Source organism: Sinohyriopsis cumingii, chromosome 15, assembly GCF_028554795.1.
Source record: "Sinohyriopsis cumingii isolate HCF-2022 chromosome 15, ASM2855479v2, whole genome shotgun sequence".
Classification (NCBI taxonomy): domain Eukaryota; kingdom Metazoa; phylum Mollusca; class Bivalvia; order Unionida; family Unionidae; genus Sinohyriopsis; species Sinohyriopsis cumingii.
The window spans coordinates 24391138-24513033 of record NC_142975.1 but is presented as its reverse complement, the minus strand read 5'-3'; the positions used below and the strand labels follow the sequence as shown (position 1 = coordinate 24513033).

At 36.1% G+C, this 121896-nt stretch overlaps 2 protein-coding genes and 1 pseudogene across 5 annotated transcripts; 1 reads left to right on the top strand and 2 right to left on the bottom strand.

Moving 5' to 3' along the window:
• Nucleotides 1-365: 365 nt before the first annotated feature.
• LOC149781419 (uncharacterized) lies at nt 366-58614 on the bottom strand (annotated as a pseudogene). Its single transcript, XR_016414494.1, has 9 exons — nt 57422-58614; nt 57109-57194; nt 56678-56826; nt 56397-56525; nt 55943-56168; nt 55230-55415; nt 1895-2173; nt 1460-1636; nt 366-1200 (listed from the first exon to the last, which is right to left on the bottom strand). The product of XR_016414494.1 is annotated as an uncharacterized LOC149781419 (transcript).
• On the bottom strand, nt 8579-33665 carry LOC149781420 (uncharacterized). 3 transcript variants are annotated; one of them, XM_089935506.1, is made up of 9 exons: nt 26808-33665; nt 26168-26289; nt 22207-22321; nt 11546-11671; nt 11118-11207; nt 10070-10266; nt 9445-9565; nt 9142-9248; nt 8579-8689 (listed from the first exon to the last, which is right to left on the bottom strand). In XM_089935506.1, the coding sequence occupies exons 6-9, from the start codon at nt 10145-10147 to the stop codon at nt 8669-8671; spliced, it is 327 nt and encodes a 108-aa protein (XP_089791632.1). In that variant the 5' UTR covers nt 10148-10266; nt 11118-11207; nt 11546-11671; nt 22207-22321; nt 26168-26289; nt 26808-33665; the 3' UTR covers nt 8579-8668. The 3 variants fall into 3 exon arrangements, with proteins under 3 accessions (XP_089791632.1, XP_089791633.1, XP_089791635.1); XM_089935507.1 differs by lacking the exon at nt 11118-11207; XM_089935509.1 differs by lacking the exons at nt 11546-11671; nt 22207-22321; nt 26168-26289; nt 26808-33665 and having other exon boundaries at nt 11118-11532.
• A 137-nt stretch (nt 58615-58751) lies between the features above and the next one.
• On the top strand, nt 58752-89316 carry LOC149781418 (large ribosomal subunit protein eL22-like). The gene is made up of 4 exons (XM_089935505.1): nt 58752-58899; nt 71512-71631; nt 72693-72814; nt 89103-89316. The coding sequence occupies exons 1-4, from the start codon at nt 58807-58809 to the stop codon at nt 89248-89250; spliced, it is 483 nt and encodes a 160-aa protein (XP_089791631.1). The 5' UTR covers nt 58752-58806; the 3' UTR covers nt 89251-89316.
• The last annotated feature ends 32580 nt before the right edge of the window (nt 89317-121896 follow it).

Sequence of the window (121896 nt, the reverse complement as noted above, 5' to 3'; positions counted from 1 at the left end):
TCAGACAATATTTTCCTTTTTTTTTCTTCATTTATGTAATAAGATCTATCGTTAAACGTTTTTTTTAAATGTTGAACTTCAATCATTTTTTTTCAAGCTCAGGTTAATTGACTTTTTATCTCCTGCCATTTATTGGCATTGTTACTTTGAATTTTGTAAAACTAGCTATAAATCGGGTCCTAATTACTCGACTGAATTGCTGACAGAAACAGTCCAAATTAATGTATTTCATTTCTATAGCCCGATCGTTATACATTACATCTTTTCAAAACTGTGCACAGAATAGCCCGACATATCGCGAGCAATGAAAAGACAGGAGGAGGGGCGAGGAATGTTAATTGTAATTAACAATAAAGAGATATAAAAATGGTTTCAGAGATTTATATTTTTGAAATATGAAGCATGTATTTGCATTTTTAAATCAAAACACATCACTAATCAAAATTACATCTCATGACAAGGTATAGGTGTCAAATTATGATGTGCAAAAGTATACTTCTAAACAGCAACTATCTATGATTTCTTTTTTAATGCATGCAAGTAAAACATCAGCTACTGCTATACGAAACTGAAATACAAATATACATATTATCTGTACTGAAGTATAATGTTTTCAACATATGGACAACACACAAGGCACGTGTATATAAAATATGTCCAGTTTTGGAAAGCAATACTCCGTCCAGCTTTACTGTTGCTATGTTGGACCATACAATCTGGCACAGCATTTAAGCAAGGTGTTCGTGCTAATTTGGTGGTTTCCATACTTCTCGCATAACTTGATAAGGCGACCCTGAACTTTTGTTGTCTGTTTCTTTTGATGTCGTCTTATCTTCCCCTCTTGCAACAGACGAACTACAGATCCAACTTCTCTGGCTTCCTTATAAAGTAAAGTTATGAGGAGATAGAAAGGCAAATTTCCCTTTCTTGCTCTCCTGTTCATACGATTATGCCACCCTTCCACATCATTACTGGTTCGGATGCTTCTGCCATAAACTGACCAGGAGTCAACAGTCCTTTCGTCATTGTGAATCCAGGTGTCTTCCACATATCGTGGAATGACTGCACATTCACTGCCTCTGGATCAACTCTTCGTTGTAATTCTGCAAATGACAGTGGTATGTCGTCTGCTGGTAATAGGGGGAGCACGAAAACCTTTCACAGAAGTTTGTACATACTGTCGTGTTCCTGATAGACCCGCTAGAATTGGAAACGAAAATACAATTATTTTTTAATTTAAAAAAAAAAGAATTGGGATGAACAGATTTATACATTTTCGTAAATAATTTAGATTTTGACTTCTCAAGATACTGAATTTCCCAAAAAATTGTTGAGTTATAAGTGATTTTCAATATTTCTAAAATTGTTTTGAACTAGCTATCCAAAGTCTAAAGACATCGTAACTAGACTAATGAATATTAACATCGCAGCTCAATGGAGTGGACTGAAATGTGTTTACCTGTAATCCCAATTCCTGAACCTTTCTCCAAAGGGCCTGTCCAAAATGAAATGCGTAACCATGTCTTTGCGGGGTTTCAAAAGCTGCTCTGATCCCTTGCCAAAGACCCTTTTCGAAGTCAACAACAAATGACTGGACTTTCGTTTCAGGCAATAGGTCCTTGATTGACTGAAAAACCTGAAAATGGAAGAGAAAAAGTAAAACTATTCATGGATATACTGATTATTCAGTATCGTTTAGTGTCTTTTATTTGCTCGTACAATAATTAATTTGATTACTGATTTTCTAAATCACCTTTTGATCTGGACGTGTATATTTAGGATAAATAAATGGAAAATATATTTTCTGTGATAAAATACTGTTCATTATTTTACACATTATGATATTAAAGTAATTATCATAATCTTCTCTCATCCTCAGTACACACACGCACACCTTTTTGTAATGTCTCTTCTTCTTTCCTGACATGATGCAAAAACACAGCGGTATCTGTTTTAAGTCATCACCGGATTTCACAAATCCATGTATAGATAGCAGTTGATAAAATGGCTTCTTTACTAATTTGAATGTGCCATCAATATACCAGGTTTTGGCCATTCCGAGAAGCTCCAGCTGTTTGTTAGTGGCAAAGATCAGGTGACACTTCCTGTCAATGACAAGATCAAATCGAAAGAACGGTTCACTGATGGTCGAGTTAAGAAATCTGTCATCGAGCTGGGAAAAAAAAAAAAAAATATATATATATATATATATATATATATATATATATATATATATATATATATATATATATACACGTTTTAGGTGCGTTGTGGGCAGTCATCCCGAAAGTGGGTTTACGGGAAGGACATGATATAGTTTACATTTCAAATCAAAATATATATACATAGGTTGTATTTCTTACATAGTAATTATGTATATGTTGAAAATAAGTATATATACTTATGTTATAGTCCTATTCATGTTTTCGGTTCGTGGGCAGATATATAAATTTCATGGGCAGTTTTGACCTTTAGGTTGAAGATGACAAAGTAACTGCCCAAAAATACGATCACGAAGAACAAACATATAGCATTCTGCCCGCGAATACGGCCACGGGAACAATATATAGCGTACTGCCCACGAATACGTTCACAGGTAACAAATATATAGCATGACTTTCCGGTGTGCGCGCACAAAATGGTTGTCAAGACACGACGATAAACATTAATCTATTAAAGCATCCTTTGCAATGGCCAGCGTACATATAGCGGACGTGAGGTTTGTTTTTCACAGCTTGTTTGAAATAAATGGATGATTATATATCCAGTGTAACAACTTGTCTTGACAGCTTATGGATGCTAATGTTTGACATTTATTGTGAAGATGATTGTTCACTGTTTGTTGATGAATTCGTAGCTTCTGTTAATCGATGCTATAGCTCAATTTAACTGTCATACACTGATATGTTTAAGTCTGCTTGCACAGTTAACTATGCAGAGTTATGGAAATATAACAAATTGGTTTTAATAACTTTCAGAGTTTGTTTTACTATTACTCAATATTTGTTTCAAGTACTATAAAGGCTGTGATAGGTTGGGTGGCTGAGATTACAAATCAGGCCCTTCTCACTTGGGGGGGTGGGGGTACTGCCCATTATGAATATTACTGGTCCTAGATGTCCAACCAGATATTTATGACATATAGGTTCAACATCTTTCTGCCAGCAGAAATGGTGCTCTGTACTATTTTTCCCAGTCAATAGTTTATGGATATATTATGTCATGTACTATGCTTGTTTAATTCTCTCATCTCAGTTCTGACGTTACCATTGAATGCTATAATGTTCCCAGACATGCGGTATTCTTGGTTATTAAAATTATATATATACACAGATAACTGAAGGTGAGTTCTCATTATTCCCTAACAACTGTAATTAGTGGGGCTGTAGCAATTGATGCTCTGAGAATTCAAGTTAACTGGTTCAAAACTTGGGTAAACAACAAACTGTTTTCTTCCTTTGACAGGCATCATAAAGTTTTGCATCTTTGTCTCTCTGATGACTGTGGTACACAAGTTACAAACTTTGCCTTAGAATGAGCCTGATTTTTGATACTTGTTACTGAATGGGGTGGGGTGGGGAAGTAACAAAATTATTAAAGGTGGAATGTATGCAAACCATGCTCGAAATAGATATGTGCCAGCAACTGCAACATGTAAGCTTCAATCGATTTGGAAACTATAAGCTTTATCCTGTAAATATTAACAGTTCACACCCTGTATAAAAGATGATTTTGTGTTTGATTAACTGGAACTGTTAATTTATTATGTTAAGGAATTTATTGTTTTAACCCTAGTAAATGTAATATAATTAGGTCAAAAGTTCCAGTTTGTTTATTGTTTCCAGAGTTGATTATTGTAACTGGAAGAACCTTTTTCTAAGTGTTAAATGAAACGAAAGAGATATTGTTTACTCAAGTGATATAAAATAAAAGTTTAAGATGAACTGAAAGAAATATTGTTTATTCAAGTGATACAAAATAAATGTAAAAGTGTATATTCATTAAGAAGTGTATTATCAATTGCAAATAAATGAAGATTTATTTTATTTTGTTCTTTACTTGTGTACCTGGATTGGGCAATAATTACTTGGACTCCATTTGGAAAAGAAAAATCTATATGTTCTAAATACCTAATGTTCATATCATAATGCTCTTTTAATGGATGATTATGCTTTTCAGCTGACGTTACCATATTGCCAAGTGAACTAATAGTATGGCCTTCGGTGTGGCCCACTAATCATATTTGTAAATGAATTATGCATACAATAGAGAAATAGCTCTTAAAATATCTTATGAGTTGAACAATGTGTGTACACAAATAAACATGAAGCAAATCTTTGAACTTGTATGCCACACATGCAAGCGAATTGGTGGTTTTCATATGTAACTTGTGTACTCTTATGGCTTTTGTCTATATTACTTTTAGCCATTTCTATTCACACACCAGAACACATCCTTTTTTGTCTGATTCAGGTGCTAATGCAAAACTTTTATTTCAGCTGTAACTGAAGTATACAGAATTTTTCCTGATGCTGAGGCCTACTGTGTAGACAGTATAGCTGTAAGTCATCAAATCAAATGGAAGACAACAGTGTGCAGTTGAAGAAAATGATATATACCCAGTACCATTTAGAGTTATCTTAAAGAAAAGTCACAATGCACACTGATACAAGTAGTTTTAGAAAATGCATTTGTTCCACACACATTTTAACTTAACCCAAAAGTTCAGTGTCTTGCCTAAAATTCAGTCAGATGTATGCATTTATTCCATAAAACACAAAGATATAATGAACCAAATCATTTTCATTATTGAGTTAGGTAGTAGGCTATGTTAAAGAGTGCAATCACTTTATCGATTTTTTTTTCCATTACATTTTTATTTATTATAAAATGACATTTCTTAGTGGAGTGCTAGCAACTGTAACTCGAGGAATATTTTGTACATGCTGGCCTAAGTGTCATGAATATACTGTGCTACATTTTGCTTTATTAGGTATAATACTATCATGAGACTTGCTTGATTAAATCCTGAATTTGTCAGTTACACTTACAAGTCCACTGGTAGAATTTAAAATCTGTGACAGTTTGGGAACTTTTTTTGCAGTAACTGCAAATCACTTTGCCTTCATAGTCAATGAATTCAAGCCATTGATAATTGTCAAACAATTGTGACTGAAAATGTGATTGTCTGTTAGTTGTGTCCTATTTGATAATTTTGCTGCCACAGAGTCTGGATTGTGTCTCTGAAGAAATAGTTCATCTAGACTCTGTTGCAGTATTACATTTTATATGTTCAATTTAATGAATTTTCTTTCTTTGAATCATTCTTGTGTCATAACTTGCGAAAATAGTTTAGTTAACAATAATTATTCAAACAGAAAAGATAACCTCACTTGACAAATCATCCTACTAAAGTGATCATGGCATACACTTTTACCTTTGAAATTCAAATATTGCCCACTCGTTAATTAATATAACTAATACTGCACATTGAAGGTGATCATATGTATCATCAGTTTTAAAAAATAAAGACATAATACTATCATTTAATCACTGCATACAGGAAACAGACACTTGTGTCTGTAAAATGCCTTTCATTGGATTACTTTGGTTTATTAAAACCAAACAGCGATCCACTCAGGATTTTCTAGGGTAGATACAGAGAATATATTATGGTCATTCAGAACGCTATCAATACATCAGACCAGATTGTTTTTGTTATTATTTAGGCAAAATAACTTAGTAAGTCAGATGGCAAACATGAGGATGGTGATAGGTTATGTGGAATTTGCATTGAATCATCTGATCCCAGAAGATCTGATACAATGTCACTGGCTGTGGTAATCATCAAGTGCAGTTGCACGGCACCATAAGACTTATCAAGATACCATAAGCTAGAAAGATGAAGAAAAAGAAAAACGTTGACCCAAAGACAAATCCTGCAAACTGTGTGCAAAAACGATTCCACTGATTATAGATGAAAACTTTACTATATTTAGCTTCAAGATATTAATAAATTCGGATTACTTCCTCCAGTCTGCTACAGTAATTCAAGCCCATTGCACTCATAAATAGATCACAGTCCTTGCAGTATTTTGTGTGGGCCACAATATTTTAATTGATGCAGCTGATGCTCCATTCTTCAGTTCAGTGTTGATTCAAACATAGCAATGTCCCTTTGGGATGTGTGCATAAATAAAGAATGCCTGTCCCTTCATTACCACACTTGTTGAATTTATCGTGTCTCTCTGAAAACTGTACCATGTGAGAAAGAATTTTATAAACAAACTGGACATAAGTATTGCTAGACATATACTCAGACCTGAGACTGCATAAAAGACTGCTTACTTGTGAGGCATTATTAGTGCTAGGGCTTGAGGTAATAACTTGCTATATGTTTGGTAAGGCAAAATAAGGGGCCTTATGACTTAAATTAAATTGAAACTGTGAAAAAAACAAAAGGTTCAAATGCAATAAACTTTTGTTTTTCCTCATTTGTTATATTACAGTGCCATGAAAGGTCATTTCTTTTATCTTTTTAATCCCTTGCCAATTTTAAGTCATCATCACTAACAAAGTCTCTAAATCAATTCTTGGCATATTTAGCTAAAATGGTGTCTACTGTTCCATTATATCATTGATTGTTTAGCTTGCTTGTATGGAGCTTAACACTATTTTTCAGGACATCATAGGCTTTACATGGCAGCCAGCATATTTATTGTTGGAAATCAACACACATAACGCTACTGGCAAGCTTTCTCATATACACACATTGGTTGGACTAGAGAGAGTTGATTAGTTTGAGTGATGTGTATGCCTAGACCATTCTATAACCCAGGGCCCCATGATTGAATACAGCTTCAAGAAATTAACCCTAATTCAATTTCCTTGTTGCACTTAAATCATAACACCCACCATGCAAAGTGACACATGTCTCAAGATTTTCCAATTTGTATATGTTTTGCAACTTTTAATTCTGAGTTGATGCATGTGGATGTGGAAATTCAGTTACTGAATACTTAGCTACTTATATAAGGAGCTCTCACACTGGTAAAAGCATGCAATTGGGATTTTATTTGCAAGAGGGCAATTAATTGTTCAAAATACTGTTTTAGCTAACTACATATGCGAAGGGTTGATGTATAAAAAAGAGGATCAAGAAATCCTAGCTGGTAAAGATAATTATATCCAAACTTGGTAGAAAGCGAGAAGGCCTTTTAATTTTGTACAGCAGTTTCATTAAGGAACCAACTATAATACCATTAGAAGTTTATGAGCAGCAAAAACCACATTTAGGACCAACTAGACATCAAAACCATATGCATAGTTCCATTTACGGCCAACCAGACATCAAATAGGTCATCTAGTGAAAGCACAATGTCAAAATGACCAGCCATCTAGGAGAAGTAACAAGGAAGGGGTTTTCCAGATGCCCATTAAAACAGCCATACTGGAGGTTAGATTGGCACTATTTTCATTTACGTCCAACTAGACATAAGAAGTCTTTCACTGATATGACGATTCATTCAGGAGAAGTAGTGATAACAAGATTTTCAGGATGGCCACATTGGTGGTCTTATAGGATGTCTGTACAGCACCATAATTCTCATTCAGGACCTGCTAGACATCAACATAAGTATTTTGTACACATGTTGACACGCTGACACAATTATCCATTCAGAAGTAGCGATAAAAAGTTTCTTAATATGGCCACTGTTGCAACCACATTGTATGTGTGAGTGGCACCATCTTGTTTTTTCTTCCAGATATTTTCACACAAATATCATATTTAAAGATAACATGAATTCATACAAGATCTTGTCGGTTTATTTCATAACAGATTTTTCCCCCATATTAATATAATCTTTTGAGAACATTTATACATTATAGTTCTAGAAATTTTTCATGCTGTCAGAAAATATTAAAATCACAGCAGAAAGTGTTATGTTATATCTTTATTCAGCACTGAAAAATATTTATGAACTCTTAAAGTTTTTTCCCCTATATTAACTTAATTTAATGAAGATTTTCAGACTATAACCTTTCCATTGGATTCATTTTTTCAAACATTTTGTAAGAACAAGGTGTAGTTGGTGAACAATACAGACACTTTTCTGCCATTTCCACTGGCATCATATCATATAATGTTATTTAAAAAAACTTCCTACAACATACTCACAACATATAAAACCTATATGCAAATCTGATGAAAGCTGCTTATGTTTCTGAAACACATATTCCATACTGGTGGCAAGAATGTCCAAATCTACATTACAAAAATGAAAACGTTACCATCCATCTAGGAGTTGCAAATGTATGAAATCCTCTTGTTGGGTAGTTTTACTAACAGGCTTTACAGCAGGGCCTTCCATTAGATTCAAATGTGGCAGGTTAAGTTGACAAAGTAGGGTGGGGGGTTGGGGGGCCTACCCCAAAGGGGATAATTCATTTTTTTTTTAAAGTAACATGGTGTAAAGTAAAAGTAGATGGGCTGATAAGGAATCCACTGAATTTACAGACTAAAGGTTCAGAAATTTGTTTTTAAGAGAAAAATGAAAGAAGGAAACAATACAACAGATATTTTAATATGACTTTAATGTTTATTTTCTAGATTTAATTAAGATTATGAATCAGAATCAGTCTCCAACTCCACTGTAAAGTTTATCTATCACTTCTTCTGCTCAGGCACCTGCAAATTAGAACAAAATTGTAATGCTTAAATAAAGTCATATCATTTCAGCACTAGTTACATATGCAGAAGTCATGTTAATCAGCATTATAAAAATGTATGAAATTTTCTTCACTGCACTTGTGCTTCCCTTACTATCGTTAAGCCATGATACAAGATAACTTTGCACTTACTTGTCATTTCTGGCAAGTGGATGGTACAATCAATTTGCACAAAGATGAATTTATTTCATCCAAATATTTCATGTGAATAAAAATTCCAAATGGAGGCACTTGTCCGATCAGACAAGATATATGCATATTGTAGTTAGCTGGACTCTAGCTCTGATAGTCCTGGGCAATAGGATAAGCTGATTTTGTTATCAGTTTAGAAATGCATCCGCTTTGCAAATACTATGCTTTAAAAGACAAAACTGAATCCAATATTGATGAAATAAGAGTCATTTGGATTACCTTGTTTTTTATCATTCTGCGTTGGTTGGGTGCATATTTGAGGGTCTCTGATATGGTCTCTTCCATTCCATTTGCCTTTGCTTTGCCATTATTTTTCAAGCAGGCTTCTGCAAGAGTAATACAATGTTTTAAAATAAGTTTCACAACAAAGGATGCATTGCATTTTTGTAAATGCCAGCAATAATCAATGGAATATTTTTAAAACATGTACTTTGAAATGTGGTCTCAAGTTACTTTATCAATTCATTTAAAAATCTCTGGCAAGTCACATGAAAAACACAATTTAAATCAAACCATACTTACTTATCAAAACCTGACATATCACAAGCTCTTGAAATGCCAGTCTTTTTGTTTTAAGCTTTTTCATCATCCTGCAGACACTATCCCCAATCGTAAACCTGCCAAGGGAGCTCAAGTAGCATATCTGAAAATAATAATAATAATAATAATATTACTATTTTTTTATTTTGATATTATTATTAGTAGTAGTATTTCATGATCGATGTGACAAAATATGCTTATATATAGTAATTTTTTGCCATGGTTTTGCAAGCAAATTTAATTTCTCTAACTTGAAAAAAATTTGATAACATTAACTATGCAACACAATGTACTAATAGCAATTATAAACCAAATTAACCACCGTGAATCTATTAACTTCATAAATGACATTCACTCAACGATTGAATTAAAATAGCCACATAATATGTAATAGTGTATATGTAGTAAAATACCTGTTACATGTTCATCTCTAAACATGTTTTGGCCTACATCCGTAAGACAAAACAGCTGACCACTACATGTTCACCCCACCCCCAAAAATAATTATACAGGCACTGCAGAACTTGCATAATGCATATTGAGGTTCACAACAGCAAATAAAGATTATAACAGTTTTTTTCAAATAGAAAATAAAGCCCCAATTTACCATCTTCTTGGAGAGTTTGGGATTCTCCTCCAACCTCTGGCAAAGGCCCTCTATTTCCTCCACTGAATCACATGGCATTGCAAGAATTTCTTCTCTATATTCTGTGTCTGGGCCTTATGTATGAACTCGGAGGGCCAGCTGCTCCAACAAATTCTCAATATTTGTGTCCAGTTTCATAAGTACATTGAACTGGAAATCTGTAAGAGATTTGTGATGAAATTAGTTTTGAAAGATCAAGATCATTATTATAAACTCCTTATAAAGATCTGTACTGTGAACATGGGTTTAACAATGAAAAATATTTATGGAATGAAATACATGGTTTTTGTACAGTTTATATGAAAACTTTTCCCTATAATTCTTTATTTTTTTATTCCCTGGACAGGTTGTTTCACTGCTGGTGTCTGTAAAGTCTGCATTCAATGTAGATGGTTTAGGCGTCTGACTTACAGAAGACAATGGTATACATCAGAAAGAAAAATAAAAAAAACAATGGAATGATGAACAGTCGACACATCAATGAAAAACAATTCATTGTTTATTTGCACAAATAAGTCTTGAACAGTATGTTTTATGACCTATAATTTAATTAATTAACATCTCACAATGTTCTGAAATAACAGTATCTAAGCTACAAGAGCTTGTGCTTTCATGTCATAATCTTCCATTTTGCAAACAAATTTTGATGTTGACTCAATGTATATGACCTTAGCATTGAACACTAACATTCAAAATGTCTACAAGATGACAAGACTATTATCAACTGAAGTGACAACAAACCAATGAGTTTTACTTGCATTGAACATAAGCATTTTTAAATGCTACAAAATGTGTTTTTAGTGTACGGCCACAAATTACCCAACATTTTGTCAAACATAAAACAGTTCTACTACCTTAGATGAGAATTAAATTCATAAATACAGTGTATAATTGACTTACTCGTATTTAGAGAGCTGTAAATGAAATAAGAGATTATATAAAAGTCAACACCTGTAGTATTTGTTTCATTATTCTATAATGTACATTTTTTTCCATCCTCAATACTTACTACTTGCAGAGGAACTGGCAGAGAGAAATCTTTATATTCTCCACTCCAGAGTGGATGGGGATGGTGATGGTGTTGTCCTTCTGGATGCAGCTAAATGTATAAAAATAATCACTACTCCTTAATTGCAGTAAAAGAGAAACAAAGAAATCAGACTGGATTTTTTGGCATGTAAACAAAATGCATACTGGTTGCAATGACCACTGTATATAAGGCAGTGATACAATATATCACAAAATGCATTCTTTTTTAACAAAACGTCTAATCTCATATATACAGCATCATGAGTAAGTAAGTACTCTTAAACACATTTTATTAAACAGACAGAAAAATTATGAAATTTATACATACTTTTGATAAGGAATTTCCAATTGTGGCATGGTATAAAAGCAATTGATAAAAAGAGACCAGATAAACTAAATAGAACATACCAGCAGGATAAGAGGAAATCTTGGAGTCTGCAAAATACTCTCCATTTCAGGAGATTTTGGATGAGATGGCTGACCAGAAAGGTTTCCACTTGAGATTTTCATCTTTTTTCAGTTCTTCATTTTCATCTGAAATATCAATGAGAACTTGTAAATACTGTATGAGTCCTTGAATACACTGACTCCTTGTGACATACAGGGTTTGCAGAACAATCGCTAGCAATATTCACCACTTTTAAATCCAGCTGGTGAATTTTCACCCTGAAATGCATCCGAATGCAGTGAATAATCCTGGATTAAAGACAAAATAGTGTGCAGAAATGTGCAATAAATTAGTCAAGCTCCAGACAAAACAAAGATATGATTTATCTCTGATTCATAATGACTTTTCTTGTGCTACACATTTTACCAATGCAAACTACATTGAATTTTGTAAATTAAATGGTACAATTAAGATATGTATGTCAAAAGATTACTAATCTTCAGCTTTCCAATTAATGCTAAACACAAGTATCAAGTCATTTATTTAGTCTCTCACCACCAATAAATGCATTTTTAAGTAATCATCCTAGAGTGCACCAAAGTCATGTGAACTTGATCCAATTCCAACATTACTGCTGCTTGAGTGCTTAGATCCAGTATTGCCTTCACTAACTGATGTTATTAATACCTCTCTCTCATCAGCATAATTTCCATCATTTTTCAAAACTCCCATTGTAAAACCTCTGCTGAAGAAACTAACACTACACCATAACGATTTAAAGAACTACTGCCCGGTTTCTAATCTCCAATTCATATAAAAAATCTTACAAAAGGTTGTTCAATCCCAGCTTGCATCTTGTCTGAATTCAAACAGTCTTTTTAGCAATGTACAATCTGCATATCGCCCTTGCCACAGGACACAAATTGTGTCTGCAAATAGATTACACTCCAGCCCAGTTGATCTATGTTGTGGTGTTCCACAGGGGTCTGTTCTTGGACCTGTTCTCTACACTCTATACACTCAGCTGCTCTCAAGTGTCATAGATCATCATCCAGTGTCTCACCAATTGTACAGTGATGACACCCAAATACACAAATCTAGCCACCCAACTGAAGTTGATGCTACCATCCAAGGTGTAGAGATGTGCATTTCTGATGTGAAATCATGGATGACTTGTAACAAGCTGCAGATGAATGATGATAAAACTGAGGCCATTCTGATTACAACAAAAAGACTTTCTCATTCACATCCTTTACCTCAAACAATAAATATCAGCAACACCAACATTAAATTCACACAATCAGTACAAAACCTAGGTGTTACTCTGGACAGTACTCTCACATTGCACCAACATGTCATGAACATATGCAAGGCTGCATATCTTGAGCTGAGACACATCAGCTCCATTCTCAGATATCTTTCAGTTGATGCCACTAAAACACTTGTGTGTTCATTACTACTTTCAAGACTGGACTATGGTAACTCAATTCTGTCTGGTTCATCTTAATATCTACTGCAGAGACTTCAAAAAGTTCAAAACATAGCTGCTTGGATCATACTTAGAGTACCACAATCAGAGAACGCCTCCCCGCTGCTCTGTACCCAACACTGGCTATCCATTCAATCCAGAATCAAACACAACATTTGTTCTCTGTGCTGCGTTTCACTGACAGACTCTAGTCCAACATACCTATCCGACCTCACCTATGTGTATACACCAGCAAGATACTTACACTCCTCTTCCAACAATCATATACTCATTATTCTCACTATGAAAACAAAGTCACATGGACAGCATTCTTTTGCATACCATGGCCCAGCAACATGGAATGAATTGCCCACTGAACTCAGACACAAAGACGCAGTGATCCCATTCAAGAGTGCTCTCAAAACTACTTATTCCGACTGCAAAAACAAACTTAATGACTTAATAATGTTAACTACCTTAAATATTCTCAGCATGTTTTTTATGTTTTCTAATTTCATGGTGTTTGTTTTTGTAATCATATCATTGTGTATGTTTTTATGTTGTCTAATGTTGCAAAGCGCTTAGAGCTTCTAAAGATTAGGCGCTATACAAAGTCCTCATTATTATTATTATTATATTTAGCTTGGATGAATATTTTTTAAATCAGTGGCCATAACTAAAACAATGGGATTTTGTTTTATGATCATAAAAGTATGTTGGACACCATCCATGATGTTGTTGTTGTTGTTGTTCTAGGGTTTAACGCCATTTTCAGCACAAGATAGGCTATACATGGCGGCCAGTATAACTGGTGGAGGAAGAAACCTGGCAAACCCAGGGAAGAACCACCGACCCACGAGAAGCTACTGGCAGGCTTTCCCACGTACCCACGCTAGCCGAGCCTTGGACTCGAACCCACGCAGACAGAGGTGAGATGGCAGTGATCCGGAACGGTGAGCGCTTTAGACCACTCGGCCACTCGGGGCCCCCCATCCATGATGTACAATGCTGTCTGACATTTCTATGCACCTAAGGTTTCCATCTCAAATATTAAAGCAAAATGCATACCGAATTTGACAGATTGACGAAAATAAAATAAAGCAATGCTTACCATTTCAAAAGAGGCAATTGTCACTAGAATATTCTATTCAAAATGATATTAATTTTGGACACAGGGGATACCACCCCCATGTTTTCCTGACTCGTGATATGTCGGCCTATTCTGTGCACAGCTTTAAAAGATGTAATGTTTATCCATCGAGCTATAGAAATGAAATACATTTACTGTAGACTGTTTCTGTCAGCGGTTAAGTTGAGTAATTAGGTCAGGTTTATAGCTAGTTTACAAAATTCAATGTAGAATGCCAATAAATGACAAGATATATTTTTGCAAACTAAAGTGATCTTGAAAAAAGATTAGTAAAGTTTAACATTTTATAAAAAATAAGCTATTATGTGGAAAAGAAACAACAACGACATAGGATGCAATGTGTTTACGTCCAGTTTTGGAAGGTACCGTCTCTAAGGTACCGTCATAATTGTACCGTAGTTTAATGGGTGGAAAGGCCATAGAAAGGTAAGGGCAGTGCGGAGACCATCGAGTATGTTCCAGAATAGCTGAATATTTGTAGATACATAGATCCATTCGTAACTTCAGTCCGCAAGCGAAACACTGTACTTCGTATCCCAATCCTGACTCAGGTCCGAAGTAGACAAATCCTGTTCTAGCTAAAACATACGAAGAAGGTAATCCTTCCCTATCCGTAGGCCATTTCTGAAACGTGTCCAATCGACGGGCACAATCACAATAGTCAGGTAAGAAGACTGGAAAATGGTAGGGTTTGAACTTGGAGTTCTCAATGGATTTCTCACTTGATTCTTGCTGTGGCGAAATCATCCTTCTGGTAGGTGGCTATCCTCTTACAACCAATGTTTTATACCAACATGTCCATGCGGCAAAGTAAAGTGGTTGGGAAGCCGCACTCGCTTCTGGTACACGATTTGATAGACTTTTTCCAAGGGTTGACTGACGATTTGGTGTGTGGGTAACCGTACAATCTTGTTGGGTTGATAGGTGGTCACTTTAAAGTGTTCATCTTCTCTAGACTGCAAGGCTTCTTTCAATATGCCAAAGTTGACCACTCGACTGGTACGATAATTCAGAGTAAGTCCTTTCACTTTACACTTCATGTGCACTTCTCCTTGTTTGTCCCGGTATTCGTAGCCATAATTTTTTGGACCGCCACTGACGAAACTTAGAATCTTGTCATCGGGGTGCTCGTCTGTCCAGGCTCCTAAACGGTCTCCTTCGATGTCAGGGTGCTGTTGACTCGAGTGATCGATATAAATGCAACTGTCCATGTCAAAGTACAGGACACGTTCCCCTAACAGTTCTAAAGCTTCGTACAATTTTAAGCGAGCATGAGCTGTCACGTAAGCTGCAATGATGACATTTCCAAATGGGTCGTCTTGTACAAAGTTCAGATCTTCTTCGTAATTCACCAAGATCAAATCCTCACGAACGATGTCCACGTGTTTCATGAATTTGGCTTTGTCGTGAATCATCTGAAAGTAGCAGGAAGGTTCGGTCAAATACTCCGTCTTGGGTAAACACGGTCGTTGTGCCATTTTACCCCACAAGCAATTTAACATCACTTTGGCAAACGATCGTCTGCCTTCGTTTTTCTCGATGTGATCTAAAGTAATGCCTTCTTGTGCCCAGAATTTCTCTTTGAATGTCTTTTGGTCTTCGGAAGTGTGACACCAGGACAGATAGCCACTGGCTTCTTGCTTCAGTTTCAAAAAGGCATCCACGTAGTCTGCGAAAATGCCTTTCTGCGTGGGGTCACCCTTGTGGTATTATTGTGTCTTGGGAAAGTGGCAAATTTCGTACACTTCTAACAGTTGGTATCCCATGTTCAGAGCTTTGAACAATTCTACGCTGACCCATGTCCAAGTCAAGGCCCGTTCTTCCTGGGTGTGATGACAAGGTTGATCTTGGTTGCATGTTTCAGCACAAGTACGGTACAAAGGAAACATAAGTTTGCCTTGGCAATGGTGAGGTAAGACGGGATGGTATAGGTTTGTGGGAGGCAAAACTTTGCACTTGATCAAGCCTTCGTATTGTCGAATGTTTTTCAGGTCGATGTGTTCGGTGAACAATTGTGGGTGCCCTGCAGGAAAGCAACAATATTTGCACACGTAGGGATACAGTGAACACATGTCCAAGTATTTGATTTCTTCTCCTTTCTCTTCGTCAGCTTGGTACAGCAAACAGGTGGCATTGGTCCTTCCTCCGTACAAACTATCCCTCGGGTTCAGGGGGTCCATGAACTGGTAACTTTCCACGAGGCGTTTAAACTCGGGATTGGTTTTCAAACGGTGATCGTATTTATGTTCCCACATTTCCACCACTTGGTATCCTTCCTGTTCTAACTTTAGGCATCACTGACAAATGGCGTGGTACAAGTCTTCCATGGTTCGTTGTAAAAACTGATTTTTAGTGCCGCGGTCAGGGTAACAGATGGGACATCCATGAAATAAGCAACCGTTAAACTCGTACACGATCTTGGGGTTTTCTAAGTCCCAGCCATCGACCGAATGCGTTCCAATGGTCTTTTCGTCCCCTCCGTTGTGGGCATGCTGAATCCATTTGTCTTCCTTGTCGCACAAGTAATGCAACCAGCGTGTGGCTTTGACCGAGTATTGACGTTTGACATAGTTGGTCGTTTGAGGACTGATGACAGCCACGGTGTTTTCAGGCATGAATCGTTGTCGGTAGACTAAGGAACATGCTTTGGCAATGGTGCAAGCTTCTTTCAAAGGATCAATCCCTCCATGTTCCATGAACAGTTCTCAAAATTTTCCACAGCATCGCCGTAAAATGTCCACGTCGGAACAACAATACTTTAGCATTTCTTCCTGAAAGTTGAAAGGGTCGGAGGCGTGAGCCTGGTACCAAGCGTAGGAAGTTTCTCGTTCGGTACGCATGTTGTCAGGGTCGTAATAGTGAGCCTGAGGCAAATGGGGTAGAACGGCGTGTTGATTGGCTTCTGTACTGAAAAAGTGTGGAAAGTACCCTTTAGCCATTTCTGTCATTCCAAACATTTTAGGCATTCGACTCAAAGGCATGGCTAAGTAGCTCATCGAATCTTTAAACTGTACTTGTCCCACTTGCATGAAAATGATTTTGGCTCCATTCAAAGTGACTTTAGGATGCTCGGTGCCACGTTCCGTATAGTATCTCAAAAGAAACTGTCCATCGTATCCAGAGAAATTGTGAGCCATCACCGTGGCATGGTGATGACATTCTCCATAATAATGTTCGATGTCCTCTTGGCTCCACGACTTGTCGATGGGGTCTAAGACCCATTGTGTGAAATCGGCTAGTGTGTTCAGTCCTTGAAAGATTTTTTCACGCCCTCCAGGAATCTTACTGCAGTGAGGGCAATAACTCAAGATAGGTTCTTGAATGCACTTCTCGCATGCTCGATGAGCCACGCAGAAATTAGGAATGTGAATATCGGTCTCTTGCATGCATTCGAAATCGAAAAAGATGAAATTGCCTTTCTTCTTCTTGTGACCATCCTCTTTCTCTGGTTGGGATTGATATTTTTGCATGTAGCATTGGTGTTCCAAGTCCACGATGCAGTGACAAATGTGACATTTTTTCTTTCCTGAACATACGTGTGCCTTGGTACTGTTGATACATAGACCTTGTCCATACATTGGGCACAATCTCAGCAGTTGACAAGCACATTTCTTCTGTGAACCTTGCATCTTCAGATGTTGTTGGTAACAGGCAGGGCTGACAAATGTGCGCAGACAAGCAGGACAATGCACTGGTTCTTGCCCTTCGCTCAGACAGGGTTGAGAGGCCAAACATTCTGAGCATTTCGATCCACAATGTTTGTGTTGCTCTCGATTATTATAACCATAGTCACATTTCTCACAGTAATATTTTTATCCCAGGAATCCAGTGATAGTGGTAATGGTATCGAAATGGTCATCGTGATGATAGAGGTGAATGTATTTTCCATCCTTAAAGTCTTTCCCTCAAAACAACAGAGACCCGCGCACTTCTTGAGGGTACACTTTCAAGGTGTATCGTGGACCTAGGGCATCTTGCAATTTTTGCATCTCAGGAATGCCACAGGGTGTGTCTTTGGACAAGCCTGCTTGTTGTAACAGAAGTTCTGCTTCATTTCGTTGTTTGGCTCGGTTCGATTTTCGAATGTTCTCCCAGGCTCTTTTCCATTCTACTGTGTCGTTCTTGTCGGCATAGGTTCATCCCACCACGATGACTCGGGCTAAACACGTGGTCTTGAAAATTGTTAATTTGGACAAGACTTGTTTTGGTAATGCGAAGGTTGTTGACCTATAAGGTCTTTCTGCATTGTCCGGTCCCTTGAGGAGGAGAGACGTGGGTCATGTCCAGTGTGGCTTTTCCATCGGTGATGTCAAACTGGTCATTAGATTGTTGCACGTGTTGAATCTTGTCCATGACTTTGGAAGTGGTCAATTCTGCAGGGCTGCTAAACTTGATCCAAATAGGGGATTTCAAGCCGTTGTGTTGTATGGAAAGTCTCAAGCGATCATCTTCTTTGGGTTGACATTGTCGCTTGAGTGTGGTGAGTAAAGAATCCCACATCTCGGTGATGAACCCTTCTGCTTTCTCTAACGGTACTTCGGACTTGAAATCTTTAAACTTCACTGTGTATTTGTAAGCCGTAGTTCTAAATTTTCTAGAGGGACGCTTTTGCATCTCTCGAATGTCATAGTACTTTTCAGGGTTGACTAAGGGTGGTAAACTTTGTTTAGAGGGTTTGGATTCTGGTTCACTCATGTCCTCTTCAAAATCACTGGCATGAATTTGTGCCAAGACTTCAGCCCTGGTACGAGGCGATAGATCAAGTTTCTGCCTCTTACTTTCTTCTTCTTTCTTCTCAAATGAATTGGATCGTTTCACCTTGATAGCAAAAAGTCAAATGACTAAAGTTTAAACACCATGGACTAATTTATAGTCATAGCAGACCAGCGTATATAAAGGGTATGTGTCTTGTCCTTTCACTATTCATTTCACTCTCAAACCGAGCACAACGATGGAAGAGACTACCCAGACAGAACGTTTCATCAGAGCTTTGCGAGGGGTCATTAGAAAATTCTCTTCAGACCAGCCGAGGGACTACTCTCCTTCCTTTCGAGATAAAAGTCAAGATACTTGCTATATCTGTCAGAAGAAAGGGCATTGGTCTTCAGAGTGTCCAGACCGTCAAAAAAGAAAAAAAGGGGTTAGAAGAGACAAAAGTCAAGATACCTGTTATTACTGTCAAGAAAAAGGACACTGGTCACCAGACTGCCCAAAAAAGAAACATGAGGAGTCAGAAGAAGAGAGGGATTCTTCAGAGGAAGAGGAAGAAGAAGAGGAAGAAAACAGACAGGTGAAGAAAAAGAAACAGGACAAGAAAAGAAGGGAAGAAAGTGAGGAGGAAGAGGATGAAAAGACTGTGACGGTGAAGAAATTAAAAAAACAGAGAGAGTGAACAATGAGACAGAAGAAGTCTATGAACTTTTTAAAGTGCTCTGTTGTGAATTGTGAATTGTAAATATTTATAAAAGAATAAATTAATTATAAAAGGTAAGTGTCTTTGGGTTTTGATTTTAAAATAAGAACCTACACTCACGCACACTCATACACAGACACGTACTATTGGGTAAAATGTTTTTTTTTAGTTATTGGCAATTGAAAGACTATCTCTTTTCGAGAGATGTGGGTGGCCCTGAAAAGGGCCTTTTTTGGTGTAAGGGGTGAGTTTAAACAATCAACTTTAACTGTCTTAAGCCTTTGTCATGGCCAAGGCCTACTTCTGGACTGCGTACTGTTGATGATGATTTGGTTGAAATCACTAAGGGTGGTGCGGTAGGCTTAGTCACAGGGTTGGAGTGTTTAGCTCGGGAAGGTCGTATTCTCTTCGGCCTTAATAAAGAAGTCTGATACATTTGTTTCAGACTTCTTAACTCCGCTAAAATGTCTAACAGTACCGTGACCGTTTGATTTTGACACCCTTGTTTCTTTGCTGCTGCTTCTTCTTGTTGTTGTTTTTTTCTTACCTCTTCTTCTTGCTGCTGTTGCTGTAGGAGAAAAGCTTGTTCCGCTTCCTTTTGCTGTTGTATAAATTTCTCCAATTCTTCTTTCTGTCTCTGTCTAAAATTTTCCATGTGCAGTAATGAAGGAGAAGGTGACGAAGGTTCAGGAACAAATTCTTGCGAGGTAAAAAAATCCACAAAATCCCAATTCACCTCTTCTGAAAGTAAGTCCGGGTTCCCTTGGGTAGTCTCCACCGTCGGTGCACCCCAACTGATCGTTTTCTGAGTTTCCGTCATGTTGAAAAACTGTCGCATAGATTGACTGCGCACAGGCGCTGGCGAATCTATATAGACTACGTGACGTCACAGACTGCTCTCTTCGGATTGGACGTGGGCTGACTGAATTTTGTAATGCGTGTTTGGATTGGTCAACAAACTCAATCCATTTCAATCCTTCCTCTCCCTATAAATAAGTACAGTTCACTGCATTCCTTCACCTGTTACTCGGCACCCCAACATGTGGACCAACGTACAATCTTCAACGCTTGTGTCTTCGATGATGTTCCGGACGGACATACCAATGTATGTCCGATCCAACTGGACAGTTATCCACAGGACAGACACCAGCCTGTGGATGCAAAGAATCTTATGTGGAGCATCAAGGATGCCTCAAAAGAGTCTTAATCTATGGTCCTGCAGTCAGGCGCAGCCTAAGGTCAAGAAGAAGATGTCACAGATGTCCTTTATGTTAAGGGTATATTAACATAAAACCAAAGGCCCTTTTCAGGGCCATTCCTATCTCTCGAAAAGATCTTGACTTTCAATTGCCCACCCCTTTTTTTATTTTTTTGTTTAAAAAAATAATAAAAAAATAGAGACCCCTCCTTGTTTCAATTTTCGCCTGTTCCATTTTCATAGACCGGTCAGGACCTTATTAAAATAGGGTCTCGACCCTGTTCCATTTCCCCTAGTCCCTAGACAGTCCCACGATTTATTCCCCATGTTCAATTTCCCTTGTCCCTAGAGTAAATAGTTTTTTTTTCTTTCTCCCATGTTAAATTCCCCTTGTCCCTAGAATGGATATTTTTTTTCTCCCATGTTAAATTACATAGTCCCCAGAGTGGATATACCCTTTTTAACATAGAAGTTCCCTAGTCCCTAAACCATCCCTATTCACTACTACCATTGTCATTACCAGCCTGAAACCCAATTTAATGCCATTTGTATAAATTCATTTCAAATAAATATTATGATATAGTTGAAGTGTAAAGTTAAGCATGTATTCTGTTTGCAGATTTTACATTTTAGATATTACAGTAAAGTCATATTTTCTCTTGTTTAGTAAACTTTATTGCAACTGGTTCCAAAATAGTAAATCTTATTTAATTTTCATTCACCAGAATAGGTATTAATACAATCCTGAATTAACTGTATGGTACTAAAATATACCCTGATCTTGTGTGAGATTGTAATATACAGAACTATACCTCAAGACAACAATAATATATTGAATTTATATTATATCAAGACTGTCATGGGTATGAACTCCAACTTTATTCAGGTTTTTTCATAATAAATGATCATCTTGTGCTGTGGTTGAAAAGAAATCAAAGTTCAGTTTAACTCCATTCTCTCCACATTTGTCAGTTGTTAAGAGGCATACTCATCCTCAGTGTTATAGTAAAATGTAATCTTATTTGGATCAATCCTGGTGGTGTAATATATGAATGGAGAAAGAATATTATCATCCAGATTAAAATATTTTTTTATTCAGACTCTACTAAAATTTTTAGCTGGATATGGGTTACGGAGCCTGATGTGTACGAACAATGCTATGTGTACCATGACCTTTTTAATTTAACATTTTAAACTCCTGCAGAAGAAAGAGACTTTTTAGATCCATTAAACTGTATTAACAAAAACATTTCTTCAGTATGATTTTCCTTTACTTAGTATTGACAAAACTCATATTTTAAAGTTGTTGTTTTTTGTGTTTGGTTTGGCCTTTTATGGTAAACCAACACAAGTAAGTTATTTAGTGCCAAGGCACTTTAAGTATAGTGCCTTGCCCAAGGACACACCATGGTAGCTAACCCAGGTTGGTCCGATGGTAGAATTTGAACCGACATTATTTCACAGGTCCAGAAAGCTAACCACTGAGCCACTACAGCTCCCCATCTTATAGTGGAATGCTGGTATACTTTATGATCAAGAAGGATGGGTTGGGGTATGCATGTTGCATCTGAAAAAAGTGATGGAATTTTTGTTTACATAATATTTTAGTCATACAATATGAATCATTTTCTATAGATTTAAGATGTATCAGATCAAGTTAAGAAAAATCATATATTCTGTTTCCTGGGAATGTACTAAAATTCACTGTTATTGTTTGATTTTTTGGTAGTAAGCTTACTTGGTATTTTTTTCTTTTTAACTTGAATACCTAATTTGTTAACATCCTGTCCTAAATCTTCATAGTTCTGTCTATTAAGTGACAACTGTTGATACATGTAGGGAAGTTTTTGTTTATATCTTTTGATTTTTGTGGTTCTGGAAGTTGCAGTATTTGTTGTTGTATTATTAACCATTTCAGTAATTTAATGAATGCAGAGTATACTGCTCTATAAATGAAATTTAAGGGAAGATAATGTAACAGTATGTTTCACTGCAAATATAAATTGTTTAAAATAATATATCATTTATCATATCACTATTCAATTGTGGTAACTAGTATTCCATCCAATATCTATATATTAAAATATGTCTTTTCATACAGCTGGTGATCATTTAGATACAAGTCCAATTGAACATAACCAAATTATCAATGCAGGTGTTTTTATTAGTAGTAGTATTGCAAGTATAAGTGTTAGTATTAAGATTTCATATATAGGTATGATAAGTGATCATAATGTTTAAATGATGCTCCTTGTTACAACATAAAATATGTTCAATGAAACAAATGGTTCACTGGTAAATTGGCAGCAAAGGTCTTCACTGAATTATGTTGCATAAACTATTTTACAATAAAACATATATGATGCATCTCAATTATGATGAATGTGAGGAGGAGGATTAATAATAATGCAATTTAAGTTATCTTCATCACATAAGTTCTAGCAGATGTGTTATCAGTTTGAAACTGGTCTATGATTTCTGGATCTGGACATATCTGGTCCCCTGCTGTTGTGCTGCTACGGTCTTTACAGTTCATTAGGATATCAGTTACACTTGGTTTACATTTAGAACCCCATGGGATGGAATGCCCAGTTTGAAACTGAGAGAATGGTTAATTATCCATAATATAACTCCTGCAGTTATTATTAGGTTTGATATCAAGGTCTTTCTTTAAAAGCTTTTCAACTCTGGTTCTGTTCTACCATACAGATAAATAAAGTCAAATTCAAGGCTTTCAGATTTGTCCAGTTTGTTTCATGTATTGCAGCAGACAGACTGTATATTGCCACTGTACCATATTAATATCAGTGCTTAGTCTGCTCTCAGTTGCTGTGGTTTAATTAGTTACAAGTGTCATCACATGTGACTAATTATTGACCAATGTAATGTAACTTGTATAATTAGAACGCTGTATTTAAAAACTCTAAAGATCTTATATGTGTGCTAAAGGGTAAGGTTAGCAGTTATACTCCCAATTATGTTTGTGATGAGCAAAAGCAGCTGCACAAATTTGAGCTTTTAGTTTGGTTCTGGTAGGGTCAAAGGATGCAGGTACATTTTCATTTTTAAAAATTAACATAATTCCCATGTACATGTAATACATTCCAAACCTAAGTATGCAATTGATTTGATAAAAGTTTGGAGATTATTGTTTAGGTTCTGTTCTTACAATACTAGATATACCTGACTACTCCATAGTGAAATGGCCAACTGTTAGTTATATAAGCAAGATGAATAATGTTAGCCATTTGTTTAAGTGTTTTCTCATTACTTTCATTTGTGTCACGGAGTTGCATGCAATATTTCTTTCTAGAATAAATTTATTTTATTTTCTAATTGTGTATTTTATGGTCTCACTGGACAGTTTATCTGGTGAATTTTCATCCAACAATGAAGATATTAATAAAAACAACCTAATGATATTTGTAGAAAGCATACATGTGAGATTTTGACTGCAGTAATCAGGTTAATTCCTGATGCATCTATTGGTTTCTATACTGAACCATCACTGCCACCATCTCCTAAATTTTACATTCATTTTTTACTAGAAATAGCTATTTTCAATATTTTTCTGTGACAAGGCAACTAAAAGAATCAGTATGTGCCTTATGCATGAATAAAGTTCACTAGTACTATAACAAATTAGCATACTTTTCATCACCCCTCTACCATCAAGATTTTTTTATATTTACCTCTGTAGCAGACACAAATAAAAGTCGGCAGCTCATTTGCAGACTAAGTTACGCATATGATCTCCAATGCTCATCTAACTGTGACAGGCAGTCACTAACAAGCCAACCTATTTCCATGCCTAACTCAAAGTAAATCTGAACCACATTATAGATTTAGTTTATGTGTAAATTTATAAATGCTAGGCTTGTGATAATTAGGTTCATGCCTTCTACCTTAAAAATTAGAGGGATGTCAAAATACGAAACTATCCAGTGAGACCTATGATGTTAATTTTAATCCCTATGGGATTTGTGACATAAAAAACCCAAATGCTTTATGTATTAAAAGGTAACTAATGGGGGCAGGATCTGCAGTGAATCAATGGTTAGTATGCTAGACTCCTGATAAAAATGTTTGTGTTAAAATCCTGTTATCAAGTCAACCAGGTTACCTACTGCAATGTACCCTTGCCTTACTCCAATTCCCTCAGTACTCAGTAAACAACTAGTGTTGCTGTACATAACAAAACCAGTCCATATTGATTTTACATATTTTACTAAATCCTGACAAAAATAATTCTCTAAATAAAGAATGATTAATATGTGATGGTCTCGCATGTAATCAAACTCTTCCAAGCTTTTAATGATATGAACCGATTTATCAATGTTTATCAAATTTGCATGAAAAACTATTTCTTATTTGTCATCAAATATGTTCAATGTTTTGATCATATAAGCATTTCTGCTACATTAGATCAAAATAGTCTTTTTGTCAGAAATAGAGCCCTTATAGTATTTGCAAGGTCAACCAATCAGATGCAGAATTTGAGTTTAATATGAATGAATATTTTTTTTACAAAATTGCTCTTTTGCTATATCTTGATGAGATAAATCTATTTACCAAGTCTGATAAAATTAACGAGAAATAGTTTTAAGAGCAGTAGCAAGAATGGCTAGTGAGATGTAGAACCACCACATTATATGCATAGATTTTGCTTACAGCCTCAGACATACAAGCAAATAATTAAACAAGTCAGATCTAAATTGGATCATAAACACTGTTGTGCAAATCATAAGAAACTCTGCCAATCAGATGCAAGGTCACTTCATTACCATACCTTTATCACACTCATAATAAGCATCACCGTGAAACTTGACTATATACGCCCAATGGCCAAGCATGATCAAACTTGAATCAGCAGTAGTGGTTATAACCTCATGTATTTGTATGCATGTTCACTTCTTCAATCTAGATCTCATTTATATAAGCATGTATTCTAAGTTTAGTAAAAACTACACTATATGTATAAATATTGCATGCGGTGGTAACATACTCAGATGAAAGATCACCTTATTATTATTATTAATGGTTAACACTCATCAAACTTCTAGGACAACTTAATGATTTTAGCCTATATTGTGGAAGTATGGCTTTTAGGCTGGTTAAAAAACTCAACTAATCTTATACATGATCACATGTACATGTATATACTTGGATTTTGCTCATTATTAGATTTATCCAAGATGTTGATTTAAGCCCAAAACCAAGTTTTATATAAACAAATTGATCAGAACTATGGACTCCAAAGTAGCTAATTTCTTACTGGTGAAAGACAGAAGGGGATGTGAAATAAATAACACTCTGGACCATTACATAAACCCACTTAGCCTTTTGACCAGTTGAGATAAAATATCAACAATAATGTTAAATAAGATTGATAAATTATGTTTTCTCACATTACCTCTAGCCCTTTTCAACATGGATGGTATTTTTCTTCCACATATGTCAGCTCTTAATTAGTGGCTCTTTCCCATCATGAATGTTGTTGGTGAAACTCTCAGAATTAGGCTTTTTAATTTATATCTGTAGAAGAAAAAAAACTATTGGTCTGCATATATCAATGTCACCATTTCTGTATTAGATTAAAATACCATGTGTGTGTGTGTGTGTGTGTGTGTGTGTGTGTGTGTTAATTTTAGAATTTAAGCAAACTTGTCTCCATGTGTTTATTTTAAAACTGATGATGATAACACATAACAGGTTCAATGGATAAAATGTTATTTCTTACTTCTTACAACTGCTCATTATATCTGAATTTACATTCAATGTTTGTTTTAATTAACATATTTGGGATAATAGGCAAATTATTCATTTTGTAGTTTATCATTATATAATTTACCAGTCTTTTATCATTCAAATATGTAAAATATAGTACCATTATACTGACTTCATATTCTATATGATATCCCAGCAATACATATTAAGCAGATAAGTGCAAATAAAAATGTTCTGAATGTAAAAGTTACTCCAAGCTCAAATAAGATCAGCAAAAGATAATCTCCAACAAATTACCAAACAAAAAGCGAAGTTAACGCAGTTACCTTTATTATGATGTCTCCAACACCAACGATACTGTACAGCTACGTCTTCTGAGTTTTACCGTCATCTTGTCTTTCAAACCAGAATTAATTTCTTGAGCTCTTACAAAATGAAGAAACTTTTAAATACTATAATTTAAGCAGCTTCTTTACATGCCATCTGATAAATTATGGCACAGTGTTACGTCTTTCAGCACAACGCAACTTCACATTTGGACGGCGCGCTGTGTGGGCATCGCTGACACAGCAACTGACACGAATTCTCCATTAGCAGACAATGATTCGGAATAAATCCTTCGCAAATCTAACATTCCCGATTTTTCATAGTTCCACTTTTCATTGTTGCATCTGTTTGATTGTACAATTGCTAATGATGTTCAATGAATCAAGCTCAATTCATCTGCTGTCTGAAATCCCGGTTCAGTCGGTATTTTCTTCCGCGCATGATGCCGTGTAAATAAAAGATACGGTCGACATTCAACGTGGTTTAGGTTAATTTATTATTTTCCTTTATTAAGGTCATTTGCAGAAAGTGTTTCGCTAGGGTGAGAAAAAAAAATATAACAGAAAGAAAACTTTCTTTTCCAACGCTAATACTGTATATATTTCAATTTGTGATTGATACTATAAATAAAAAAAATAATAAAAAAGCATTTCAGCCCGTGGCTTCGGCACGGCACTCGTTTTTGTGGGTTTTCTAAAATGTTGTTAGTGTTGTTTTGGGGTTGTTTTTTGTGTGTGTACCACACTAAGAAACATACCAGGTATTAGGCCTAACGTAGGAAAAGAAATTATCCTCTATTTATTACTATTCTTACTGTCAAATGACGCAAAAGTGATCAAATTGCTATTAAGATTTTGTTTTGTGTAACACTTACCGCTCGTTTTCCTCGAGATAAAGCAACCACTTCAAAATGATTATAAAATCTGTGACAGATGAAAAACGTGGTTTAAATAATTCGTAATCGCCTGCCTTAAATACTGTAGGATTTCATGGCCCTCGTTTGAATAGATACCAACGATCATGTATATCGACCAAAATTTGTATATTCCTGCCCACGATCATGTATTTTGTATTAAACAGTATATTACACGAGCGCTCTGTGGCAAACTCGGGGGGGGGGGGGGGGTGGCTCTATTATACCCGCTGTATCAGTTGAGAAATATATCGAACAGATCAGGCCCCAATACTCTCGCTCTGAAAAACATTAAAATAATTATATGCAGAATATCGGTAGGTCTCCCTCTTGCCGAAAATGTCAGCACCATATATATTTTGCAAGTAATGTAACGGGTATAATAACACACACACACATACACTTTTTTTTGGGGGGGGGAGGGGTGGGGGCACCGGACAGATACCCCCATTTCCAAAAAAAATAAAAAGTATTTTATGTTTGTGTATTTCCCCCTCAGATGTGTTCTACGTTTTATTAAAACAAAATTTTATATAAAAAATTTAGTTTTTAGAATTTTTGATGGGGTATTTATGTTTCCATAGTGTTATCTAAAGGGTTGTTCGTCCGAGTCTGGTTTCCCTCGCCTTGCTCGAAGTTCCTTTCCTTGAAATATTTTGTAACCTTTGCTATATGTCGCCTAGGTCTCAGTGTTTGCTATATGTAATGGTGCTATATTGTGTGTATGCTATATTTTCTTTATGTTTGAGACAGCAAGTATAGATCAAATATCTTTCCCAGTTGTATTTCTTCCTTTATGATGTTATATTGTATCTTTTAATTTGTTTTATGGTTTTCTAATTTTGACGATGGAATGGTGTACTATTTAGATTTTGTTTAAAAAAAATAATTTCCTATTTTATTATTCGAGTGATAATATGTGTCGTTCCTCATAATAGTTTTTAAAGATGTTGATAGGTAGGTTACGCTCGATCCAAGGTTCACGCTTCTTTATTCTCTATGTGTTTTTCCTGGGTCGCGTTAGGCCTTCTTCATTTAGTTTATCTGATTATGCTTTATTGAAAGATCCAAACGTATTTATGAGACCACATTATTGTATAGTGGTCAACCATGCAGTGCGGGAGAAGTTAGTAGGGTTTTAAACTAAGTGTTATACAGTATGTATTTGTGTCTCTATTTTGTCTGTTTATGTTCTACATTGGGTGTTTTCAAAGACTCTTGATGGGCCTGTCCACTTCACTGAGCCCTGTGACTTAGCCCCATGATATCATCGCCATTTACGTCCCCCTTATATTTTCCCTGTATCCCTTCCTATATATGTCTTTAGAATTTTCTTTCAGAGAAAGAAGAAAAAAAATTAAATTACAAAATTCTTTTATTTTTTTTCTTTCTTCCTTTCTTCCCTTTTCTCTTTTAAAAAAAGTTATATGGGTTTCTTTGAAATATTTGAAATAGAATTTGAAATTTTCTTTGAAATATGGCTGTTGTGGGGTGCGAGGAGGGGGTATGGGTATGGCATCAGCTCGCAATTGCGCTATGTGACCCTTCGGTCTGTAATACCTATTCCTCCCTCCCCCTCTCTCCCCCAATTCCAACACCAATTGCGTTATATCAACCTGACGGTAAGTATCTATTCGTCGTAAGACGTATTGAGTTCTTGTTGTGGTTAATATTCTTATTTTTACCACGTATCTTATTTAAAAATCTTTATCACCTGTCCACAGGATATCATCGTAGTTACTATATAGTCTATACATTTTAGAACGATTTTGTTTTCGTTGTCTAAATCTATGAATAAAATGTTATTTTTGTTATACTTATATTTTTTGCAAATTTTCATTATTAACTTTATCCTATTATGTTTAGTTTTATCACATTGGGCAATCGTATGTAGTTTGGTGAAGTTCGCTGTTTTACATAAAGGGCATTTCGGCATTATCCTCAGCATACGATGTTTGATTGTTTCTTCGCCTGTTAGCCAGGTGTTGTGCAGGTATTTAAAAATTATACTTTGTGTTTTGACAGATCTTATTTTCCCCAGTTTTTCCAATTTTTCGTCCAATTTACCCCCTCAGTTGTCCTGCTCTACTCTACATTTTATATTTTTGGTTACCTCCTCCCTAATCCAAGCGTGACTTTTACTTATTAAATTTTGCATAAATCTGTTTTGTCTCTATATTTTAAAATTAGTTCTCATATGTTTGCGTGGCACTTCGATTTTTTTTATATTAATTTGTTATTTTTGTATATCTCTGGTCGGTTTCTCAAGGTAAAGCCGAACCAGTAGATGTACGGTGCTTCTCACGCTGTAGCCGGGTCTGATTGCAATTTTTTTTAATCTATTGATTATGTTAGTTAATTATAGTAGTAGGGAGCTTGGCAACCCCAAGCCCCCTCTACTTTTGGCCCTATATAATGTCTCTTTTTTTACATAATGCATTTTATGATTCCATATATAATCTATTATTTCGTTGTCTGTTTTGTTTAAAATTGTATTATCCATATCTATGGATCTAATTATGTAGTTAATATTTGAGTATAAATAAGTCTTGGCCACTTGGGCCCGCTCCATGATACGTAATGGCGCCATGGCCAGATTTTCACATTTTCTCTTATTTTATTGATAATATGTTCATAATTTTCTACAGCTTCTTTTTTTATTACCAAAGTAAACCCCTAGAGCCTTTACAGTGTCTCTCAGTAAGTGGGGGGGGAGGGGGCGATAATCCAGGGTGGTTGCCCCTCCAGTTAACTATTTTTAAGATTTCGTGCTTGTTGTGGTTTATTTTGGAACCCGACGCTTATAGCATTTCCCCTCTCTTATAAAGTTGTTGCAATCATATGCATGTTAGAGCATTTTTTTATTCTTTTTTAGGTTTGGTATTTGTATGCCTTGTATAATCAGGGGCGGATTAAGGCTCGCTGGTGCCCTAAGCACTGACAAATCTTGGTGCCCCCCTCTTTTCCACGTACACCTGGGAAGATAACCCTAGGGTGTACCATGATCAAGAAACAGAACATTATGATCAATTTGCACTAGTTTTATCAATTTTTTTTACAAATCTTCATTCTTTTTTCTTTCTTTCTTTTCACCCTTTTCTCAACTTTGTGGTGCCCCCTTTGGCCCTGGTGTCCTAAGCAAGTGCTTAGTCTGCTTAATGGTTAATACGCCCCTGCTTGTATATCTGGGTTGTTTCTTATCGTGTGACGTAGGATTTCTATTGCCATTACGTATTCTAGCATTGATAGTGGACATCCTTGTATCACTGATCGTTGTATTTCAAATTCTTTCGTGCATTTCCCGTTTAATTATCCCAGTGTGTAGGATTTTGGTCCATTTTGGAAATTGGGTCCGAAACCAAATTTTTTAAAAACATTCTTTATATAGTTTTGTTCAAATCAGTCGAAAGCTTTCTCCTGGTCGAAGAGTACCATAGCACTCATCATACCAGTTTCATTTATGTAGTTAATAATAGTTTTAATGTTTAAAATATTGTTTTGTATATCCCTCCCCCACAAGTTTGATTTACATTAATTATCTTGTTTATCCTACCCTTTACTGTATTTGTTAAAATCCTACTTAAAATCTTATAGTCCGTGTTTAAAAGTGATATAGGCCTCCAGTTTTTAATCTCGTCTCTATTCCCTTTCCCTTTGTATATAATTGTGATAACTCTCTCCCTCATAGATTTAGTCATTTTATTTTTACTTAAAACTATATTATTATACAAAGCGTTTAAGATCGGCGTCAGTTCACCGTGGAACTTTTGGTAGAATTCCACGATGAGTCCATCTTTCCCTGGTGACTTTTGTGAGTGTTGATATACTTTTTGTGATTTCTTCATCTGAGATGACATCATCACATTGGTCTCTATGTACTGCTGATGTCATCTCACAGTCGACATTTTTTAAGTAGCTGTCGATTGTGCTGAAGTATATATTCTGTGTGGTGTGTGGTGTATAGTTCTTTATAACATTTGGAAATATTATTTAGGATATCTTCTTTTACAGTATGGGTTACATTGTTTATTTTGATATTGTTTAAAATTGTATCACCCCCTTTTCTAAATTCATCTCGCTTATATACGTTTTTTGCCTTGTTGTAGATCTCTGTAAATTTTCCCGCCCTTATTATTCTCCCCTGATTTTCGTCTTCTTCAACGATTTTAATTTTGTCTGTCAATCGTTTTTTTTTTCTTTCTCCATCGTCGTTTGTTGTTTTGCTTAGTTCTAATTTGAGTTCGTGTTTGTCTTTTTTTCTGGGGTTTTTCCGCCCTCTATTTGAGTACTGAATATTTATTCCTTTTATTTTGTTTTTTAAAACATCCCAATCAATTATTATATTAATATTTTCTTCATTCTTGAAGGTTTCAATTTCTTTTTTTAATTATTATTTCGACATATTCTTTGTCATTTAAAATCTTATTATTTAGTTTCCATAGTCCTGGCCCACATGTTTCTATTTTTTTTTTTTTTCATTTTTAGGTCAATAGTGAGCATGAAATGGTCTGATAGCTTTTGGTTGGTTATTGCAGTATTAATATATATTAATGGATCATAAAAATTTCCTTAAAATTTATCAATCCTGCTAGACTGGTTTAATATTATAGTTACCCAGTTGAAATCTCCCCCTATGATTAGATTTTCCATCGAATATTGTTGTAGGTAGGTATATAAGTTTTCTTTAAAATTAGTTTCTTATTTCTATTAGCTGGCATGTACACATTTATAATATGCCAATTAAACATTTTAACATGTAGCAACCGTCCCTTAAAAAATCCCCCTCCCTCAAACCTTTCTCAGCTTTTTAAAAATATTATTGTTGCAACCAACTCTAATATCATTATTTGCAAAATTGTTGCATATCTTTATTGCGTTAAGTTCGTCTTCTACTAAAATTTTGAATTCTGGCTTAATTCCATAGTGTGTTTCTTGTATCATTATTACATCAAAGTTTGTTTCTTTGGCTATTTTGTCTGCTTTCGCTTTGTCTATCCCATTGCTGTTGATAGTAGCGATCCGGAAATTTGTTTCTTCCATTTTTGCTTTACTCCCAGGTGCCGCATCACTTTTATATAGAATTTAATTGTATATATTTTTCAGTTAAAGTTATTATATTCCATTTTTTTTTTGTACACACACACCAGCACGCTCGACAAAGAGCGCTTGAGTAATATACAGTTTGATACATCCTACATGGTAGTGGGCAGGAATACATATATAGGTCGTTATCCTTCTCGACCGAAGTAGTAACATTGTTCCAATGTTACCACTCGACGTCCTCGATTTTTGCTTCATCGTATTTGCAGTCTATACACTTAAAGTTACAATGGAAAAGTGTACATGAACATATTTATACCATAGATAGAGCCTTGAAGTACTACTTATTTCGGTCTAAAACTGTCCAAAAAAAAAACAAAAAAACAAACAGCATGTAATAGTTCATTTCGATACAGTTGCACAGAGCATTTGACGTTCATTTATGTCAATATATATTGATATCGACTAAGTGCGATTTGTTTTCAAAGCTGCTTTATTGCTGGTAGTGCTTCTGTTTTCAAGTTCGATATATAATATACCCATGGAGCAGTAGTAATACAGAAATCAGGACAACAACCATCATCATCATCATCGGGAGTATTATTATCGTATATGTTGGTCACATCGATGATCATTAATAAAAAGCGGTTTGAAATATGAACAATATTCCATCTCTTCAAATAGCAAATATCCAAGCAAAGTGTGTGTGTGTGTGTGTGTGTGTGTGTAATTTTTAACGTAGCTTTAAAAAAAATGCAATCATATCGCTACCATGTCTGCATTGTGACAGTTTATAATGATGTCTAGCAATGTGGCATCATGCCACAAGCATACAGCATTTTGTCCCACCCAATCATATTATCCTCACATAAATATCTTAATGATGGGCGCCAAAAGAGGCAGCTGCTAGTACCATTTTTATGTCTTTAGTATGATTCGGCAGGGGTTTGAATCCGCGACCTCTCGCATCCAAGGCGGACGCTCTGTAGAGACACTGCACCACCTGAGCGATCGCTTAGCAAAGAATGTACGATACTGTTTCCTGTTGTTCATAACAACTCGACCTGGAGACCTACCTGACGGAAAATGAAAGCGCGTTATAACGTTATAATATACGAATCCGGAATTTTTTTGATTATTATAATTTTCAAGAAAGTTAGTGCCTTTTAGCATTTGACAAAGTTGCTTGCAGTTGCATACTAAGGGGAGGGGGAGTTTACAACATACTTCGATGCTGACACTACTGATTTCAAGCATAAAATTAAAACTAAACAACAGCATAACATGTTTATATATCTTATTAAATACGTCTTCATTTGTCTTTCCGTGCGCCAAAATGCCTTCCTACACGAACATGTTCCATATAGGTAAATAAGTTGTACCAATCGTAAACAACCACCGATTTCGACATATATGATATCAATTTATAGGTTTCTCATCAGTTTAAATCGATCTATGCAACAACAAAAAAAAAATAAATAAATAAAAAAAATGTGTGAAAATGAATAATAAAAAAGTTGCTATTTGTGACTCATTGTCGCTTGCGACTTTACCGATCTTCGTATCCTTGATGCTTCCATCCTTCCCGTTTAGGGATGGTAGCACATACTTGGATGCTAATACTATAGATTTGAAGCATATAATTAAAGCTGTACAACAGTAAATAATATGTTTATGTATCTTCTTATTAAGGACGTCTTCATATGTATGTTCGTGCGCCCAATGCCTTCCTCTACGAACGGTTTCGATATACACGAATAAGTCATACCAATAGTAAACAAACACCGATTTTGACAAATTTCATATCAATATATAGGTTTCTCATCTGTCTAACTCGATCTGTGCCAACAGACATGTGTGAACATGCAGAATACAAAAAAGTGTACTTTTTACTGAATATTGGGTTCGACTTTACTGATCTTCATATCCTTGCTACGTTCATATACCGTTCCCGTTCTGCGATGGTAGCACATACTTCCATGCTAATACTATAGATCTGAAGCATAGAATTAAAGCTGTACATAATTCTAAAATATGTGTATGTATCTTATTAAGCACGTCTTTATCTGTCTTTCCGTGTACCTACATCTGACCTATACGAAAGTTTTCCATATGGGCGAATAAGTCATACCAATCGCAAACAAAGAACGATTTTGACACGTTTGATATCAGTTGATAAATTTTTATCAGTCTAAATAGATCTGTGCCAATATAAATGGGTGAAAATGCAAAATAGAAAAGTTGGTATTTTTCACTCAGTATCGCTTGCAACGTTACCGATCATCGTATCCTTGCTACGTCCATCTGCCATTCCCGTTTTGCGATCGTATCACATTTTTTCGATGCTAATTCTATAAATCTGAAACATATAATAAAAGCTGTTCAACGGTAAATAATGTGTATGCATCTTATGAAGTACGTCTTCATTTGTACGTCCTTGCGTTTAGTGCCTTCCTAACCGAATATTTTCCATATAGGCGAATAAGTCATACCAATCGCAAACAACCAGCGATGTTGACAAGTTTGATATCAATTGATAAGTTTCTCATGATTCTAAGTCGATCTCTGCCAACAGACATGTGTGAAAATGCAAAATAAAAAAGATTGTTCTTTTTACTGAATATCGGGTGCGACATTACCGATCTTCATATCCTTGGTACGTGAAACTACCATTGCCGTTTTGCTATTGTACCACATATTTCGATGCTAATACTATAAATTTGAAGAATATAATTAAAGCTGTACAACAGTAAATAATATGTGTGTGTATCTTATTAAGTACGTCTTCATTTGTCTGTCTTTTCTCCTAATGTCTTCTATACGATCGTTTAACAAACAGGTGAATAAGTCATTACAATAGTAATAAACACCGATTTAGCAAAATTTGATATCAATTGATAGGCTTCTCGTCAGTCTAAATCGATCTGTGCCAACAGAAATGTGTGAAAATGAAAATAAAATAGTTGGTATTTTTGGCTCGATATCGGTTGCGACTTTAACGATCTTCATATCCTTGATACGTGACTCTACCATTGCAGTTTGCCACGGTACCACATAATTCAATTTTAATATTATAGATCTCAAACATATAAGGAAAGCTATACAACAATATATAATACGTGTATGCATCTTATAAAGTGCATCTTTATGTGTCTGTATGTCCGCCCAATGTCTTCCTCAACGAATGTTTTCCATATAATCAAATAAGTCATAATAATAGTTTCAAAAATCCGATGTTGACAAATTTAATATCAATTGATAGGTTTCGCATCAGTCTAAATCGATCTGTGCCAATAAAAATGTGTGAAAAAGGCAAAATGAAAAAGTTGGAATTTTTGACTCGGTTTCGATTTAGACCTTGCCGATCTATATCCTTGATACTTGCTCTACCATTGCTGTTTGCCACGGTACCACATACTTCAACGCTAATACTATAAATCTGAAGCATATAAGGAAAGCTATACAACAGTATGCACTATGTGTATCCATCTTATTAAGTACGTCTTCATGTATCTGTCCCTGCACCCAATGCCTTCCTCAACGAGCGTTTTCCATATAGGCAAAAGTCATACCAATCGTAAACAACCACCGATGTTGACAAATTTTATATCAATTGATAGGTTTCTCTTCAGTCCCAATCGATCTGTGCCAATATAAATGTGTGAAAATGCAAACTATAAAGGTTGATATTTTTTACTCGGTGTCACTTGCGACATTACCGATCATCGTATCCTACCTACGTGCCTCTACCTTTGCCGCATTGCGATGGTACCATATAATTTTTACTAATATCTCCCAAATTCTTGACAGGTCTAAGAATACAGAGCCTGATTTAGACAAACGAACTAAATTCGTGAATGAAAGGGTACCCGATCATGTTAGTTTCAACATTCCCTTAATAACAATAAATGACACTTTTGATATTATAAATAAACTTGACACAAACAAATCAGCTGGTCTAGATGGAATTCACCCCAAAACTCTGAAAATGTCGGCTTTGTCAATCTCAGAGTCGTTGAAAAAATAATTAACTGTAGTATCACTTCCAATAAATTCCGGGAGTCATTGAAGTTAGCAAAAGTATTCGCAATTTATAAAGGAAATGAAAAGAATGACCCATCCAACTATCGATCCATATCTGTTCTATCCGTACTTTCAAAAATTATGGAAAAACATGTCAGCAAGCATATTTTCAGATATCTTTACAAGGACCAACTCCTCCATATATCACAATCAGGTTTTCGAAAGAATCAATCATGTCAGACTGCAATGACAAAACTTATAGACCAATGGCTACGAGCAGTAGAATCAGGTGAGCTTACTGGTGCAATCTTCATTATTTTAAAAAGCATTCGATTTGGTTGACCATTCGGTGCTCATTAAAAAACTTTCAGCCTACAAGTTTTCTCCAAACTTAGTTGCCTGGTTCACGTCGTATCTCACAAACAGACACCAGGTTGTTTGCAGGGGTAAACATATATCCGAACCAAGTCATATCTTAAGTGGTGTTCCTCAAGGATCTATATTAGGGCCTCTTCTTTTTCTACTATTTATCAATGACTTAGCCTTGTATCCAGCGCACGCTAACACATATCTTTTCGCTGACGATTCGACATTGCATTTATCTGATAAATCTCTAGATTCCATTAAACTTCAAACCGACCTCAGCAGTATATCAGTTTGGTGTCGTCAAAACAAAATGCATATTAACATCCCTAAAACGAAATGTATGACAATTGGAACAAGGCAGCGTCTATCTACTAATATGGATTTACTTCTAACTCAAAATGGCTTAGACGTATCTATTGTCAAAAATCAAAAACTTCTTGGTATCGACATTGATCAACACTTCAGCTGGAATGCGCATATCGATCACTTATGTGCAATGGTAGTCAAAAGAATAACTCTATTAAAATTGCTTTCAAAATGTCTACCTCCACAATCACTTGAAATTTATTTCTCGGGTTATATACTACCACTGATAGATTACGGCTGTACCATGTGGGGAAACACATCAAATTATAATCTGTCCAGAATTGATAGACTCCAGAAAAGGACAGCCCGAATAATACTGAAACTTCCTGTTATGACTCCCTCAAATGTTTTGTTTTCACGTCTGAAATGGCTACCTATACAAAAACGTATTATTTATTTTAAAGGAATCATGACATACAAGTCTTTAAACGGTCTTTCTCCAGATTATATCTCTAACATAATTGAACTAAGATCATCAAATACTGAGCGTAATCTCCGATCGACGACAAACAACGATCTCCAGATTCCTTGGTCGAAAACCAATCATTACAAAAGCTCATTTTTTGTATCAGCACCTACTGTATGGAATTCCTTACCAATGAGGATACGTAATTCAACTTCCCTTGCTTCTTTTAAAATATCATTAAAGAAATTCCTTCTAGACCAGCTGGAATGATATATTAAAAGCTCTGAATAGAAACCTTTTAAATTATATCCATCATTGATATATATTTGTGTTTCCCAGTATAGTCAAACATAGTCATTCATGTCAAATATGTACGAATGAGTGTGCGACGATACATGGCTATGTGCATGAACTTCTATTTGCATTATTTTATTACAAAAACTGAGGACCACATGGCCATGACCAAATGTGTTATCCTCGTTAAAGATAGTTGTTTATTATTATTATTATTATTATTATTAATTCGATCATAAGCATTTGTCTGTTTCGTGCGCCTAGAATTTTACAACACGAACGTTTACCTGAGAGGCGATTAAGTCATACCAATCGTAAGCAAACAAAGATTTTGACAAATTTGATATTAATTGATAGGCTTCTCATCAGTCTAAATCGATCTATGCTTATAGAAATGTGTGAAAAAGCAACCTAGAAAAGTAGGTATATTTTACCCCGTATCCTTTGCGACGTTATCAATCTTCATATCCTTGATACGTACCTCTATCCTTGATCTTTTGCGAAGGTATCGCATACTTCGATGTTTATACTAATGATTTGAAGCATAGAATTAAAGCAATACAACAGTAAATATTATGTGTATCTTATTAAGTACGTCTTCATGTGTCTGTCCGTGCGCCAAGATCCGAACGATACGAACATTGTCCATATAGGCGAATAAGTCCTGCCGATCGTAAACAACCACGGATGTTGACAAATTTAATATCAATTAATATTTTGTCCATCAGTCTAAATCGATATTTGCCAATTGAAATGTGTAAAATTGCAAACTAAAAAATTGGTATCTGTTTATTCGTTATCGATATCGACTTTGCCTATCTTCTTGTCCTTGCTACGTGCTTCCACCCTTCCCGTTTTGCGATGGTAGCACATGCTTGGATGATAATACTATATATTTGAAGCATATAATGAAAGCTGTACAACAGTAAATAATATGTGTGTATGTATCTTATTAAGTACGTCTTCATTTGTCTCTCCGTCGCATAGTGCCTTCCTATCCGAACGTTTTCCATTTGGCTAATAAATCATAGCAATCACAAACAACCAGCGATGTTGACAAGTTTGATATCAATTGATAGGTTTCTCATGAGACTAAGTCGATCTGCCAATAGACATGTGTGAAAATGCAAAATCAATTGTTTTGTTCTTTTTACTGAATATTGGATGCGACATTACCGATCTTCATATCCTTGGTACGTGAATCTACCATTGCCGTTTTGCGATCGTACCACATATTTCGTTGCTAATACTATATATTTGAAGCATGTAATTACAACTGTACAACAGTAAATAATATGTGTATGTATCTTATTAAGTACGTCTTCATTTGTCTGTCCTTTCGCCCTCTCTTCCTATACGATCATTTTCCATATAGGTGAATAAGTCATAATAATAGTAAATAAACCTCGATTTAGACAAATCTGATATCAGTTGATATTTTCTCATCAGTCTAAATCGATTTGTGCCAACATAAATGTGCGAAAATGCAAAATAAAAAAAGTTTATATTTTTGGCTCGGTATCGGTTGCGAATTTAACCATCTTCATATCCTTGATACGTGCATCAACCATTGCCGTTTGCCACGGTACCACCTACTTCAATGTTAACAGTATAGATTTGAAGTTTATAGGGAAAACTATACAACAGTATATAATATGTGTATGCATCTTATAAAGTACATCTTTGTGTGTCTGTATGTCCGCTCAATGTCTTCCTCAATGAGCGTTTTCCATATAGGCAAATAAGTTATAACATTAGTAATTTTTTAAAAACGCGATTTAGACGAATTTGATATCAATTGATAGGTTTCTCATCAGTCTAAATTGATCTGTGAAATATATAAATGTGTGAAAATGCAAGTAAAAAAGTTGATATTTTTTACTCGGTGTCGCTTGCGATATTACGGATAATCAACGGATCATCATATTCTACCTACGTGCCTCTACCCTTGCCGCTTTGAGATGGTACCATATAATTCGATGATAATCTTTGAATGTTAGTGCTCCTAGATCTTTACAACACGAACGTTTATCTTAGAGTCGAATGTCATACCAATCGTAAGCACACACAGATTTTGACAAATCTGGTATTATTTGATAGGTTTCTCATCAGTCTAAATTGATCTATGCCTACAGAAATGTGTGAAAATGCAACCTAGAAAAGTTTATATATTTTACCCAGTATCCTTTGCGACTTTACCATTACCAATCTTCATATCCTTGTTACGTGCCTCTAGTATTGCTGTTTTGCGATGGTATCACATACCTCGATGCTGATACTAGTGATATGAAGCATATACTTAAGCAATAAAACAGTAAAAATTATGTGTATGTATCTTATTAAGTACATCTTCATTTCTCTGTCCGTGCGCCTATATCCTTGCAACATGATCGTTTTCTATAAGGCTAAATATGTCATGTTAATCGTAAAAAAAGCTACAAAGATTTGGACATATTTGATATCCATTTATTGGTTTCTCATTAGTCTAAAACGACCCGTGTCAATATAAATGTGTGAAAATGCTACCTTGAAAGTTGCCTTTTTTGTCTCGGTATTGCTTGCGACTTACCAATCTTCATATCTTTGCTACCCGCTTCTACCCTTGCCGTTTTTTGATGGTTTGTATATAATGAAATAAGTCATGCCAATTGTAAAGAACCACCGATGTTAACACATTTGATATCAATTTATAGGTTTCTCATCCTCCAAATCTTTCTGTTTTTAAGAAACGTTTTCTAATTCAACCAACGGGTCATCACGCTAAAATTACGCTACTGACAAATGTCATCTTAATATCCTACATACTAAACTTAGACAAGCAGGTAGTCTCCTGAAATCCGACCTTTTACATGGTGAATTTAGTTAACTCTTTCACGTGTGCATGTGCTTATGATAATGAAGAAGTTGAACACTTTGTCTATTGCCCCTTACCTAATGCCAAAGATCCCAGCTCTTTCGCTCTACCTTTCAACACACTTCTTGGTTAAGTCTAGATTTATCACTGAAAAGTGACGTGACTACCCACCTACAATAAGATGTCTTTCTGCTTGTGTGATGACACGTTAGTTAAATTAGAGAAACGTTTCTTAAAAATAGAAAGATTTGGAGGATTTCGGATATCATCAGGGAGAGAGTTCTAAAGACGAATCGTATATGGTAAAAGGTCGTGTGAAAATATAAAGTTTGGTTGAGATTGGTGTGATACTTTGAGAGTAACGTAGACGATAATTAGATGCCTCATATCTCCTTTGTGGAAGAAGTTCGCTTAAATAGTTAGGTACCTGAGTATTTATAATCGAATACATAATGCATAATCTCTTCCTTTTCCTTCGTTGTGCAAACCAAACAGTTTCCGCATAAAGAGACTATCTAGAAGAATTAATGGGTATAGATCTGGAACGATCCGTGCATCTTCCATCTGATTTTCCCCCCTTTATTCTGATCTTTCCGAATCTTCAATAGAGCAATTATCCCAGACTCCAGAAGTATATTCTAAGGTTGGACTTATTAATAGTGTATATAATTTAGCCGAAGTCAACAATTAGTCTGCATTTAGACGGTAGTGTTTTATCTCCTTTCTTATACATCTGTATGTCATACGCTAGCTTGCACTGTGTTAGGAACACGCTGGGTGGGAGTGATTTATTTAAAAGTATTTGCAATGGAACATACATTTCTTCAACTATACTTGTACAAGTTTATTACTTATTGGATTGGTTCCAGCGGTTTTGTTTAGGTCAAGACTAGTTACTACATCTATAATTTCTTGTTTATATATAATGATGGCAGAAATAAAAGTTTCATTTCTAACTTCAAAATGCGGTAACTGTTTATCATAATTTTTTAAACGTGTAACATAACAAACTTGCGAGTTCAACAGGTCGCACTTCTCCTGATCACTTGTTGCAAATTTAGATGATCATTTCGTACGTTTCAGTGGAGGTAATAGGTTCCATGTCTTTGTAGAATGTACTAGTTATCTCATTATTTTCCAATAAGGTCGAGGATTTGATCCGATGGCAGGGGTTGAACCTGCATCCTTTCGGTCGCAGGTCTGAGATGCTAACCACTGAGCCAGTGTTGCTCCTCTTAAGATTAATATACCCATATGATATTTTCCAGTATCATACGTAACTATATGATACGTTTAATAACACCCAATAACTCAGCAAATGCCGGCATGACGACATATGAATTGAAGGTGTAATGACCAATGTAACTTAAAGTCAATTATGTAACCTATTTTATGCTTTTTATTGAATATCATTTCTGTCATGTGATACACATAACATTAACTTACATTTAAGATTATTTAAAATGAAATTTATGAAATTCGTTAAATAGTTTCAATCTTTTGCGACTCTCGTAAAAAGATCCTTCATTGTTGTTCATGTAATTTTACATGTCATTATATTCCTTTATTGATTTGCACTTTGGTTACAAAAGAGACAACTTTTGCAATTTAAAACTTATTTCATCTATACTACACTAGTATAGCTCATGAAATGAAGGCAGTTTACTTGGCCTCTAATTCATCTATAGGGAATGATACCTGCGGGAGACTGCTCTATCTGACCAGTGTGTAACTATGGAAACGGTAATTTAGTGACCTCTTCTCCAGCATCGAGCTTTAGGTTAAGACTGAAATTCGCTGTCTTATGTAATGTTCTGTATCTGTAGTTTAAAGCTGGGAGAATTATACAAAGAGAATAGCATGTAAACCCTTCTGTAAATGGAGCAAACTCGCACTTTTACATTGTAAAACTAATTTATCTTACAATCATTTATGAATAATTAAAAATTACTGAGTAGTAACTAAGAATATATAAATTCTTTAGTAGGAGACCCAAATTTCATTTTTTAAATTATCGTATTTTTTATGGTTACTTTCCAGATACATTTGTTTAAAAATTCTCAAGAAAATATGAAATCTAACAAAAGATGAACGAAAGTCTTATTATTTTAATTTTTTGTAAAGAGCAAAGAAAGAAAACTATTAATGACATAAGCTTTCATCATGACATATACACACTAGCCTCCACCGAAGTACCTTTATGACAGTACGGTTAAAATAGAAATAAATATGCATATCCAGTTGTAAACTTTCCCGATTTATGACTAAACATTTATACTGTGATAGGGTATTCTTAGTAAGTAAAATGTGTATTATACAATGAATGAATAGGAGGTATTCGATGAATGGACTGCATGCATTTCAGGTGCAGTGGCTACTCAAGATTATTTACTGATGCACAAACTAGTTATAGTTGTTATACTGGTTGTCATTCCAGAATTTACTGACAGTCAGTGATTTCCACCTTGTAAAATCTTTCCTCTAGGGCGGACAATAATAATAGTTTCTGAAGCTGATTTTATTAGCAATGGTTTGCAAAACAACAACAAATATCCTTGTGTTTTATCAACTCATTATGGTTCCGCTGCTTTGGTAGAACAAAAAGGAATGTTCTTTATTGTTTTATGAATTTTATGCCCTGTGACAATGGCCAACATTTTGTAGGTCACGATCACTTTGGCATAAACTTATTTTATGCATGGCAGTTGGAAACTACGAAAATCTTCTTAGAGGCGAGCTGTATAATCGGCAATTTCATTGTTATTCTGAAAGAGTTCTCATAACTAAATAAATAAGTAAATAAATAAAAACACCATCTTTTATCATTAAAAGTTGCCAGGTGTTGTTTATACATTATACGTGGCGTAATTCGTAAGTTTACTCGGCATATTTTCAACTCAGTAACGCCTGGTAACGGTCATACTTTTACCTAAATATGTGGGTCCTTTGAGAGCATCGTAAATGTATGGAGGAAAAGAAATAATTGTATTTTATGCTCATCTCAAAAGATTTGTTTGTATTTCTGCGAAATAGTCATGCCTAACCAGATAATAGCACAGAAACCCACCCATCCCCCATTGTAACTACAAAGCCTTGAGCAAGTGCGAAGTTACCAGTTAATTTTATTGTTTGTTTCTATTTTTCAAGTTGTCTTCGTGTGTGCGCGCGTAAGTTGAAAGCTTGTTATTACTAGTCAATATCGTCAATCATATTTGCTCCATTATTCCATGCAGATAAGAAAGGAACTAATTTTGTGTTGAATTTGTGCCCCCCCCCCCCCCCCCATCCCACCCCGCCCCGGCACGGTACAATAAACAAACACTTGATTGAAAATAAAATAAAAGAAACTAACCTTGCATTGTTATAATGTATTCCTTCTTTTTTCATCATGCGAAATTTACAGAACAAAATATATCAACGAACTCCGTAAATGTAGCGGATGCCGGCATGCGTATGCATCCTTACTGTGTGTGTATCGCTAATGTCAGATAAAAAAACATATCGCAAAAGAGACGAAAATATCACCAGATTGCTTGAAGGCGCCTGCCATTCACGCATGATAAGTTTCAAGGTGCAAACGGACCAAGATTGTATTGTATCCAGGTTAACTATATGACGATATCTCGCAATAAAAAAAAATCATTATTTTAAAGAACATACAATGTGAGTGCAAATGATAATCTTTCCCTAGTATGAGTTATGAAAGTATCATTATTTTATTGGGGGGGGGGGGGGCACCAGACAGATGCCCTCCCCCCACAAAAAATAAAGTGTTTTCATGTACTCTTGTATACCCCAAGATGTGTGTGCTTGTTTAAAGTTTAAAAAAGGAATTTTGATCAAACTTTTAGTTTATAATTAGTCCTAGTGTTTTCTAAAGGGTAGTAGTCTGAAACATGGGTCTTATTCCCATTTTCAGATTTCATATCCTTGATTTTTAGTGATCTTTGCCAAGAATTTTCTATGTTCCGTGTATGCTATGTGTATCAATGCTATGGTGTGTGTATGCTATATAGTCTGTGTATAGAGACAGCAATACTATGTCAAATTTGTCCCTGTTGTCTTAATATATATTATATATGGACTTTTCAAATTTATTTGTTTGTCCTGGTATAAATTTAGTTGCTTTTGAATTAATTTGCAATTTAGAATTCCGGCGAGATGAACGGTATACTACCAGTTGAAATTAAAATAAAACCTATTGTTTTATGTGAGTGACTATGGTGTGGCGTTTCTCACATTAAAGTCTATTTTCAAAATGAGGCAGGCTGTATTCGAGTCAGGGTCCGCACTTTCTTTCTTTATTTATTTGTGTTTCTCCCGATTCGAGTTAGGCCTCCTCTCTAGTATTTAATTTATAATGTAAAAGAAGTAAATATCCAACCCAAAACCCCTTAGGAAGTTTTATACATTTACTGGTTTGGTTTTAGCATGAAAAACATAAGTGACATCTACAAAAATAATAAACTGGTAAAAAGACTAGAAAAAACAAGGACCTTTAGAAGTATAAAGGAACTTTTATGTAAATATAGGGAAAATGAGGAACTTTGGGGAATTGAAACTAAGGAAACATATAATTGGATAAGGGAAAATTTAACCTCTAAAATTAAAAATAAAGTAGAGGAGGAAATATCTCGGTTAATTGGGACAGACCTTGGAGGTACTGGACCAACATCGGCTCTCCAAAAATACAAAGCTTGATATTCAAATATCTACACGACATATGGCATACATGTAAAATATCTCATGTGCAAATGTGCGAACTTCACAAAATATCATGCGATGGCACAGTGCGAGTTTAGGAAACAAGACAGGATATAATTAATTATATCCAAGAAATAAAAATACAGAAGAAACCAAATTTTATATCATGACGGCAACTTTAACAAAACTTTAATAGGAAAAATAACAGATTACATAACTAAAACCATGATGGCGTGTGACCAAGTCATAAACATAAAAAAAAAAAAAAAATGAATAGGCCAATTTTTTTGTAATCCTTTCAAATTAATTAGAAAAAAGAACTTCTAGGAAGATTTGTGAATGGGAGGGACGGGGCTGCAAAGGGTGAAAAGAAGGGGAGGGAGATGGGGCAATGGATAATCTCCCCTTAAAGGGGACCACCACAAAGTGAACCCTTGCCCTCATACCCCCCACCCCGGATTGGAATCTGCTGTAGCCGCCACCCTTTTAATTTCTTATAAATTTTCCTAAACAGCTTCAGTTTCTTTTTATTATCCATTACAATTAAAATTAAATAATTAAATAGACTTTAATTATATTACGCAACCTATCACAAATCCTAATTATCGGGACAGAGAAACTATATGGGAAAAGTACGAGATAATGACGTCATGGGGCTATGAAAGAGTCGGGAAAAACACCCCATATAGGAAACTTTACATACATACACGAAAAGAAAGGATCTAATAAGTCTCTCTTCTAATTCTATTTGCTCAAAATGTGCAGCTCTCGCACTGCACGGTAAATCCCCACTGTGTGTGTGTGTATGTGTGTGTGTGGGGGGGGGGGGAAGAACAACCATTTTTAGAGATTTTGGCAGAAATCCAATAAATAATTTGAGACGGCCTGACTCTAGGTGGGAGAAATACAAGCAAATAAAAAAGTGTATGGACTCCAACTCGAGTACAGCGGATTTCAATTTACAAATCCAATATGTGAATAATGACACAATATATTTGCACACAGAACACATAAAGTTTTTTTTTTCTTAATTAAATTATAATAAACCGTTACTTAGCCAAAATTCAAAAATATATTAAATAAATAAAAATAAATCTTTTCTTGATCCGATTATAAGGTCCTAAGATTACTGGGGAGATTTGGGAAAAAAAATAAAGGCTATCCCAACATGGAAGCAAAATATAGCATACACAAACTAAAGCATATATACATATAGCACACATGGGATATAGGCGACCTCTAGCCAAGAGTATAGGGAAGGGATTTCAAGTCAGGTGATGGAAAGATGGAAACCTACTCGGAAAAACAACCCTATAGATAAAACTAGGTTTAAAAAGAAATACCCCGTTAAAAAGGAGAATTAAATTTTTTTGACCTAAATTCTTTTGCATAATATAAAACATACAACACATGGGGGGGGGGGATAAATACACATAAAACACTATAATTTTTTGGAAAAGTGGGGGGGGGGTCTGTCTGGTGCCCCCCCCCCCCCCAGTACTTCGTCTTGTGGGGATAAATGTACGTCATTTCCTGCTGGCGTCCTCTATAGGTGGAAAATCGTATCTAAGTAACAGTGATGTATACTTTTATTTCGAGAAATTAAATTATTTTTTCTGTACACTTGATAGTTTATTTTTTGGTTCTTTTTGTTCAAGTATAACTACTTTTAATCATGTTATGCAAATCTGATGTAAAAAGAAAAATGTTGGTGCATGGCCGGTAACTTTTATACGTCATGGCAACGGAAAATAAATTCCGCGCATGCGCATTTTGTGTGGAAGCACAAAAAAAACCGACACAAAAACAAGCAATCTACTAAAACAAGCCATTACGTGAGAACTTGGCCTGAAAAGAGCAAATATAGGTACTACAAAATATTGCTAGTCTCGGATTTGACAATCATTAGTTTTTTATGCTGATGAAACATTTTTCAGTATAATTTTTTTTCCTACAGTTTCAATGCCTAATTTTACTGTTTATAATCATACCTGTTCAAATGTACTGGTCACATATAACAATATCGTCGAAATATTAACTGATACCATGCTGGATTTATATAGAATGTCTAAATAATCATAAAACTAAAGGTGTAATTGATTATAACCAATATATATTTTTTGCAATAACAAGATAATGAGATCCGAACATTGACCAAACAGTACTTAGAGAAATTCAATATCGATTAGTTCATCCTCAACCTCCAACTGATATACTTTATTGCAAGGGGTAAATGGTACCGTATTGAAAGACGTGTTAGGATAAAAGATACCGTTGTTAAAGAATATCCTGACCGACTGAGATCTCAACATCGTACATCATAGCTGAAAACAGTGCAAGCCAGTATACATATCTGCATTATGCTCAAGCAAGAAATATTGTATCAACCAAAGGGGTTTCTTGACCGAGCGATGTCAAGCCCTTGCGCGAATCCCGCTACGAGTCATAAGTTTCCCCTGATTCAAAGGAATCCTGTACAACTACTTCTGCAAACTAGAAAGTCCAACGCGTCCAATCTATCAATAATGTTACTCTAATTAATACATGACCACAAATCCCAACTTCCCAATTGTATGTCAAGGTCACAACTGCAAAGCTTCTCTTCGTTAACGTTCCGTAATTTACCGCCAGTATTTCACGCCGTGAAACTATACAACTCAACAACCTAATACAGGGAACCGTTTTTACTACGCCACCTTAGGCCTTTTAAATCGTGATTTTTAGCTTCATTTCGCCTGTAACTTTGTAACATATTTACCACCATAGCAACAATAAATGGCGCCTGCCGACGGCGGAACAGTCCTTTTCTGTTGATTCCATTGTATAATTTACCAATCTCCAGTCACAAATACTGCACCTGGAGTCACACGATCAATTCACGCAATTAGATTTGAATAGGGACTACTGAGTGACAGGGATACTCATGCGGCTCTTACCTGAATTCACCAAAAGTAAACCATGTCATCTTGAAACTCACTTACACTTCACTCCGTAACGTTTGCCCCTAGTAATTGGCTAATTATTTTGGTCTAAAGACTATAATCCCAGCACCGACTTCCCATATTCAAGCAAGTATATAAGGAATCCTTAAAATGGAGAGCGGTAAACAAATACGCATACTCCAAAATATGCTACAATATTATACATACCTTGGAATTTTATTAACTATTTTTGTTTACATATTTTCATTGTACTCGTGGATGGACAATGTGATTTTGCGTTCTGCCTTGCTTATAAAATGTATTGTCTTTGGTCAACAAAAGTTGATTTAGAGAGGATAAGAAAAGAAGTTTTGTTAAACGATGATGGAATTAAATAAACACTGGGGACAATATCGTACGTTGCACATAAATCGCAGAGATTAATTGAGATTTTGCTTAACGGTCAATCAGTCCGCACTCGAAGTAGGGAAATAAGTGAATAATGCAAAAGCCGACCATTGTCTGATAATCGACGTACATCTGCCACTGCCATATATTGTAAAAATCCCATTACTTCAGGTAAAAAAGAATTAACTACAACTGCTTCTTTGGGGCGTCATGTGTGACCAGTGTATATTAGTATTGTGTTAGAAAAATATTGCGACAAACCAAAGTAAAGAAAGCAGTCACTTTTATCAATCAGTCCATATCGTTTTACAAATTATACTGAATAATTGACTTCAGTAGAACTCAGAAGAATGTATTCCTGTAAGCACATCACGATTGCGGTGTTTGTACATTTATATAAAGTGGGATCATTTTACAAGCAAAGTATACGGGGCCCCGAGTGGCCGAGTGGTCTAAAGCGCTCTCCGTCACGGATCACTGCCATCTCATCTCTGTCTGCGTGGGTTCGAGTCTCGGGCTCGACCAATGTGGATATGTGACAAAGCTTGCCGGTAGCTTCTCGTGGGTCGGTGGTTCTTTCCGAGGTTTTCCCGGGTTCTTCCTCCACCATTAATACTGGCCGCCATGTATAGCCTATATTGTGCTGAAAAATGGCGTTAAACCCTATAACAACAACAACAACAAAGCAAAGTATACATTTAAAAATTAATACTACAAATGAGACAACACATAAGTACATACGGATTATAATCGTGAGATGGCAAAGAATGGTTCATATGTTGAGAGGTAACCAATACACTAACAAAATAAGAGTTTGTAAGAACATCTTATTTCCTTCTTAGATAGACTTAGCCATAATGCAAATTGTTTCCTAATATGAAACATGTAAACATATTCCGACCATGCTGGAAACAAAAATAGTAAATTTAATTTAGTTCAGCGTAAACTGTAAGTTAGTTCTTTCCTTTTGGCATGGTGTCTGAATAAAAAAGTATATTTATCAAATTTGCTAACCACTACACTGTCATTATGTAATTAGATACCTAATTGCTGTACCATGGTTGTATACATATATCTATAAATATATATAGTTTGGTGGACATGTACGGTTGAATAATACCATCCCGTGTTTGTGTAGGGCAATGCGTACATCACAATCGCACTCATAAATTTGAATCAATACCATCTCATGAATGGTTAGGGGCCGTCCATTTAGTATGTACGCATAGAGGGGTGAGGGGGGTAACCCAAATGCATAGGCTTGAGTATGGAGGTATACTGATAATATATGTACGCATTTAAGGGGGGGGGGGGTTCGCTGAAACCTCGAAAATAAGTTGTATAATACGTAACCTGTTCGACTTGGTTCAGTAGGCTTTTGCATTTTAGCGGACATAAGACAAACTTGTCCCACCCAGTCACACTATCCTGACACCAGGCCGACTAATCCGAGCACTAACCTCTTAATGATCGGCACCGAAAGAGGCAGCTGCTAGTACCATTTTTATGTCTTTAGTATGGTTCGGCCGGGGTTTGAATACGCGACCACTCGCATCCGAGGCGGACGCTCTATAGACAAATTGCACCATCGGAGAAGTCGCTTAGTAAAGAATGTACGATACTGGTTCCTGTTTTTCATGACAACTCGACCTGGAGACCTACCTGATGGAAAATGAAGGCGCATTATAAGGTTATAATATACGAGTCCATAAATACATAAATATTTTTTAAATTATAATTTTCGAGCAATTAGTGTCTCTTAGCATTTGACAAAGTCTGCTTGCAGTAGCGTACTAAGGGGAGGGGGGTTACAATATACTTCGATGCTAATACTACTGATTTCAAGCAAAAAATTAAAGCTAAACAACAGCATATAACATGTTTACTTATACTATTAAGTACGTCTTCATTTGTCTTTCCGTGCGCCAAATACCTTCCAACACAAAGACTTTCCATATAGGTAAATTAGTTGTACCAATCTTAAACAACCATATATTTCGACATATATAATATCAATGTATAGGTTTCTCATCAGTTTAAATCGATCTGTGCCAAAAAAAGTCGAGAAAATTAATAATAAAAAAGTTGGTATTTATGACTCATTATTGCTTGCGACTTTACCGATCTTCATATCCTTGATATGTGCATCTACCCTTCCCGTTTTGCGATAGTAGCACATACTTGGATGCTAATACTATAGATTTGAAGCATATAATTTAAGCTGTACAACATTAAATAATATGTGTATGTATCTTGTTAAGTACGGTTTCATATGTCTGTTTGTGGTGGCGCTCACCAGATAATATGTGCTTTTGAGAGAGTGACGTATGTAAGGTGAAGTAGTTCGCATTTAAAACATGCACAGTGGAGAGAATGTTTGCATACCTCTATGCTACATTAATGTAATGTGGATGATATTTCTTTTGGATATTGTACTTTTGGAAATTTTACATGATTTAAGCACACTGCTAACTAAAATGACTGCTCCCTTGTGTTAAAAAATCAGTCTGAATTAGTCTAAAGTACACTATACATAGCAGCTATTAAAATAGGGAAAATGAATTTTGCCAGACTAGACAATACCAGCTTCTGAAAGTGCAATGAATGAATTACCAAATATATAAAATGTAAAAAAAAGTTATCGGCTCTTTTTTATACAACTTACCTCTGAAGTTCAGGAAGTGAAAATGACCAAGTAGAGCTAGCACTTTTTTGAAAGGTGCACATTTGAAGTAAGGCCAAGCTGTATACTCTATAACCCATAGTACACCCATCAATCATACACCAAAATAAAGGGAATTAAAGGTTCTTTGCACTATACCTAAGATATACAAGGTCTTTTTTAAATAGCCAGTATAACCAGTGAGGAAAGCTGGGGACATTCTTTTTCTTTAAATTCCTAACCCTATGCAAAATGCGAAACTGTATAGCGCCACCTGTGCACCCGATGCCTTCCTATCCGAACGGTTTCCATATAGGTGAATAATTTATACCAATAGTAAACAAACACAGCTTTTGACAAATTTCATATTAATATATAGGTTCTCATCTGCCTAAATCGATTTGTGCCAATAGACGTGTGTGAAAATACAAAATAAAAAAGTTCCACTTTTTACGGAATATCGGGTGCGACTTTACCGATCTTCATATCCTTGCTACTTTAATACATCCTTCCCGTTTTGTGATTGTAGCACATACTTCGATGCTAATATTAGAGATCTGAAGTATAGAATTAAAACTATACAATATCATAAAATGTGTGTATATATCTTAATAAGCACGTCTTTATTTGTCTGTCCGTGAGCCTAGATCCGATCTATACGGAAGTTTTTCACATGGGCGAATAAGTCATAACAATCGCAAAAACAACGGTTTTGACACATTTGATATCAGATGACAAATTCGATTTTAATTGATATGTTTCTAATCATACTAAATCGATCTGTGCCAATAGACATGTGTGAAAATGCAAAATAGAAGGTTTTGTTCTTTTTACTGAATATCGGGTGCAACTTTACCGATCTTCATATCCTTGCTACGTGAATCTACCATTGCCGTTTTGCGATCGTACTACATATTTCGATGCTATTGCTATATATTTAAAGCATATAATTAAAGACGTACAACTGTAAATAGTATGTGTATGTATCTTATTAAGTATGTCTTCCTTTGTCTGTCATTTCGCCTAATGTCTTCCTATACGATCGTTTTCCGTACAGGTGAATAACTCATAACAATAGTAAATAAACCCCGATTTTGACAAATTTGATATAAATTAATAGGTTTCGCATCAGTCTAAATCGATCTGTGATAGTAGAAATGTAAGAAAATGCAATATGAAAGTTTTGGTATATTTGACTCTGTATCGCTTGTGAATTTAACAATCTTCATAACCTTGATACGTGCATCTTCCATTGCCGTTTGCCTCGGTACCACAAACTTCAATGTTAATAGTATAAATCTGAAGCATACAAGGAGAGCCATACAATAGTATATAATATGTGTATGAACCTTATTAAGTACATCTTGATGTGTCTGTATGTCCGCCCAATGTCTTCCACAGCGAGCGTTTTCCATACTGTATATTGTTCCACTTCCTATATTTACACTACCTAATTTTGATCTAGTTTAATAAACACCCATTTCTACAGAGGACACATCTGTCGCAGGCTCGACATTGTTTTACACTTATCAGCATTGAGTCACTCGGACAAAAAGATTTGTCAAAAGTCATATCATTATTATTAATGAAGTGAAACAAGGACACATACGATGAAAAAAATAATACATTTCTCCAACTCACTTTTTTCCAACCAGGAAGTCCTCTTAAAATCTTTACCAACTATTCTGACAAGGCAAATACAATTCGTACCATACCAAGCATCCAGTCTGCTACTCAACATGTGTTAGCTATGTGACTCACAGCTGATAACTGCATCTCCAACACTTTTTTAGAATTGTGTTTTGTGTTTTACATGAATATGTCATTACTGATTTTCTGAGGTGGTTCTTGGGTATTTTACTTTGGAGTAATGAACATGAAACACACGTTTGTGGTATATTTCATAAATAAATCAGCATCCTCTACATTACTGCTAATTTAAATAAAATTACGTGTATTACTATTAGGATTTTTCTCTCAAAAATAGGCAATTTTACTTTAATAGTAAATTTTCAAACGTCCATTAAACTAATCTTGATATTTAACTTATTTTGACAAATTAATTCTTTCTAAATGTCTTCTGTCTCCTATTATTTGCACTGTTAGAGAAATAAGTTATGAAGTATGCAAAACAGTTTTGTACCTTAAACAGTACATGTACATTAAAGAATTGGGGTTCTGCATATTCACAATGCCATTTAATTATTGCAAGGATGTTGTACACTAAATCTAGTATTCTTTTATTATAAGTAAACAATTGTATTATTATACCATCATGATTTTCCCCCAATTTTATTCTTTCAGCTTTTCCAACAAAATATCTTTTCCAAAACAAATTTTTTGATAAATATAGGAACAAATTCTGAGTAAACACCATTTTTCTTTTGTTGTTGTTGTTAATGGTAGACTGAGAGAAGAAAATGCAGCAGCATATAATATGAACTTAAGTGAAGTTATGAACTTACTAAGCCTGGATTTAAATAAATGGTATCACTTGTATTTCTAATGACAGCCACAATCCTCTTAGTTTGGGCTCAAGACCAGCAATAGTGAATAGAGGTATTTCGAAAGACATATAACAGCTCACTCATTATAATGTTACTAATTAGCATTATTGAAAACTTCTTAGATATCATAATAAATAGTATATATGTATGGTGCTTGTTGGCGACATTGTCAGATTATTCACTCCACATCCTGGTTCCCGGGCAGTTTTGATCTCTCACAATAATAATCACGGGCACAGTGGCTCGTTACAAAGAAAATCAACAGATCTGGGTTCTAACCTGTAACACTATTAACATATTATATTGTTACAGGTTAGAACCCCATCCCTTGATTTTCTTTGTAACGACCCCCTGTCATCATGGGCAGTAAATTTGAAACATACTACTTCCGGGTCAATCTATTTTTAAGGTGCAATAAATACTAGTACATAATGGGAGGTAACTCAAGTTGTGCTAATCAATTCAATTCATTAATGAAAAAATGGAAATAAATAGGTAAAAAGGCAATTATTTATTTTGCAGATGCATATTTATCGAATATTTAACATTCAGCAGCGTAAATATGCATTTATTTTATTGATATTTGTGGCAAGGGTGCAGAAAAGGACGACGTGCTTCGTGGGCAGATGGAAATCTGCCCACGAACTTTCATCTGCCCACGAAACCGTCTGAGGACGACAAAACTGCCCACGACCCACCTTAAATAATAGTATATATATATATATATATATATATATATATATATAATATATACATATATATAGAGAGAGAGAGAGTTATAACGATACAAGAAACAGAACGGCAAGAGCTATCACTGGCTTCTTCAAGAGAATGTTTGATAATACTTGGCAGAATTTTATAAATATAAATAAATAACACGTAGAGTACGAATTAATATATATATATGGAAAAATACAATGCAACCACATATTATATACAGAAAAAAAATTCACTTACAGTAAACGTAAGATCTCTGGGATCTTCTGGTCTGGTTGCGGACCTGGTCCGGTTGACCATTCTAACTAGGTTCGTCTCCACTACCCTGGATGCCTCAGGTTGTAATGGTTCTGCATGAACGTCTATAACCTCATTAACCAGTGCATGGGCTGTTTCAAACAAATTCTCTTGCCCTAATGCCTTGGCCTAAACGAAAACAAAACCTTATATAGTATATGTACGGATCAATGTATTAATGTATGTTGTGTTTGTATGTATGTTGTGTTTGTATGTATGTTGTGTTTGTATGTATGTATTCATGTATGTTGTGTATGTATATATGTTGTGTATGTATGTATGTTGTGTATGCATGTATGTATGTATGTAAGGACGGATCATTGTATGGATGGATGGTTGGATGACGAAATGTCGTTCATTATTGGCAGCGGCGTATAATTTATCAAAAATGCTTATTTAATATAGCAGAAGCTTGGAAGACGATCTTTACTGTATATAATAAAGCGATATTTCTGGAATTAGCATACATTAATTATAAGTATATTGATTACAATTTAACCATTATATACTGTTGATAATATATTGATAGAATATACCCAGTATTTAGACAGATTAATCGTGTTCATGCCAAATACCTCGGTTTTGATTTTGACGGCTGTGAACAACCCAAGAGTGGCAGTATGGTTATGGCTCTGATGACTTGGCAGAAAGTCTTATTCTGTCTGTCGCACATTTGCAGGGCATTGCGTATTCTTCCCACGCACGCTACAACGCCATTCGATGGTTCCATTCTTCAGCTCACGCTTAACAACAAAACTATATCCAGAACTAGATATTAATTTCCTTTTTCCTCGAGTGGATCCTGTGGCTAATACCTCAAATGTTATACGATCCTCCGAATCCACTGGCACTTCTCCATAAACAGTTACATTCCTAACTGACCTAAAGAAAGGAGAAAAATCGTGATTATCAAAAAACTATTATTTTACATGAACAAAAAATATGCATCAGTAAAATAACATGTTTACAAGATACCTAACAAGATTCAATAAAAGATGATCAATCTTTGATTAGAAGATACACTCTATAATGATTTATGTACATCAATATTACTGGAATAAATTGTTGCTATTTTCTGTGCTTTCTTGTCCGCCTCGATTTTTAACTTACGCTTCTTCTTCTTCTGGTGTCAATGATCTGTGTGGGCGCTCAACGTCAAATGAAGACATATCGGCTGCAAGTGTTGATGCAGCATCATTGTTGCCCATAAACTCGTTCACTTGTTGAATTCTATCCAGCCTGTAATTAGAAATGTCTGAACTTGTCAGAAAATGTTGAAAACATACAAGCAAATATAGAGAAAACCAAGTTTAACTATACCGAATATGGTATTTAAACATAAAGACGTATGCAAGCACCCGTACGATTCTAATAAATAAAATAACATTCACCTTGTCGAAATATCCTCTTTATTGATAAAAATCGACGTCGAATTTCTCGTGCTCTCCATCTGCCCCCGTGCTGTACCGGCATACATTTCAAATCTGTCAGATGTATTTGGTATGCCGCTTAAGTCCATTTCGACATCGCAGCCATCTGCCTGTAAACAGTATTAATATTTAAAAATTATAATAGTACACATAAGAACGCTTACTATAATGGAACATCGTGTAGCCCAAGAAAAACAACGAAATATTTGATACAAGAAAAATTTATTTTTACTAATCTTCCAGCATTTGTGATAGGGAGAATGTAGGCAGCGATCCACGTTTTGTTCGCAATTTGTATTTAACCGTAGCGTAAGTACATCGAATGCGAATGGGAACCAGCTACTGTAACATGTCTTTATTCTTAAAATATTTTGTTTGTAATGAAATCTTACCTCAGGTTTAGAACTGCACAGGTCACACACAAACTGAAAAGATATCTTTTTACGTCTAAGGAGACCATACTTGTAGCTTGATAAACCTGTAAATAGAAACCATTTCTTAGTATTGTTTAGTTAATTCTATCTACGTCTTATGATAACATTTATTTTGAAAGACATTGGATATACTGAAACAGGAACAATAACATGCAAGAAAGGGTCACTAGATACATAAAATTATTATAAAAAATGTATTTATTTTGTTATGCCCGTTCAGTTACGGAATGATCGTAATATGATGTAGAAATAAATAAATAAATAAACTTACCAGTATTTCCACATGCTCTGTGTTGCCATAGGCCGCAACTATCGCAATCTATGGCTTGCTGACGACGGGTAACTGGTTTTCTGCAGTAAATGCACAAAGACATTGTTCGATCTATTAATTTACGTGATATTAAAACAACTAGTACCAAGAAATGGAAAGACTGCAATTTATAGAGCCACTGATAAATTTCCATGCAAACACGTGCACGAGCTTCTATACCAAATGATCTGTCGGACAATGTACTTGATATACTAAGATCAAACGTTGTTTATTTTTTGTTATTAGTGAACGTCATACCATATGTGCTAAATAGTAATTTCCTTTTCATAAAAGCTTACACGACTTACTCAAAACTCTGGCTGCAGCTTAACTACCTTGATACCACATTTAGCAGATTATTTAAATATGAAGATCAAAGAAGTTACCTGGATGTAATTAAGTCATATTAACACTTGCTGGGAGCAATAGTGAACGCCAGAACATTTGTTTTCTTTATGGCACCAGACAGATACACCCCTACTTATAAAAAAACATAAAGTTGTTTTATATGTGTATGTTTTCCCCAAAGGTATGAGATTTGTTTGCTTTATAAAAGATTTCTGAACAAAAAAATTCAAAATTTTGTCGGGGTATTTATGTATTTCCCTAGTGTAATATATAGGGTTGTTAATCCTAGTCCGGTTTTTATTTTAAATTTAGTTTAGAATTTGGGTGAATAAATAGTGTATTATATTTAAACGACAAATAAACCATATTGTTTTGTATGATTGATGATGTGTGTCGTTTCTCGCATTACCATTATACTGAGACAGGCTGTACTCGAGCGAGGGTTCATACTTTATTTAATGTGGGGCGAAACGTCCATGTACCATGTGGGGCGAAATGTCCATTGAAGTGGGGCGAAATGTCTTGGGCCGAAACGTCCATGGGGCGAAACGTCCAGGTACCAGTCGATAGGTGCTTACTAAACATTTCATTACAATGACCGGCCCCTAGCTGGAGAAAATGATAACAATAAATTTTATAAATAGCTTTTACGTTTAAAAAATAAATAATATTTATCATCAGTCCTTTTATGTGACTTACTGATATCAATTTTTACATACTAGTTGTCGTATTCAACGGGTTATTTGAGTTAAATCAGCCTGATATGCAAGGCTCATCGATGAATGCCATATTACCGGCCTCTGTTGCAGGGCATCATGGGAGGCCAGTGTAGCATTCTTGGTAATTCCAAAATGAATCTCTTGCTATCTTCGCATAAAACTGACTAATTTCCCATTATTATTTTAATGTTGTGACAATATTTTGAACAACGTCACGCGATTTCATTATTCCCCCCTCCCCCTCGGTTTGGTATACAGTCTATTTTTCATCAATATCCCATGCATTCGTGTAGAAATTGCTCAATCCTTGTGTTCCAGTCTGAAGAGCACGTGTGCGGCCTTTTGTTGAACGGGACTAAAATGGCACCAGCGGTATTGTTCTGTTCTCATTCATTTTCCTTACATAGTCCTTAATACGTCGCTTTTTCTTAAAAATAGAGCAGTCATCCAAATATTTATAACGTCTGTAATTCGAAAATATTATTGATTTCTCGATTTATTGATACAGCGTTTTATTATGATGCAACAACTATGGGTGCTATACTCGGCGTATGTTGAAATATGCATTTTTAATGAGTAATGATACCTTGCTTAGATATACCGGGGTCTCATTGTTTCATATTTGTGGCTTGTTTTTATGTTTGTTAACCCCCATCAACCCAAACATATTACCTTAGTAGCTGATCACATTCTTGATTGACACCGCGAAGAACTATAGTCTGACTCTACATCCCCGTTTGTTTGTACCCTCCTATCGATTTCAAAAACGAGAATGTTTATTGTGATAAAAAAGGGCACATAACTAAGTCAACTGAATCATTGATTTATAATTTGTAACCTGACTGACCAGAATGGCACTAATGCTGCATCCCCTGCACCATTTCATGCTTAACGGACTTTCAGTACTAACACGGCGCCATATTGCGTACACTATAGGCTAGTTTATTACCTTCAGACTACATAATGACGTAGTTCATCCTGTTTGGCAAATGCTGTATAATTGCGTAAATTACATAACGTTGAGAGTTTGGAATTATATCCCTCTGCATACATGAACATAGAAATTAAACTGCTTGTTAAATCCACATGAAAAGTTGTCATTTTCCTTTGCTTGATTCGACATTGTAAATATCGCAAGCAGATGACTTATGTATGTACATCTGTAATCGTAATACACCACTTTGCTGAAAATGGACTTGTCCAGAAACTGGAAATGGATCTGAGCATGTCCGTCTATTGCACTGACAACTTACGTTAAGCATGAAACGCACATAAGATGATGGTGTTAGGGCCACTCTACTCAGAGTCAGGTTAGAAACTATAAATCAGTGAATGAATTGACTAAGTTCCTTGCACTTTTTATCACATTAAATGTTTCCATTATTTCAATCGATAGGGGGGTACAAACAAACAGGTTTGTATTATCAGACTATAATAAGCACTTGGTCCTACATGTAAGTTGTTATGTGCAAGGTATTTTAAAAAACACATTTTCAAGCACAGGTGCTTGACGCTAGCTTGATGTTGAGGGGAAAAAAAACAATCTCAAGGAAAACATCATACAGAATGACAAAAATACCTTAGATTACCCCATGACCCGTTCTGACATGGGACCCTCTCTATTGTAATATATAAGAGAGAAGGTACGGAACTTCCAGATACTTTGTTTCACCCATGACCCTCGATTTCCTTCTGCTGTTTCCGTCTTTAAAGACACACGATCATACTATATGGCTTGTTTTACTCCTGAGATATTTTTCTATTCATCAAGCCATTATTGACTTTTCTGCATTGTACCAAACTGAAGTTATGGGCTCCGAAACGTGCAATTTTGCGAATTTTTACTCTGAGACAAGTCCAAGCTCATGTGATAATAAGTATAATCTTTTGAGCCAGTCATATTTCGATGTTGACGTGTATGCCGCATAGTTTACCTATGTATACGATGTATGTGCAGTGAAGAAGAAACTCTGATTCTTGCATGGAACAGGATTCCTAAAGTTGAATCAAGTTAATGGTAAGGAAAAACTTTTGCATCTACCACTGTTCTGTAATTCAAGAAGGGATGCATTGTACAGTCCTAAACATGGTAGATATAGCTCTTGTAACCGATTTTCACATATGCATGCACTTGTCTGAATAAAAATTCGTGAAAATCGCACGTTTCATAGCCCGTAATCAACATCATGTATGAAGCACTGATTAAAAAAAAAGCCCCGTAGGTGATCCTTCCCATCATTCAGTAACACTAGTTATTTTTTAAAGAAGATATTATTTCACATTTAAGTCATGTAATTACTTATGGTAACGTTTAGGAGTCTTGAGATATGGTTCTAAATTTGCATTTACAAGATAATAGCAAACATTTCCAGTTAAAGAATAACATATATTACAGGGATGGTCCTGGCTTTTAAAAAGCTGTCGCCAAAAAAAATCGCCAACCTCAATATTTTGTCGCCAATTTTCAAAAAGTGTCGCCAAAAAAAGTAGTGTACATTTTTCCAAGTGTTAATTTAGTCTATTAATGTAACAGGCAATGAAAATTACAAAAGATGGATTAGTTAATACTTTAATTACAACAAGCATTAACAAAATGTTACAAAGTGTTACATGAAGATCCGTCGCGATTTTAGGGCTGCCCACTTGTTGAATGCAGTTTCAAAGTCTAATTTTCACATCAATACATGCTGATTCTCATTAAATTCTCGAGAGATGACATGCAGAGCTTATTTCTGATGTCAGTTTTTACGAGGTTCATCTTACTGAATCCACGTTCACAGTCCTCATTGCTGACAGGTGACACCAGTAGTCTCTCAGCAGCCCCCCCCCCCATGGCTAGCTTCATAAAGCTTGTAGCGAATTGCTTCCTAAATCCCAAGAATGATCACTGAATGCTGTATAAATTTTCTCGACAAGAAAAATAGGATCTCCATTCCCACGAATGACACTTACACGAGTCAACAACCTGGCAATATTGGACCGTATATATAAGCATAAATTCACACCCAATTTAGGGATTCTTTCACTCCTGTATTTTGAGAAATAAATAATTGTTATTAATTATGCAAAACTCTTCTTTTTTGCTATTTCTTGTTGCGGAGTTTAAGTCTCTGCAGCCGTAAATCAGGACTGATGGCAAAAGGAAAAGATCAATGAGTAAAATGCCGCACTGGCGACAGATGTAATTGTGATTTAGATTTTTTCCATTTGCTTTGTATTTATACACAGTAGTCGGTACTTCAGAGCTTATCAGTTTTCTATGAAGGTTCAGCAAAACTATTGTATTGGTATATGTATAAAAAAAACCAGAAGAATTAGCCATACAATTAATTGTATCTGTTCTATTCGCGTTTTCAGAAGTCGGTCAGTTGTAGGTATAGTGCGGTAGCATGATTGACTGTATCGCAGCATACAGTACTCAGCCCAGATGTCAGCATAAGCAGATTATGATGTAACAATGCACTGTAAAGATGGGGTTGTCAATAAGAACAAAGGATCGTTTGTGTAACAGATTGATTCCAATGCATTGCTTAGTCAAGTTTGTGGCTTCCTTTCGTTCTGCCTTTTAATTTATCCAGTCCAAATCATTGATTGTATGTACAAATTAAATAACCAAAAAGTATGTCGCCAAAAAAATCGCCAGATGGGATATTTTTGTCGCCAATAAGGAAAAAAAATCGCAATTTGCGACATTGGCGAAGCCCAGGACGATCCCTGTATTATAATTATGCATTGCTAACTTTGATTATGTTTGATTTTTGCATATATTTATACCCGATTCTTTTATATTTGGAAATGTTCCATTGTAGGTATGTTTATTTATGAGGCTTAACCATCACATACTATTATTATTATTGCCTTTTGATTTATTACATACTATTCCATGCTTCAATATTTATTTCATTATGAAATTTGTCCTTTCTTTCCCCAGTTTGCTATCAAGTAATAACAAAAATAACAAGTCAAATTATAATTGGATAAGCAATATTTTTCAAAGAAAGATACACTGGAAAACTAGCAACAAAATCAAGTCGGGTACAAACATTGCCAAGCAAATATTAACAAAATTCAGTTAGTGAAATTTTCTTTTGAAACATTACATGGACAAATACAATAATATTTGAATATTATTTTCAGTTATATGATAAAAATGATTTCAGCATGAGGCTTTAACTGCTTTTAGAATGCAAATTTATTAACCTGCAGTCATGTTTCCATTCATCTTTATTAAATGTCTCATTATTTAGGAAGACATTTTATTCACAAATACAAAGTTTAATTAATGTTAATAATTAATACATGATCATCACTTCATATTTTTACACAACACAGTTTTCACAGATGAAGTAGGATTCAACAGCATCATCAGCATCTTCAATGCCCACACAGACCTGATGGTACCACATGCTACAGTTGTCATATTCTATCCAGAGAATTCCTTCGTCTTTCGTGTCTGATAGTATTGGCTCCTCTTTATTACAGCTTCTGAAATCATTGTTAATTTTCATCTTGATTCCTAACTCCAGTGCCTTTTTCTTTGCTTCTTTAAATTTTGATGTAATTACCATTTCTGTTTCTTTTTCCTTATTCCTTCTCTCTTTTTCCTCTTTTCTTCTCTCAACTTCCAGCTTTCTCCTTTTCTCCACTTCTTATTTCTCTTCTAACTTCTTACAAAAATCATCTGTTGTTATGACCCTGGCTTCTGGCTTTTTTCTTTCTGGCTATTTTTTAGTGAGTTCTCTGTGTCTCTCCACAAAATTTCGGAACCTCCGATCAGATGGAACTGTTTAGATTGAACAAGGTCTTGCGTCCACTTTTCCTACATAATGTTATTACATACTGCCTGACTATCATCCGAGACATTGGAAACCCTTGTCGTTTCATATATTCCAAGTAGTGGACCAATGCAGTCTCCTCTTCCTCAGTTATTATCCTCTTAGGTCCAAATTTACGGACATGGTTGTCAGTAGTTTTCTAAGGGATCCCAAAATCCTGGGGATGCTTGAGCTACTGTCAGTCTGCCTTTTTTGCATTCTGTTTTTGGATGGAAAGAAAAAAATCTTGTGTGATTTCAAATAATTTCAAAACTTAAAATATAGATGTCTTATTTTATTTATTGGTATATGATGTTGAATATTAATAGTTCACTGCTTATTATAACTGACTCAATGGCTCCAAGGAAGAAAAATACTGGCATTCTTTAATGAACTATTTTCGATTTATTTGTACCATACATAACTGTTAGACATTTGTGTATAAACTGCTACATTTTAAACTGCTTGCTTACAGAAAATAGCTTTATTCTGCGTAAGACTATCCACAGTGTTACTCGGATAAAAATTGTTTGGATGTGAATACATATCTACGAGTTTGCAAAGAAATATTTCAGTAAAATTTCCTCAAGTCACTGAGTGATTACCAAGGCCATTTGGGCATATTATTTGCAAGGGGTGAAAACTCCAACAGGTATAAGTTAGTTTTTGAAAAGCGACAATACTCAGTATTAAATAATGAAAAAGACTAGCACAGGTAATGATTCAATTTTGTACATGCAGATACCATGTTGCAGAAGCAGACAACACGACCATACATGATATTCGAATTTATACAAGTGTCATTTATTTCAGGATATGTCATGATTGAAGGTGAGAAATGTTTGTGCAGGTGTACAAGTGATGTACCTTTTGATGTGACAACTGCAAAACATAGACAAGCCATGTCAAAGGTCATGACCCCCCCCCCCCCCCAACGACAGGAAATATACACAGGGAATAGGGTTTCCCTTTTTCTTCTTTGTTTCAGCTTACCTGTTAAATTTGGAGCATGTTTATTTTTTCAGGGTCTATTTCTTTTCTTCTAAAAATTACTGATCGGAAGTGATGTAATGTGTGCATTCACTTAAAAAATTAAATTGGCCGTCACTGGTCTGATGCCAGTGATATTAACTTTGGATTTATCAAGGTCTCATTGTTGCGTGTTTATATTTTCTTTCATGTAAACCTTAAGATATTAAGCCAGCTGTTAACAAATTGAAATGTAAAAATAACTCTCCACAAAATTTACTTTTGGAAATCAATAGTTTTTTCCTCCACAAACAGGAATTTGCAAAAATGTAAGAAATGGAAAGATTTATTATACCGTAAACTAAATAAATGTTAAGGTATTAATGAATTTGTACGAGTAAATAAAAAAAAAAGATATTTAAAACATTCAAATTTTGTATATGTACGGTAATTGGAACAACTTGCCGCAGATTTTGCATTATGATTGAGAGTGCCTTGACTTAGCACAATTTGGGTGAGTCAACAATGCAAAATACGCATATATTTTCCAAAATAATGAGTAATAAATTAAAAATTGAGACTAAACAGCACTTTGTCAAAGTTTCGAAGGGTCAAGTTTTATATATAACCATATAGGATTGCGCTGAAAATTATCAAAATAGCAGTTAATAAGCTTGTGATAAATCTTATTAAATTTGCATATCAAATGTTTGAAAAGTTGTAGATTTGCAGTGTTGAAAAGTTGTAGATTTGCAGTGTAACATTTTCACACATTGAGAATGACATCCTAAGTGCCGTTACTGCTTCCAGCATGCTGGCAGTGCATATTCCAGTTTGGTTTACATGTCTGACCCACTAAATTAAAAACTAAATTTCACTTAAAGGGCATCAGCTAAAATTTGTAAAGAGCATATTTGGATGAATAAGAGGATAAAATGCATTGATCTAAATACATTGTAGTGCCCCTACTAACCTTAGAATGTGCTCTAAAATTAAAATAATACCAGATACACGAGTTGGGTTTTTTATTTCACATAAAAATCAATAATTCCATGCAAGACATTATTTTAACACCGGGTATGGTGAGAAAGAACCCTGTCCTCATCTCATGGCCTGTCGTTAATTTTCAAAAGCATATTAGAGTTGTCCCCTTCTTGCTTGCACATAGTTGATGTTAGACATATGCGCTGATGTTTATATGTTGGGCGTCAAGGTCTTGCTGCCCAAATAAAGGCACTGTAGTGTGTGTTGATGTCGACTAACATGGTAACGGATATAAAAAATGTCACAAGTATGTCACAACTGGCAGCCAATAATGATGCTTTTCTACAAAGTAAAGTCATAATGTTTTAGTCTGACTTTTCTTACTCTGGTGTCTTTTCTCTAATAAATTCAAATTCTCACAAAAGAAATGGATCTGTTTTCAGATTTCGCTGGCCTATATTTCATTGGGCTGTATTGTAATGGAAGCTAGGAATGCCAAAATTGAGTTTAGCGAAACAAATAAAAATTTATTAATATTGAAGAAAGTGTTTAGATAGCTTCGTTTTGTTCAAGATTCTTATCATCCTGTTGACCAATTTTGTTATATTCACGGTTTCCATCACATTCTGTGTATTGGCTGCCAAGTGTATGAGATATTCCCGAGAATTTGACAATCGTTCTGATGTTAAACGCATAGCTGCCAACCCTCACAATTTTGGCGTGAATTTCATGACTTTTTCAATGATTCATGCCACAAGCAAAAAATTCACGACTTCTCCAATTCTCATTAATTTTAAATCTTTAGTAAAATAACCGATTTACCCTTAAGCGCTAGTCGTGATATTGGGATTTTGCTTCGCGCATGCGTCACCAACACTGATTTGAATTATTGTTCTGCATCACAACTAAGATCTTGAAAATGGCCTCACCACCAAGAAAAAAGAAATGTATTGCTCAAAAAGTGAAGTTTAATTTGGAATATACAAAAAATTGGCTGTGCATTCAGCCATCAAACATTGATATACCTCATGCTTTTTGCACACAGTGTGATACAAATTTTAGTATTGGGCATGGTGGCAGATATGATGTGAGGAAGCACATCGGTCGCAAAAAACACGTAGAGGGTGGGAAAATTAAGAATTCACAGATTTTCAGCTCTGGAATATTTTCAGCCATCGACAGAAGACCAACGCTGAAGCATTATTTACGAGTTTTCTTGTTGAACATAATCTACCTTTATCAGCTGGAGACCATGCTAAACATTTGTTCCGACAAATGTTCCCGGACTCAAAGATCACTTTCAAATTTTCCTGTGGAAGAACCAAAAGAACTGCACTAGTTAAAGTAATATCAGAGAACGCCACAGAAAACTTGGTCCCCAAGATCAACCAGCAGGCAAGAAGCTTGAACTGTTTTGAAAGCAAATTTACGATCAAGCAATTGAGGAAGTTCAAGTCTGCCACAGTATGATGTCTTGGTAAATAACCACAAGAACAAGTGAAGTTTATGAATACCATAATAAATAGAAATGCAGATATATTTCTGCATATATGTAGTGTTTTACTTTATTTTGCGATCTTGATATAGTGTAGTATTGACGGTCAGAGTGGATGGAGCTGTTGTCAGGGTATTTTTCACTAATTCATATCCAAATTCACTAATCTGTATTCCTTTTTTCACTAATTGCTAGCCTGAAAGGTTGGCAGCTATCTAAACAGCATCAGAACGCGCTACACAGCGCCATTATTTGGGCAGTAAGACCTAAATGCCCAAAACATAAATATCAATGTCGAGGTTGTACATGTTGGACTATGACGCACCAAGAACTACTTAGAAGCACTATAGTCTGATTAAACTTTCCCGTTTGTTATACCTCCCTACTGATTTCAATAACATAAATTGTTAATGTGATAAAAAAGTGCACAGAACTTAGTCAATTCATTCATTGATTTCTAATTTTTAACCAGAGTGGCTCCAACACTGACATCCTCTGCACCATTCATGGATACTAATACGGCGCCATGATGTGTACACCATGGGCAAGTTGATTTCCTCACACAACATTGTGATGTAGTTCATCTTGTTAGATAACTGCCAGATACTTCAGTAAATTACTGTGTCTTGAGAGTTTAAAAGCTGTATGCACACATGTACATAGAACTTGCACCTCGTTAAATCCATATGAAAGGCAAATTTGTAATTGTCATTCTTTTCCTTTGCTTGATTCGACATTCTAAATATCGGAAGCAGACAATGTAGTATGTTCCTTCTATGTACATACATGTGTAGTTGTGCATATACCCCTTGTCTGAAAAAAAGACTTGTCCAGGAACTGGAGACAAATGGCGAACTGGTTGTATTTTATACACAAAACTTTGTTTGGAATGAAACGTGAAGACTTTAACGGTGTTAGGGTCCCACCTGGTCATAATCGGGTTTGAAATTATAAAATCAATAAATGAACTAAGTGCTGAGCATCTTTTATAACATCTGCTTTTCATCTTTTAAATTGGTAGGGAGGTATATTCAGACTATAAGAGGCTCTAAGTGCTAGAAATTGGGCACTAAAAACATTGTAAAGCATTAAATCACCCAAAAAAACAAATGTTACTAAAATAATCTAAAAGTCTTGTTAACATGGATCATAACGAACATATTTTGAGCATCAGGAAAGTCATATCTCTCTTTACCTTGTTTTACTGGTTGGTGTAGAAGAAAAAAAAAGCAAGGGAACAAAGAAAACTTAAACGGGGAAAAGAAACATAAAAAATACTCCAACAAAAGTGAAAGAAGAAAAAAAACGGCAAAAGAAGCTGGTATGCAACAGAGGTAAACAAGGAAGGAAAAATGTTTTTAAAATACATTAAAGATACAGTTGAGAAGAAAACAATTTTAAAAGTACTTTTTTCAGACTATCAGCAAAGAGTTCTAATTTGGCAAGACTTTACTTTTCTTACCTGTGCAATCGCTTTCCTTATCTCAGTATCGTGTTGTAGCCTTTACATATAATGAGCATGTAGCTGCTGTTGGAGACTATAAAGAACTACTACGAAGCGTTAAAATCTCTATAAAGCAACAAATTTTAGAAATTAACACTAATAAAATTTGCAAAGCACTTTAAGTTAAAAATAAACATGTTACTATGATACAAACCTTTCCTGTACAGTGATCATGGCGACTGGCTCGCATTTCAAACAGATTTCCATGGGTATTTTCTTCCCAACTGATAAGAACAAAAAACCCATTCTCGTTTCTACCCTATACTGTAGTACTGATTCGGAGGTGGTATGCCACTGTTAAGAATATATAGTCTTCATCAAGTCAGTATTTTAATAAGAGAATTTAGTTGCTGCTAAGAGTTAATGATATTTATGAGATATCCTACAATGCAAAACCTCAAGCCAGATATTTATTTTTTGGGTGTCGATGTCTTACTGCCCCAGGGTTTGCATGGTTCCTTGAAAAGTACTTGAATTTTGATTCATCCTTTCAAAAAAGTACTGGAAAATAAGCCTCAGTCCTTGAAAAATATATAATTAATTGACGAACAAATGTATGAAAGTTTCTTTTCATACAGTTACGTCATTTAATCAAAAAACTGTTTGCTATTGGCTGGTTTACAAGACATGACCAATCAGATATTTATAATTGCATGCAGACCTGATTATAGAGAGCTTAAAAAGTGCAAGAATATTTTCCAGTGATCATTCAGTTGATTTATTTTCTGTGGCAGTGGTTTGTCTTTGTGCTTTAAATAATGGTGAATCAGCTGTTCAAACTTTCGAAACAAAAGATAATGAAAAATATACACAAAAACGGTCACAATTTTTTATTGTGCATACAAGCTTTAAATTTGTTTTGTATGATCTAAAATTTTGAAGTCTGTTATTGACTTCGATGTTGCAACCAAACTTTAAGCGTAAATTATGGCCATATGCCTGTTAACAGAAAGGCTGCTTTCTACACAATTTACTTGCATCTATGTGTAAATGTATTTGTAAAATTTCTGTGAGCGGTCATTTGACAGCAAACAGACGCAGCAGATGATTTTAAGATGCTGTGTGAATTTACCTATTATATCATTATGCAAATGGCTATATATATGAGGTTGGACGATGTGTTTTCGTGAGGTGTGTCGGAGAGAGAATGTGGACTTATGCAACTTCCGTAAACACCAATTGCTGCAGAATATTCAAGAGCCTGCATTCACACCTGCTTAAGGATAAACGTGTATGTGGCATTGAGAATACGGAAAATGTATCTGGGTATTTTTCTACAAGATCTTGCCCATTTCAGACATTATTTTTCTTGATATAGTCTGGTTTGATCCTCAGCTGAGTCGTATCAAACGACTTACAAAAATGGTACTAACAGCTGCCTCGCTAGGCGCTCAGCATTATGGGGTTAGTGTTAGGACTATTTGGCCTGGTTTCACTATAAACTGCCACACTGCGGACATCGTAGCGATTTGACTAAAACAAATTAAAAACTACATTACAAATTCAAATCACACACACTCTTGATACAGTCTGTTTTTTTAATTTCATCTCTGATTTGTATTTTTAAAAAAAACTGTCTAGTCCCATTCCGCAATGACCCTTGGAAACTGGTGGCAATGAAAAGAAGAAGCCTGCTTGCCAAACATGGCATCCCAAGTTGTTCTGAGAGACCATGACACAGAAAGTTTACATAAAGGTTTGAAAAAACTTATGGCATTGGCTGGAGCAAAAGGTCTACAGAAATTTAGTTGGTCACTTTATAAGAAAACTGAATGCTACAGGACTGTTGTGACCTCTGCAAGAAAGATCTGAATTACGGTAATCATGGTTGGAAGAGTTTGGAAGCTGCATACGAGAAAATTGAAGCTCAAAAGGCATCTGGAAAAAGTGCAGTTAATTACTATAAGAAGAAAGATTTCTTGCATGAGAGAACAGATGTTGGCCCTCTGTCAAAATATGTGCACTGCATAGTGTCAATGCAAGCACCAGAAGTATAATATATTTGCTGCAAAAAATTGACAAATTATTTAACGTAATTACGATGTGAACACTGTCATGCACATGAAATAACTTAAGCACTAATAGTATTGGAGAAAAAATTCATGTGACAATATTGCGAAATTATTCAAGTCAAGTTAAAAAAAACCAGGTGAGTTTGTTAGTTTTTCAAATGATTATTTTGTTATATATTATGATCATAAGTTGTACCAGGAGCATTTTTTTATGATTGTAAAATGCAAGTTTGGTCTGGGGGGCCCCCTGGATCAGGGACAGTGCTTCTTAAGACCCAAATTGGGGGTGGGGGATCCCTCCCTTTTAAATTTTCAGCTTTTTGTAGAATACCAGAATTATGTCCCTCTGACAGAATTGTGGTTTCACACAGCAGTTAATTTTTTTCTTTGATTATATGTCCAGACTTAATTGTCAAGATCATAACATGGTCAGCATAGTAATATAGAATTTTGTTTTTAGTTTAACACGGTATAAATTAACTTTGAACCTAACTGAGTACCAGACAAAGATCAAAAACATCGCGTGAACAATATATTTTTTTCTTTTTGTAAACAAGGCATTTCATCTGTATAATTAAAATGCAATGCTGTACAGTTATCAACATAGGAATAAATCATTGCAAAACATGTCATCAGATAAAGGGAGAATTAATACTTTAGCAGAAAAATTAAAGTTATTTGACTTGACGACAATGGGGAGAAATCAAGAGTTAATGCTGAAAACTTTTGGCATCGTAACAGATACAAATATTCTGCAGCAGCAAGAAAATGGAAAGAGAATGATTTTATATGCTCAGCAATGTATGTGCCAAGATTTAAATGGCATTTTTGAATGGTTTGCAGTGCACATGCCAACAAAACCTCACTCACATTTCACGCTTTAGAATAAGAACTATTAATGTTGCCTAGAAATAAGCCTGTTAAGACAAGAAGAACCTTTTAATAAATTGATGTTACTTTTAAAAGAAGACATTAAATGCTGTGAAGTTATATGTAGCTTTCTTGCTACATAACACATACATCCCACCTTTGGTAAGGCTACCCATTTTATAAGGCTACTTTCCTGGTGCAGAAGCGATGCCGTATGAGGGTAGCCATTGTACTAAAAATACATCCTAACTATGGAACCAATCAGCATATTTTGATCCAGTTTTGTGCTCTTCTCAGTTAGACATAGATGTACATTTTTTCACTTTCTGACTTCAGAAAGTGAAGAAGCCGGCCAAAACTACAGGTTGCAAGGGAAAGAAAAAGAAGTTGACTCTCCGTTACACAATAGACTGCACGCATCCTGTTGAGGATGGCATCATGGATGCTGCCAATTTTGTAAGAATCGGCGAGGTTATGTTTTCTCTGTTGGTCGTAAAGATGAATAGCTTACTTATGGGATAGCCCGTTGTCCATTTTCCATCGGTTTGCACAGGTTTATCGTAACTCCTAAACAACTTGGAGGATTGACATGAACTTGTGTATAAGCTGACCACCCAAACTGAATAGGTATAAACATTAAAAAATGCATGACCCACATATAAACCAACTCGCATATCTGCAACCTCACAGGATGCACACATAATTTCAAAATGCATTTATCTAATGATAGATAAATGCCTAAATGCTTGAATTCTGTGTCTCGCACCTGATTGATCTGAAATATTGTTTTGAAAAAGTTTTAATGGGTCTGCCTGTCCTTTGTATTACCCGAGATTTGCTAAATCTCCAAGAAGGTTTTGGTTGAAGTTATTTAATTTGTTTATGGTTCCTATTTCTAATTTGCTACATTTCTTAAAAACCCTGATAAACTCTGTTCATACTTGGGATGAATCATTACAGAGCCAAGTAAAAATTAATTCTGCACAACACTTATATGCCTTTATTATTTTGTTATTTGATGTAATAGAGAGATTTGGAGTAGGTTTTGGTTGAATCATTTTTAATTTAATTATATGGGCTAAATAAAGCCTGTGTTACATTTTGTGCATAGGAGGAGTCCTTATGAAACTAAGACAGCTCATTCGATAGCGAATTTGCTTTACTGTTTGGTCTTGAGGTCAAGTTAACATTTGACAGTGATGCTTTGATTATGGGCATGACAAGTCAGGCCTTTTTGCTATTATGACCACCTGTTATATGGTTTCTGATAAAATGTAACATCACAGAGAATGAATTAAACTTTGCAAATTTAAATATTTAAAAAAGAAATTAATATTGGTTTCAAGATGTTGGAAATTAACAGCAGATTATAAGCTGTTAATTACATGTTCAAGATTTGTGAATTTAATAGTTGTTTCTTATACTAGGGCTCTCTTCCCTAGTCATTCTAGGGTTATCTTCCCTAGATGTGGGTTAGGGTCTCCTTCCCTAATCCCAGCTGTTTTGTTTGTTGCCAGGAGAAGTTCTTGACTGAGCGTATTAAGGTGAACGGGAAAACCAACAACTTGGGTAACAATGTCTCCTTGGAGAGGAACAAGTCCAAAGTAATCCTGACTGCAGATATTGCCTTCTCCAAAAGGTTTGTACTGCATAGTTTGAAGATCTCTTAAGAACTGAACTTTTGTTTGCAGTTGATTTCCAGGAATTGAAAATTTCACAAAATTAATATAATGAAACTGCATCCCAGACAAGTAATTTAAAAGAGCAAGTGAGAAAAGAAAAACCTTTTGTTCTGCAACAGATGATTCTTGGTTGGAAACAAGTTGCGATATTTTTTGTATTTCAGTAATGTGGATGTCCTTTTAGGTGTTATCTATCTCCATACTGTAATGCCAAATTTTACGTAAGTAATTTATACAGTTGCACCTTGGAGGGTTGAAAAAGAATTGGAGCAGGGTCTGAACCAGAACAACTTAAATGGTAATACATTCTATGCTTATTTTTGTCCCTTAGAAAAAACTTGTTTTTGTCTAGTAGAAGCAAAATGAAGTGACTATCCCCAATCACATTAAGTTAAGAATATTAGCCTGCTACCTCATGAATCTAACCCTACTAAAAGAAGATAAATGTCTTTCTTTCAATATCATACAGAGAACGGACAATAACTCTTGTCCATTACTTCACCTTGTCAACTCAAGGTGTGGTCAGTTTTTAGCTTTGCTGCTGTACATTTAACTCCAATATTCCAATCCATTTTATGTTTTAAGTTGGACCATCCAATGTTCCTTTTGGATTTATTATGTGAATAATCATTCTGTTGCAGGTTTTATACATTATTTTTACAATTTCTTCCAGTTTGAGGGATCTTAGACCACTCTACTCCATGCTGTCGTTGACCTTGTGTTTTCATGATGAATTAGTCCGACTTTGGCTATTTTTGTTTACTATATTGGTATCAGAGTATTAGTGAGTTTATAATTGCTGCATTTCTAATTTATGCTTTCTTTTCCTATTTGGTCTTGGTTTGATTGAAATGTTAACTAAAGGCATGAATGCGCAAACATGACACTATTTTCACTTTTCCACTAGTGAAGAGTGATTTAGCAAGGTAATAATATACTTCATTAGTAATTTATACTTTATTTTCTCATGTCACTTCATTGAGAATGTCATCCAAGTGCACAATGTGCAAAAGGTTCAAAATAAATGAGGACAACTATGACATCCATATTTGTACAAAATTTACATTGACGATGCCATGCATATGTAATATGTAGTCAGAAGAAGTCAGGGCTTTAGTAGTCCAGAAGGCAGCTAAAGGGAAAGAACAAGGGAACAAGTTTAGGAAGGAAAGTGTCAATGTCCTTGTATACATCCCAGGTCAGCCTCCATTGTGAGTCTTGTGGGGGACATAGGGCCCCCCCGCCCCCCCCCCCCCCCCCCCCCCCCGCTAAAAATTGATTGTTTGCAACTCTATGCCTGTCACATCTGCAGCAGGGGAGGTGGAGGATGCAGAAAGAGTACCATTGTCTGCCTTTGAACAGATGCATCTGCTCCAGGAGACTACAGTGCAACTCCTTACATCCAGATATGATTTTTCTGTTTTAAAGAGGAATTCTGCTTTTCTCCTGACTTGAGTCAGATTTTTCTTTTATGCAGTTCGTTTTTCATATCATATCTGATCTGTTTTTGAGTGGGGTTTTTTACAGTCTGTCCGGTCCCATTGCACAATGACCCTTGTAAATTCGTTCTATATATTAGTTAGGAGCGACTCTCAAAAAGAGTATTCTGATTGGTCAAAGGTTTAAATTCATCCAATGAATATTCATGTAATGGAACGAAGAAGGATGCTTGCAAAACATGGTGTCCCAAGTTGTTGAGAGAGACTGTGACACGAAAATTTTAAAGGTTTAAAATGTATGGTAATGGCTGGAGCGAAAAGTTGACGGATATTTGGTTAGGTCAGTTTATAAGAAAACTGACTGCTAGAGGCATTTTATGACCTCTGCAAGAAAGATTTGAATTATGGTAATTGTGATTGGAAGAGTTTGGAACAGCACCTACAAAATAAGCTGCATACGAACAAATTGAAGCTCAGAAAGCATCTGTAAAAAGTGCAGTTAATTACATTAAGAAGAAAGATTTCTTGCATCAGAGAACAGACATAGCCCTTTGCCAGAATATGCGCACCGCATGTTGCCAATGCAAGTACCAGCTTGAAAGGAAAAAGGCTTTCATTGAGAAGGAAAAGAAATGATTGCACATTGAGCCCAAAACGGAAGACTGAAGAAATATTTGCCAAAGCCGCAAAAAGAGCTTGACTGGCGTATCAACAGGTTGTGTCCATTGGAAGTAAAGACAAGTGAATGTATGGAATTATTTGTACATAGTTGATGTACTCGGGTGTTTATTTTACAGATTTGTTATGAAAAGAGAGAAGTATAATATATTTGCTGCACAAATTGACAAATTATTGTGACTTAATTATGATGTGAAAACAGACTTGCACATGAAATAACTTCAGCATCAATAATAATAATAATGAGGACTTTGTATATCATCTCATCTTTAGAAGCTCTAAGCACTTTGCAACATTAGACAACACCTACAACATTAAAAAAAACATGATATAATTGCAGAAAACAAACACCATGAAATTAGAAAACAAAAAATATACTGAAAATATTTTAGGTAGGAAACATTATTAGGTCTTTAAGTTTGTTCTTGCTGTCGAAATAGGTGAGTTTTAAGAGCACTCTTGAATGGGACCACTGTGTCTAAGCTCAGTGGGCAATTCATTCCACATTTCAGGGCCCTGGTATGCAAAAGAACGTTGTCCATATGACTTCGTTTTCATAGTGGGAATAATGAGTATGCAATTGTCAGAAGAGGAGTATAGGTATCTTGCTGGTGTGTACACACGGGTGAGGTCGGATAGGTATGTTGGACTGGAGTCTCAGTGAAAAATAGGACAAATAACACATTTTTTGTTTTATTCTGGATCAAATCGATGGCCAGTGTAGGGTACAGAGCAGCGGGGAGTTGTGCTCTGATCGTAGTACTCTAAAGATGATCCAAGCAACTGTTTTTTGAAGTTGTATGGAGAGATATTAAGATGAACCAGACAGAATTGAGTTACAGTAGTCTTGTCTTGAAAGTACCAGTGAACACACAAGTGTTCTGGTGGCATCAGCTGAAAGATATTTGTGAATGGAGCTAATGCATCTCAGCTGAAGATATGCAGCCTTGCATATGTTCATAACATGTTGGTGCAATGTGATTGTACTGTCCAGAGTAACACCTAGGTTTCGTACTGACTGTTAATTTAATGTTGGTGTTGCTGATATTTATTGTTTGAGGTAAAGGATGTAAATGAGGAAGTCTTTGTGTTGTAATCAGAATGGCCTCAGTTTTATCATCATTCTTCTGCAATTTGTTACATGTCATTCATGATTTCACATCAGAAATGCACCTCTCTACACCTTGGATGGTAGCATTAACTTCATAGTATTGGAGAACAAATTCATGTGACAATAAATATTGTGAAATTATTGAAGTGAAGTTGAACATTTTTGGTTAGATTATTCGATTTTCAAATGATTATTTTGGTTTATTTTTTATCATAAATTGCACCATGAGCAGTTTTTAATGAGAGTGAAATGCATTTTTGGGGCATTGCCCTTCGAGAACCTGTTGGGGGAGGACCCCCAAATCCCCATACAATTTTGTCAGCTTTTTTATGAAAGACCAACATCATGACAAATTTTATCTCTCCCTTGCTTCTATGCCTTTTTCTGAATCACGGGGGAGAAATTCCCCAATTTTAGGCAGCCCAGTGGGTGCAAAGGCCCCCCCCCCCCAATGTCTGAGCATGGCATATGGCCCTGTAAGCTTGGGAACATGGGGTTTGTACCATATCCATTGGATCAAATTCATAATACTGCCTTACTGTTGCCAGACGTTACGGATCACTGCCATCTCACCTCAGTCTGCGTGGGTTCGAGTCTAGGATTCGGCCAATGTGGGTATGTGAGAAAGCTTGCCAGTAACTTCTCGAGGGTCGGTGGTTCTTTCCGGGGATTTCCCGGATTCTTCCTCCACCATTAATACTGGCGCCATGTATAGCCTATCGTATGCTGGAAAATGGCGTTAAACTCTACAACAACAACAACTATTGTTGCCAGAAATCCTAGCATGGGGACATTTTCTTTGAAAGGTCCAGCCAGCTAGGATGTACATGGATCTTGGTGATAGATCGATCTATCTACCCATACAATCAGCAAGGTACCATTACTGTGCCGGAGATTTCAGTGAAAAATCTGTCTGCAGCTCTTGGAATTCTGGAAAAGTTTTGGAATTTAAGAAATGCATTTAAAGGACCTTGAAAAGTCATCAAATTTTTCAAAATACGAAAATGATGGGTACATTAAGCAAAAAAAAACACCCAACCTTTAAGCTTCTATTCTAACACAATTAGGCATTAGGTTAACTGGAAATCTCTTGGAAGTTGATGTATTGGGATGTATTCAGAAATAGCCCCCAGAATGTGTTTCCTACTCGCATTTTGGACGAAAACGTCACAAAGCTCCATGGGTTAATGACTTAACCAGATGTTTTTCTGTATCTGGCAAATGTAGACTTTTGTAGTGTTGCACTAATGGTATATTTAATGAAATTGCCCGTAATTCTTTTCTAATGTCAAAGAAAAGAATTGGCATTGTTTGAAATCTTTCTCACATACCCACATTGGCTGAATCCTAAACTCGAACCGGCGCAGACAGAGGTGAGATGGCAGTGATCCGTAACAGAGAGCGCTTTTGGCCACTTGGGGCCCCTTACATATGGGTGGAAAAGAATGGTTCAGACTTGAGGACTGCTGCATGCAAAGCTTGTAACAAAATTGTAGATATTGCAAATATGGGAGAAGTTGCTCTCAAATGTCATTCCACCAGCATGAAGCTTCTGCAGATATGTAAAATAAATGAAATCTGCACAGAACAACATAATCTGATTTATTTTCAAGTTCAGCCGCACTATCACCAAAAGTTATAATGAAGACTGCACGAACATTAGCGTCAAATAGTGTATTAAAGGCAGAAATTGTTTTGGACACTAAGGAAATGTTAAAGGAGACCAGAAATCAAACTTTTCCTTTTACATATGTAATTCCCTACAGATTTTAATTTGACTAATGTTTATAAATTAAGTATCGTAAGCGGGTAGTGATGATGCATGGAAGATACCATGATTCTGCAAGTTTTGATGAGACGACAGATCATGTGATCCTGTGACACAATACTAGCCTGTCCTCGCATACAAACAAACATGGCAAGAGAGACAGACAGGAGGAGACCAGATTTGGGTTGCACATTCAGAAGTTGAATCTGCTGTCTGATATAATAGTTTATTTACTGTACTGGTCAGTTGTCAAAGAAATTTTTTTTAGGCACAGGCTCCAGGCTGGTAACTTAAATAAACTGACTGAAATTACACATGCTAGGACAGTTCATACTCTCTAGCCATGAGTAAAACCTCCATATTTTTTGGGTATTTCCTCATCTACCTCCCGATCTCGTAATATCTCCCAATTTTTCGCAGAGAAGTCCTGATTATTGCATTATGTCTGTCAATTTTCATTTCTCAGAAGAAGAAAAAACACTAAACCATACATAAATAGATATAACGTATGCAATCCACAGGTGCCATATTCTATTTTATCATAAACAAGCTACAGCTTAGGGCATTGCAGTCTGAAGGGACCTCTCAATTTTATTTTATACCAAATAGGGCCTCACTATGTCTAAACTGCCACACTGCAGACTTCATAGCGATATGACTGAAAAATTGTTAAAGCTACGTTAAAAATCTAAATCACATGCGCATCGAAATATGGCACTGGACGACAGATTTTTCTTCAGTAAATAGAACGTTAAGATTAAACATTATTCACATAAATTTCAGATGTTTTTAAACAACTACACCGGTGCTGTAGTATATAAAAAAAATATTAAAAGCATAAACTTGTCACCAGTTAGCTTGAATGAATGATCACTGAATAATGTGAAATTTTCTCTGCAAACAAAATCGCATCCATTTCCACCAAAGAAACCGGCCAGATAACACCCGACATACTCTACCGTATATGTAAAGTTTAATTACCGTGATTAAATTAAAACCAGGAATACGACAAAATATACCATGCAGTATATGTGCCCCTAAAGAACTAATTCAGAATATTTTATTCAGTAAACAGTGTTACATGCATTAAGTCTTAAATCTAGGGAGCATCAAACGTGGAAAAAAACAGTTGCCACATATATGGCAACTTGTGACTGCAGATTTGAACTGTTAAAATGAACTCCTAGTCATTGGTTATTTGGCAATCAAATTGCTGGTGCTTACTTACACACACTGTTTTACATGGTTTCTTTGACGTATGTCCAAAAGGCAGTCCTTTTCCTACGATAAATGCAAGGGTAGGGATTAACTGTTAATTAGTTGTTCTGGCTTTATTGTTTGTGGACTTAAATCAAAACCTTTGCAGTTTATTCAGAGCTGACCAAAATATGAAAAAAGGGCTTGTCCTAGGGGAAATAATAAGGCATATCACAGGGAGGAATGGCACGTCTCACGGGTGTTTGCACATTGGAGCAAGAGGGGTTGGGTCAGTAGCCCCCCTCCCCCCCCCCCCCAAAAAAAAATTCTGTTGTCAGCCAGTCGTGATCATGCCTGAGATATAATCATTCCTGCTTTAGTGGCATAAGGTTTGCTGACCACGGATCCTGCTGGAGAAGCCCCAAGCTGAAATAACTATGCACTGATGCAAGTACAGTAGTCCCCCTCTTATAAGGCCACCCCTATTGCAGCAGGGAAGTGGCCTTATAATGAGGGTGGCCTTTCTAGAGGGGGATGACAAATGCGAATAGTAAATACATATGAAGAAAGTCACAAGTACATTTAATTCTAAAACATTTAATATTTTGATTAAAAAATCACTTGCATGTTGTGAAATAAATGTAAAACAAACTGTTTCATCATTTTCAAAAGAATGTTATGAATAACCATTGATATAGTTTTCAAACTGTCTTTATAATTATGTTACAGATCACATCATCTGTCACTTTGCTGGTAACACTAACAGTCTAAAAACTAAACCAGTCTCGTCACAATTAAAAATATCCTTGCTGTCATATCCCATGCATATATCGTTTAGTCTTTTGTTCCAGTCTTCATTATTAACATCACCTGATTCTCCACTAAGGACAGAACACTTAATTTTGTGTCCCACTTGCAATCTGTGCAACCATCCGTTACTTGCGGTAAAGTTGTCATATCCCAATTCAACTGACAAAATTGTTGCTTTTTCTGGTCATTCAAATCAGGATACAAACATCTCCTGGCTCAAACAATCTTCCTTTCTCTGGCCATTTCACCTTCCCACTTCTGCAGAATTGTTTCCTTATCTTTCACGATATTGTTATCTGAGTCTTTCCAACATTAGTTTCTGCAAGGATCCTCAAACCCCACACCCCACATCTCGGTCAGTTGAATTAATTTCACTTTCTCTTCTAAAGTGAGAATTTTTCTTTTCCTCGATGATGTTGATCTTTTTGCAGTAAGTTATTCATGTTGCCAACTACAACACTTCTTTCAATAACGAAAACCTGATATCGGGAAACATAAATCGGATTACTTAACACACATTATGAATAAAATACTGGTTCTGGATACATATTAAAATAAAATGTGGCTGCTTGTGAGGGGTAAATTTTATATTATTGCACTAATATGCTGGTCTCGTTAGCCGGGTGGCCTATTGCGAAGGGTACTTTTGAACACAAACTCGTCGGTGCCAGCAGATTCTGGCCGCAGGTCGGGGGCGCCGTTCAAGAGGGGGACTACTGTAGATTAGGTTGAGGCAGCCTGTTGCTGGACTGAACTACTGTCAGCGGCATGTGGGAACCAGAGGTCAACTTCTACCCATCAATCTTTTAGAAAAAAGGCTATCCTCAAACTCCTTTGTATTTTGGAAAGATTTCCCTCTCATGCAAAATGATCCGACAAGGCTGTGGTGGTGACCTACCTCCTCAAATGAAGCACCAAATCATCCAACCTGTTTGGTGCTAGTCAAAATAGCACCAGTGGTTGCTGATACCCATAACGGTCCTGTGTTGCTATAGTCAACAATGTTTGTAGAACTATATCCACTTGTTACAGTTTGCCCTGTAGCAAGCATTGTAAAGCATATAATTTATATCTAGAACAGAAATTGGGAATGTGCACAGCAAAGGGACTTAATCGTTGCTTCCAATTTAACAATCAGTTATACATTAGTACTATTTTATATTATATGTATGATTGATAGTTATATTATAAGTAGTAATGTGAGCCCCTGTGGTGCACAGGGACTCACATCGTTGCTTACAGTTTACCTATCATACATGTACTAATATAATAATATTGTTACATAGTACATGTATGACAGATACATTTTTGGGACGATATGAGCTCTTGTCGGCATGTGGCAGAACGATGTGAAAAAAACACTGCTAGCAAAAAGCATATAGATATTGGGGAAAAAGTCAAGAGCACCCCCCAGCAGGTTTCAGCTCAGGAGTACTTTAATCACTTGCATTGCGAATTTTCTTGCTGGATATATCCTGCCTTTCTCAGTTAGAGATGAGCAGCGGTGACAGTTAAAGAGTATTTCCTACTGCGAGATAAAATAAGACAAACTTTAGTGCCTCATTAGGGGCTGAAAATTTGCAATAATTTTAGTCACCAAGATTAACCCTTTGCTTCCTATATAAAAATGTAACCCTCTTAACATCAGTTATAAGTTACAAGTGAACTTGACAAGAGGCAGAAAAGTTATAAATGTGGACATCACAGTATCTAGGCAGTACCTGTTCATTAGACATGCCGTAATTGTAATTCATTTGGCATATACATTAAGGAATATATCAAATTCATAAGAAACGTGATATAAACATTCTTGACGTGATTAATTATTTAGTTATTTAAAAAAAATAAGTGAAAAATATTACACGTTGGATAAATAAACGTGGTATATAAGGTCAGGGTTGTTTTCTTATATCACTCATTTTGTAATGATAATAACATAGCGTAGCCAAGAAAATCATATCTAACAAATAGAAAATAATATTACCAGTACATAGTAATTATTACAACCTATAATTATCAATAATTTTTGTAACAAAAATAAAACGTGAGTGGTCATATTAAGAAAATCCCTGTTTCTAAAAATAGATGCACCCACAATGCATGCTTGGTGCCATTTTACTCTTGGTGGTAGTGTGATTCAATAAGATATATGACTATATTTCATACAAGGATTAATGATTCATTTCACTTCAAAGAAAAAGTCAGGTACTGTTTTGTTGGCAGCAGTGAAATTAAGTATCAAAGTTTTGATGTTGTATCTTTGGAGCTTGAAATTATTCATACTTTAAGCTTTAAGCATTAAAGTTTTGATGTTATATCTTTGGAGTTGGTAAGGCCTATACATTTGAGAGGAAACAAAATGATCTTACCTGATGATTCATTTCATTGAAGAGCTGATCTCAAATATAAATACCAACTATTTAGCAAATCACTTGTTCTCAGATTTTCACATTGATGAACAAAACAAACATGACAATAAGTAAAACTATAATTGTATTGGAGCACATCAGAGCTACTCCTCTACCATGAACGTGCTTTGGTGAAACAGGCTGTGACATTCTATACAGTATAGATGGACGTTGCAAATGACACAGACAAATTTTGTTTCCTTACTTCCCTTTTCTCCATGCTTGGTACAATATTTGCAGGTGGATTTATTTCCTTTTAAGTGTCTGCAGTCAATGTGTCTCAGTATTGGCCTGTGTCACTGGGGCTACAGATTTTTGATGCATGACTTCGTAACAGTCGAATAAATGTAAAAAGGTTATCAAAATATACATTGTAAGCTTTTGCACAACTCGATAGCCAAGACCCTTCATGCTCTCATTCACTTCACCAGTATCTTCCTTCCCCAGGTAAAACTTGAACTGGTGACAGAAACCAGGCAAACTATCACAGCGCATCCATACTTTCAGGCTCCACTTGATTGGCTTTGAAGGAAGATGCTGCTTGGCCTTGTGTTTCTTGAATACAATCATACCTGTCAAGTGCAATTTCTTCTTGACAAATCATTTATTATCAAAACTTAAAACAGGATCAGTGTATGAAAAGCTTTTTTGGTAATTTTATTTCATTTTTATTATGAAAGGTATGGAATAAAATATATATTAATGAGTCTAATGTTTAGATTTATGTATGGGGATGTGATAGATTGTAATTGTGTGATTATGGATGTTTAATTTGTTTTTGTGTTTGTATATGATACGCACACATTAGTGGTTCACATTGTACGTACAATTTAACATGAATATATTATGGGTTTTTTAAAAGAAAATATTTTTAAAATTATCACATTAATTTAAAGATGCAATTTGTATGCATGCATGTATGTATGTGTATTTCTTTTATGGTCTCTATATGTGAGAGAGTGTCTGCTCTGCAATTTACTGTTGGAAAGAAATAAATATTTCTTTGTAACGAATGTAGAAAAGTATAAAAACCTTCATCAGTGGTTTGATGTTGGCGAAGCTTGTTTGGTATCTCAATGTTTGCCATTGGACGTATTTTGTGAAGTTAGTCATGGTTAGGGTGATCTTCAGGAAAATCGGTGTTGTCATCATTTATGTGAAGGTAGGAGTTTTACAAACCTTCTGCATGGCATTACATTTTTGATTCCTTCATTGGATAAAAAACTGTCATTTGACCAATAAAAACTAGTCGGGAGCTTTGATTATCCCCATGAAGATCAACATGTCAATAAAGGCAGACATCTCAGGCACGCTGGTCTCTGTCCAGACCAGTCTGCATCACTGATTTCATTTATGATCCACATGTTGTCCAGCTGCAAATTTATTTGTTTCACTTACAAGATTTTCAAATAGTCCAACTGGAAAATATAATTGAAAATTCTGGTGCTGTTTCCTGCAAATTATGTGATGGTCCTGACTGCTGAGTAAATGGACTTATGTCAACATCTTGCATGTCTGCAAACCAATTTAGATGATCATCATCAGTGTTACTAGAGTCTGATGTCATTTCAATGTCAATATTTGATGACAGAATTTCAAATACTTTGTAATTAAAAGACAGCATTGTTTATAAAATCTGGTATTTCGTTGGAACTGAATCCAGACAAATCACTTTAATCAACAGACGAATTCCTTTTTGTAAATAAGCAATTTCACTTCCACTATCGTCTGTTATATGATTTGATTGGAACTTTGCATATTGAAATGAATGGAGGAAATGAACAACACAAACATTTTCAATTTTGTTATTTTATTTTATGTGACCCACATTTATAGCATATTTAGTGTTTTAAACGTGTTAAAGCTACATTATACATTACAATGTATGGAAGAAGTCTTGCTGTATTTGCCACGCGTTCTAAGAATGTGAATTTCCACATAAAGAACATGATGACATTATGAATTTATACTAGTAAACTTGCATATATTGAAAAGGCGATAATAAGTACAGTACGACCCCATTATAACGTGACCTCGGATATAACACGGTCGTGGTGTGGCTCCCAAAATTTTGTATATTCATTTGCACATGAAAAAAATATTTTGTGTTCAAAGTACATAAAATGGTAAATAGAAAAATTAGTACTATTTTGGGGAAGAGATTGCGTATGAATTCGAATTTAATATGACAGTGGCGTAGTTCCTGAAATTTTAAATACTTGTATGTGTATATTTCTCGTACCAGGAAAAATTATATTTCTTAACCCTTTACCTCATGCAAGCGTCTTTGGATGCCTCTATTCTATTCACATGGGAGTGCCTTTTGATGCCTCTACAAGATGCGCATGGAAGCGCCTTTTGACGCCTGCTGTAAACATCGGCCATTTTGAGCTGGTTTTCGTAACGCCACCTTCGCGGAAAACCACCCTATTAGATACTACATTCATAACTGGGTCTAGTCTCCACTCTCCAAAATGGCGGTCGCGGATTTCATTAAGTACATACAAAGTTTTCACGATTAGAATCACAACCATGAAAGATTCAATAACTTAGGTAAAGACTCTGATATTGATGTAGGCAGTAATTAGTTTCTATAAATTATCAAATTCAGATGACTTAATGATGTAGACGCACACAAAAACCTTGTAAATTTCGAGTATCGGAAATGGCAGCTATGGTTGGTCACGCGGCCTCACTGACATGACCATGAACGAGTTCTCTCAATTTTAAAGCACATGAAAAATTCTTCTGTGAAAAATAATTACACAGCTATAACAATCGGACTTTACCCTTACATTTTTCCACATATAATAGATGTGTACCAAAAATGTAAAATGGTTAAAATTGCTGTTAAACGTAACATACACTACATTGCTTAACAGTTCATACGCAGGATTTCATTCAGTACTTACAAAGTTTTCATGATTAGAATCACAACTATGAAAGATTCAATAACTTGGGTAAAGGCTCTGATATTTATGTAGGCAGCAGTTAGTTTTTATTGATTATCAAATTCAGATGACTTAGTGATGTAGACGCAGACGAAAAACATGTAAATTTCAAGTATGGGAAATGGCAGCTATGGTTGGTCACTTGGCCTCACTGACATGACGGTGAACGAGTTCTCTCTTGATTTTAAAGCACATAAAAAATTTTTCCATCAAAAATAATTGCACAGCTATAACATTTGGACTTTACTCTTACATTTTTCCACATATAATAGATGTGTACCAAAAATGTAAAATGGTGAAAACTGCTAAGTGTAACATACACTACATTGCTTAACAGTTCACAGGCAGGTCTATGCGTATGCTGTCGACTAGGTAACCAGTGTTCTATTTATAGCGCGCTGCACTTTGTCACTATGCTCTATGAGGTAAAGGGTTAAGTACTAGAAATAGTGTCTAAAATGTTTATTATCATTTGAGGGAAGAGTTCGCGTATGAATTTTAATATAATACGATCGTGGCGTAGCTTCTGAAATTGAACAGTATCACCAGGTTCTTGAAGTGTTATGCCAAAATAAACATTTTCTGACATGTTACCAGTAAATAATGTCCATTTTATTAGCTGGAAATTTAAATGGTATGAAATTGTACAAGCATTCAGCTTTAAAAAATTTTTTTTTATAAAAGTGATTTGTGACCATTGCAGGCCTACTGCACTTAGTTCTCGGGTTTTACATGTGTATGGGGTTTACTTATGAACTCCTAATTGATTTCCTATTTTATTATAAAAATAATTTACCATTATAGTAACACAAGTTCACAAACGCAATTTGTTCTCTGCACTTAGCACAAAAAAAGTAAAATATTATCATTTTGGGGAAGAGATCATGTATGAATTCGAGTATAATATGATATATAATACGATTGTGGGATTTTTCTGGAAAATTTAAATACATGTACGAGTATTTTTCTCATATCCGGAAAAATACTTTTTAAAAGTACGAGAAATAGTGTGTAAAACGTTAATTATAATTTTAGGGAAGACTTCAAGTATGAACTCGAATATAATATGATCATTGCTTGGCTTCTGAAATTTAACAATTTCACCAGATTCTTGAAGTGTTATGCCAAAATAAACATTATCGGAAATGTTACTTGTTACTGTTCCATGAGTAAAGCCAGTTAGTCATCTTAGTGATTGTCTTCAATTAATTCTGTATACCATTGTTGCTCAAACAATAGCCAACATGTGTTTATTTAACTGCATATACGAACAAGCAGCAGACAATGCAGTGGTTGATAAAAGATTCTCACAATTTAATAAACATCAAAAAACAAAAGCCGCCAACATGTTTGCTGGGCTTGGCAGTGTTATTAGACGCAATCAGTTGACCAGTAAATAATGTTTGCTTTATTAGCTGGAAATTTAAAGGGTATAAAATTGTACATGAGTTCATCTTTACATTTTTTTAAAAGTGACTTGTGACCATTGCAGGCCTCGTTATTAATATCCCATTTTTTTATAAAAATATTTTACCGTTATGGTAAAGCAAGTTCACAAACGCAAATTGTTCTTTGCACTTTGCGCCATGATTATTATAGTAGTTTTCACACGTTTCTTTCGATATTCACAAATCTGAAGTAAAATTTATATGCACGCTGAAAGCACGTATTGATTGGTAATTATTATTCTTGTAGTCATTCAACCGAATAGGCGTACAAGCATTAATTATTGGAAATTTGCAATGGATAAGTGTACACGGAAATGCATGAGAAAATTTTAGCAGTATGAAATTTGTACAGACACCATTCATAGACGGAACGTAATGAACCATACACGTGCTTCGTCTTTCTTAACCTAATTTTGCTGTTAATTTTTCCCTTTGAATTAAGACACATAATGATGTGTGACAAAATTATTGAATAGTTTAAATATGTGTACAATTTTTGCGATGGAATTACATATTTTATTGATTAATTTCAAGCCCAACTGTACAATATCAGACGGCAAGTAAACGGTGTTGATACTCTATTCATGCTATATATTAGACGTTGAATTCAGATACAACGATCAGGGGAAAAATATTGAATTTTGTAAATCTGTGCAATTTTTCAATGGAATTACATTAATTATAGATGAACTGAATGCCACGATGGCACGATATAGTAAACGGTGTTGATACCCTATTCATCATATACATTAGGCATGAATACACGTCTATGTGCCAATGAGTTGTTCTCTCAAAAAAGTAAAATACTGTAAAAAACCCAATATTAACACGATCCAGTTTTGTGGACCCCAATTATCGCGTTATAGCGGGGTTCCACTGTACATCAAACTGAGGTAATGCTGTCAATTTACAGTGTCATTTTGGATGTGGCCGTGGATAAAAAAAAACTAGGTATAATTGGTTGATTAAATTTAGATTTATGTGTTCTGATCTTAGGAAATACATCATTAAAATTGAATGTTAGTAAGGTGGTTCATAATTTGACCAGCGTTCGGTTACATTGCAGCTAATCAACATTTAAAATTGAACATGTAACATTCAGAGTAGTTACTGTGTAATGCATGGTAAAGTGTAGAAAAGCGTACCTGGGGAGTTAAGGGTTAAACAGCAGGCAAGAAGTCTTGACTGTTTTGAAAACAAATTTACCATAGCCTGGATGAGGAAGTTAAAGTCTGCCACAGCATCATGTCATGACAAATAGCATGAAAAACCTTTTTGTCTATCAGCAAATTTGAAGCAAATAAACTTGTACATGTAATCAATATGTTTGAGTTTTATTTTGGGATTTTCGTATAATGCAGTATTGGCAATCAAAGTGGATGGAGCTAGTGTCATGATATAATTTTTCACTAATTATGTTCAAATTTCATTTATTTTTATCCCTCTTTTCACTAATTGCGAGTCTGGAGGGTAGGCAGCTCTGGTTAAACACACTTTGTACTCTAAGGTCTCACAAGATCCAAGTCGCATCCTGAAGGTTACCACGAATTAGATTTGAGCCATCTCCATGAGCCTGAACATAATATAGATATAAGCTGTTGGCTGACAGAGTAAGTATCCTCAAGTTTTTACCTTGGAGATTTAGCTTCACAGAGGCATACCTTGAATCTGGTAAGTTTGGTGGCCATAGCACAGATGACCACCTGTCCCAGTTAAACACTCAGCTTGGCATGATTCACAAGTGAAATATTATAGGTAAGATTTCAATAATTGTCTTCTTAGCCATCAGTAGGGGCCACATATTGAGTGACCCTAGTCTGTTGCTTATGTAAAAACTGGATACTGTTCACATGGAGAATCCAGCCAACATTACATTGAAGTATACCCAAGGTAGAGATCGGATGCTCAGCATTCTGTCCTCCTATTACCTATTCTCCTAACATAATGTGATTGGGGAATGTATTTGAAAGAGAAAGCAAATTTTTAAGTGAACTGTGTTTCTCTAAGAAAATATGCTCAATCACACCACTTAACAACCCTTCCAACACCTAACCATGCAAGCTTCCTCATTAGTTATCACTCGGCTAAAAACTAGTGATATCTGGTGGTGACAAGGGGGAGGTCATGAGCAAGAGTTATTGTCCTTTTTGTATATGAGATAAACAAAAAGACATTTTTCATCTTTTGGTAGGGTTCGATTTGTGACATAGCAGGCAAATATTCCTAACTTAATGTGATTAAGTATTCTCAGGAAAATATAATTTACTTGAAAATTTGATTTCAGATGAAACAAGATAAGATGATATCTAGTGAGTAACCTGTCGCAGAGTATTTCAGGGATAGTAGAGGTCTTTGATTACAGTTTATAGTGGATGAAGTCTGTAATGATTTTTGGTTTTTGGTTGTTACATTAAGTGTTCTTACTTTAATCACAGGTACCTGAAGTATTTGACCAAAAAGTACCTGAAAAAGAATAACCTGCGAGACTGGTTACGAGTTGTAGCCAACCAGAAGGACTCCTATGAGCTACGCTACTTCCAGATCAACAATGAGGATGAGGAGGAAGATGAAGCAGACGAGTGATTTCTCTTTTGTCTCTGAGAATTACTTATTGTTATGCATTGCCATCAGTAAATTATTCTCATGGTATCTTGATTGTTTGTTGTTTCCTATTTATACTCTAAGACTGAGTTGACTTCAGTTTTGGGATTTCAGGTTTGATTGATGCCAATTATTCTACAGCACAGTACCACAAATGGACCAGTAACAAACATATTTCAAACATGTCCAAGGTCCTGGATAGTACCAGTAATTATTGTGCTTTATAAGTTAATCGACTGTACTTGATTGATGACTCGTAGATTCGTGAAGCGTTCCATACTTTTACCTTCCACAATATCGTATACTGCTGTCTACCTAGCCATGTTGGTATTAAAAGTAATGAAAAAGCAGATTGCACTGCTAAAATGGCCCTATCTCGTGAACCATCTGATTTTAAAATACCATATACTGATTTTAAACCTAGTATCAAAGAGACTTTGTCAGAAGTGGCAGGCATTATGGAATGATGCAATGAATAATAAACTTCTTGCCATCAAGCCAACCCTGAATGGACTCCTTCCTACAGAATCATGCGTAGGGAGGAGGTAGTCATTGCAAGAATTCAAATTGGTCATACTTCTATAACCCACTTTCACATCCTAAAAGGTGAAGACCCACCAGAGTGCATTTCTTGCAATGAACCATTCACTGTTAAGCACTTTATGATATAGTGTTTTGATATGCAATGTGCGATCAGTATTACATTGTGCATGACATGAAGGAACTTTTTGATACTATAAACATCACTTGTATTATAGAGTTCCTGAAAGCAGTGAACATTTACTCTACACTCTTAACTTTTATGCTATCACCTAGAGCAGTTTTATGCAATATATATACCGTCCCTTTTTTAATACCTTTTCATCACTGTTCATTAACATACACCATTTACATCCCCCATTGATCGGGAAGCTTTATTTTTCACCTTTGCCATCTTATCATTTTAATTTAATCTATTTGGTTTTGATATTGCTGGTCGATACGAGACGTTTTATAATTTTTAAAAGATTATACAGATACCATTTTGTATGGTGCTAAATAGCCAAACACTGCTGATGTGTCGTTAAAATACAATCAGTCAATCAACATGATTGATTTAGTATGTATATTGGCAGTTTTGTATAGGTAAATTCCTGTTTGAAATGTGATAAATATATTTTTATGAAACTAAGCAGACATCTTTCTCCTGAGCAAAAATCATGTGGAAGTAAACATAAGTGTTATCCAGGGTTCCCATGCTACCAGGAAATCAGGAAAAAAGCCGGGGAAAAATTATCATTTTTCCCCGACCATGAAAAGTCCTTAAATTTCGCAAATATTGATGCAAGTCATGAAAAACACAGAAATTTTCTGCCACCACTTGGCGCCCGAATTACGTAATTGAGTCATAACTAAACTGATCGTGAGTTAAAATTATAGAGTTCTAACCAGAATATTTGGAGGGTGCAGTATGAATTATTTGGTTGCTTGCAATAAACATATATACTAGTCAATCCAAACGCCCAGTGGATTAGATTCGTTAGTAGACTTTATCTTCAAAGTCTGCTTGATATCTGTATCTTTCCTTACATGGAAGGTATGAAAACCGGTTTAGCGTCACAAGAGGCCATCATGGTGGTGGCAAAACATAGCCAATTACTGGATGGCTTAGCAAACTTTAAACCTTAGAATGAGTGATACATGCATGAAATAGATATGAAAATTATGTACCTATTTTCTCAGAAAATGTGAGATTAAAATCGTCTTTAATCAGCTGAAAGACGAGATAAATCTACGTTGTTGATGAAATGTTACCAGGTACTCGAGATTTGCATTGCTGGTCGCATGAATACACAAATCTAATAACCCACATTTTCAAACGTTGCAGAGAAGAAAATAATTATTCAGTGAAAGTTGTATACTGGTTGTAATAAAAATACAAAAGCGAAAGAACACAAAATTCTACATATTTATATGTTCCAAGAACAACTGTGGAATTTTGTTGTATCACATGACTGCCACATTGACGTGCTCTCTGCTTGATAAATCAGACTAGCCAGATTGCTGGTTTTTACAGATTGTATCCGACTTCATTTAATATAATTGAAATTCTGTACAACAACATTATAAAGAAGTTTTTTGTTGATATCACCTGACTATTTGACTTCCGATGTCATTTGAGATATGTGAAGTCCTGTGACTAGTAATGCAAATGGTGAGTACTGGGTCAGGTCTTGTTGTTGTTGTGGGGTTTAACGCCATTTTTCAGCACATGACAGGCTATGCATGGCGGCCAGTATTAATGGTGGAGGAAGAACCCGGGAAAGCCCTGAGAAGAACCACCGACCCACGAGAAGCTACTGGCAAGCTTTCTCACATACCCACATTGGCCGAATCCTGGACTCGAACCCACGCAGACAGAGGTGAGATGGCAGTGATCCGTAACGGAGAGCGCTTTAGACCACTCGGCCACTCGGGGCCCCTTAGGGTCAGGTCTCATCTATGCCGTAGTTTTGTCTTGTCTCTCAGATTATACTACTTGCCATTTCTGAGAAAATAACTAGTTTTCCCATCTATTTCATGCAGGTATGAGTAGATATAAAATAAGTAAATTTTCTAGGCCCACTGGTAAGCGACTACCATATGTTGCTACCGTACAGTGGCGGCAAATTCCAAATTTTTGATATGCAGTTGGAATGACCACACACACCAGCCTAAATGTCCAAATATGAAAAATGGGGTGGTAAATCTATTTGTTGTAAGCCAAATTTGTAGTCCAAATTGTTGAATCTCGAAGCTGAAATGAGAAAGGTTGAATGAAGGAGCATAGGAAAATAATAAGCTGAAGAATAAAGAATTCAAAAGGTGTGCCTGAAAAGATAAAGGAATTGGCAAATGAGGCAGAACAAGCAGCACAAAAGGGTGAACTGAACGTGGTATACAAAACAGCTCTGTGGACTCTGATCCAACCACTGTATGCCAGTTTAAGATGAACAGGGAAGAGTAATAACAGCACAAGAGGAGCAGGCTGCAATTCAAACAATTACTAAACCAGCCAGTGTCTGATGAGCCAGCAGACCCGACACCATTAGATGACATTAATTGCATTAATATCAGCCCATCTACTCAACCTGAGGAAAAAGCAGCCATCAAAGCCATGAAGAGTGGCAAGGTACTTGGCATTGATTCCTTACAAGCTGAGTTGAAAGCTGATATAATCACAGCTGCAGATGTGCTGACAAACCTCTTGAGAAAGGACTGGTATAAAGGCCTCATAGTTAAGTACCAAAAAAAGGTGACCTCAGCAATTGTGACCGCTGGCGAGGGAAGATAACACTCCTTGACATCCCCAGGAAAGTGTTCTGCAGAATTTTTATCTGAATGATTGACACGGTCATAGATGGCAAACAAGCAGGGTCCTGCAAAGGAATAGGGTGCATTGATCAGATATTTGGTCTTCACAACATCACTGAATAGTGTCTAGAATGGATTGGCCTCCTTTACATCAACTTCATTGACTTTTAGGCTTTTGACAGTGTTCACCCTGAGGGTCTGTGGAAGATTCTTAGATCCTATCGAACTTCAAATACATCATTACCCTAACACTCTTACAAAGTCATTCAGAGTGAAGACTGGCGTTAGGCAAAGATGCATTCTCTTTCTCATTCTGTTCCTCATCACCAACAGCTGGTTAATGCATCCAACAACAACTTGCCATGCCAGAAGGATTCAGTGGACACTTGTCTCGCACCTTGAATATCTGGACTTCCCTGCATGGAGTCTCCAACACGATTGACTTTCTTCGCCAGCTCTCCTGCACGGTAGCCCTCGCATCGAAGCTTGAGCCGATCAGCGTTCCAGAGGAAGTGTATGACATGATTAACATAAAAAGTGAATATTATTAATTTCGATACCAAGACAAAGGCGACGAAACATCGGCACCATTTTCTGCTACCGGGTTGTTATTACATGATTGTGGGTCCTACAGGCCGCTGTAAAACCAATCTTTTGGTAACATGCTTCTGGATAGCATGCTTCATTACGATCCAGTGATCATTTATACGCTCAATCCTCACCAGGAGAAATACAAAACGCTTTCCGAGTTTAATGAAGCACTTGAAGAAAACGGAGTTTACAGCATTACATTTTTACAGTTATCAAGCTGGACAATATTTAGCCTGTGAAGGAACTGGATTTGGACACACACAAGATTAATGTGTTTGACAATATTAAAATGGATCAAGACAACATGACCAAATTCAGAGTATTTTCATTGTCACAAAACAAGAATAATAACAGCATTTACTTAACTCAGATTTATAAAGACGTGCCTAAATACACTGGATTTTTGTATTTTTTCTGGTTTTAATAACAAATGTAGATGCGATTGTGCACGACAACTTCAGCAGCATCAAAGCCAAAGAATTAAAAGAGTGTTACACTGCTGCAACATACGGAAGGAAATACGATTTTATGACATGTCATCGCGATGCAGAAAGCATACCTGAGAAATACCAAAATACTGCCTGGCAAACATTTGCCTAAACCAGTGGATTCAAAGCAGCCATTGTTATCTTCCATGCAGGTATAACACCATGTCGTTTGAGAAGATTACCAGTATACGTCAGCATGAGGACAAGCTCAGAAACTTTGTGGAGCAACGGGCATCGTTATGTCAAAGGTCGATCAGGATTTATTTTTTCGTCAGTCTGTGTAAATGTACCCTGTGAATACTCATAACTTTCATGAACAATCTGATATTTGTAAAATTAATCAATATCAAAGATTGGATATCTCAATCTGAACTTTGGTATTATCTCGGTAACTGACGATTTATTATTAAATTTATCAACAACTCGTTCAAAATCATCATCAGACGCAAACAAATAAAACTTATCTAAGTGTTGTATTATTATTCTTTTAAGGATGTAATCGTAATGACTATTGCTACATGGTGCTTTTATCACATCTGCTTTACTCGTAACAAAAACAGATTTATCCAGCAACGATACATCAAATATTGAATAATAATCCCGAAGAATGAAATAATTAAACTCAGAAATACATTGCAGTTCTTCTTATGTGTTCATTTCGAATAAATCAGATAGAATAAAATCAGGATCGTTTTCCAAACAAATCGAATCGTGTGGTTTGGTAATATTGGGTTGCATTATACAATAAATTTATTATTTAATTATATATATTTATATATACGATGCCATCACCGATATTAGCTATGAATAAGTGTAAATGGCTTCCACAAGGATCAGTGAAACAATGTAATAAAAACTGTTATGGTGAGTTCTGCGGACCGCACCTGGTAATAGCAAGAAAAAGTAACTCTGTTGGACCGAGACCGTGTATAATATGTAACAAGGACGTTAGAGGAAAATATCAACTTTGTGTAGATTGTGGCGGAGGTAGATACAGATCTTTGGTAAAAAATGCAGAAAAAAGAAATAAAATCCCTCCAATGATAGAAGAGTTTTTAAGAAATCGTAACACTTAGTAGTGTTAGATCCAGATAGGATTTTTTTTTCTGTAGACATAAAAATACTAATGTGATCTGTGTTACTCAACGATACACACAAATACCAAAGGTGATCAGAGATAACTGTAATATTTTAGTTGTGTTTAATGGAGTCGATACTCATACGTTGCGAAATATTCATCAAACTTGGTGTGGCAGTGACATGGATATAAATAAATTTAGAAACTTTTTTTTCACATACTGACCATTTTAAAACTAAAGTGACGAGTGAATATAATATTGAAAATTAGGCGGTTTTACAAGAGGAACCCCAAATCCAAAAATCTTTCGAGGTTTAAGGAAAATTAGTATAGGAATCCCTGCAAAGGTACCACGAAATAGTATATAATGCAGCCCTCCAATATATCAGATAAAACAACATTTATATTTGTTTCTTCACCAGTGCATTATTGTGGAATGCAGCGAAAGTCTGTTGATGACACATATTCTACTGTTTCTTGTGGAAATGACTTAAGTGTACAGCGTTGTACTGCAGAGAAGGACTTTGACATTTTTGTCAAGATCATTACCATGGATACTGCCATGGTCAGCTATGCTTTATTGCGATTGAATATTAAAAAACATATGACAATGATATATTTTAAGGTCAAAATAAAGGATGAGAGATACAAAGAAATTGACATTTCCACAGTAGTTTAGTATTTATTGTGAAGATTAAAAAATACATAAATCGATGGGAAAAACATGATTTTATCTGAATGATTCTTCACTTGAAAGCTTAAACATTTTATCAGAAATTACTGGAAAACCTTTCACGGAAACATTCCATACACACTGCGACATTTATGCCTGTGATATCCATAAGCGTTTAAATGCTCAGCAATGTGAAACTTGCATGTGCAAATAATAATAATAATAATATTAATATAAATAATAATATAAATAATATGAATAATTACAATAATAGTTTTTCTTATTAATAATTTCTGGATCATTACAAGTGGATTATACGCTGGTGTATCTAATTAATCACTACATTGCCAATAATCTCAACAAGTTGGAAATACAACTAACGGAATTAAAAGAAGGAAATTTAAACATCATAAATTCTCTCTGCTCATCTATCGATCTATCTATCTATCTATCTATTTGTCTATCTACAGGAACATTGTCAACTAGAACATTATCTTCAAGAGACATTATAGCACGTATCCCAAAAATTTAGGCGCTGTTTTACCAAAATATGCATAGTAAAATTACAATAAGATGTTTGTATTTTTCTTAACACATTTCAGATCATTATACAGCGGATTTTCATTAGATCACATGGCAAAGAGCGAACATTGTCCAGCGAAGACACATACTCTCTGATCCGGTGGGTTCACGCTCTTTCTGATGTTCTCAGTCTATCTATCTCAACACCGACCGTGTCCCACCTAGTTCACAAAATGTCATGTTTGGATTTAAAATATGCCACATAATCCAAAACTCGTCACACCTGGCCATCATCAAAATTGGAAAGAAAAGAACGAGTGGGGGTTGGAGTGTGGAAACAATTATTTAGGGCCCCAAAAGTGGTTGGGGTAGGATTTTCAAAAAATATTTATTTCAATTTTGCTTAGCAAAGCAGGCAATCTAAAACTTTATGTCTAGGTAAGAAATATATACGGATCCTTTTTTGTTAATTTTTCCTAAATACATTATTCATATTCCCTACTCTGCCTTAGGCATTAGTAGTAAGGAAATGTGTGTTTTGGAGTTTTTGGTTAAAACGATTTTTTTTATATAGGCCCCGAGTAGTAGAGAGAGAGAGAGAGGGGTGCACTTTGGTCTTCGATTTTGACTTTTCTTGAGCGCGGCATAATGTAACAAAAAGTGTGGCGGGTTGTATAAACATTTTTATACCGGGCGCTTCCCTCTTGTACGTCGCTGCGTATAAATAAATGGCTTCTTATCGCGTGAAATTAATTAGAAAATTTTAATTGTAATAAGTATGATTGAAAAAAAGCAACTGTAAGTGGCTCCACATGGTGAAGTCAACATTTTGCAATGTACAATATGTCTGCGAGTACTGTTGGATACACGCTGATATAATTTTGTATAAAATATGTCACATTGGTTTTTGCGGAAAACTACATTTATATATTTGACATGGTTGGGGAAAAATACAACGGTGTAGCTGGTATGAAACTTCATGGCTGGATGCGAGAAAAAAAGGAAAAGTCATGTCAGAGATTTATAATTATAAGTATATAATGCCACTATCATTGATTAATGAACTACGACGCAGTTGCATCTGCGCGGTATTTGATGCTATTAGTAAGAAGAAAAAAGAATTCGAAAATGATCACTGAAGAAAGTACACAATGGCATTAATAGCGACCTGGATGGTGTTTATTTTCAAAACTCGATAACGTTTTATCGCCTTGATTGTTTTAGCTCATTTATTCATAAAGGTCTAAGTTTACTTGATTGTGCGTTACTTATAGGTCTATGTGAATGTGTGAATGAGAGACAACTGTAACGAGATTATGCTCCTATAATTAGTATTTAAAAAATAGTGAAAATCAACAAGATTCATAAAATTCAACAAATGATTTATTTCCCATATAGTACAAAGTGAAAGTGTTAAAGAATTGCGAATTAAATGACACAACAAGCCTAAAATTACATACACAAGTCCTAATAATAAAATTTCTGAATAAACTTTAGTGGAAATCCAAATTAAACCCAACACTGAAAGCGTTGATGTATCTGTGGTGGGCTGTATTGTGGTGTTGCACCAACAACCTTTTGTTGAAACACGGTGATATAATTCCAGTTTTTAATTCACTATTAATCTCAGCCAGTGTCTCGAGCCAAGCATAGCATTTATTATGAGCACTCTGTATTTCCAGAGAAAAATCACTTGAATAATTTGAAGAAATAAATGACACCCCAAATGAACTGCTGAACACGAGAATAATACAAGTAGAGTTTGCTAGCTCTTAAATCATAAATGACTAATTTTTAAAAAAAACAAGATTTGTTTATGTTAAACTAATACGTAAAAGAATACCCAGGATAATGGTCAAAAGGACTTTGTTGTAGAAAAAATCGTATCTATAATTAGATAGTACCTCACCAAAATCACAAACCAATGACAATCATCACGTAGTCAAGCTAATAAAAAATACAATGTCTTTGACTCGGCATAAGATAACTATCCTCTCTCTGAGCAAAAAATTTGTTTACTAAAACTGTCACTGATTTTAGAGAAGGTCAGCCAATAAATACAATCTTTCATTACCTAAGCAAATAATGAAAAAACAATATCCCCAAAACTAACAAACAAACGATGCAATCATAAATCCGTCATGCTCCTTATCACTCCCTTCAACCCTTCGTGAACCAAAAATGTAAGTAATTGTTATAAAAACTCGCCCGAGAGATTGTAGGGTGAGCTGGAGCAATTGTAGGGTGAGCTGGAGCAATCGTAGGGTGAACTTGAAGATATCGTGAAAAGAGAGGGAGCAATCATAGGGTGAGCTTGGAGCTATCGTAGGGTGAGCTGGAACACTCATAGGGTGAGCTTGGAGCGATCGTAGGGTGAGCTTCGAGCGATCATAAGGTGAACTGGAACAATCATAGGGTGAGCTTGGAGTGATCGTAGGGTGAGCTTCGAGCGATCATAAGGTGAACTGGAACAATCATAGGGCTAGCTGGAGCAATCGTAGAGTGAGCTTGGAGCGATCGTAAGGTGAGCTGGAGAAATAGGGTGAGCTGGAGCAATTGTAGGGTGAGCTGGAGCAATCATAGGGTGAGCTTAGAGAGATCGTAGGGTAAGCTGGATCAATCATAGGGTGAGCTTGGAGATATTGTAAAGTGAGCTGGAGGAATCATAGGGTGAGCTTGGAGAGATCGTAGGGTGATCAGGAGCGATCGTAGGGTGAGCTTGGACCGATCGTAGGGTGAACTGGAGCAAACTTACAGTGAGCTGGAGCAATTGTATAGCGACTTGGAGCAATACTATGATGAGTTGGAGCAGTCGTAGTGTGAGCTTGAAGAGATCGTAGGGTGAGCTGGAACAACCGTAGGGTGAGCTTGGAGAGATCGTAGGGTGAGCTGGAGAAATCGTAGGGTGAGCTGGAGAAATCGTAGGGGGATCTGGAACATTTGTAGGGTGAGCAGTAGCAATCATAGGCTGAGCTTAGAGAGATCGTAAGGTAAGCTGGAAGAATCATAGGGTGAGCTTGGAGCGATCATACGGTGAATTTTAGCAATCGTACGTTGAGCTGGATCAGTTGTAGAGCTAGCTGGAGCAATAGTACGGTGAGTTGGAGCAGTCGTTGGGTTAGCATCGAGAGATCGTATGGTGATCTGGATCAATTGGAGGATGAACTTGGAGAGATTGTAGGGTGAGCTTGGAGCGATCGTAGGATGAGCTGGGGCAATTGTAGAGCGAACTGGAGCAATAGTACGGTGAGTTGGAGCGATCATAAGGTGAGATGGAGCAATCGAAGGATGAGCTTGGATAGATTGTAGGATGAGCTGGAGCAATCGTAGGGTGAGCTTGGAGAGATTGTACGGTGAGCTGGATAAATTCTATGGTGAGCTGGAGCAATCGTATGGTTAGCTTGTCGAGATCGTAGAGTGGTCTGGATCAACCATAGGGTGAGCTTGGAGAGATCGTAGGATGAACTGGAACACTCGTAGCATGAGCTTGTAGAGATCGTAATGTGAGCTTGGAGGGATCGGAGGGTGAGCTGGAAGAATTGTAGGGTGAGCTGGAGAGTTCTTAGGGTGAGCTGGATCAATCATAGGGTGGGCTTGGAGAGATCATAGGGTTGAGCTGAAGTAATCGTAGAGGGAGCTGTAGTATGCTTGGAGAGATCTTTGGGTGGACAGAAGTAACGAATCCGTTTTGGCAAAATATTATTAGATTTTATTTGACACAAGATTTGTTAGGAATCGAATACAGATTAGAAAACTGGAGGACTACATCTTGTTATTACCTGTCATAGAAAGGTGTATATATCTTGTTACGAGAAGAGAACTGTTACACATTTTGCTGGAACTTGACTATTCCACCTGTGGAATACTTTCAGGTCTGTTCACAGAGGCAGTCATTTTCATATGAATGCCCATTTGAGGAGATAACACGACCTGGTCGACCACGTTATAGTGTTTCCTTCGATCAAATAGAATCATTACGTGAACCTGACATGACATAGGACAGATTTGCCTCAAGTATTTCAATTAGAATCTCAACTTTATATAGAAAAGGACTGAACTGAATCTACCGAACTCATTTTCGGACATAAATGACCCTGATCTTGACAGTCAAGTTCGTAGTGTATTGCATAGTATACCTAACACTGGCGAAACCTATATCAAAAGGAACCTTCAGGCGCATGGTATAGTTGTACAGAGATGGTGCTTGCTAGAAAAAGTATTCAAAGAATTGATCCAGTGGGAAGAGCCCTGAGAAGGAGAACTGTATAAAAGGAGAGTATATACATGTAATGTCAAAGGACAAAATTATTTATGGCATGTCGATACCAACCACAAGTTGATAAACTGGCGCATCATTTGTCACGGAATAGTGGATGGCTACAGCCGACTAATCACAGGTATTCATTTAGCTACAAATAAGGCACAGACTACATTAAAAAAATTGAGAAGGCAGTGAATATGTATGGTCTACCGCATAGCGTGAGATGCGACAGAGGTAGAGAAAACAAAGAAATTGCTAGATATATGATAATAAAATGAGGAGACAACAAGGGAAGCTGACAGACCCAGGTGAATGCCGTCGGTTGAAAAGAGTGTGAACCGGAGGCAAGTTGTAACCCAGGAAATCACGAGTCTTCAACTGTCAACGGAGAAGGTGACACCATCTTGTATGACACGGGGTGTAGCTTTACAGCCATTGTCGACAAGAAATACGTGAAGCCTGAGGATTACACAAAGAAAGTAATTGAGGTCATGTACGTGTACAGCGCGCGTGCCTCGTTGCCAGTGGCCGTCATTGACCTCGATTCACCGTAAATGAAGGAGAAAATTGAAGCTGCGTGCTTGCCTGGACAATCACATGACGTGATACTGGGATGTCGTTATGTGTTGCCACAACCGAACCCCGAAACCTGCACACCAATGCCGGTGAATGCTGTGGAAACCAGGTCCAAGAGTCGACAGACGAAAGTGACGCTGACAGAAGTTCCGTTGACCCCGGTCAGTAACGTTCTTCCGGCCGAGTTGAGAAAGCTGTAGCAGGAAGACGTAACTCTTGTGCAGTTGCACAAATACGCTGAAGAAGGAACGGAGGCAGAAACTCCGAATGGCGCGGTGAAGTTTGCATATAATAAAGGGATCTTGTATCACCACGCCAGGAAAGGCAACGAATACTTCAAGCAAGTCGTCGTGCCAAAAGAGATGCGAGGTGAAGCGTTGAAACTAAAGCATGAATGTCTCATGAAAGGACACATAGGAATTGCCAAGACACGTGACCGTCTTGTCAAAGAATTATACAGGCCTGGGGTCCAGGGAGATATTAAGCGGTTCTGTCTCTCCTGTGACAAGTGTCAGAGAATGACACCAAAAACGGATCATCGACCCGTCCCCTTGGGTGTACACCCCTTATCGATGAACCATTTAGACGCGTCGCGATGGACTTGATCGGACCGATAAAACCCGCGTCGTCGCACGGAAATCGGTATATTTTAACGCTTGTAGATTACTCTACACGCTCTCTGGAGGCCGTCGCGTTGCGTAATATTGATTCAGAAACCGTCGCTGAAGCGCTGTTTGGGATTTGGTCAAGAGTTGGAGTGCCCGACGAGATCCTGACCGAGCAAGGGACACAATTCATGAGTCGCGTGATAGCAGAGGTGAACCGACTGATGTCGATTAAGCACCTCACGACTACACCGTATCACCCCCAATGTAACGAACTGGTCGAACGGTTTAACGGGACACGGAAAACCACGCTCAAGAAGCTGTGCTACGATCGACCCAAAGATTGGGGTCGGTATATTCCTGCCATGGTTTTCGCATACCGGGAAGTACCACAAGCGAGTTTAGGGTTTTCTCTCTTTGAACTCTTGTATGGGAGGACCGTACGTGGCCCAATCGCCTATCTGAGACAGCTGTGGACGGACGATCACACTGTCGAAGAGGTACGTACTACCTATGAGTACATCACGGATTTGCGAAACTGGAGGAAGTTTGTTCCCTCGCACAGGAGAACCTCAAGCAAGCGAAGGCGTGTCAGGCGAAGAATATCAGCAAGCGCGCACAACCACGCCAGTATGAAGTAGAAACAAGGTGTTGTTGCTGTTGCCCCAAGAACACAAGTAGCAAGTTTCTTGGAGAGGTCTGTACGGGTTAACCGGGAAGGTCGGAGGTCAAACCTATCGGATACGACTACCGAATAAGGAGAAGCTGTACCATGCCAATCTCTTTAAGAGATACAGGTAAAGAGAGACCGTCAGCGATTTTGTCGTCGCCACGATCGTCACCGAGGACTCCGAAGGCGATATGGAAGGTGAAAACACTGTTTCGGGCAGTCCTTTAACGACGGCTGAAACACCCTCGGACGTGGAGAGTGACACCATGTTGAAAGAGGTACAGCGGTAAGAGATAGTAACGTTGCTGTCCGGGTATTCCGATGTGCTTACGGAAATACCCTAGAGAACGTCACTTGTTGAGTTCGGGTTAAATCTGGTGGCGAAACGGCCATTTGAGCGGTAACCCTACCCATTGCCCCACGCGAAACAACAAGTCGTAAGGGAAGAGATCAAGCAGATGATTGCTCTGGGAGTAATCGAGCCCATTGACTCTCCGTACAGCTCTCCTGTAGTCCTAGTGCAGAAGAAGGATGGCACACATCGGTTTTGTGTCGACTACTGGAAGCTGAATCAGGTGACGAAATTTCAAGTTGAAATGCTATCTGATCCAGAACATATTTTTCTCCTCTGTCTCGAAAGCGAAGTATTTCTCGAAGTTGGATTTGTCCAAAGGCTATTGGCAAATTCCTGTAAGGAAGGAGGATAGGGCAAAGCTAGCTTTTGCTACTCCCGTTTGGACCTATCAATGGTTGGTCATGCCGTTCGGAGTCCAGAATGCGCCCAGCGTCTTCACTAGAATGATGCGGAAGTTGTTGGAGCCCTTGCGCGATAGGGTGTCCACAACTTCACGGATGATCTCTTGCTAGCCATAGAGACGTGGGGTGAACACCTCACTCTGCTAGCTGACGTTTTGGAACGGCTACGTCAGGCGGGATTGACAGTTCGCCCTTCCAAATGTCGCTTTGAGTTCCAGACATTGGACTATTTGGGACATGCCCTGAGGCAAGGCGCGCTGTACCCCGAAAGATCGAAGGTGGAGCAGGTGAGAAACGCCGCACGGCCCGCCACAAAAACTGAGGTGAGATCATTCCTGACATTGGCCGGGTATTACCGGAGGTATGTGGCCAATTTTAGTGCGAGTGAGGGTCTGTTGTCTGACCTAACCAAGAAATGGTCCCCAAGTAAAGTTATTTGGACAGGTGCATGTGAGCACGCTTTCCAAGCGCTGAAAGATAGGGTCACATCCGACACGACTGTCCGTCTACCGGATCTGTCCTAAGACTTCGTGCTTCGCACTGACGCATACGACACGGGACTGGGAGCAGTACTACTGCAAGAGCACGAGGGGACACTTTTTCTTGTCGCGTATGGCAGTCTGAAATCGTCTGCCGTCGAGAAGAATTACTCCGTATCGGAGAGGGAATGCCTCGGAATCGTGTTCGGAATATCACGGTTCGAGTGGTACTTGTACGGACGGAAGTTCATATTGGAAACTGACCACCAACCCCTCGCCTATCTGGCACAGGAGAAATTGTCGAATGCATGCTTGATGCGATGGTCGCTGTTCTTACAGCAGTACCAGATCCAGATCAGATACGTGAAAGGAACTGACAACGTAGGCGCTGATTTCATGAGTAGGAGCGTTGAATGACATAGATCGCTCTGTAGATAACCGTATGTTGTGTGTATATTCGTGTCCGTAGTCAAAGAGTAGCGTCGCTATGATTTTGTTCTTTTATTACGTGTAGTAACGCGCATTTGCATTTGAAGCAATTTTGGGGGAATAAAATCCTGGTATTATTCTCGTGCCTGGAGGACTTGTGACCTTTCCTGCCCTCGATTACGTAAGTGAAGAACAAAGGAATTGGTTAGAAGCCATGTATACATGTTATACCCCGCGGATATAGTGGCCTTGTTCGTAATTGTTACGAGAGTCCCGCTTGTTGGGTGTCAAAAATCACTTGTGGCCGTTGAAAGCTTTGTTCACGAACAAACGACCCTTATTGGCGTCGTAAATCTCACCACGTTGACAGACGGCCGGATCATTGTCTGCTACGTTGAATAGAACAGGGTATAATCGATATCCAGTCGCAATTAAGAGAGGGTGCTGTCACCATTTCAACCCGAATTTAATTGAGTATTTTAGACTAGAAACCCCAGTCATTGTGAAACATCGTGCAGAGAAGTTGTAGCAATAACTCCGGGAAACCACTATTGAATTGGCGGGAAAACTTAATTCTCAGGAAAGACAAAGCTTCATAAAGGTCAGTGAGTTATTTGCTCGATTGTTGCAAAATACTACGGCACTGTAATTGTATTTATGTGCAGTGTGTATACTGCATTACTAGAATCGTTAGTATGTAGAATTACCTTTGTAGTGTGTGCATTAATTCACATGCGTATTTGAGAAATGAGCTATGATAATGTAAAGAATTATGTAGATTGCTAGCTCTTAGTTATAATTAATATTGTAATTCGCTGTTTGGTTAATTGGTAGTAAAATGTGATATTCTAGATTTTGCAACTGTTGGACTGAGTTGTAGCTTTGGAAAATGGTTACAGTGTGTACAAAATTAGTTAATATATATATATATATATATATATATATATATATATATATATATATATATATATATATATATATATATAAGGATTTGATATATACGATTTTTTATGTCTTTATGATAAGTAGTTGATACCGTGCTTTTATTACGACGTTGTTTACCATACATTGGTATTTCGATGTGCACGAATGCGTGACCGTAAAATGTAATAGCCTTTATCTGATGATTGATTGTTGGTTTAGTGTGAGATGAGATGGCTAAGGAAATGTGATAACGTCCTTGTGTTTTCACAAGAAGCTTTTAGGGGACAGACTTCCGGTGTGGTTTAGTCCCGAGTCTCTAGGAGAGAGACGAAACAGAGACTAGTGGAAAAGTCGATTGTGAAACGAAGGCTAGTCGGAGAGCAGAGTCAAGGAGTAGAAGGAAAAGGAGTCTTGGAGGAGCCGTCAAAGAGAAGGAATTAGGAGGGAAGTTGGAAGGAGAGAAGGAATTGGCGGTATAGGAGAGATACTGATGAGTAGAAAACAAGGACAGGTGGAAACGCGATCTCACACTATAAATCACAGGATGCAATAGGCTATCGCTTGGTCGAGAGGGAGAAGAGTGATTGGGAAATTATTAGCATTTCAATATTGAATTGTATTAAATTGTTATTCCATTGATTTGCACCTTTGTGTTCTCAATAATTTAAATGTCGTCATTGCTGACTGGGGGCCCGGACCTTTACCTCTCTCTATCACTAATTTCACTCGAGCCTGGGTGGGACTTCCATAGTAATTTAAATAATATATTAGGAGCACCCCACCCCAACCCTACCAAATCCCACAGAAGGTTTATGCAAGAACACAACCTAAGTGAACTCTCTCAGATACTTCATATTATCTTCATTTTACCTACTTTACCATAACCTCAGATAAATGAGTTCTAAAGATAATGAAATAAGTAATATGCAATGACTCCAGCTTATAATTGAAGTCATCGATGTCCTTTTGATATTAACCCTTTTGCGGATTTTTACAGAACTGGATCAGAATATATAGTCTCTGAATCATGAAAGTCAACAGTCCCAGCCAATTAGATGCAAGTTATGTATTAATATGTACTGATTTGACTTATTATAGAAATTTGTCTGACAAAGATAATATAAGCTTAAGGTGAACCCAACTCCAACCAGAATTTGGTCATTAAAGTGGTAAGAAGGTCAGTCAGATACATGATTACTTCATTAATATGTATACGTATTGATCCTGATCAAACTTGTGCAAGATCTTGATAACATTTAACTATTTAATAACCTTGATTAAAATCTGATCAGACATGTTGTTGCTAGATTGGTGACAAGTTCAGAGAGTCAGATGCAAGGCCACATAAAAAATATGTATGAATTTCCCTCATAATTAAACTAAATCAAGATCTTAATGAAACAGTCATGTTTACCAAGCTTGATCATATGCAAGATCACCTCATTAATATGCAAAAGTCTTGTTTGCAATAAAAACTAAAAATCTTGATATCAGTGAAACTGACCTCATTAGTTGTGTGGATTCTGTTCATCATTACAAATGTCAACGATTTTGATGATATAAACATATATTGCATGGAATATTTGAAATCCAGTGGACAATATAGGTAATATCATCAGAAGCGTGACACCTATACATATTATGTGCTTTACAAGACAGCAGAAAGGAGGATAGTTAATTAATTATATGACACCATACTAGTATTTTGTGTCCAGAACTATCTGGTACCTCACTCCTTAAATTAAACACATAGCTGTCCAAACCTATATGTGTTATCCCTACACTTGAACAGGAGATATTGATCTACCCTCTATCTACCTGTAAATATATTTCCTTCTGAACTTCCAGTTGGAAATTCACAAAAACTTGTAACACAGATTGCTCAGGTGATAGGGTTGTAGTTTTGGAGCACATCAGGAGGGGGGAATAGTAAAAAATAGTAATAACATTCGGATATGCCATGCCAAAACAATTAAGTAGCTCAGTTATTACTGACAGTAAATTTTATACCATGAAAATATAAACATACAAACTGGCAATGACCTGCCTTCAAACTTTGCTTAGGGTAATCTGTGAGTGAATGCATGAAGAGACTGAAGGACATGCAGACAGCTGCAGAGATTCGGACACACACAAACACTAAATTCATCACTATGCCAAGCTTCTTCTACAGTAATCAGAACAGACCATATCTACACCATTTTCTTCATATGCACACCAATTTCGGTTCAAATACCTTGCACTGTCTGAGTATTACACATTGGAAAACATGGAAATGTTTACAAACCGAATTAGCAAAATTGCTATATACCCAGCTTGATTACATTCATGGTGAGACAAAGACAAAGTTTCCTTTTTCTTAGTATTCAGATAATGCATAATTATTTCAAACAACTCTACATGCTACTTTTGTCTTTTACCAAGAAACTTTTAAAATGTCTGAAACTAGTTTGTGAAATTTACATTTTTATCAAATGATACGCATAAAGAAGATCTTTCCCTTGCAACAGTGGTTCCCATAATTTATGAGTTCGACGAACCCTTCTTAACTTCTTAAAAGGTTGTGCACCCTCACATGCTAATAGTTGAACTTTTAGACTCCATGGCACACAATGTTGGGAATCATTGCAAAAGTATATTCAAATATTCAAAACGTATGAAAAAAGACTTACAACTGTTACCATATCTTGTTAGTGTGATAAGAAAGCAATATTTATAGGCTCTGATGTCAATAATGTCAAGCCAGGATTCAGAGTGACAAATGAAATGTTGTCAAACTAGTTTACCAACCATATATATGGAAATAGATAAGCATAAGATCACCTGATGTCAACAACAACTATGAACTTTAAGTACTGTCCATGAATATTTGTGACATTAGTTGCGCACACATTTCGAAAAACACATATACATGTACAAGGGAGAGATGAATAAACCTGGCCTTATTCATGGTGGGAACATATTATGAACAGAAATACCTACTTTCTCCCATTTAATATGAAAAAAATCTTGAAATCCAGTCTGTCTTAATTGAATCTGAACTGATTTTCAATGAGTGAATATACTGCAAAATTACATTGTCTATCACAGTTTCCTAAACCCGTGGCGCTCTCGAATCGAAGACATCATCAGGTCTTCCAATGCCTCTGGTTTGTCATAGCCTCTGGGTAAGTTTATTTTGAGTGAACAAGTTGACACCCAGGGATACCTAACTTTCTTGTTTCATTGTCATAGAGTTTTACACTAATTTTGTTTGGGAAGCTAAGGCATGGAATTTTATCTTCCTCTGTGATAAAACTAATAAACTCTGTTGATTTTGATCCAACTCATTATTCTCCAACATCTGGATAAAGAGCTATCATGAATATAATGTATCTTATTCTCATTCATATGCATTTGATCCCTTTACAGACCTTTGAACAGTGCAAAGGTTTTTAAAGGCCCAGTAGGTGATAGGGTCCTGCATATCAAAGGAACACTTACAAGGGCCTGAGCTGCATGCAGTTTCAAAATTCTGCAGCTAATACGCCATGCATTCTCAGTTGTAATAGGAATTAGGAAAATAACTTGACTGTCGCTCTTTACATGTGACCACAAAGGTCTTGATTCTTTCTTGTCTTCTTTAAAAAAAATTAGCTCGGTTTGTAAATAAGGTCTTTGAAGGTTTAAACTCATGACCACCAAGTTCACTGGTATTTCTTGAAGACCAATGCTTTAATGATTTGTGCTACTGGCACATACAAATCATTGGATGAAAATTATGTCTTGTTCAATGTCATGTTCGCTTTGGTGCTGCACATAATCTGTTGATTTTATACTTATACAAATTATTGCCTTCTATCATATACTGCTTTCATTCATCATACCAGCAGAAAATAATCATTCATTATTTGTGATCTCTGGACACTATTTTAAGCATACAATAACTATACCACAGCAAATATGTAAAACAAATTTACTAGAAACACTTTCAACATTATGAATAATTATTTCACTTTGAATTACTTTACAAAACACTATTTGGAAATTATTGGTAACATGACAGATGTTATAGCTGTGCATGTTCTTCAAGGAGTTGTAAGATGAAAATTGTCTACACTGATATAGTGTCAGGTTTATATTTGGCATTATGATGTACTGTATAGTGTGGGTTTATATTTGAGATTATGATGTACTGTATTGCAAGATGAATATATGTTGATGTGACAACAATCAATATGCAAATGGTTGTTATTTCAAGCTCCTAACTCCGACGAGTATCAAGTAGCAGCAGAGGAGGCGAACAGACCCCTTGCTGGATGGTCCATTTTTTGGAAACTAAGGATTCCTACGAAAAATGAAAAAAAGGGTGAAGAATTTACTGTTGGAATTTTATTTTTTTTAAACTAAGGCTTCCTACAAAAACGAAAATCAATAATGTCAAACTGTCGCTTAAACGTCTGGACACTTATCTGAGGTCGCGCCTCCTCTGCTGATATAATTAGATCACTATTTATATCAATAATGACATCAGGTGCTGAATCTTATACAGCTAGATTAGCTAGAGAAAGATTAGAAGCAATCACATTTTCTTTTCCTGTTCGTGATTCTTTTAAACAAAAACTATTCAAACCTGTTATAAAAGTTACTGAAAGAGCTGTAGAAACTACTGAAGGTCTTCGTCCAATGTTAAAACAGACTGCTAAAGATACTAAGAAAATGAGCTTTTACAAACACTTCCAAGTGAGATAGCTGCTGCTCAAACACCCCCTCAGATGAAGAAATACTTAAAGGTATTGGTTAAATAAAAAGAGCTCTCGCACCAAAGCCAAAACTAGAAGAAGAGGAACCAGAATAACAACAAGTTAATATGATTGAAAAATGTAATGATATGGCTCTTAAGGCAATATAAAAAATAGGAGTAGGAGAATTATCTAAACTTGTTGCGTTTGCGGCTTCAAGTTATAGTTTTAGAAAGAGATATTTAAGACCTGAACATAATAAACCTGTTATATACCAAGCATACAGAGATGAAATAGATAAATATCTTTTAGGTGCTCAATTTTCTCGATGACAACCTTCTCAACAACAACTTCCTCAGCAAAAACCTTCTTTTCGACTTCCTTCACCGCAGCAACACATAGAACGACAACGAAAACAACCACAGTCTCCTGGGTGAAGAATTCATCGGCCCCCACACTCCGCTAATACTGATGTCGATCTAAGAAGATTTGCCTCCCAAGAAGATTTGACTTAGTTTACAGGATTTATCGGTTCTTGTACAATCATCCGTGTCACATTGACACCTGGTCAGATTATAATTCTGAAATCTGCATCAAAGAAGAATTATGGAACAAAGATATCTCTGAAATCAACGGTTTTGCACGGTCCGAATGTACTATCGTTGACGTCTGCGCAAACATTAAATTGATGCCAAGAAATCAAAGGCGGATTTACGTGAATTTAATCAACGATATAGCAAAGAATGGTGATATATACCCACTTCTAGCGGCGATACCAGTGCTGATTGCAGCTGCAGTTCCAGCTGTTGCAAAATCAGCCGCACATGGTGTCGTTGGAACACTGCTACCTTGGCACTAAAGAGGGCGACAGGTCAGGGAGTAACAAAGATTACCCATGTCCAATTTTGATTAACTTGAAGATGCTCAACAGTTAAACATCAAAACATCAGAGGTGTTTTCATGCATGATAAATTAACGGAACAACCAAACAACGATGAAACTGGTATCATTAATCTCCATTGCCGTTTTGGTCCAGGTACTCACTGGGTTGCATACGCAGTTGATCAGCGTGGTGTTGTTTTTTATTCGCATGCATTTGCGCCACCGAGAAATGTTTTAAAATATATTAGGGAAATTGCCAAGGACGGCACCGACGTCCCGATCTGTCATTCAACATTATCAACGTTAATGGATCCACCAATATGAGGTCTTTAAATACTTGCTGTACTTACCTCTGTGTCTAGGTTATCAGCTCCGCCACATAAAGTCATGCACGTTTAAACTAGCGGTCGTTTTAAACAGGCTAGGAGTTTATAATGGTAGATATTTGCTGAGTATATCTAACAAGGGTATCGCTTACGTTGATTTGTGACACACGATCAACTTACTGCTCTTGTGAACATCGCCGGAGTTGACCGAGATTAAGTTGTTTTTCAGGATCAACATGGACGGCCAAAGACAAGCAATATTTGGTGGACTGATATTGCCCGGGGAGTTTTAGGTGCGTCCACCGAAAATATCTTGGTATTTACTGATGGAGAAACAAACAGAGACTCAAACGTATTAATCGCAACAATCCGAAATGAGACGAGTAAACATGTTGCTAAATTCGGCGTTACAATGACCGGTGAACTCAGCATGAACAAAAAGAACGGAAAAATATAACCCTACATAGCAGGTAAAGTTTTTAGATAAACAAGATCAACAAAAATTCTCCCATTTCCTTTCCTTTCCATACTTCATTTTGATATCCTCCTAACTCTACCAAAGACTCCCAAGTACAACATTCAAAGTCCAGAGTACCTTAGCACCAGTCAGTATCCACTAAACATCAGTGATATCGAGCCTTGTGAGAAGCGAAGGGGGAAGAACTGGGCGGGTGAAGGATGCGCGATTTCAGGTCGCATAGGGTCTAGATTTGTCTGGATTGAGATCTAGCAACCGCATTAGGTGGTACACTGATTTTCAATGCTATGCAGATAGTGAGCCTCACTTTGTCCATGAAGTAACATTATGGTAACTTGAAACTTTAAATTAAGCTTTCTAAAATAAAAAGGCATGTTCTTTTGGTATTCACAGCAAATTTTGAAAATGTAGATTTAAATTCACTGGCAAACGTAAATAAGATATATTCCAACTCAGATCAGCCCAAATGAGCTCAAATGACCTATCACTAAGCTCAGAGTACACGTCAGTATTTCACTAATTCGAATGCGACCAGTCTTTGTGTGCTTGTATGCAATTAAATCAAATTTCCGGGAGCGCTGGTAAATTTCCTGGATTGTTTTTGCTTCGTCACTTTTAGCAACGGCTTCATACAATTGTTCATGCGCTTGCCTCCATCCTCTTCTGCGTCGGTGTAAAACATTTCATATATCTTCTAAAGAGAAGTGAGTTCCAATTCCACTCTTATGCTTATTACCCAAAAGCATTTGTTTAATTAGCATGCTTTTGAACATCTTTCTTATTACAGCTGAAGCAGGTATCACTAGAATTATTTTAAAAAATTCAGGCAGGTGAATTATTGATACCCCTCTTCTTTTGTGATTGTTTATTCACGCACTATCTTTTGATCATTCTCTATTTTTCTTTGCTCGTAAAACTACCCCAAATGAGTCCGTTCCATTTCTAGGGTTACTCCAAAGTTAATAAATTTATCAGTATATTCGAAGAAAGGTTTACAGAGAGTTTATAACATCTGCGCTTCTTTAATGAACCTATATAATGAATTCAGTCGATATAGTGTTTACAGTTGGGGTTTTTTGCCACACTTAAGATTTTCCAGTCTTTGGAAGAATAATTTCATTTTTAGAAAAGTCTGTAAACTCGTTCAAAATAACTTGGCCGTCTATTGCTTGAGTATCAGACATTTGTATCTATAAATGGATGCAGCATGTCTTCAATTACAATTCGTTTTTGTCGGTGTTTCGGTATTTCAATCAATACACAGTATACGTATGCAGTATAGTTACGATCAATAAATAAATACTATGGGAGCGCAAACAACACGCAGAAAGAACCCCCAGTGGAAACGGAGATGGATATCAAGGCTCAGAGGGAGCTACCAAAGCAGATCAATTCGGACACCCGTACCAAACAACCCCGAAGATACAAAACGTTACAGCCACCACCACTGTCATCACCACATCCAAAAACAACAGGGCCAAGGCAGAAAAAGAGGCATGAGAATCAAACTAGAAAAACAAGCAAGAGGTTTCTGTCCAATCCCTTTTCGACTAAACCCTAAGCCGACCGCGCAAAATGCCACAACTAAAAAGACCTTTTTCAAGAAGCAATACACTACGCTTTCGATTAGACATTCGACATGAGGCTTGTCGAATGCTACTAACACGAGGAGGCTGAAAAACAGCACGTTGAATACAGCCGGATGGTGAGATATACCTTTAGAGGAGGACAGAATAAGGCCTCCATGGCTAGCATGAGATTGGCAGCGAACAGCATAAGACATCAAGGGGAAGAACCTAAATTATTTCGCGTAATAATCAAAACTGATGTGTTGGATTGTGTATCAAAACGTGGTGTATTGCAAAGTAATCGAAGGTTGTGTGATGGTTAGTGCATATAAAAGTGTGTTGGATAGTTTATCTAAAAGTAGCTGCTGGATTGTAGATCATAAAATGTGCACTGATTAGTATATCAAACTCTAGTTTCTGGATAGTTTATCAAGAAATGATATGCTGTATAATATATAACAAACTGGGATTTGAATAGTATTTCATAAAATGTGTGTTGGATAATATAGAAAAATTAACATTGCTTTCCCGTACAGCCCAAGAAGTAGCGCAAGCAGAAGAGACAAATCGCCTGTGGGACAAATTTCTAAGCCCATATAAAACTGGGACAGCTAAAACACCAGTAAAGGAGGGGATAACTCTTACCAATAAATATGGCGCTCTGCAAGAAATAGAAGAGGAGAAGGGAGAAGAAATAACGAGTGGGGAGGAAGAAGATACCAATGTATCCGGAATGGCCCCCTTGGACTGTTCGACACCCCTGTCACATAGAAGAATACATAAAAGGAAGGCAAGGACGCCCACACCGCCTTCACAAGAAGAGAGAACATATTTAGATACAACACCGGTGAAAACAATCAAAAAGAAGAGGGACCAAATGAAACGAGGAAAGGAAGAGGAGAGCATGAGCGGAGGGGACAGCGAAGACGAGAACGACGAGGAGACAGAGATAAAGACAGAGACCGGAGACTTGACAAAAGACACTGATACAGAGACAAATACGGAAACACGGATAGACCAGAACACGACGGAAAGCATGGAAATTACAAACACGACAAATGGGACAGACTATACGGAAAAGTCACAAACAATAATTGAGAATAGCTCGGGGGGGGGGGGACCAGTTTCCCCCACATAACAGTAATTTAATTTAAATATCTTATTGTGAATTATTATTAGTACTACTAATAATTTTATTAATACAACTATTATTAGTAGTAGTAGTATTACAACTCGCATATAAATTGAATATAAATAGGTGATTACAACCGGCGGCAACCTGGAATATAGACAAAAATGGAGGAAAAGAACTTCCGGATTTTGTCTATTAATACAAATGGGATTAACAAGGAAAAAATTACTAAATTGAGTACAATAACAAATTATGATATCTTGTTTATACAAGAGACGCACAATGGTTTCACTAAAGAATTAATCAAATTATGTGAAGAACAAATGGATGGGATTTTAATTTTAAACAACTATGTAGGAAATGATACTAGAGGAGGAGTGGCAGTAATAATAAAAAATAAAAGGGGATACAGTGGGAAAGGAAAGAGGAAGGAAATTTTTTTAAAGGAAGACTAAGACACATAACTATTGGGGAATTACAACTAGTCAGTATATATGTACCAGCAAATAAATATAAAAAAAACCAAGAATATTTGAATAATTTAAATAAATACATTGAAAAATATAACATGGAAAAACTTATAATAGGAGGTGATTTTAACTGGGTGGGAGACGTAATAGATAGAAAGAGCGGAATTCTAACAACTAATGATATAAGATTTAAACCGGAAATAGAAACCCTTTTAAACAACCACAAACTTATAGATATATATAGATTCTTAAATATTTTAAAAACTGAATATACATACGAATACAAAACAAGTGAAGGTAGTAGGATAGATAAATTTTATGGAACCCTTTTTAATAAAAACATATACAAAGAAGCAGAGATTGGAAACTTTAAAATTTCGGACCACAAACTAATATATTTAGAAATAAAAATAAAAAATACATCCAGATGGGGCACAGGAACATGGAAACTGAATTGTCGAATTTTGGATTCGCAAGACCTAATAAAAGAAATTCAAGAGCAAATATTAAACTTTAAAAACAAAGGGAACAATGATATTATCAAGGAATGGGGAGAACTTAAAAATAACATGAAAAAAATTGTGATAAGACATTCACAAATGAGAGCATATATGAACAAAAAGGAAAAGGAAGCCATTTTAGATAAACTAAAAATAATGTCACGAAAGAAACAGAAGAAATTCTAACCAATAAACTCAACAAAATAAAGGAAGAAGAAATTAAAGGGAGAGAAATACGGGCGGGTAAATACACACATATATATATAAAAGCGGAGGGACTATTCAAGAGAGAGGAAATAAGGAGAGGGTGTGAGAAAATTTTAGACAGAATTAAAATAGGAAATAAAATAACTTCAGATAAAAACGAAATACTAACCCACATACATAATTACTATAGCGATCTGTACAACTCCCAAGTAATAGAAGGGAAAATCACTGACGAATATTTGAAAAGAGTAGAATGCGAAACGATAACGTCAGAACATAATAACTTATGTGACGATTTCGTTTCGCTAAATGAAATTAAGACAGCAATACAAAATCTATCACTAGGGAAAGCACCAGGGAGAGATGGAGAATTCTATCAGAAATTCTGTAGTGAGTTGTCGCCCATCTTAGAATGGTTGTATAACAATATACTCTTAAGAAATGATAAAATGACTGAAAGTATGAGGGAGGGCATGATTACACTTATTTATAAGGGAAAGGGAGAAAGGGTAGATATTAAAAACTGGAGGCCCATCTCCCTCCTTAACACAGACTATAAAATTCTAAGTAGAATATTAGCCGAGCGGGTTAAAAAAGACATGGGGAAGATAATAAATAAAAGAAATGATAAAATGACTGAAAGTATGAGGGAGGGCATGATTACACTTATTTATAAGGGAAAGGGAGAAAGGGTAGATATTAAAAACTGGAGGCCCATCTCCCTCCTTAACACAGACTATAAAATTCTAAGTAGAATATTAGCCGAGCGGGTTAAAAAAGACATGGGGAAGATAATAAATAAAAGAAATGATAAAATGACTGAAAGTATGAGGGAGGGCATGATTACACTTATTTATAAGGGAAAGGGAGAAAGGGTAGATATTAAAAACTGGAGGCCCATCTCCCTCCTTAACACAGACTATAAAATTCTAAGTAGAATATTAGCCGAGCGGGTTAAAAAAGACATGGGGAAGATAATAAATAAAAGAAATGATAAAATGACTGAAAGTATGAGGGAGGGCATGATTACACTTATTTATAAGGGAAAGGGAGAAAGGGTAGATATTAAAAACTGGACGCCCATCTCACTCCTTAACACAGACTATAAAATTCTAAGTAGAATATTAGCCGAGCGGGTTAAAAAAGACATGGGGAAGATAATAAATAAAAGAAATGATAAAATGACTGAAAGTATGAGGGAGGGCATGATTACACTTATTTATAAGGGAAAGGGAGAAAGGGTAGATATTAAAAACTGGACGCCCATCTCACTCCTTAACACAGACTATAAAATTCTAAGTAGAATATTAGCCGAGCGGGTTAAAAAAGACATGGGGAAGATAATAAATAAAAGAAATGATAAAATGACTGAAAGTATGAGGGAGGGCATGATTACACTTATTTATAAGGGAAAGGGAGAAAGGGTAGATATTAAAAACTGGACGCCCATCTCACTCCTTAACACAGACTATAAAATTCTAAGTAGAATATTAGCCGAGCGGGTTAAAAAAGACATGGGGAAGATAATAAATAAAAATCAAACATGCGGAGTCAAAGGACGAGACATACAATATAATATTTAAATGTCAGAACTATCATTGACTATATAAATACTTCGGGTCAGAGGGGTGCTATGGTACTACTCGACCAGGAGAAAGCCTTCGACAGATTAGAGCAAAACTATATAAAGAAAGTTTTAAAGAAATTCGGTTTTGGAAAAAACTTCCGAAACCGGACTAAAATCCTGTATAATGGAATCACCTCAACAGTACAGGTTAACGGGGCCAGCACAGATAAATTTGACATAAAAAGATCGGTGAGGCAAGGATGCCCCCTGTCGATGCTATTATACGTGATAGCAATAGAAATACTAAGTATAAAAATACGAGAGAACAACCAAATTAAAGGAATTCAAGTCCCGAACATAAAAGAAGAAATTACAATGCTCCAACACGCAGATGATTGCACTAACTTTATAACGGATGCCAATTCATTCAAGTACCTTATGAATGAATATGATCAATTCGGTAAAGCCTCAGGATCCCAAATTAACCACGGAAAGACTGAAATTTTAAAAATAGGCAACTGGAGGGGAGATCACTCTGGATTACCCCCCGAGCTAATAAAGGGAAAGATCAAAGCATTAGGAATATACTCTGGCCATAATGAAGATAAAGAAAATTATAACCTTCTAAAGAACAAAGTAACCAAAAGCGTGAACATCTAAGCTCTTACGCCATTATGTCTTATGGAACGGGCACAAGTAGCAAAGACATATATGTATTCAAATATCAACTATATAACCAAGTCAATTGATCTAAAAAATGATAGGCTAAAAATAATAGATAACCATATTATTGATTATATCTGGGATTTCAAAACTCACTACATAAAAAAGAGACACTTTACAAAGCAAGGGAAAAAGGGGGCTTAGCACTTACTAGTCAACCATACTAAAACAGACAAATATAATAAATAGGTTTAAAGATTTAAAACCCATGCCAGAAATGGCATGGGAAGGACTTTACATCTATTGGTTTGGTCTATTACTGAGGCAGAGGAAAGACATATATAATAATAACAAACTAAGCAGACTACTGGAAACACCCACAAAATTCAGGGAAATTAGAGAAATACTTATGAAATATAGAGACAGGACAGAACAGTGGAAATTAGAAAAAGACAAGACATACAATTGGATCAGGGAAGACATAACAAGGAAAACTAAGAGTCAAGTAGAGATAGAAAATATACATGTGAACTGGGATAAAGCATGGGGAAACTGGGTTAAATTAGGTTCTTTAAAAATGCAAAGCCTCTGTTTCAAATACATGCATAATGCTTGGTTGACCGGAGAAGTCGCAGCGAGGCGGCGTATGATCAGAGTATCGCCGAAGTGCCCACTGTGCAAAAAATATAATTTTAATAAAATACATACTATAATACAGTGTGAAAAAAGACAGACTCTAAGACAGAAGATAATTGACGAAATTAAAGAGAAGACTACATACAAGACACAGAACCTGTTATATCTTGACGGAAATTTTGACAAAAAACCTTATATGCAGTTACAAACTACATAGTAGACACTATGATAAAATGTGGACAAATTATAAAAATTGGAAGAGACTAACGGACGACCCTCTGCACAACGCAAACCTCCCATTTAGGGGGGAGTAGGGGAGGGACAGGGCCCTTTATGGAGCAAGTACTATCAATGAACCACATGGGTATATCACAAGGCACCACGCGAAGTGAGCAGGCCTGTGGAAGATAATGGAAAAATCCATAAAGGGAAAATAAATGCAACATAACACAAAAACCGACATACAGGAAGCTCTTAACATTTAGGTCCTACTTTTCCTTCCTGCTTTCTTCTCACCCTTCTAATTCTTTAAAAAATTTAAAAACTTTTCGGAATTTTGGAAATAAATAACTAAAAGACAACCTGCTCAAGAGGGGAGAAGTACAATCTAATAAATAAAGTACAGACCCCACCTTGAGCACAGTTGTCTTAATTGGAAAAATACGAGAGCGACACCATATAACAAACATATAAACCACTAGGGTTTTAATTTCACAACAACGCAACGCTATCTCGTCTAAATTCAAAATTATATAGCTTCCCAGTAGAGAGGTGATAAGACAAGTGGGTTGAAATTTGAACACAGCTGAAGTCCCAACATAGAAACAGTATATAGCAAACAAAACAAATAGCACCAACAGATAACACACACGGGACATAGGAGACCACTAGCAAGGTCGCTAAAAAGAACAAAGGCAAGGAAACCCGAAATTAGGTGATAGAAATCTATTTCGGAAGAACAACCCTTTTAGATACACTATGGTCTTTGGAATACTAAATTCTAAATAAAACTTATTTTGTAAAATTCTTTTTAATAAAAACAACAGACAAACAGATCGTTGGGGGAAACACAAACACATAAACAAACTTTCTCTTTGGTTAAGGGGGGGGGGGGCATCTCTCTGGTGCCCCCCCCCCCCCAAAAAAAAAGAGAGTTTGCAACATGGAAACGGTATTTCGACTCCTTAAGTTCACATTATATTTCTCCTAGAGCCCTCTAATATCATAATAATGTTAATCTTACAGACACTTCGAAGATAGATTTTCTCATACCACCATCAATTACTATTTAATCTAAACCTATAGCGTAAAATTATTTCTCGTAGAGCCCCCGAATCTTAAATTCAACCACATCTAACAGTGTTAGCATGTAACCCCATTGTAGTTGTACCACTTTTAACACTGTCACACAAACGCACGCACGCACACACACACACGTGTGTGTGTTGTTTGTGTGTGTGTGTGTGTGATTGCTTTAAGGAATTATTATTAATTACAGGAAATCATTAACCATACTATATAATTTACAAATCAAATCTGAATGAAATGTAAATTCTAACAAAAGTCTAGTTCAACCGTAAAGCTTTATCTGACAAGGAGTCGTACTTTAAAACAAGATTAATGTGTAAGACTTGATCATAACAGGATTCATTGTCAGCTGTCATTGACACTTTATATTTTGTTTTCTTATTTGCACTTTACATTTCGCGCTGCGTTGCTACGATTTTTGCTGAGTACTTTTTACACATTACATTTTTAATTTCATAAGACAGTTCTAACTTGTATATAATTATCTCGTCTCTAATTTGGTAGAAAATTACTTTAATGTTTTAGAAAATACCGTGTTTACAACATTGTAATGCAAATAATAAATTTGAATGTTTGATGCACACAAAAACTTTGCTGAACGCGTGTACAAAATTTAAGGGACAGCCTACATATGCATGGGATAAATCCTGGCATCTAATTTATTTGCCTTGATTTCCACTGGAAATATTAATGGGTTTTGGGAAAGATGAAAGAATCACCGTGTCTGCTGAAGCTGAGGCCCTTGACAATCATATATGCACCCTGAATTTCAATTACGGTCAGGAGAAGATTGCAGAGTGGTTTCGAACAAGCCAGGATGATTTAGATGATTCTGAACAGGAAATGACGCAATTGAAAGATGTGCGGGTTCTTTAATCAAAGGTTTATAGACGATCCAAGAACTCGGAGAAATACTGTTTCATCATAGCATAAAATAATATTGCAGAAGTGCCTCGATCACTGTTGTTTTTTCTCCCTTTAAACCAGATAGATGTTCGAGCAGTTTATTACTGTATGCTCTAACCGTTTGACTCTGTCTTCAGCCGTGTTTTGACTGTCACATAAGCGAGGTTTACGTTGATTTTGTCGAAAAGAGTTATTCAAATAACAATTACAACGACATATAATCTGGTTCAAGCGATACAGTTCCTAAATTTTATGTTGCATTTTATTAATGTCTGGAACAATGACGCAAAACATAAACAAATTTGCACAATTTTTGCAGAAATTAACCAGGCTGGCAGCGACGTTTCGAGAGACATAAGAGCAATAACACTTGAAGCAGCCTGATAAAAAAAGCCGAAATGGAAAATAAAAAACGGATATTTTTTCAAATGGTCCAACATTGAAGCTGCTATATATAACCTTACGATCTGGCTTTCAAATGGCGCTATTATCTCATTTAAAAATACTTGTGAAATAAAATGGGCCCCATACAATACAGTATGTGCAAATCAAATGTATTTGAATTAGCACATGGTAGCGTAGGTCTATGCGAAACTGACACACACAAACAATATGGCGTAGATATACAAAATAATCAAGATGAAGTCAAAATATATCATTAATTAACATTAATTCTTGTTGATAATAATGAACGGAGCCGATTTAAAATTATTTTATTTAAACTAATGAAATGATGAATATTTACTAGGAAATGAAGATTGACTTTGGGGCTGAAGGTGGAGTATAAACGTTGTGTGTACGCAGAGAATGCGGCAAGAGGTGGAGTATAAATGGTGTGTGTACATAGAAAATATCGGTACAATATTTTGTGCAAGAAAAAGAAAAGAAAATTGTTATACATTTCATGACACGGCGCAATATTTGTGAAACAAACTTTAGGAAATGGACAAATTTCCACGCTATGCCATTATAAAAATTCCGTATATTTAACATAACACTAGGAGTGTAATTATGTGCGAAACTGCTTTACGTCAGCATTTAAGACAGATACAAAAAAAAATATTTAGTCCAAATACGCTATTTAATGACATCGATACTTTTTCTTGATGATGAAATTTATATCAGAGAAACCGATTTAAAATTATTTTGTTTAAACAATAGAGGGATTAGTACTTACGAGGGAAATACAATTTGCTTACAGAGTGGGGTGGATTATAAATCTTGCAGATTGAAGGATGCCTTTAAAATTTTGACTGCAAAGGGAAATGAGGATAAACGTTTGCCTTTCGTGATAAGGTGCAATGTTTGTAAAACAAAGTTTGGGGAAGGGTCTGATTTTTACATAGTACGATTTGCAATTACACCGACAATTCTTCAGTAAATATAGTTGTTGAAGCAAATGATAGGACGACAGATGATTCAAGATAACTTAAACATACATCTTTAATCCCAAAACAATGTAAAGACTGTTGACGAATGAAGTTTTTATGCGAAAAAAACTAACAAAGTATAACGACACCCAACCCCTACCCTGCCAACAACACATCATTCTTCTTTGTTGCATACGAAACAAAAATTGATTCAATGTGTATCTAAAAGACGGCAAACCCAAGTCATCATTACGTACATTTGTATTCACTTGATTAGTACCTAGTACAACGTTACATTAATGATCCAGAGGAGATATTTGTAATTAGTTTGCATCTCGCCAGAATCGATAAAGAGTGATAATGTTTAGTCTGGTCTTTATTATGTAATCAGTAACTCTATTCGACCCGCAGCCATGGGTCTTTGAGTAGATTACTATAGCCTAGAGAAACTCAATTACACAGGGAATTTATAGTTTAATCTGGATGGTCTAGTTAATATCACAATTTAA

Bases quoted from the DNA above. Each gene is read 5' to 3' on its own strand.
- LOC149781420 (XM_089935506.1), bottom strand. From the start codon at position 10,147: ATGCCATGTGATTCAGTGGAGGAAATAGAGGGCCTTTGCCAGAGGTTG. The intron at 9,566-10,069 runs GTAAATTGGGGC...TATTATTTTCAG, and splicing joins CCAAACTCTCCAAGAAGATG to ATATGCTACTTGAGCTCCCT. The intron at 9,249-9,444 runs GTAAGTATGGTT...TTACTCTTGCAG, and splicing joins GATATGTCAGGTTTTGATAA to AAGCCTGCTTGAAAAATAAT.
- LOC149781418 (XM_089935505.1), top strand. From the start codon at position 58,807: ATGCATTCGTGTAGAAATTGCTCAATCCTTGTGTTCCAGTCTGAAGAG. The intron at 58,900-71,511 runs GTATTGTTCTGT...TTCTGACTTCAG, and splicing joins GGACTAAAATGGCACCAGCG to AAAGTGAAGAAGCCGGCCAA. The intron at 72,815-89,102 runs GTTTGTACTGCA...CTTTAATCACAG, and splicing joins GATATTGCCTTCTCCAAAAG to GTACCTGAAGTATTTGACCA.